At 50.6% G+C, this 120,375-nt stretch overlaps 2 protein-coding genes across 8 annotated transcripts; both read right to left on the minus strand.

Moving 5' to 3' along the window:
- Positions 1-5,569: 5,569 nt before the first annotated feature.
- Positions 5,570-17,041, minus strand: LOC128836600 (DNA topoisomerase 1-like). 2 transcript variants are annotated; one of them, XM_054027007.1, is made up of 2 exons: positions 16,826-17,041; positions 5,570-7,994 (listed from the first exon to the last, which is right to left on the minus strand). In XM_054027007.1, exon 2 carries the CDS (start codon positions 7,964-7,966, stop codon positions 6,353-6,355), a length of 1,614 nt encoding a protein of 537 aa, XP_053882982.1. In that variant the 5' UTR covers positions 7,967-7,994; positions 16,826-17,041; the 3' UTR covers positions 5,570-6,352. The 2 variants fall into 2 exon arrangements, with proteins under 2 accessions (XP_053882982.1, XP_053882983.1); XM_054027008.1 differs by lacking the exon at positions 16,826-17,041 and adding an exon at positions 13,894-13,973.
- Positions 17,042-36,819: 19,778 nt separating this feature from the next.
- On the minus strand, positions 36,820-99,028 carry CTNND1 (catenin delta 1). 6 transcript variants are annotated; one of them, XM_054024869.1, is made up of 21 exons: positions 98,883-99,028; positions 98,490-98,547; positions 66,279-66,397; positions 64,079-64,386; positions 62,087-62,158; positions 60,903-61,061; positions 60,082-60,614; positions 53,567-54,030; positions 53,299-53,482; positions 52,775-52,892; positions 51,979-52,132; positions 51,276-51,344; positions 49,410-49,537; positions 42,286-42,436; positions 41,644-41,836; positions 41,378-41,492; positions 40,315-40,402; positions 39,819-39,866; positions 39,479-39,579; positions 39,090-39,152; positions 36,820-38,849 (listed from the first exon to the last, which is right to left on the minus strand). In XM_054024869.1, exons 4-21 carry the CDS (start codon positions 64,271-64,273, stop codon positions 38,838-38,840), a joined length of 2,847 nt encoding a protein of 948 aa, XP_053880844.1. In that variant the 5' UTR covers positions 64,274-64,386; positions 66,279-66,397; positions 98,490-98,547; positions 98,883-99,028; the 3' UTR covers positions 36,820-38,837. The 6 variants fall into 6 exon arrangements, with proteins under 6 accessions (XP_053880844.1, XP_053880845.1, XP_053880846.1 ...); XM_054024870.1 differs by lacking the exon at positions 66,279-66,397; XM_054024871.1 differs by having other exon boundaries at positions 36,820-38,846; positions 98,490-99,028.
- Between the last annotated feature and the right edge of the window lie 21,347 nt (positions 99,029-120,375).

Raw genomic sequence — 120,375 nt, forward strand, 5'->3', positions numbered from 1 at the left:
CTGGACTTCAAAAAAGCAGACTTTGACTCCCTCAGGGAACTGATGGGCAGGATCCCTTGGAAGGCTAATACGAGGGAGAAAGGAGTCCAGGAGAGCTGGCTGTATTTTAAAGAAGACTTATTGAGGGTGCAGGAACAAACCATCCCAATGTACAGAAAGAATAGCAAATATGGCAGGCTACCTGCTTGGCTTAACAGAGAAATCTTCGGTGAGCTTAAACACAAAAAGGAAGCTTACAAGAAGTGGAAACTTGGACAGATGACTAGGGAGGAGTATTAAAATATTGCTCTAGCATGCAGAGGTGTAATCAGGAAGGCCAAAGCACAATTGGAGTTGCAGCTAGCAAGGGATGTAAAGGGTAACAAGAGGGGTTTCTACAGGTATGTTCGCAACAAGAAGAAGGTCAGGGAAAGTGTGGGGCCCTTACTGAATGGGGGAGGCAACCTAGTGACAGATGATGTAGAAAAAGCTGAAGTACTCAATGCTTTTTTTCCCTCGGTCTTCACAGACAAGGTCCTCTCCCAGACTGCTGCACTGGGCAGCACAGTATGGGGAGGTGGTGAGAAGCCAGCAGTGGTGAAAGAACAGGTTAAGGATTATTTAGAAAAGCTGGACAAGCACGAGTCCATGGGTCTGGGTCTAATGCGTCCGAGGGGGCTGAGGGAATTGGCTGGTGTAATTGCAGAGCCATTGGCCATTATCTTTGAAAACTCATGGCGATCAGGGGAGGTCCCGGGTGATTGGAAAAAGGCAAATATAGTGCCCATCATTAAAAAAGGGAAGAAGGAGAATCCGGGGAACAACAGCCTTACCTCAGTCCCTGGAAAAATCATGGAGCAGGTCCTCAAGGAAACCATTTTGAAACACTTGGAGGAGAGGAAGTTGATCAGGAACAGCCAACACGAATTCACCAAGGGCAAGTCATGCCTGACCAACCTGATTGCCTTCTATGAGGAGATAACTGGCTCTGTGGATATGGGGAAAGCTGTGGACGTGATATACCTTGACTTCAGCAAAGCTTTTGTTATGGTCTCCCCCAGTATTCTTGCCAACAAGTTAAAGACGTATGGATTGGATGAATGGACTATAAGGTGGATAAAAAGCTGGCTAGATCATCGGGCTCAATAGGTAGTGATCAACAGCTCGATATCTAGTTGGCAGCCAGTAACAAGCAGAGTGCTCTATGGGTCTGTCCTGGGCCGGTTCTGTTCAACATCTTCATTAATGATGTGGATGATGGGATAGATTGCACCCTCAGCAAGTTTGCAGATGACACTAAGCTGGGGGGAGAGGTAGATACACTGGAGAGTAGGGATGAGGTCCAGAGTGACCTAGACAAATTGGAGATTGCGCTAAAAGAAATCTGATGAGGTTCAACAAGGACAAGTGCAGAGTCCTGCACTTAGGACAGAAGAATCCCATGCACCACTACAGGCTGGGGATCAACTGGCTAGCAGCAGTTCTACAGAAAAGTACCTGGGGATTACAGTGGACGAGAAGCTGGATATGAGTCAGCAGATTGGGCTGCATTAGTAGGAGCATTGCCAGCAGATAGAGGGAAGTGATTATTCCCCTCTATTTGGCACTGGTGAGGCCACATCTGGAGTATTGTGTCTAGTTTTGGTCCCCCCACTACAGAAGGGATGTGGACAAATTGGAGAGGGTCCAACAGAGGGCAATGAAAATGATTAGGGGGCTGGAGCACATGACTTATGAGGAAAGGCTGTGGGAACTTGGTTTGTTTAGTCTGCAGAAGAGAAGAGTGAGGGGGGATTTGATAGCTGCTTTCAACTACCTGAATGGGGGTATGACAGGTTCGGTCACAGAGACCCCCTTGGGACTGTCACCTGAATTTATCTGCCCATTTTCCCTGCCAGCTTGGGACTCCAGAACCCTGCCTTGTTGAGCCAGACACACAAGCCTGCTGCAACCCAGACCCAGGTCTGGTCCACACCCCCAAGTTGCAGACTTTAACCAAAAACTGCTCAGCAGGTTACCTATCTCCAGCACCCAGACACCCAGTTCCCAATGGGATCCAAACCCCAAATAAATCCATTTTACTCTGTATAAAGCTTATGGAGGGTAAACTCATAAATTGTCCACCCTCTATAACACTGAGATATGCACAGCTGTTTGCTCCCCCAGGTATTAATCACTTATTATGGGTTTATCAATAAACAAAAGTGATTTTATTAAGTATAAAAAGTAGGATGTAAGTGGTTTCAAGTAATAACAGACAAAACAAAGTAAGTCACCAAGCAAAATTAAAAAAAACACACAAGTCTAAGCCTAATACATTAGGAAACTGATTACAGGTAAATTTCACCCTGAGAGATGTTCCAATAAGCTTCTTTCACAGATTAGACTCCCTCCTAGTCTGGGCCCAATCCTTTACCCCGGTACAGTCCTTGTTGGTTCCAGCAGGCATCTTAGGTGAAAAGCAGGGGTTTTCTCATGACTGGGACCCTTCATTCTGTTCTTTGTTCTGTTCCACTCCCTTTTATATCTTTGGCACAAGGTGGGAATATTTTGTCTCTCTGGGTTCCCACCCCTCCTTCTAAGGGTATGTCTACACTATGAAATTAGGTCGAATTTATAGAAGTCGATTTTTTAGGAAGCGATTTTATACAGTCGATTGTGTGTGTCCCCACTAAGCACATTAAGTCGCATTAAGTCGGCACAGTGCGTCCACGGTACCGAGGCTAGCATTGACTTTCAGAGCATTGCACTGTCAGTAGCTATCCCACAGTTTCCGCAGTCTCTGCCACCCATTGGAATTCTGGGTTGAGCTCCCAATGCCTGATGGGGCAAAAACATTGTCGCGGGTGGTTTTGGGTACATGTTGTCAGTCACCCCTCTCTCCATGAGCGCAATGGCAGACAATCGTTTCAAGCCTTTTTTCTGTGCAGACGCCATACCACGGCAAGTGTGCAGCCCGCTCAGCTCAGCCGCCACTGTTGTGTCCTGGGTGCTGCTGGCAGCAGGTGGTGCAGTATAGCTGCAAACCATCGTCATGCTTCTGCTGCCACTCTGCTCTCCTGCTCTGGCAGCTGACGGTACAATAGGGCTGCAAACCATCGTCATCGAATGACCGAACCATTGCTTCCGCTGCCACTCTGCTCTCCTGCTCCAGAAGTAATACCCCCACAGACGAGACTTCTGGTGACAGGTGGGGGGGCTTACGTGGTCAAGGGGCGGGGTTAATGTTTGATTGACGGCAGGGCCCTTATACTACTGTCACAGGCCGTCTCATGGTGCAAGGTGTAACCCTTGTGTGGTGAAGGTGAGACAGGCGGCCTTTATTGGGGGAGGATGTGAGGAGGGGACAAGCTCTCTCTGGCCCAAAGGAAGTGTGATGAGCTGGTAGCCCAGCTACAGATGATCAGTGATCACAAGACAGCAGGATGTGGGTTTGGCACAATCGTTTCTGGTGCTGCCCCCCTCCCCCCAAACCACTTTCCCAGTCAGGTTCACTCAGGGTGGTTCTTGCCTCCCTGGGAGGGGAGGGGAATGGGAGGGTGTTTCCATCCTGTGACCCCTTTTGTATGGAGCTACACTGGCTCATGGACCCCACTCCTTCCCCTTTCCACCCCCCTTCCAGGCCTTGTTCTCCATGTGCTTGTCCCACAGATCCTGCAGGGGACTCCAATGCAGTAGGAACCAGGCTCCCTTTGTTGTTTCAGGAGACAGGACTTGGCATACCAGGGATCTGCTCACGCTGGTTCTCTACCCTGTCTCTGGGCAGCGGCCTACACCTGCAGCTGCAGAAGGGGGCATGTCCCACAATGCACCTGTACAGTGCTTCCCACGAGGTGGGAGCCCTGGCTACCCATCATGGTCTCTGCTGGGGAGGTTAGCCATGTGTCCCCACTGGGGGCGGGGGCTGGATTCCACCAGAAGGCCCTTGTCACCCTGCTCTCCCAGTGCAGACATGGCAGCCAATCAGCCAAAGGCAGCAGCTGTTCCCAGAGGCTCCCCAGCAGTAGCACGGACAGGCACCTGGCTGCTCACACCCAAACTCCTGCCCTGGTGGGTGCTCTCAGCCTGTCCCTATGGGACGCTGTTCCCCACAGGGTGTTCCAGCACGGCCCCGCCTGGCCGGTGTCCTGGGGGGGTCGTGGTGGTGGGTGGCCCAGCGCTGCCCTGGGGGAGCAGGGAGAGATGGCAATTCCTCCATACAGCTGCCTTAGAGGAGTCACTCCGAGTTCTCAGCCCAGCACCGTGCAGGGCCGTCCCAGAAGGGACCATTCTGCCAGTGCCCTGATGTGTATTGCCTTGATCCCTGTGTGGTGTGGTGCTACTTAGGTTGTGTGTATGTGTGTTGCCCTGATTCTTGTGTGGTGTGGTGCTGACTAGTTTGTGTGTACGTGTACTGCCCTGATCCCTGTGTTGTGGTGCTGCTCTGTCTATCTGTCTATTGCCCTTCTGCATAGCAATCCCAGCCAGCACCAGCCCCCGTCACCCTGGAGTGAATGCCCCAGCCTCCCCCACAACCTTGCCCCAATTCCTACACACACACACCCCTGCTGGGGAAACAGAAACCACCTGGACCCCGGCACAGACACAGGCAGTTTCTGTTCCCATTTCTCTAGTCACTTGCAGCAGAGCAGGAAATGCCCCAGGGGAGGGCAGAGGCCAACTCCCTCTCCGCCCCCCTCCCCCGCTTTGCTGCTGTTCTCTGTTTGTCCTTTGCTGAGCACAAAGAAGGAGCAGAATTTATTCTTGCTCTTTCCCCTCCCTCCCTCCCTTCCCTGTTGTAGCCTGTCCCCTCTGGACCCGCACACAGAAGTGCTGCCCTTTGACGCTGCGCAGAGGGGCCTCCGGGAGTTACCTGGCATTTCCACATAGGCAGCTGAGGGGCAACAGGTTCAGTGCAGAGTGAGAGGGGGGGGAGGGGCAGCTGGTTCAAAGCTCTCTCCCCACCCCAAAAATCCACCTAGAGCAGGATCCCTGCCCCACACCCCCTGGTGAAACATACACGGTGCCCCAGTTCCATGGGGCAACAGCTCAGCACAGATGGCATTTTCGCTCCATGCGCCCCAGGGGTGCTCTGCCAGCTTTGGACTCCCTCCATAGCCCACCCCGAGTCTGCACGAATTTCCCGTTACCTGTCAATACCTGCATTGCTTTGGCACAGTCATTCTAATAACCCCGAGAAACAGGGGTTGAGTTTAAGCTGGTCATTCTTGTCCAGTGCTGGGGAGGTGTCAAAGCATTTCCTTATTGCACCTGCCATTACAAACGTACAGCTAAGAGCGCCAATCTCAGGTCAGACTGTCAAAAAACAGGGCAGACACCCCAGACTGGTGTTATATTCTATCATTAGATTTCACCACACCAGCTCCTGGATTACTATATTCTATACCATGGAGCCACAGACAATCCCCGTAAGCTCTCTAGCTTCTCTTTACCACCCAGACAAACTGGACTCTCTGATGAAAGGTTATTAAAACCAAAATTCACCACACCACACATTAGGTTACTCCTGACCCCAAAAGGCCAGTCACTTGCCCCAAGTTAATGGACACACTTGATCTCACATCAAAGGCAATGCTGCAGCCAATTCCTTTAGTAAACTAGCTAAAGATTTATTAGCTAAGAAAAAGAAATGAGAGTTATTGAGAGCATAAAGCAGGTAAAATACATTACAGGTGAGTCCTAGTTTGTAGTTTCAAGTGATAGCAATGATGTGATGTCTGCTGATTTCCGCAAGTCTCTCAGGGATGCATCCGAAGAAGTGGGCTGTAGTCCACGAAAGCTTATGCTCTAATAAATTTGTTAGTCTCTAAGGTGCCACAAGTCCTCCTGTTCTTTTTGCGGATACAGACTAACACGGCTGCTACTCTGAAACCTTTGATCTAGGGGGTTAATTAAGTATAGGATATGATATATATATAATTCAACCGGTTATAGATAAATGAAGACAATAACATTACCATTTAACAGACATGTGAATTGGCACATTTAACACTTGGAGATTCGCACCCAAGTAAATTGTTCTGAGACTCTGACCTGAGCTGGCCTATCAGCATTACAGAGCTGGTCTGTCAACACCACACAAACCCCTGAGTAATTTCCAACTAAAGCCAAACAGCAAGTGATCACTTCATTCATGTTTGGAAACAGTTGCCTAGTAAGAATCATCTCCAGTGCACTGGGCTACCTTTGTAAAGCAGGATTCAAATTAAGCGGCCTTAGCCCCATGGAGCTTTCTTGGCATGGCTTGATCATTTAAACAGTGCCCGTAGAATCGGCTCCCACATGGTTTCTCTTGATCTTCATTTCCATCTCCAAATGCTCACACCGGCCACTGGGCACTGTACTCGGCTGGAGAGCACCATGAAACAGGAGACTAGAATTCAAAGTTCTCATTGTTCATGTGAATGGCCCAGGCAAATTTATCACGTTGGGCTTCGGTGTAGATTTCCTCCACTGGAACTCCCCATTTTATACACCATGCCACAATGATCCTTGGGTCTATATAGTACAGTTTGGAGCTGTTCAAGTTTAGCTGCTTGTTTTCCTCCATCCTGCTCTTCACATCCAATTTCCTCAGTTCGTCTTTTCTCTTCACATCATTCCTGAGCTCTTCTGTATTGCTGTCTTGCGTGGCTCGCTCTAGCTTTATCTTTAACATAGAAAGTTCATCTCTGCTGGCCTCAATTTGATCTTGTAGCTCAAAGCAACGCAGTTCCGTTTTTGTCCGCTGGTGGTTGAGGAGTTCTGCGACTTTTCTGTTGGCTTCGTTGAAGAACGAGACCTTGTTCTTGATGTGATGATCAGTGAGATTTTTCAGTTGCTGTTCCATTGTTATGCAGGCATTGAGTGTTCGAAAGACCTTTGTTGTCAAGCCCTTCTTTAAACCTTTAAGATACATATTCAGCACCTGGAAATTCACTTGATCAAATAGATCCGCTTCACCTCTCTCCCCTTTCTCCTCCTTAAACTGCTGGAGATTCCTAAACACCTTCTCTTCCACTGGCACTGTTTTTTTGTATAGGACGGAACTTTTACCCATGAAATTAAACTCAACCTTTTTTGTTTCTCCTTTCTGGTCTTCAGGTAGTGTCACATGCTTCACTCTGAAGGAGCAGCACCCAAAAGTATTGGCCGTCATCCCTTCTTTAGTTTTATTACCTACTCTGAATCCAAACTTGTCAATTAAGTAAAGCACAACCCCCCGCTGCCGCAGCGACTTGTCCTCAGAATCCCAGTCCTTGCGGTACTGCTCCTGAATCTGGTCTCTGTGGTGCTTCAGGCTTCGGACAACTTCATACTTCTTCCAGTCCTTTTCTCCCATCAGTTTAGAGCTGGCATGTGGCATCATGTATTTGACTTTTCCCGGGGGGCTCTCTTTCCAAGAGGCCAGCCAAATAACTGCAGGGTTATGCTGAACTTGTCCCCAGCGGTGTCCTGGCGGGAGCTCAGGAGTCTCTTTCTCGCTGCAGTTGATGGTGACATCTTCTGGCAGGATCTTCTTCTTCAGCTTTCCCCGGTTGGGTGAGTTCCTTCCAACAAACAAGCTAGGGGGGCTGATGTTATAGTTCCCAATTCTCTGTTTGTGGCCATCCAAGAAAAAATAGCCAAATTCCTGTTGTACTTTTTCATTGGTTTTCTTTCTTTTGTAGTAGGCAGCCATCTCTCTAAAATCACATTGATCCAAAGCAGTAATGACCTCCTTCACCTCCGGTGACATAGTGTCCTTCCAGTCAGTGAAGAAGTTTTTGCAAAAGGTCTCATCTTTGGTCAGCGCATGGTCCAGCATTTTGGCATAAAAGCTGGCAACCTCTTCTGCTTCCGAATTGAGTGTCACAGTCTCCTCATTGTAATAAAACTTGATATTGTCGGGCAGTCGTTCGTAGGGGGGAGGAAATGCTGGACCATTGTGTCTCAGGGATGTCCATTTGATGCCATCTTCATACTTCGGTTCCTCCTCCCACCATTTCCATATTTCATCCTCCATCATCTCTCTTCTCCGTGCCACAGGCTAGTGTCTGAAGAAGCAAAAAAGAAAGGTCCATGATGCAGCTCTGCAGTTTGCAAGAGAGAAATCAAATGGCAAAAATCAAGAGAATAACAGCACAAAGTCACTACACAAGCGCCTGAGACCCTGTCTACAGCATAAACATAGGCATGTCAAAGATCCTGGTTCTATCTGTGTAGCAAACACACAAGCCTTTCCACTGGTCATTGTGAAACTCAGGTAAGGTCCTTTGTACAAGAGCGTTCAGGGACTATGCTGATGACTAGAGGTGGGTGAAATGTTTTTCATGAATAGTTTATTCGCCAAAATATGCGCGCACACGCACACACACACACACGCACACACCTACCTCAGTGGGTAGGGAACTCAGCTGGGATGTAGGCAACCCAAGTTTGAAGCCCTGCAGTGGACTTATTCAATTCACTGACTATGGCCAAAAAAAAGAGAGAGCGCGAGATTTACTTGAACCCAAACTATTTTTTTGTCAGAACTGCCACTGAACAATCTGTTCTTTGCCCAGTTGTCAGCATGAGCACCCACAAGGCCCAGCTGAGACCAGGGACCCCACTGAGCCAGGCACCATACAAACACAATAAGAGACAGGTCCTGCCCTGAAATACTTATCATCTCTTCAGTTGAACTCTTCCCCTCCCAGGCCTGGAGCCGGCAATAGCCACTGGGAATTAGCTGTGTGCACCCCAGCTGCATTCACTGGGTGAGGCATCACTGTATTGAATGATGGAGGGATTAGTTGGAGCAGCTTGGCAATGATGTGATTGTGATAGGAGATGATCGGGGGCTGAGGCCCTCTGGGGGTGTATATGAGCCCCTCTCCCTGCCCCCTGTATATGTGATCAAAGGAAAGCAGGGAATGGGTGCCTTGAAAGATCCCGTATTCCTCATTGTGTCACTAATGGGGCACAGGGGTTTTCTTGCCATGGGGACTGTTAGTAGTGAGCTAGGAGACTGATGCCAACTGACAGAGGGGATGCATAGAGTTTTACAGGTACCCCTTGGAATGGCCATCTGCATAATAATTCACTAAAGAATACCATGTGAGGTCTGTACTGAGAGCCTGTAGCCCACTGAGGCCTGGAAGGCAGGGCTTGTGTTGCCTGTGGCTCATGGAGTTGGGGAGCTGACCCTTTGCAGACACAGACAAGCTGGTAGCGGGGTGCCAGAGATGAGGGTGGTCTGTGAGGTTAATGACGGTTAAGTGACAGTATCGTGTTAGATGCCATCCTATGAATAAGGGCGAAGGCACTGTAAAATATAGCAGATGTACTCTTCTTTCTGGGCAGTAGCCAAAGTGTAGGCATGTAGGGCTGGTGTTAGTCCCCCTGTTCAGTACAGGGCAAAGGCAGCGTGCTCAAGAATAGGCATATGGGGCCATCTCTCAATGAGGGCAGAGTTAGGGTTACATGGGCGTGTACCTTAATGCTGTATTTCCTTATTTTCACCAGGTTGAGTTTTGCTGAATTCAGTGCCCTGGAAGGGCACAAGATACCACTGGGCAGCCTTCATTCTGCATTAATGAGGGTTTTTTCTGCCATTTATTTACCTAGGTTTTTTTAACAAAAAGTGAAATGTTGTGGGTAGGAGTTCATATGCATCTAGGCAGTTGTACTTATCATGTAGCTGTGTAGTTCAGATGCTCCTGCGGCCCGGTCATGATGATAATACCTAGCTCTTACCAGCAGCAGATTTTAAGGAGGCAACACCATTATCCTTATTGCACAGATAGGGTAAACTGAGGCACAGAGTGGTGAAGTGACTTGACCAAAGACATCCCACAAGCCAGTGGCAGAGCCCAGGTTTTCTGAGACTGAGACAGCTGGTTGGGGGAGGGAATCGACGGGAGACAAAAGAAAAAGCAAGAAAACAACCAAAGTGATAGGAAGGAAATAAAGAGGACTACACGAGAGCAGTGAAGGGTGGAGAGAGAAAGAGCCGGGAAAGCAGGAGACTGGGCAATAGGGGTCAGAGTGTGGAGTCGCCTAAGCTGACACTGGGCAGTAGACTGGCCAGTCCATTGCAAGATGGGAAGGCAGGAGCTACTCCACCAGGGGAGGCTGGGAGACCCCACTGGAGATGCATTTTAATGGAAAACGACAGCAGCTGTTGACTTTGTCGCCCCCTGCTCCGATACATGACAGGTTCCGCCCAGAGATAAGACCCAAACTCCAATGATGTGACACACACACTGTGACTAGGCTTAGAGTTTGCAGTGAATCTGTCTGCGATTGAATCTCTTTCATCGGGGGCCCAATCCTGCCAAACTCCTGCTGGCCCAAACAGCCCCACTGTGGCTAGACCAGGATCTGTTTGCTGAACTAAACCCTCTTACCGGCACCGCTGTGCTGGGGGTGTGTGAATGGAGGGGGATGTAGACAGAGCTCCAGGGAGCTTCCAGTGTTTCAAGCACCCTGGTGTCTAACCTTGCTCAGAGCAGGTCTCCTTGACAGCAGGGTGCTTTACACGTCCATGGGTGCATTGTTACAAGAGGCAGTCGTGGTTAGCCAAGATCTCCGAGTGTAGGCACAACCCTGGAGTTCCAGGAGGCTGCTTGCATGGGAAAACACTTCCCCCACTGCCCCGCATAAATAGGGAATTTCAGAACAGGAACCTTCACCCTGACAGTCACCAGCCTGCCTCTAACCCTCTGATAGCTACACAATCTGTTGATGTTAATAGCTCCCTCCCTTCTTCCTAAACCCTCTGGCCTCAGGGACTTGCCGATAACTAGGGCCCCACCAATTTCACAGTGGTGAAAAACTTGTCACGGACCGTGAAATAAGCCCTTCCCTGTGAAATCTGATCTCCCCCATGCTGCTGGGATCACCCCAGATGGGGGCTCCTGGCTGCAACTCCCGGTCGGGCTGGGGAGGCACAGGACTTCTCCTGCCCCTGCCTGGCCGCTCTCAGGGGGAGATCAGACCCACCTCCGGGTGCCTCCCCCTGCTGCAGGAAGCTCTATGGCTTCCCCATTCTGCCCCCCCCCCCCGAGCGCACCCCGCCCTCGCTTCTCCCCCTCCCCCCCAGCACCTCCTGCATGCCGTGGAACAGCTGATCACGGCAGGCAGGAAGCACTGTGAGGGAGGGGGAGGAGTTGATCGATCGGGGGCGGGCTGCCCGTGGGTGCTGAGCACCCACCATTTGGAGCACCCACGGAGTTGGCGCCTATGGCTGCACCACTGCAGCACTACAGCAAGAGGAGGGGTTCTCCCATCGGCATAAGTGATCCACCGCCCTGAGAGATAGTAGCTCGGTTGATGGAGGAATTCTTCCATTGACCTAGCACTGTCTGCCTGGGGTGGGGCAGGATAGGTCAGCTTAACTACGTCACTCAGGGGGGTGGATTTTTCACACCCCGGGTGATGTAGCTGGGGCAACCTAACTTTTCAGTGACGACCTGGCCTGACTCTTCTCTGCTCAGCTGCCCCTGGGAAGTCCAGAGACGAGGGACCCCACTCTCTGGAACCCCGGAATGGGAAGACGGGTTAGTGTAGGCAGAACTTTGCAGACCAGAACAAGAGCTGCTGGGGGACCCTGGCTGGAAACTCTTCGCTAGGGGGAAGAGTTTTGTTTTCAATGGGCTAAACTGTGCCCTCAGTCCCAGCCTCGACCTAGGAGCGCAAACTGCCACACCCCAGGAGCCGCTGTTTGCTCCCTGCTTCCTCCTTGCTCTGGGAGAGGGGAAACAGTTTGCTAACTGTGCCAGCAGCAACTTACAACATCCATGGCCCAGGCGCAACTGTGCTAGCCGGCGGGGGGACGGGGGAGGAGAGGGGAGAGGCCGGGGCAGAACATAGCCTCTGCACATTCCCCACCCACTTCTGTGCCTATTTATCCACTCCACCCAGGCTCAGTGGAACCTGAGTAGGGCTGGGTTTACTCTTCGTCCGAGTCACAATCCAGCGTGAAACACTGAACGTGAACTCCCAGGGTGATGCTGTGCCAAAAAGGGCTGATGTGATCATTGGATATATTAACAGGTAAGTAGTGAGTAGGGAGGTGATTTTAGCTTCGTGTATGGCATTGGTCCTACCAATCCTGGAATACTGCATCCAGTTCTGGGGTCTGCATTTCAAAAAGGATGTTGACAAATTGGAGAGGTTGCAGAAAAGAACTGCAAAAACAAACAAACATATAAGGGCTGGAACAAATACCTGGCAGCCAGAGACTCATAGAGCTCAACCTATTTTAGCTGATCAGAAAGAAGATTGAGAGGTGACTTGCTAACAGTAGAAGAACTGACAGGGGTGAAAATACCAGATCCTAAAGGGCTCTTTAATCTAACCGGGAAAGGCTGAACAAGAACCAGTGGCTGGAAGTTAAAGTCAGACAAATTCAAATTAGAAAGTAGGCACCAATGTTTGACAGCGAAGACAATTAACCATAGGAGAATCCACCACTTTCCTACAGAGATTGTTTCATCTCGTGGTGTCTTCAGATCAAGACTGGATGCTGTTCTGGAAGATCTACTTTCCTTGAATCATAGAATCATGAAAATGTAGGGCTGGAACAGATGTTGAGAGGTCATCTAATCCAGCCCCCCGGGCTCAGGCAGGAATAAGTATCCCTACACTACTCCTGATATGTTTGTCCAACCAGATCTTAAAAACCGCCAATGATGGGGATTCCACAACCTCCCTCGGCAACCTGTTCCAATGCTTCACTTATTATTAGCTTCATCCGTTATTAGCGCTCCTTCACTGCCAAGTAGTGGACCTACAATTTCCTTCATCATTCTCTTGCTCCTAATGTATTTAAAGACCTCTTTGTACCTTTTACTTCCCTTGCTAGGTGTAACTCATTTGTGCCTTAGCCTTTCTCATTTTGACCCTACGTGTTTGGGCTATTCTTTTGTACTCATCTTTAGCAATGTGTCCATGTTTCCACTTTTTGTAGGACTCCTTTCTGATTTTTAGTTCATTAAAGAGCTCCTGTCTTAGCCACACAAGTTATTGGGCTCAATACAGGGGTAACTGGGTGAGGTTCTCTGGCCTGTGCTACACAGAAGGTCAGACCAGATGATCTAATGGTCCCTTCTGGCCTTGCAATAAAGGAATCGAAGAAGTATTTCTCTGAAGCCCATCACCAGGATATCAGAGTGCCTTGCATACATTAGTGGCTACACAAACCTGAGCATTTGTTTCTCCCTCTGTGTAGGAGCAGGTAATCAGACTTGTGCAGATCTCCACATCTTACCGCAGACCTTTGATTGCTCTTCTTCCCTCTCCCTCCTCCCCAAATGCTCTGAGAACAAGTTGGTCAGTGAATCTGGGAGATTTCCTCCTTTCCTCCCCTCCCCCACACCCTCCAAAACTGCAAAACAGAAGGTGGGTTTAGCGCAAACATTTTCTTCCACAGTTTTTTTCACCTTCAGGCCAAACCTGGTAAATTTCCACACCCTCCTCCTCCTCCTCCCCTCTCCCCCAAGTGAATGGTAAAGGAAGTTGTGAACATCCAAAACCAGGATTATAATGGAAGCTGATTCTGCCACTCCCACCTCAGCCCCTGCTTTCCTGTCACCCCAGTGATTTGTCCTAGAGTCATAGAGTTTAAGGCCAGAAGAGATCACCACATCATCCCATCTGACCTCCTGTATATCACAGGCTACCAACCCCACCCACATCACCTGTGTGACACATCACCTCCATATTGGTACACATAACAAAATTCATGTGGCGGGGTGGGGCTGAGGGGTTCGGAATGTGGAAGGGGGCTCAGGGCTGGAGCAGAGGGTTGGGTTGGGGGGGTGAGGGCTCTGTCTGGGAGTGCAGGCTCTGGGGTGAGGCCAGGAGTTAGGACGGTGTGAGGCATGGCCAGAAAGGGTTAAACATCCTGCCAAATAAATAATCCTCAAAAGACAGTCACTGGGACCCCGGTCACGGAAGGTTTTTTACCTTGATCTCCACTGATCAGGTGCAAATAATGATGTGTGACGGGGAGGCTTCACAAGGTATTTTAGGGGAGTGGCGCTTTGCCCTTGGCAACTGGCCTCCTGACTGGAGGAAAAACAAACCCCACAGATACTTGGCAACGCTGACACAGCTGACGTAGCCGACAAATCATAATTTGTCCAACCCAGCAGCTCCTCGGGAGTGTGGGAAGCAGACTTTTGGGTGTTTCCATTGCTCAGTATAATTCTGATCTCCAGCCAATTCCTTCCATCCCAGGAGGAACGACTCATTTAAGGTGGATAGGTGCTTATCAGACCAAAGCAGAGCATTGGTGCCTATGCTCTTGGGACCCATCTCCAAGACCGGCTACTATCTGATGTGTCAGTTGAAGGCAAAATGCCTGTTGCCAATTGTATAATGTTCTACATGGTACATGGGTAAAACGTGTCTCCCAGAGACATCCACCTCCCACAATCTGAAGCCTGAGTTTTGGTTCATCCTCAGAGTTGTGGGCATGGCATTGAGGGAAATGTTCCTCTTCTGGAAATTGGGGGTGTTGATGGATTGCTCCTGTGTCAATGGGGTCTGTTCCCTTAGGAGGATGCCTGTGTTAGGGTCTCCTTCGTTGTGCTCGTGTCTCTGCGTGGCCCAAGGGATGGGATTGTCATTCGTTCCTGGGAACACATGTATGAATGGGCCTTTGACTCCTAAACCCAAACCACTGTTGTTCCACCCACAGTGCAGTCCTGGTAAGTGTACTTCCTTGCACCAGTCCCAGTCTGGTACCATCCCACCTCCATGGGGGTCCTGCCTTCATAGGCACAATAGAACAGCACTGAGATGGAGGGGCGTATGGTTCCACCGGGCTGCCTTGGCAGGGGCTATTTCTACTGATCCAGTTGCAGGGAGCATATCTTCCTATCTCACAGAGGGGCCATAGGCTGGATCCAGCACTGTTCCGAGTGCAGGGGGTGGAGATGGAGTCTTAGGGTCATGCACCAAAGCACAAAGTCCCAATTGTCAGCTGGTGTCGAGTGTCACAGCATTCTGACCATCAGCTGGTGTGGTTAGAGGGCAGGCCAGGAAGAGTCTAGCATGTTGGATGTGTAGCGAGGAAGGATGGCTACTGACTGAGGTACTGGCCTGGGGAGCTGGGTTTATGTTCCTGGCTTGGCTCCTTACTCTGGCCTGGACCTTATCAGCACAATCTAGCCACGAGACAACAATCTGGCCCAGGGTTCCCCTTAACCAAAGGGAGGCCCAGAGTGGTATAGGGGAGTCACATCTTACGCAGGTTAGGTTCTAAAGTCAGCACATAAGGCGAAAATCACGTATAGTCAAATTACCATTGAGTGTAATGGCGAGTGAAATTGCCCGCATTACAGGTACAGTATTTAAATTGTTATTTTTCTCTTTTTTGTTTTGTTTTGCTGAGCGCATATAGTTAAAATTGCGTAAGTTAAATGCTCCTATGATGCGACTCCACTGTACTTCTCTCCTTGAGCAATTTATACTTGCTGGGGTCTGAAAGCAGCAGAGGAGTGGGGAGGGTCAGGGTATCACAGGGGGTCCATGGGATGGAGCAGGCATGTCGGAAATGAAATGTGGTGAGTCGGAGAGGAGCACATGCACAAAGCCTGGAAAACTTCAGCCCCAAAAGTGAATGTTGAAGAAAGTTGTGAACCTCTGAAAATTGGAGGCTTACAATGGAAGCTGCTTTGACTCCCTCCACATTGACCATAACATCCCCATCCATCATCCTAGTGGATTTTCCTGGTAGCTCCCATCACCAACCCCACTGCCCTGTATGACACTTCCTAGGGATACCCAGGGCTGCAAGACACCTCGCTGCCACCTCCCTTTTCGGTCTGTGCCTGCTGGAGGCAAGCTCCCAACTCCACCTGCCATGGGCTACACAAGCACTCCTCCCTCAGCCTACTCTCTCTGCTGTCCCTCTGCAGGTCAGGAATAGGTACACTCCAATTTCCACACCCTCCGAGCACTTCCCTGGCGCATCCAGCCCCTGCTCCACTGGACACTCACAGCCTTCACAGTTTTCTTGCTCCCAAAGAAGCAGTATGCTCCAGCCTACCAGTTTCACCTCTGATTACCGGTCTGCTTGACACAGCACTTAGATATGTTTATAGTGAAATCAAGTGAAAGTTTATACATACATAACTCCTTAAACATCATCCATACGTACATTTTGCAATGATTATGATGATCAGTGGGCTCTTGGTAGAGACCTCACATGCCACCCTTTGGGAAATTTAGTATGTGTATACCTGTGACACTAAGCACCCCTGTAGTCACACCCTGTAATAATCTTTCTACATTGCTATCAATAAGTATCCATAATTCCTTATATGGTGTCAATACATACAGTACACAATGATATTAATTACCAGTGTGTTGACATTCCCCTCTGGTGTTATCTGGACCGGTGATCTGCTAGGTCATGCCAATCCTTGACTCTGGGAGCCAGCCTTACCCTGCTCTGCTGTGAGAACCCCCACTCCTGGGCTGTTCACACACAGCCTCTGGCGTGTAAGCTGCTGCTTGGATTGTGCAACCGAATGACACTAGCCAATATCTCTGGTCCCAGACACAACCCTAGGAACCTCCGTCTTGCAGTGACCGGTTCTGCCTGTTGGATGCTGCAAGCTTATATGAGTTCATCAATTTAACAAAGAAATTGATATGAATCAGGCTTGTTCTCCCAAGGGGACTCTCTGACACACTTCAAACCAAACGCACTGCTTCAGGTAGAATAAACAAACAGATTTATTAACTATAAAGGTAGATTTTAAGTGATTATAAGTTAAAGCATAACAAGTCAGAGTTAGTTACCAAAAGAAAAGAAAATATAAGCACGTAGTCTAAACTCCCAACCCTATTAGACCGGGCAGCAACTAGATGAAGCAGTTTTTCTCACCCCACTGGATATTGCAGTCCTTTATACAGGTTTGTTCCTTAAACCTCGGCCGATCTCCTGTGTTAGAGTCTTGTCTTCCTCCCAGTGTCTTGGTTGCTTGCAGCAGAGGTGGGGGCAGGAGAAGGGCCCCAGTATCTGCTCTGCCTGTTTTATACCCCAGTTCATGTGCTTGTAGAACACAAGTCCAGGCAGGTCTGTGTGGCATTGCCGAGTCTCTTCAAGCAAGGTTGAGCAATTCCACTGGTGTGGCCTCAGGCAGGTGAGTCATTGCATTGTAGCTCCCTTGCTGGACAATGGCTGTTGATAGGCTATTTGACACCCCGCCCAGGCGTTGTTACTTTCCTTTCTGTTGTTTTCAGTGAAAAACAATTGACTAAAATAGAGTAGATAATGGCAGTCACACAGATTTTATGCAGATTTTATTTATTTTTATGTATCGCTACTAAAGATAGTGTACAAAGTATCAAACGTGTGTTTCTGATATCTGTGTTAAAACTCCAGAACTGATACCTCGAGGCTTGGGATTAGGAATATCTTGCTGTATTATCTTCTGATTGTTCTAAATTTACATATAAACTTTAAACATGGCTTTAATTGGAGTTTGTAGATATTTTTGCCTTCTTTATATAACAATTAGATACAATGCTCCTGTCAGTTAATTCCTAAATTATTATCTGCAAAAACTTTAGCGTTTTCAGGTGCCTAAGTAGTCCCTGGAATCATGGTTAAAGTTTCCTCCCCCCGCTTCCCCAAATCTGAAATGGTGCCTTGGATGAGCCAGGAAGCCCTGGCAAGATGCAGCCCCCATGTGATAGCGCGAAGCCCGCCTTGAGCCACATGCCGAGCACCAGGCTCCGCAAGCCACAAAGCAGAAGGGTGTCAATACACCATATACCAGGCCGCCCTTACTTCTGCGCTGCTGCTGGCGGCGGCGTTGCCTTCAGAGCTGGATGCCCGGCCAGCACCCACCGGTATTAGGTCGCCCTTCCAGAGCTTACCTTGTGCCAGGGCTGAGTTCTAGCCTCTGGCATCTCTTTCAATATAAATTAAACACTGGGGGAGGCAGCGTGGCCCAGAGTTGATGGGAGGGGGAGAAGCCCAGGGAGCCCGTGGGGGCCAGGAGTGATGGGGGGGATGACAAAATACAAGTTCGCCAAGGGTGCCATTTTCCCTAAGGCCGGCCCTGCTGACACGACTGGGCCAGAGGGAGGGACCCATCGGACATCACCACCTCCAGTGACCTCAGCTGACTCCTAGACTCCACCTACAATGTGGGACCCCGCCCCCAACGTGTGGCCTTTCCTTCCCCACCTCATTTCTTCACTTTCCCCTGTTGCCTTTGGGTTAATAGGAGTCTGGCTTAGCCAACCAAGACTGTGTTTTGCAACAATGCCGTAAGCATGTGACCAGAGAGGAGGAAGCAGCTAAAAGCAATGCCCTGAACAGCCTGACGCTGGTACAAGTTTGCCAGGTCTTGGCGTGGCTGCTAACACTGTGGGCTCGGCCAGCGGTGCCAACTCTCACTTGCAACCTCACTGCTGGAGAAACGAAACCAAATGCTGCATTTTCTCTTTCTGCTGGGTTTTCTCCCCCCCCCCCGCCCCATGTGAGTTTGTCATGTTTTGCCTTAAAGGAAGCAGGATCAGACTTCAGCAACAGATCCAGCCCAGCTCAACTAACTTTTTGGGGGAGGAAAGAGAAAAGGGACAGTTATGACCATCTTTAATATCACCTAGAAGACTGTTACATGGGGCATTTTTTCCTTCTAAAAACTCTCTCCAGCTAAAAGGAAAGGGAATAAGGGATGTTGGTAGAATGAAAACCTTGCTTAATACTTTATTTTTCAAAGGCTTGAACTGTTTTCCCTTCTTTTTCTGTATCTTTCATAAAAGATTTAAAACATTTGTGATAATGTGTTTGCCATGGGACAAAGCACGCTGAGGTCTCTACCTACCAAACCCGGAACCTGGCTTAACTGTTTAATGTTGTAGAGTGACAGGGACATATCAACACCTTTGACTCCGGGTCCATATATTCTAGGGTTACCATTTGTCTGGATTCTGCCGGACATGTCCGGGTTTTTTGAGTTAAAAATAGCGTCCGGGGGGAATTTGTAAATGTCCGGATTTCCCCCCCATGCAGAGCACAGGGCAGCCGGCCGGATCGTGCCACTCGCACGGGGCTCTGGCAGCCAGAGCCCCTCCTCCACTTCCTCCCTCCTCTCCCCTGCAACTTGAGACCACTCCCCTCCTCTCTCTCCCTCCCTCCCCGTCCCTGCATTCGCAGATCGCCGGCCGGCCGTTCACCTCGGGCCTCCGGCAGTCTGGAGCTCCTCCCCCTGCCCCTTCTCCCCCTCCCCTGCTGCCCAGCGCGCCGCTCCGCAGCACTCTGTTCTGAGCGGCACGGTAAGGGGGCCAGGAGGTCGGAGAAGGGGCAGGGAGGTTCTGGAGGGGGCAGTCAAGAGACAGGGAGCAGGGTTGGATGGGTCAGGAGTTCGGGGGGGGCTGTCTGGGGGTTGGGGGTGTGGATAAGGTTTTGGGCAGTCAGGGTACAGGTAGGGGGTAGGGTCCTGGGGGGCAGTTAGGGTGGGGGGGGTCTCAGAAGGGGGCAGTTAGGGAACAAGGAGCAGGGAGGCTTAGGTAGGGGGTGGGGTTCTGGAGGGCAGTTAGGAGCAGGGGTCCCAGGAGGAGGCAATCAGGGGACAAGGAGTGAGGGGGGTTGGGAGTTCTGGGGGGGGGGCTGTCAGGGGGCAGGAGTGGGGAGAGGGATCGGAGCAGTCAGGGGACAGGGAGCAGAGGGGTTTAGATGGGTCGGGAGTTCGGGGGGGGCTGTCAGGGGGTGGGGAGTGGTTGGATGGGGCGTGGGAGTCCCCGGTTTCTGTCTTGGGGTGGGGGTGTGGATAAGGGTTGGGGCAGTCAGGGGACAGGTAGGGAGTAGGGTCCTAGGGGGCCAGTTAGGATGGGGGAGGGTCTCAGGAGGGGGCAGTCAGGGGACAAGGAGCAGGGAGGCTTAGGTAGGGGGTGGAGTCCTGGGGGGCAGTTAGGGGCAAGGGTTCCAGGAGGGGGCAGTCAGGGGACAAGGAGTGGGGGGGGGGCTGGAGGTTCTGAGGGGGGCGGGAAGTGGGAGGGATTGGAAAGGGCAGGGCTAGGGCAGGACGGGGGCGGGGCTCAGGCGGGGCTCCTCCCGTCCTCTTTTTTGATTGTTGAAATATGGTAACCCTAATATATTCCATCAAGATTAATACAACAGGTATCTTGTTTTGCCTCACTGAACTCTTCCTCTGTCGGGGTCTTTTGCTCTTTATACAACAGCATGGGGAAAGCACACAGGCACCGCTGGGTCCCAAATACCAGACATGCCAAGCCTGGTGACTAACACAAGCTGTTCTGGCAGGTTTGTGGCAGCTTCTAAAACACAGAGCGCGCCACTAGAGGGCTCACCTCCTCTTGAAAGAGACACTACCCTATTCTTGTGCACCATACACACCTCCTCCTTTGAAAGACATATTTCAAAGAGTTACAACCCCATTGCTGTCAGTCATGGCACAACTTCAGTCTGAGAGGTGGCTGACGAGCTCTCTGGACAGCATCTCGTAGGCATCGCCACAGCATCTGGAGCAGTGTCTGCACTTTCTGTGGTAGCTGTATGAGCAACAGGTCCCTGCTCCATGGTGTCAGGACCACTTGTAGTAGCAGCATCAGAGACGAGGATCACTGGTTTGATCACATGTTACCGGCTTGGCTCTATTGAAGGCTTGGTATATTCAGTAGATGTCACTGGTGTGGGACGTCCTGCGGATAGGGGGACCAGATGGCAAGAATAAAATATTGGGACACATGGGGTGGGGGCAGTCACAGGCTCACAGCCCCCACCGGAGCCATGGGGAAAGGGGCACATAGCCCAAGGAAGCTACAGGTCAGTGGTGCACAGCCCCAACAGCAGTCCCTATGCCGGGTTTACAATGGCACCAGTGGTGCCATGGAGCCAGGCCTGTGCTCAGAAGGGGTCCTGGCCTGCTCCGCTTCCACTGTGCCCCGGAACCCCACCAGCCCAGTCTCCCACCTCCTGCCCACCACTTGCTCCTCTCAGCCTGCCCCCCGGCCCTACCCATGGCCTCTCTCTACCTCCTGGCCAGACCCCAGTGCACCTCCGGCTCCAGGCAGTCTCTGCTTCCCCCCACCTGTGGGGTCCCGCCTGTCTCCCCGGAGCTGAGTCGCCTGGGACTGGTGCAGAAGGCTGACCAGTCTCAGCCAGGTGTGTGTGGGGGGGAACAGTGTGGGGGGCTTGCCCTTCAGGCAAGTGAGTCCTGAGGGAGCCCAGCCGAGTCAGGCCCTGGCCTGGCTGATCGCACCACACCCGAGGGGCTGGAGCGATTCCCTGCCCTGGGATCAGCTATGGCTGGGTTGTCAGCTCAGCCCGGCAGACACAGACGCTGCCCACCAGGGCCGGTGAGTGCGGCCGGGAGGCAGGGCATGGGGGAGTGGGTCTCTGGGAGGCCTGGGAGGGGGCGGTGAAGATCTCTGTGTGTTGGGGCACTAGGGAATGGGGTTCTGTATGGGGTGCTAGGCAGTTATGGTGGGGCTGTGGGCAGGGAGGTGCTGGGTGGGGTGGTGGGGTGCAAGGGGCTGTGCATTTGTGGCAGGGTTTGGGGGGCTCTGGCTATAGGGAATCAGGGGGGGGTTCTGGTGTTGGGCAGGGAGGCTGGGTGGCACGGCCTAGGCCTACCCCTAATGGGAAGGGGCCTGCTGACAGCACAGGGCTAGGTGGGCCATTGTGTAGCTGGCAACTGCTGGTTTGTGTAAATAGTACCCTGGCACTGGGCTGGGCAGAGCGGGGCTACCCCTGCCATGCCATGGCCCATTGCCCCTGGCTGGGCCCTGGTCCTGTTCTTGGTGCCCCAGAGGAGAATGCCATCCAATCAGTGTTCTGGGGAATACTTCAGCTGCAGAGCAAATTCCAAAAGGTAGGGGGCTGAAGCAGCAGCCACTACCAGGAACGTTAAAAGTACATAGCCGTGAGCTCTCAGGTGTCCAGGGAATTTGCCAAAATGGTGAAAATTTGGCACCCAAGATTTCATGTACGTAATAATGCTCCCTCCTGTTAGCATTTAATTAATTGGGATTGAGACACAAGCACAAAGATCCAGATTTCTTTTGGCCTATCACCCATGAGTGCCCCCACTCAGTAGGTTCCTCAACACTTTAGTTCCATGGCTAGGAGACGCAGTGCTCGCTGGAGTCTGCCGCTCAGGGCCACAACTACCTTCCTGGTAGTGTATGGAACAGGGTTTGCACCCTTCTTCAAAGTGACTTGATGCCTGACTAGCCCTTTTCCCAAGCCTTTGAACACATCAGTATGTTTCTTTTCTAAGGTTCTGATGCCTTGTGACAAGTTGTGTTCTATATTAAACTCCTTACATGTTAGTCCTAATTTTTTACTTGCTTCCCAGCCCACTACAGGCAGTCCTGTAACAATAACAAAGGTGTGCTTAGTCTTTGCTTTCTTATGTGTCAGATACACCCAGCATCTGCCCACCCCAGGAATCGGGATCCCAGTGCAAGCTGTCAAGACATTGGCCTGTTTCTCCTGGAGGGACTTAGATTTTAATGTTTGCCAGAGTTGTGCTGGGGGTACATGGGTGTCAGCACCTGTATCAACTTTGTATGTGATTTGTGACCCATGAGTGATGAACCAGTTCTTGTCTACTGGCAGCCGTTGCTGTATGTCATCAACAGATGCTGGCTTCTTGGTGGAGCTCTCACCCTATTCCTGCATTGCATCCATAGTTTTCTGTTGTCTGCTGTGGTTAGCAAAATGGCTGTACTTGAAACATACCCTGCACTTTTGTCCAGATGCTGGGTATTGGCTGTCTGCATGGTTAGGGCCACATTTCCCCCACCTGTGTTTGGGCTGGCCCTTCCACAGAATGTTTTTCCCACCCTTCCTTATATTGACTGTTGTCAGTGTATTGATTTTTTTATGTGGGTTTCCTTCTTGCCTTACTGTGCAGTGACCTGTGTTTCTGTGAGCCTCTTTGCTTAAATCCTGCACTTGCAGTTTTGCCTCGGCTGCTGAGGTGTAGATTGTTCTGGCTTGTTCCAAAGTTAAGTCACTGTGTCTCAGTAGATGCTCCTATAGCTTTAGACGCGTAGAACCACAGGGGTAGAAGGGACCACAATGGTCATCTTGTCCAGTGGTACGTGGACCCTGGGGGGGTACACAATGATCTTCCAGGGGGTACATCAACTCATCTAGATAGTGACCTAGATTTACAACAAGCTACATGAAAAGCACTAGCAAAGTTAGTACAAACTAAAATCTCATACAGATGGCTTGTGTATAGGGCTCTATGTACTATACTCTGAACTGGAGGTACAATAGAGTCCAGTTGATTTATTTTATAATTATATGGTTAAAAATGAGAAACTAAAAAAATTACTAAGAGGGTGGCTATGACACTTTTGTATTTTTATGTCTGATTTTGTAAGCAAGAGGTGAAACTTGGGGAACGGAAGACAAATGAGACTCCTGACCGGGGTACAGTAGGCTAGAAAGGTTCAGCCACTGATCTAGTCTAACCCCCAGCCAAGATGCAGGATTTATTTTGTCTATTTGCATCACTACAGCCTAACACCAACCTGCCTCTCTCTAATCAAGGAATCTCTTACGGGCCCTAAGTTGTAAGAGTGACGCTTATGGTTCAAGTCTGTGATGTAATCCTCACTGCCTGTGTGTTCTTTATGTGTGGAAAAGGAATCTCAGATAGTGATAAGACCTATCCTCACAGGAGAGCTGGAAGCTGTTAAAAAGATCTGGAGTTTCCCCACCACCTCCAGTTAGCTGTATGGCTACAGTCCGGGCTTTTGCACTCAAAGAGCAACAAGGGAAGAGGGGGAAAGAGGTAAATAATTTAATTATTATAAAGGAGCAAAACAAGAAAAGAAAAAAAGAAACCTACAGGACACAAAGTAAAAGCAACAAAAGAAATGATTAACATGTATTTAGTGCATTAACTTAACAACGCTAGCTGAAGCAGCAGATGTTCCAGCACCCTCAGTGGTGGCAAGGAGGAACTGAGGGTGGGGAGAGCCAGTAGCACCCCTTCTACTGTGCCATGCGGGCACCACTGCAGAGGGCACCAGAGCCAGTCCCCTACAGATACTGCTGAGGGAAAAACTTCCAGCACTGATGCACACACCTAACATGGAGAAGACAAGAGCAAGCACTCAAATAGCTAAAAGGAACAATTAGCAAGTATTTAGTGCATTAATAATCCGATAGACAATTAAAAGCTCTGGCTCTAGCCGGGGCAGTAGAGAAGGAACCGAGGAGCATTCACCCCGTGCAACGCTGGTTAGCCTTGTGGCAGAGTACAAGAGCGGGACAGCGCACATGCAGGCTGAACAGACACAGCTACCAAAAGTTCTCTGCTCAGCAGGGCAGGGATGCAAGCATAGCTACAGTGGATCCCATAGGGACAGACATCTAACCATTGTTACTTTACAAGGTGGGTAACTTCTTATCCCATTTAAAAGATGCTGTATTGATATCATACATGGCTTTTTTTGTTTTTGTTCCAGGGCATGATGTTTGGTGAAAGTATGGGGCGATGCCCAGATAGCTGCTTGACAGATGTCCGTGATGGGTACATGTTTGAGAAGAGCTATGTCCACATCGATAGCCTTTGTGGAGTGTGTGCGAAGTCCAGAAGGAGCTTGCAGATTCTAAGTTTGGTAACAGTTTGATACAATTAGAGCTCCGTTTAGAAAGTCTCTGTTTGGAAATGATTTGGTGTCTTGATCGTTCTGTTGTGGCTATGAATAGCCTGGATGATTTTCTGATTGTTTTTGTTCTCTCTATGTAAAACGTCAGCGCTCTGCAGACATCTAACATGTGAAGGGACGACTTCCTGGTGTTGGCGTGCGGCTTGGGAAAGAATACAGGTAAGTAAATGGGCTGGTTGAAATGGAAGAGGGAGGTGGCCTTGGCTATGAATTTAGGGTATAGGTGTAGGATAACTTTGTCCTTGAGGAACGTGCTATAAGGTGGATGTGCCATTAGGGCACCCAACTCTCCCAGCCTTCATGCGGATGTGACAGTTACTAGAAAGGCGAGAGTTTCAAGCTGCTCGGAATTACGGTAGATTTATGTGGAGATTTGACTCCTCTAGGGACCAGCGGCCCTGGATGGTGTTGTCGTCCCAGTGTGCCCCCTATCCTACTAGAGAGGAGTCCGTGGTGATAGTAACTGATGGGTTTTCCCTTTGGAAGAAAACGTCTGAGCAGACGGTTGTTTTGTCCACTGTATGAGCGAGTTTCAGGCTGCTGGGCATTGTGAGCTGTCTGCAGATAGAGTGTGTCTGTGGAAGGTAGACAGCGCGCAGGCAGGTTTGTAGACATCGCAGCTGCAGCCTGGCATGTTTCATGACAAACAGGGTAGGCGACATGTGTCAGAGAAGTTGTAAGCATGTTTCTGTGTGTGGGCTGTGTCTTACTGTTGTGATTAGGTTTGTTAAGGCAAGAAACCATTGTGGGGGTAGCCATGCTGATGCCATGACACAGTTGAGGTGTGCCCCTATAAAGTCCAGTTGTTGGGTTGGGGTCAGGGTGGATTGCTGTAGGTTGGTTTGTAAGCCTAGGTTTTAAATAAGGTTAGAATGGTGTGTGTGGCATAAGCTGCCTCATAATAGGTTGGTGCTTTTAGCGGGCTGTCGTCGAGGTAGGGGAATATGGTCACACCCTGCTTGCAAAGATCTGGCTGCAGCAGCAGCCAGCTCTTCAGAAAAAACTCTGGAAGCCGCAGAGGGGCGGAAGGGAAGTACCTTGTAGTGGTAGTGTGGGTTGCCCAGAGTGAATCTTAGGAATCTCCTATGCACCAGGCAGATAGCGATGTGAAAGTAAGCGTGCTGTAGGTCAAGGGCCAAGAGCCAATCTCCTTTCTCCAATGCCAGAATTACGGTTGCTAGGGTTACCATCTTGAAGTACTGTGTTCCCAAGAACTTGTTCAGTTTGAGTACGTCCAGAATAGGCCTCCCTCCACCTGTTTTCTTCAGAGAGTGAGAAAGTAGTGTGAGTAGAACCCCCGACCCCTGTGCTGAACCGGTACTGACTCCACAGCACCTAACTGCAGGAGATGGTGTATTTCCTGCTGTAACAGGTACTTGTGAGATGGGTCCCTGAAGAGGGACGGGGAAGGGGGAGGGGGGTAAGTGAAATGGAAAGAAAGGGGATGGAATAGCCCTTCTGTATAATTTCCAGAACCCATTTGTCTGTGGTGGTGGTTCTCCAGACTTGGTAAAAGGCATCCCCAAATGGGCTGGAAATCAGGGGGACCAGCGGGAAGGCATACATGAGGTGGTCCCTCCAAGGTAGCTAGAACGCATCCAAGATGGAGCCCGGACTGTGTTTCTGGAAGGAGCAAAATGCTGGGACACTTCTTGGTGCTTCTGGTAGCGAATAGGTCCACCTGGGGAAAGCCCCACCTTTGGAATACGGAATCTAAGAGGAGATACGCTGTGAGGAGACCGGGAGGCCTTTCATCCGATCGGCCACGGCAACAAAGAGCTGGGTCATCTTTCTGAACGGCTTCGTACGCTCAAAATAGAAGGCGAGGGCCCTACGAACGTCGAGGGACTGCCCACCGAGTAGCATGGGGCTTCGGATAGAAGACCGGGAGGAAAATCTCCTGGTTGATGTGAAAAGTTGATACCACCTTGGGAAGGAAGGCAGGATGAGGGCGAAGCTGCACCTTGTCTTTATGGAAGACCGTGTACAGTGGTTCCAAAGTGAGGGCTCTGATCTCTGATACGCACTTCGCCGAAGTGATAGCCACAAGGAAGACTGTCTTCCAAGAGAGGTACAGAAGGGAGCAGGTGGCCATCAGCTCAAATGGGGCCCCCATAAGTTTGTAGAGGACCAGGTTAAGGTCCTACTTGGGGATCGGTTGCTGCACCTGCAGGTAGAGATGGTCCAGTCCCTTAAGAAACCTACTGACCATAGGGTTGGAGAAGGCCGAGTGTCCATGTTCTCCTGGGTGGAAAACCGAAATGGCTGCCAGGTGCACCCTAATGGATGATATCACCAGACCCTCTAGCCTCTGTGGCATCGTCCTCATCTTCCCTAGATGAGGCAGTGGCAGGGACAACTATCTCGGATCCCCCTCCAATAGATCTCCATGCCCACCAGGGGCCTCCTGCGTAGAGTGGCACGAAACATGAACCTCCAAGAGGAGGAGGTGATAGAGTTGGAGGACCCAGTCATAGACATTTTATCAGTGGAGACCCCATCCCGAGTGGCTTTACCACTCATTTGTACTATACAGACTACAGCCAGAACAATCTAGAAAGTGCCTGCATCCATCCCTCCAACTGCTAAAGGGGTGGAGAGGAAATACTTTGTCCCCTCCAAGGAGTACGAGTACCGATATACTCACCCTCAGCCCTGTTCACTAGTGGTGGCCTTAGTGAACGAGAAGGAGTGACATGGGCAACAGACGCCGGCGCCCAAATCGAAAGACACCTGGGGCCTCGATTTGTTCGGCCGCAAGATATACTCTTCCGGGGGACTGCAGCTCAGGGTCACGAACCAGCACGCGCTCCTGAGCCGCTATGACTACAATTCATGGAACTCCATGTTAAATTTTAAGGCGCTAGTACACACTGAGGAGCTCTGTGTGCCGCTGGGGGATCCGGGCTAAGAGCCACCTCCATTAGGAGTTGTTTCAATCTAAAGTCCCGCTCCTTCTTGGTTCAGGGCCGGAAGCCCTTGCAAATTTTGCACTTGTCTGCCTGGTGGGACCCCCCCCGAGACACTTCAGGCAGGAGTCATGGGGGTTGCCCGTTGGCATAGGCTTAGCACAGGCTGAACAAGGGTTAAAGCCCAGAGCCTTGGGCATGATCCCAAATGGTAGACGGGGAGAGACCCCTTCCAACCCACTACTCTAGGTATACAACTATAAACTGCAAGCTATGACTATAAGTATAACTATACTAAAACTACAACAACTACAGAAGAGACATATGCTAGGGAGAGTGGAGAGCAGCGAAGCCGCGCTCCACAGTTCCAACGACCGTCACGGGCGATAAGAAGGAACTGAGGGGGTGCTGGGTCAGCTGGGATATATATATATATATCCAGCACCAGGAAGGCGCCACCCCAGGGAGCTCCACAGCCGACCCAATGGGTGTTGCCAGGGTAAAAGTTCTCCGACGATCGTGCACACAGCGCGGGCACACCTAATTGGAATCGATCTGAGCAAGCACTCGAAGAAGAATCTCACACCTGTGCAATGCGAAGGACCCAACATCCAATGTTATAAAGGGACCACGCACGGTAGAAGTGAGAAACACGGTTTAGAAAACAGGGGGAAGGATCCAGTATGGAGTCTGGCAAGCCGTCATCAGGCGCCCCTTCAAAACCCTTGTTTGCAACCCGACTGTGGCTTAGTTGGGCCCTGGCCCAACGATTGGTTAGACGGCTTATGCCTACTGTTCCAGCCCCTACGGCGGTAAGGATCCTGCCTTGGGTGGAGTTGATATCGCCTCTGCTGCTCCTGGGGTGGAGGCTTGAAAGGTTCTCTCTGGGCAGCAGGCATGTGCATCCCCAGAGACTTTATTGTTGCCCTTGAATCTTTGAGGCTATGGAGCCTCGAGTCTGCCTGGTCTGAAAACAGCCCTGCACCCTCAAAGGGAAGGTCCTGCAGGGTCTGTTGGACCTCTGGGGGGAGACCAGAAGCCAGGAGGTTCTCCTGATGACCACCTCTGAGGAGATGGTTCGTGCCACTGAGTCAGCCACGTCAAGGGAGGCCTGAAGGGACATCCTGGCGACTGCCTTCCCCTCCTTCACCAGTGCTGAGAACTCCACTCTTGATTCCGCAGGGAGCATCTCTTTGTATTTGGATATAGCGTCTCAAGAGTTAAAGTTAGCCTGCTGGTTGGCTATCCTTAGCAGGTATATCTTCAGCAGCTGGCCCCCAGCAGCATACACTTTCCTGCCAAAGAGGTCCATACATTTGGCCTGCTTAGCCTTGGGAGCTGGCGCCTGTTGCCCCTGGCACTCCTTCTCATTCACCGCCGAGACAACCAGGGAGCAAGGGTGTGGGTGGGAGAATAAAAACTCCCCTTGGAGGGGACAAAGTACTTCCTCTCCATGCCCCTGGCAGTGGGCAGAATGGAGGCTGGAGTCTGCCACAGGGTCTTCTTGTTATTCTGGATCGTTTTAATTATTGGCAGCGCCATTCTGGAAGGACCCTCCGGAGCGAGAACATCCCCCACTGGGTCCTCCGATTCCGTTACCACCTCCTCCTGTAGACCCATATTACGGGCAGTGCGGCAGAGTAGGTCCTGGTGAGCCCTGTGATCAAGGGGTGGAGGATTTGAGGCCAACGCTCCAGACATCACCTCAACAGGCGAGGATGATGAGGTGGCAAGCAGGAGAACAGGGTCCTCATGGGCCTCTATCTGCCTGGCTTGTTCCTGGGCTGTGCTAGCCTCCCCCGTTGTTCCAGCCCAGTCAGGAGTGTCCTGGGATACCAGTGGCACTGGAGCCGCATCCCCTGATTGTTCTGCAGTTTGAGGGGGCGGCCTGGCGAGGGTCGTTTCCGTCACCAGAGGGGCAGGTCCATCCTTTGGTGAGTGGGAGGGGTGATGTCCTGAGGCCACTGACCTGGAAGCTCTTGACGGGGGACCCTGGGCCTGGCTAGCTCAGGGGATCCAGAAGGGCCATTGTGCCGGGGACGGCTACTGTGGTTGCCAGGCCATTTAGACATCCCTTTGGCACTTTCCTGACCTATGCCTACTGCGCCTTGAATAAAACCATTTGGCTTCGGAGTCTGAGGAACCCTAGGGTGATGACCAAGGTGGTGCCAATGACCCCTAGGCTGGCGGTCGGTGCCATGAAGAAGAGGTTGGGAATCAGTGTTGCGACAACTGAGTTGAGGATCAGTGACAGCTGTCCCTCGATCGAGACCGGTGCTGCGCGTACGGTGCTGGGGAGAGGTTGTTGTGCCCCGGTGCCGATCCTCTGAGGGTGTCCTAGATCAGTACCAACGATGTAGGTCCCCTCTCTCCTGGTGCCATGCGAACTTGTACTGTGGGCAGTGCTGGGGAGTGGTGTTGTGGGGATGCGGATCAGGGACAGTGCCGGGAATGGCATCAAGGATCACCGCATCATTGCGGGCTTGCGTCTAGATGGTACCAGTCTAGGCGGTGCCAGAGGCTTCTCTCTGATGGTTGAGGGCTGAGGTGCCGTAATTTCGACGAGGTCCTTGGCAGCCTCAAAAGTGTCCAGGGTGGAGGGTGGCTCCAACACCTCCACCAGGCACTGCCCCGCCGGAGAGTCACTAAGTGCCAGACTCAATACTGCCTGGGGCGCCAGAGTCAAAGGCACAGAATCCTGCTGCTTGGTGGCCAAAGTCTTTCCTTTGGAGCCGCACAGCATCCCCCGATGACCTCGCAGCCCTCTCAGCAGAGCGCCCCCCATCTGTTTTCTTATGTTGCTTGCGTGGCACCGGGGACATGGAGCAGTGCCGGGGCGCTGCTCCTTGCTGCGGTGCCAGGGATTTTCAGAGCCAAGGGTCTCTCCCACTGGAGTCCTTCTTCGGCACCGAGTCGCGGACTGATGCCGGGGCACTCCACACCGATGAACTTGGTCCCAGGGCTGGGCGGTCCGGTGCCATGGGACCGAGCGCGGCTTCCATCAATAGTTGTTTTAAACGGAAGTCCCGCTCCTTCTTGGTTCTAGGCTTGAAAGCCTTGCAAATCTTACAGTGCTCTGACTGATGTGCCTCCCCAAAACACCTAAGGCACGAGTCGTGGGGATCACTATTGGGCATAGGCTTCCGGCAAACACCGCAAGACTTAAACCCCAGGGCTTGTGGCATGCCCCGCAGCCCAAGGCAGGGTGATGGGATACAAACGATCCCTGCCAACAATCACTACTACTAACTAAACTAAGGCTAGGTCTACACTGGGGGGGGGAGGGGGTGTCGACCTAAGATACACAACTTCAGCTACACAAATAGCATAGCTGAACTCAGCGTACCTTAGTTTGATTTACCTGGCCGTGAGGACGGCAGCGGCGAGTCGACTGCTGCCGCTCTCCCGTTGACTCCACTTCCGCCTCTCGCTGCGGTGGAGTTCCGGAGTCGACGGCAGAGTGATCGGGGATCGATTTTATTGCGTCTACACTAGACGCAATAAAATCGATCCCCGATAGATCGATCACTACCTGCCCATGCGGCGGGTAGTGTAGACATACCCTAACAATTAAAACTACAAAAGAACTAGACCCTAGGCTAAGGGAGCACTTGCAAGCAAGTGAACGCCGTTGCAACGGCGGCCACGGACAGTAAGAAGGAATTGAAGGGGGGTCAGATCGGCAGGGTCATATATTGAGCGCCAGGAAGTCGCCACTCCAGGGGGCTCCCTAGCCAATCTCATGGGAGCTGCTAAGGGAAAAGTTTCCAACGACCGAGCACGCAGGGCGCGCACACCTGATTGGAACCAGCATGAACAAGCACTCAAAGAACCACTAAACTTTTCACAGGAAAGGGTTGGTTTTGATCAAATTACAAAGGGTGAATATAAACAAATAACACAAGTATGTAGGGACAAAATTAGAAAGGCCAAGGCACAAAACAAGATCAAATTAGCTAGAGACATAAAGGGTAACAAGAAAACCTTCTACAAATACATTAGAAGCAAGAGGAAGACCAAGGACAGGGTAGGCCTGTTAGTCAATGAGGGGTAGGGGGAGTGGGGGGAGGGAGGAGAGAAACAATAACAGAAAATGTGGAAATGGAAGAAGTACTTAATGACTTCTTCGTTTCAGTTTTCACTAAGAAGGTTGGTGGTGATTGGACATCTATCATAGGGACTACCCGTGAAAATGAGGTTGGACCAGAGGCTAAAATAGGAAAAGAATAAGTTAAAAGCTACGTAGACCAGTTAGATGCCTTAAAGTCACCAGGGCCTGATGAAATGCATCCTAGGACATTCAAGGAGCTGACTGAGGAGAGGAGAGTCATTACCGATTATATTTGAAAAGTCATGGAAGACTGGAAAAGGGCAAATATAGTGCCAATCTATAAAAAGGGAAATAAGGACAAACCTGGGGAATTACAGACCAGTCAGCTTAACTTCTGTACCCAGAAAGTTAATGGAGCAAATAATTAAGGAATCCATTTGCAAACATCTAGAATAAGGTGATAAGTAACAGTCAGCATGGATTTGTCAAGAACAAATCTTGACAAACCAACCTGATAGCTCTGACAGGGTAACAAGCCTTGTGGATGGGAGGGGTGGGGGGGGAAAGCAGTAGACGTGGTATATCTTGACTACTGTCTCGCATGACACTCTCAAACTAGGGGAAAGCAATCTAGATGGAGCTACTATAAAATGGGTGCATAACTGGTTGGAAAACTGTTTCCAGAGAGTAATCATCAGTGGTTCACAGTCATGCTGGGAGGGCATAACAAGTGGGGTCCTGCAGGGATCAGGTCTGGGTCTGTTCAATATCTTCATCAAGGATTTAGAACAGTGGTTCTCAACAAGGGGTCCAGGGTCCCCTAGAGGGCCATGAGCAGGTTTCAGGGGGTCCACCAAGCAGGGCCAGCATTAGACTCGCTGGGGCCCAGGTCAGAAAGCTTCAGCCCCACCTCATGGGGCTGAAGCCTGAGACCTTGAGCCCCCACCACCCAGGGGTGAAGCCAAAGCCTGAGCAGCTTAGCTTCACAGGGGCCTCTGTGGCATGGGGCCCCAGGCAACTGCCCCGCTTACTACCCCTAACACAGGCCCTGACTTATAGATGCAGAAAACAGGTGGGCTGTGGAATTTTTAATAGCATGTTGGGGGGGCTCAGAAAGAAAAAGGTTGAGAACCCGATTTAGATAATGGCATAGAGCATACACTTAAAGTTTGCAGACAATACCAAGCTGGGAGGGGTTGCAAGTGCTGTGAAGGATAGGATTAAAATTCAAAATGATCTGGAGAAATGGTGTCAAGTAAATAGGATGAAATTTAACAAATGCAAAGTACTTCACTTAGGAAGGAACAATCAGTTGCACACGTACAAAATGGGAAGTGACTGCCTAAGAAGGAGTACTGCGGAAAGGGATCGGGGTGTGGGTGTGTGTGTGTGGGGGGGGGTTATAGTGGACCACAAGCTAAATACGAGTCAACAGGGTAACACTGTTTAAAAAATAAATAAAAAAAAAAGCACAAACATTGTGGGATGTATTAGCAGGAGTATTGTAAGAAAGACACGAGAAGTAATTCTTCTGCTTTACTCCGTGCTGATTAGGCCTCAACTGGGAGTATTGTGTCCAGTTCTGGGTACCACATTTCAGGAAGGATGTGGACAAATTGGAGAAAGTCCAGAGAAGAGCAACAAAAATGATTAAAGGTCTAGAAAACATGACTTATGAAGGAATATTGAAAAAATTGGGTTTGTTTAGTCTGGAAAGGAGAAGACAGAGGGGACATGATACCAGTTTTCAAGTACATAAAAGGTTACAAGGTGGAGGGAGAAATTGTTCTTAACCTCTAAGGATAGGACAAGAAGCAATGGGCTTAAATTGTAGCAAGGGAGGTTTAGGTTGGTCATTATGAAAAGCTTTCTGTCAGGGTGGTTAAGCACTGAAATAAATTGCCTAGGGAGGTTGTGGAATCTCCATCATTGGAAATTTTTAAGAGCAGGGATTGTCTAGATAATACTTAGTCCTACCACGAGTGCAGGGGACTGGACTAGATGACCTCTCGAGGTCCCTTCCAGTCCTATGATTCTAATGTCTAGACAAACATTTAAGAAGTTTCAGCATTGTCAAAATGCCTCCATTTAACATGTTCAAAATAAAACAAACAAAAATCAGTTTTCTGATTTAAAAGGACTTTTAAAATTTCAGAAGCCATGGTCAATCATTTTAGAAAATTATCAAAACAATGTTTTGGTTGATTCAAACCAAGTTAGTTTGTTTGAATCCAAAACAGATTGACTCTGTCCCAGTATGGGATGAGAGGAGGAAGTTTTTCACACCCAGCTCGAATTACAAATGAACTGGAAAGTAGTTCATTATCCTCACTTGTGAAGACACTTTCTTTCCAAATACAGACCAGAAACATATAGCGATGCAGAAAAGGCAGATATGTTCAATAACTATTTACTGTCTCCATCTGGTAAATGGACGTTTAAAGGACCTCTGAGATTCCCATTGTTCCCCACCTCCAATATTTTAGACCCCTCCAAATATTAATTGTCTACCCTTTAATTTCTAGCTTGTAGCAATTGGCATCACTTTCCCCCCAGACCCCATGTGTTATGTAGAAATAAAAATTCTAATTGCAGTCTTCAGTTCTCAAAGTGGATGGCCTTTTACCAGGGTTGTTCTCTCACTATTGAGACTTTTTGGGCATCTACTAAATTCTTAACTCCCAATTTTGAGTCACATTTTTCCATCTGAATTTTTGTTCACAAAGCCGATCGCCTTCTGCTTTGGGAAGCTGGCTTTTTAGCAGCACCAAGTAAGTTAGCGGTTGGGACTGTCTGCAGTTCATCCATAATGAATGTAATCAGGTCACAATCACTCCGGTCGGCAACCACCACCTTCCAGGCCAGTGAGCAAGGCCCGTGTTTGAGAGTGGAGTCTGGACGTTTGCCACCACCTTTTGTGCTCCGTAACACGCTGTCAGACAAGGAGGAACCGTAACTGCTAAGGCCAAACCTTGAGTTCTGCAGTGTTACCTTCCATACTCAGCAGGTCACTGCTCTCCAAGGGATTACAATGCAGGTGCAAAGCTAGACCTGGCTTTTTGCTCCCCCACCCTATCGGTTCAATAACAGCTTAACCATTGAAGCAGCTCTAAGTTAAATATTTTACCATGGAAGTTGATGACGGAGCCAGCTAAGAGACTCAGGGTCTAGCTCCTTGTCAACTCACATCACAGAAGAGGCCAGCACAGTTGCTACAGGGCACCAAGGTCAGGGACCCCCAACTGGATTTAAAATAGTGTCTTCCGTAATGCTGGTTTTCCCACAGAGGCCATTGCAGAAGCCTACTGCATATTAACAGCATTGCGACTGCAAATGACATTTTTGTAATAGCTTTGTTTAAAGAACCCACTGGGGCAGTTGTCTGCTATTCAGAGACTTGGGGGGGTGGATTAAGAGCAACTGAGTTTTCTGTTCAGAACTCCAGTTACTATATTGCTCCTGTGCATGGAAGTGTTCGCCACACCTAGGGGCAACCTGTGGAAATTGAAGAGCAGAAGGGCTGTGGACAGAGAAAAAGGCATAGTGAGCCAAGAATTGGGACTGGCACTAGAGTCACTCATGGAAAGAGCTGGACCTCACCAGTATGAGAGGGAGGGGACTGTGAGAGCAGCTTACTATTAGCTAGTGGTCATGCCCTTAAGAATGAGTCCAAGAGCTGTCTGGTCTAGTAGGTTATGAAGTGCAGTATCTTCTGTGATGTACAGAGCTGTCTGCACCCAGCCCTGTGTGCGTGCAGAGTAAACATTTACTTAACAGCCAGCCAACCAAACTAGCCCAGCTTCCCCACGACTGACCCAGGAGTCAGGGGCGTGATACTGGCCTAAGGAATACGTCCCTGGGGAAGAGCTCCACCAACCCATGCCTCACTGCCCACAGGGGGAGGATTACAAGGGCCAGCTTGTGGTCAAGACTGCTGTCATCAAAGGCCTCAGATCATGGGCACTGCCACTATTGGCAAGGGACTCGCTCCAGCCATCTAGATTACAGGGTTGAGGGTAAAACAAGGAGCAGTGGAAGGGGGATGTTCTGCTGCTATGAGAATCTGGGATAAAAACAGCCCATGCTACTGAGCTGGGCTGACAAGTGCTTCTTTTGTAGCCAAGAGGGAGTGTTCTTATGGTGCTCAATGTAGTGGCAACACCCTGGCCTATGCTGCCCTAGAGGGCTCACACACCCTAGAACGCAACATGAATTCTCACCCATACACCCCCCCCCTCCCCGCAGAGCAGATCCTAGCTGAGAACTGCTCAATGCCGCATGGAAAGCAAGCTCAGGGGTGACTGAGCAGCAAGTGATCTGTTGTTGGGCAAACTCAACTCTTCTGCTGAGGGGGCACGACTAGAGAGGACACTAGCAATGTAGCCCCTACTACACCCAGGCTGAACAGGGGAATGGTGCAGACCCTAGAGTGAGAGTCAGATTCTGGTTCTGTGCCCACCTCTAATTAATGCTGCACCTTTGGGCAGGTCTGTTTGCCTCTGGGCCTCAGTTTCTCCATCTGTAACAGGAAGACATTCCTCCACCTCTGTGAAGAGCTTGAGCTCAAATGGATGTGAAATGCTAAATGTTGCTTTTAGCAAGACTCCTGCCTGGCTCACCAGCCATTTTGAACCCAGGACCTCAAGCACCAAAGCCCAGTTTTCTAGCAGATCTCTCAGAAGTACTGAGTCCATGCTGCTGGGAGCAGTAGCAGAGAGATTTGTGAATTAGGAATGTTCCACACCGACTAGGCCTATAGCCAAAGCAGCGTTGATGTGCGCAGCAGTTCTATGTTGCCACCATTGTTAAGTGACAAGTGGTGGGGATTGGATCTAGGATCTCTGCTATAAAGGTCTCTCTTCCTTGGCATCCATTAAGCCAGTAGCAGATACAAGCAAAGGATAGGCCCAGTGTTTAGGGCACTAGCTTAGGACTTTGAGACCCCCCCCCAGTTCAACTCCCTTACCTGCCACAGCCTCCTCGTGTGATCTTAGGCAAGTCCCTTAGTCTGTGCCTCAGTTCCTCCCACCTGTACAATAGGGATAAACAGCATGGCCCTACCTCAGAGGGGTGCGTGAGGATCAAATACTGTAGCATCTGAGCTTCTCAGTCCATTTTAATTGGGAGTCATAGAATACTGGATAAACGCCTTCCGTGGCCCTATTAGAGGACCAGCCCCTCACTGGTTTGTCTTACCCTGGCACTTGCCTCCAGCCAGTTCTAAAGGAGCAACTCCACTTTCCTCAGATACACACTTTAAAAACTTTATTTATATAAAAAAATCATTTTGTTTTAAAAGCATTACAAGAGCGCGCGCAGGAATCAGACAAAGAACAGGTTCCCCGCACCCCACAACAAGGGGTGCAGAAGAGAGCAAAATAGTCAGTTATTGGTTCCCCGCTGCAGGTGCTAAAGCAGTCTGTGGGGGAAAGGAGGAGTTTTTGGTTCATCTGGAATTAAAAAAGGAATTAGTGTTTTACATACATAAGAGTTAGACCCCAGAAAGACAGCTTGGATTTGTACTTCAGTCCCTTCCAAGGGAAAGAGGCTGGAAGCAACAAAGGTGGGGTTAGAGAGGCACAGATCTCCCAGCCCAGACCTTCTCCCTTGTGTAGTGCATGCACAGTGGGGGGAAAATGAGAATCCCATTTGAGCACACTAGACTAGAGCAATCCAAGTCCAGTTTGTGGCCTTAAGGAGAGGCTTACAGTTGCACTGTATGCAGAAGAGGGGCTAGGAACATCTTCCATGGGGAGGCAAAGACACACCCCCTTCATCAGAGCACCCATGGTTTCCCCTTCCACCTGGCTGAATGGGGTGGGGAGGCCAAGACCACTTGAAGCTTCCCAGTCTCAGCAGGCAATCCCATTATGTGCAGGCTGACAATGCTCTCCCTTCCCCACCTCACTCCAATGAGGATTTAGGTAGGAAAGAGAAGCCCCTACTTATCCCCACAACCCAAACATTCCTGGGAATCCAGCTACCCCTTGTGTCCAGGGGAGGTATCAACACAGTAAGGCCAGAACCCCAAGTGGGGAGGAGAGCAGAAGCTAGTCTATGCCAGAGATCCCCAACTCCTTGAATCCAAAAACACGCCTCCTCCTCTACCAGGCGAGCGGGCCTACGAGTTGGAAGAAACTGTTTCACAGTGGCAAAGAAAGGCACGTGTCGAGAGATCGACAGACACTGCTACATTTACCCGATGTGTATGGGATGGGGATAGTAGTTCCAAGCAAGTTTTTGCTTCCTATCACCACCCCTCCCAATCCATCACCCCCCTCCTCCCGGCATACCCAAAGCCATGGCACCTCTCAGACTTAGGACAGTTAACGAAACAGTGCATCTCTTAAAAAACCCAACACCCTCTTCCCATCGGAGAGCCAGCCCTGCCCCTGCTACATACCAGGATCTTCTCCCTCACATCCCTCGCCACTGTCTCCCAAGCTGGCTCCTCTCTCAAATACCTGCCCCTGAACAACCCATCCGGATGAACACTCACCCAGGCCCCCCTACAGAGTAGGAAGCAAAGTGATCCAATCCCCACCCTTGCACATCCATTTACACACGTCTCCTCCCCCAGATAAGAGGCAATAGGCCAACCAAACAGAAGTCCATTCAGGACAGACTTCCCCACAACCACCATCTGGCATCCAAATGCAATCAATCATGAGACAGGAGTATTGCGATTTCCCCCTCCCCCTCCCAGCAACTGCCAGTCCCTACCCCTCCCATCACCACTGCCTGGAATGTTCCTGTATTCCCAGCATCCTTTGCAAAGTGATCACACACAAAAATATATTCTATAGGCTAAGAGGCAGCGGTGGACTTGGACCCCTGCCTCCAGGAGCAGAGCTGATGTCTCTTAAAGGAAAAGCAATCCCAGTACAACAGGGCTCCACTGAGATCCACCTTGCGCTGTGAGTGCAGCAGGAGATTGTGGCGTCAGAGGAGGAGTTCCTTGAAGAGCCTGCCTTAGTCGCTCCAGTGAGATCCCTCAGAAGTATTTGGTCTGCAGGAGTTGCTCTTGGAAGGAAAGATAAAAAGGCATCCAAGGATCGAGGAGCAGCCGTCTACAGAAGGGAGTGAGGGGGCCCTGTCCGGATGTCCCCCACCCCCAGGCAGAAGGGGTGCAGAGGGCCAATCATTTGGCTGGGTAGTTGGCACAAAGAGTCCAGCAAAAGTAAGGTAAAAATCAGTCCATTCCACCACAAAGAAAGAGTTGTATATAACATACTATAAACCCAAACTGAGCGGAGGCAGGGAGGAGACTAGATCTTCTGCTGTGGAGAGAGAGAGGAGAAAAGGTTAGCACCAGGGGGGAGGAGTTGTCATCAAGCAGGAGCACAATGCACACCAAGCAAAACAAATCAAGGTAGATTATGGTCACGGATCAGCAAGTGATTGGGATCTGGAATAGAGTATGATTTGACTGGCCAAGCACCACTAGATTGCCCAAGAAGGTTATCCTCCAGCTTCCTGGTGTACATGAACAGGAGACTCAAAGGGAGTCTGGAACATACCATAGGGGGATAAGCCAACAGATCGTCATCCTCCTCATGCAGGGAATCCTGCCTTTCATCCTCCTGCAGACACACATTGTTAGTGGGGTTTGGGGAAGGATGCAAGACACAGGAAGGGGAAAAGGGACGCTGAGCTTGATGGGTTGAGGGGGAAGACAAGGACTGTCCAGGCAGAGCAGTAAAGCAGAGTCATCTGACACCAGCCTGGGTTCTCTCCTTGGCTCCTTCCAACACAAAGGCCAACAAGTATCCCTCTTCCAGTTTGCCTGTCCTGACCACCTAGGTCCAGAGCCCTTCCCTCCCCATCTGCCCCAGGTTTCTGGGATTCAGGAGAGCAGAGTAGAAGTAGCAGGGGACTAAGGAGACTCGAGAGGGTTAGCAGGTCTTACCATCAACGGTGCTCCCTTCAGCGGCTCCACGTCGCCCAGGTCTCCAGACCGGTCTAGGGTCCTATTGTGGTCTCTCTCCTCCAGTGTGGTGTAGTTGTTGTCTGGATTAGGAGGACACATGGCAAGTGAGACAGACCCCTCCAACTAGCAGCTGGGAGCTTAGGCTGCATGAAGCTGGTAGTGCCGGTCAAGAGCTATTGACAAGGATTTTCCTGACGCTTTACACATTCCCTCCCTCTCCAGTGTTAGCTCAGATCTAAGCAGCAGGACATGTTCTAGGCAGATCCCCACATACTCTAGTCTTTGTGTCTGTGCCATAAGCCAGCTGCCAGTTTCTTACCTGGTCCCATGTTGCTCATCTGGATCTCCTCTCGGGAGGATTTCTTATCTAGAGGGAAAGGACGGGAGTTTCAGACACCACCCTCAAGGGTGCTCACCCAGCCAGGCAAACTCTCAGGCAGCAGGTAAGCTGGTTCATTGTTTGGGTTCACTCAGGCAGGCAAGAGTTACCTAAGCCTGCAGTGAAGTCAGCTGGCTCACAAACCCAATGCAAGATGCTATAGGGCCTTTACAAACACCAGCTACGATCTCAGCCTAACCCATGGACTGTTAAGTTTGCTCAACACCTCCGACAACGTCTGTGCTCCAAACAGCTCCCAGTGAAACCAGCAAGAGTGAGGTGCAGAGTCAGCTCTTGGAACACAGAGCCCACTAACTGCACTGGACAACATGTTGGGTTTTGCAGCAAGAGCAACTGAAGCAATCTGAACATAGGGGGTCAGCAGGTCTGACTGGACTGGTGAGGGCTGCACGGCGGTCTACAGGGCGCGACATACCTGCTTTTTGGTTCCTGTCAATGAGGGGCAAGGTGCTGTCATCGAACGAGTTACCTCCCTGGTTCCGAGAGGCATTGTTTAGATTCACCTGAAACAGGAGAGGGGCCTGTAACATCCATGACCCCACACATCCCAGTTGCCAGATCACACACACATAGGTCCCTTAGCCTGCCACACCAAGATACCTAGGCCTCTACAGCTGGAGCTCAGCAATAGCAGAATCTGGACTGATCCAAGTGTGCTGCCCTCTAGCGTCTGAAGGCCTGAAGAGAGGTCAAGCCCATCCCAGGGAAGGCTGGGTGCCGCTGACAGGAGAGGTTCAATATGCAGTGGAAGACAGGATTTGGCCTGGTGAATAAGCTTCTTTGCATTTTGACTCTTTTGCAAGGAGCTGTGAGAATAGCCGTCTATCAAGGGGGAAGTTTAGTGCCATCTAGGAACTTGCATGTGTATGTGGGATCCAGTATCTGAGCACCTCAGATACGGATCTCACACGAATCACGAAGCCCCATGGAAAGGCAGGACGTGCCCATCCCCATCTATCAAATGGGAACCTGACAGGGATTAAAGCCAGAATTCTAAGATCAGTTCCTAGAAAAGTAGCCAGATTGTCCGGAGTTCTCAGCACCCAACAGTATCTATTGAAAACAAGAACCTTCCCAGCCACACTGAGAATGGGAGCTGCTGGCTTCCAAGTTACTGGCCCCACATGACTTGCCGAAGGTCACACAAGGAGAGCTGGGAACTGAACCCAGATGTCCAGAGTCCCAGGCCAGCGCCTTAGCCACAGGATGGCCTTCCTCTTCAGGATTTTATATAAACACAGCTAGGATTTTGGCCCAGCATGAGGCAGCAGGGCTACTGGGGGCACCAGGAGGGCAGGGCCAGCTTGTGTCCAGAAGGCTGGCCACTGCTCATCAGCAACAGGGAAGGAGTCTAAACATGAAGCATTATTAGAAACATGCTAAAAGGTCCAGTGGAGTTCCAAATACGAACCTTGTCTCTCCCCACCCTCTGAAAGCCAATGACCCCTCACCAACAATCTCCCAGTCACCTCAGGTACCTGGAAGTCAGATTTCTTCCATCCTTCCTTCTCCAGTGGCTTCCGCAGTTCCTTATACCCCCAAATTGTCTGCAAGACAAGGGCAGCAGCTCGGACTTCCCTCTCTGATCTGTTCCTGGAAAGAGCAAGACAAGAATGTGAAGATGCAGTACGGGATAATATCCAGTCCCCTCTGAGTCATGCATGAAAAGGCAGACTGTGGGGAGAAAGGGGGCAGGAAGTCTCAGACAAAATTCCAGCATATCCTTCCCCTGGGACACACCTACCCAGATTTGTTGATCAGCACCAGCTTCTCAATGCCTTGAGTCTCACGCAGTTTTTTGGCGGCCTCCAGATTGTCCACAATGACCTCATTGATGGTGTTCAGGATTGACACCACCGTGTCCTCAGACAGGTTCTTGGCTGGGGTCTGCTGCCCGCCTGGCAGGTTCTTCACTAGGTTGGGGATGGCATGTTTACCTGGAGTGGGGGCAGGTGGGAGAATCAGGTCAGTCACAACTGGATCAGAAGGCATGAGGAACACTAAGCAGCCAGATGAATTGGGAGAGCCACGCAGGACGGAAGATGAGTCAAGAGGATCATCAGGGATGGACAGAAGTGTTTGGTCATTCTTGGTTCTGATGCCTTTCCCCCTCCCTCCACAAAGCCTACTAGAGGCATTCTGGAAGATAGCACAGCACCCCCTGCCTCATGTTAGACGCGATTGGGGTCAGAGGAATGGAACAGAAGTCTGCAGTTTCCAGAGGAACAAGGGGCATCACAGTACCCTTGAGGTGGCAAGAGCAACAAGCAAGAACCATGATAACTCCTGGCTGATGCAGAGACAAGACATGCCCTCTGAGTGGAGTGCAGTGGGGGGTGGGGCAGGGGAGCAGCTACAGAGCAGACATTGCCTCCACAGCTCTTACCTATCAGTTCTTTGTTGCGGGAATCCACTGCCAGGTTACGCAAGGCGCCGGATGCTGCTTTCACCACCCGCTCACTGTCGTGGGTCAGGAGGTCAGCGACAGCAGAGAGCCCCTTTTCCTGGCGCAGCGCCGAACGGATGTACCGGCCATACTGCGGGGGGGACGAGAGTAGGGTGCCACAGGGTTACAAGAGAAGGCAGATGACCAGTTCCCCACTGACAGCATTATGCCTTCCCACCCTTCCATCTCTAGGGCTGGCACCCAGCCCCATACATGCTTCCACTGAGTCACTCCCTCCCTCCCCAGGAGGCCTACAGGAATCATCCCACCCAAGCAGTCTGGTATTGAACAGCCAACACTAGATGCTACCAAGGTGGGTAATGCGCCCCAAAAGCCTAATCAATGCAATACTACAACCGAACAGAAGTGTCCATTATGGCGCTTCTCACACCTTCATCTGACCCAGCTAGTCTGACCACATCAGAGACAGGATACACTGCTGGAGAGACCATTGCCTGACATTTGTATTACAGGGAGCATGGCAGAGGGCTCAACCAACTCAGGAGTCCACTGTGCTAGACATGTGGCAAGGGACAGTTCCCGTCCCAGAGAGAGTTTGAGCCAAGAATACAATCCACTATGCAGTTATGGGCAACTCAACCGTGGACTAGAGAAAGTTGCATTTAATGCTGGGTCAACAGTGTGAAAAAGGAAAGCAGAGGCTCCCCAAGAAGCTAGGCCCCATAATAATAAGCTATGTTATTCAGACAGCTTGCACAGCACATGCAAGACGCTGCTTCAAAGGCGCAGATAACTAGCTTAGCTGGCCTTCGGCATCTGACTCTCAGCTGTGGGACTCAAGATTAAAGACACTACACACCCCTTTGTGGGACACACAAGTAGTTGTGGATGCTCCACGGGTTGGTGCATCCCTGCGCCGCAGATCGGAGATTTTAGGTAGCAGTGCTTGGTTGGGGCACGCGCATGCAGCAGCTGTCTCGTGGTGTCATTGGTGCCTCTTGTAGCGCGCACACAACCCGACCCCCCTCCATTCCTTCACCACCGAAGAGTCAGATACCAAAATCCCCGAAGCAGAGGGGAGGAGGGTGGGCAGTGGAGTATCCACAAGGGGACGCATCTTGAAGAACAACAGTTATTGCACAAGGTGAGTAACTACTTCTTCGAATAGTAGCCCTGTGGGTGCTCCACAGTTCCCCCCGTGTGGATGGTAGGGGCTTCGGAGTTACCATGCTCTCAACCGCTACACATGTAAGGCCAACTATGGTGTCTGACATAGCACCATGGGTGCTGGCATAGTGTTTAGCAAAGGTGTGCTCTGATGCCCAGGTGGCAGCTCTATATATCTATTAAGGGGACATTGTTTAGGAAGGCTACTGATGTAGCCATAGCAAGTGTAGAATGAGATCTGATGCCTGAGGGATGCTCTTTATTGTGTAGTTGGTAGCAGATTCAGATACAGGTGGAGATCCATTTAGCTAGTCTCTGGGTCGATATTGCACAACCCTTTGATTGTTCTGTTGTGGAGATAAAGAGTCTAGGTGACTTCCAGAAAGGTTTGGTTCTGTCTAAATAGAATGCTATGGCTCACCTGACATCCAGTGCGTGGAGGGCAGCCTCCTGAGAATCCCTGTGTGGTTTAGGGTAGAATGAGGGTAAGTATCATTTGCTTTATGTGGAAGGATGTAGCTACTTTCGGCAATAATTTCAGGTGAGGTCGTAGCATGATTTTGTCTTTGGTGACTACAGCGTAGGGAGGTTCAGCCATCAGTGCCCCTATTTTGCTGACTTTTCTGGTTGATGTGATAGCCACCAGAAACACGACCTTCACTGACATATGTAGGAGAGAGCAGGTTGCTAGTGGCTCAAAGGGTGGTCTGGTGAGACATTTGAGTACATGATTCAGGTCCCATGGTGGTGTAGGTTGTCGGTCTTCTGGATACATGTTCTGTATACCCACTAGGAAGCATCTCGTAATTGGATGAGCGAAGGCCGACGTCCCCTCTGTCTTATTGTGAAAGGCAGTAACAGCTGCTAGATGTAATTTAATTGAGCTTATGGTCAAGACAGATTCTTTGAATTCTAATATAGTAGATAGAGGCGCCCTGACCAAATCGGTTTGTTTTTGTTGGCACCACATCAAGAATCTCTTCCACTTCTGGAGGCAAGTATTTCTAGTGGTAGATAGAGTGAAACAGAGATTACTAAACAGCAGACTTTCTGAACAGTCTAGTTCTCCATTTTGAAACCACGTAGGAGCAATGCTTGAGCTGGAACGTCTCTGGATTGGTATGGAGTGTTTGGCCTTTTTCTGTGACAGAAGATCCCCCATAAGGCAAGTGTGTGTGGGGCACACACTGCCAGGCGCAGCAGGTAGGGGAAATCAAGTCTGAGCCAGGTGGGGACAATCTGGATGTGTGCTCTGTTAGTCCGTATCTTGTCAATCAGTCGCGAGATTAAAGGTATCGGCAGGAATGCATACAGGAGTGATGTGTTCCACAATATGAGGAAGGCATCCCCTAATGATTTGGGTGTTAGACCTGCTCTGAAGCAGAAGAGAGGGCACTATTGGTTAGCCCCATTTCTGGAATATCATTGAGGACATTCATGTATTTCCCATTTGTGTTCCTCTGAGAAGTATCTGCTTAGAGTATTTGCTGTTGTGTTCCAGCACCCCGGTTGGTAAGATTGCCGTGATGTTTATGTTGTTGCGGATACACCAATTCCATAAGTTCAGGGCTTCTGTGCCTAGAGAGTGGGAGCAAGCTCCTCCTTGTCAATTGATATAGAGCATGCATGTGATGTTGTCAGTTAGTATGTGAATTGATTTGTTCTGTAGGATTGGCAGGAAGTCACAGCATGCGTTGTGTACTGCTCTGAGCTCTAGGAGGTTGACGTGAGGTTCAGTTTCCATCACCGACCATAGAATATCAGTGTTGGAAGGGACCTCAGGAGGTCATCTAGTCCAACCCCCTGCTCAAAGCAGGGCCAATCCCCAGACAGATTTTTACCCCAGTTCCCTAAATGGCTCCCTCAAGGACTGAACTCACAACCCTGGGTTTAGCAGGCCAATGCTCAAACCACTGAGCAATCCCTCCCCCCCACTTGCCCTATACGATGTGGTGGTCCAAATGAGCGCCCCAGCCTATCGGGGATGCATCTATCGTGATAGTGAGTGATGGAAGGTCCTATTGAAAGGGGATGCCCATACAAACATTTTCTGGTTTCATCCACCAGTGTAAAGATGTGAGGACCTTTGGAGGCAATGTGACTCTTTTGCTTAGGTTGTGTTTGCTGGGCATATACACAGTGCTCAGCCAGCCCTAAAGACAGCGCGTGCCTTACGACAAAAGTCGTGCCCCCCATACGTCCCAGGAGCTGAAGGCAAGTCCTCACAGATGTTTGTGGACTCTGTGATCGTGGAAATGAGTGTTCATTGTCATGAACCTGTGGTTTGGTAGTATTGCCTTGGTTTGTACGGAGTCGAGGTAGGTGCCTATGAACTCCAGGTGTTGTGTGGGGTTAGAGTAGATTTCTTTGAATTTATCTGCAACCCAGCTTGTGGAACAGCTCTATGGGTATTTGTACCATGTGTGTCTCCTCCCAGGTCATACCTTTCAATAGGCAGTCATCCAAGTACGGGAAGATCAGCACCCCTCTATGTTGTAAGTGTGCAGCTACGACCATGAGTGTTTTTGAAAAAAAACTCGAGGGGCAGCGGAGAGGCCGAAGGGTAGGACTCTGTATTGGTAGTGGTTGGATACTCCTGTGAACCTCAAGAATCGTCTGTGGGCCAGACGTATGGTGATATGAAAATATGCATCTTGAAGGTCAAGGGCTGAAAACCAGTCCCCCTGTCTAGTGCTGGTATGATTGTGGCTAATGTGACCATTTTGAACTGCGGTTGTGGACACATTTGTTTACCTTCCGGAGATCTAAGATGGGTTTCCATCCACTGCTTTTCTTTTTGGTGAGGAAATAGTTTGTGTAGTAACCCTTCCCTTCGTATTGATGTGGAACTTGTTCCACAGCACCCAGATACAGGAGATAGTCCACTTCCTGTTGTAGGAGGTGCTCGTGAGAGGGGTCTCTGAAGAGGTACAGGGAAAGGGGGAGAGTGGGTGGTATGGAAAGGAACGGGAGAGCATAACCAGATCTTATGATCCCCAGTACCCATTGGTCCATTGTTATAGCTGTCAAAGTGTGGTAAAACGGGTGTAAGCAATGGCAAAAGTGTCCGATAGCGCTTAGTCTGGAGAAGGTCATTCAGACTCTCGACCAAGACTTCAAAATTGAGGTTTGGTAATGGAGGATTGAGAAGACGGGGCCTGATGTTGCGGGGCTCTGTCTGAGGACGTTGTTTATTCTGATTATGGTCAAAATGCCACTGTTGTTGGGGGTGAAAAGATGCGTCTTTCTTTGATATGGTGTGTATCGGCATCATTTGTTAGGTAGGGTGTATAGGCCTAAGGTACGTAATGTGGCCTGAGAGTCCTTTATTGTATGTAAACCTCATCTGTTTTTAGAGTAGAAGAGCTTTTCGCTGTCAAAAGGAAGGTCTTCACCTTCAGCTGTAGTTCTTTCAGGATTCCCGATGCCTGCAACAAGGATCACTACTGCTGTGGCAGTTATTTGTGCGGCTGTGTCTGCCACATCCATTGGGGCCTGTAGAGCCACGTGAGCTGTTATCTGTCCCTTGGTCATGATGGCCTTGAGCGGGGGACGTTTGTCTTCAGGTAGATCCTCCAAGAATTCCTGCAGTTCGCCATAATTAGAGAAGTCATAATTTGCCAAGAGGGCAGAATAGTTCACCACCCTGAATTGGAGTGGGGCTGAGGAGTATATTTTACGACCAAAGAGGTCTAATCTTTTATGTTCCTTGTCCTGTGTGGAACAGAACTGGGGTTGCTTGCTGCGGTGATTGACAGCTTCCACCGCTAGGGAGTTGAGCTGTGGGTAGGTGGAAGAGAAAGTCCATGCCTTTAGCTAGGACGAGTACTTTTTTCAGCCTTTTTACTGGTAGGTGGTGCTGATGCAGGTGCCTGCCATATGGCCTCCGCAGGCTCCATTATGGCTTCGTTAATTGGGAGAGCAATCTTGGCTGCAAATCCTCCAACCATCCGCCTCAGCCATTTGTGCAGCTTCTCTTGTACCTCCTCTAGTGTGATCTCCTGGCTGACTGCCACCCTGTTTCGGGAGGTCGAAGCTCCCGAAGGTTTTGGCAGGCTGAGGATTGCCTTTGTCAGAAGTTTTGCTGGTCTGTGACGGAGTTGTTGGTGTCTCCTGAGACGGCTGCAGGGACTTTTCCATCATAATCATTTTAATGTGGAGATCTGCCTCGCCATGCCCTCACTTTTAGATTTGTACAGTGATTTGTACAGGGATAGGAGTTTCCACCAGGCAGCGGACACAAGATGCATGGCCATCAGAGACGGGCATTGCTTTGTGGTAGGAGTCGCATCTCTGAAAACCAGGTGAGCCAGGCATATTGTGTCCGATGATTTTTCCCGCAACTGGGATGTGAAATGTGAAGAAAAATGTAGAAATTGGTTAAAATGAAAACTATTTCTACTGCTAATCTAAGAAACTAAATCTGAAGGGAATGAAAAAGAAAAACCTCTCCCCCCCACCCCCTGCCACCCAAATAACTGGCTAACTAAATTCTAAACTATCAAAGCTAAAACTACCATGTAAGCTATTTTCTTTTCTAAAGATTTTCAAAGCTACAGCACTGCCACTGAGGACTGCAGAGAAGGAACTGAGGGGGTCGGGTTGTGCGCACGCTACAAGGATGCGCCAACACCACAGACAGCTGCTGTGCGCGCACACCCTAACCGAGCACTGCTACCTAAAATCTCCAATTTCCAGCACAGGGACGCACCAACACCTAAAGCAGGGCACCCGCAGGGACACTACTAGAAGAAATAAGAGCTCCTGATTAGTCTTCCCTGCAACATCACCCTCGGTCACATCTGTCTCTCACCTCCTACAGCAGGAACTGCTTAGCATTCCTGCATGAGGCTTAACCTCAGAGAGCCCACCACCAGCTTGTGCAACCAGTTATAGTGCACACTAATACAGAGTTGATACCAAGAACACAGATGGCTGAAGGCACTGGGCAGAAGGGGAGACGTTGGTATTTATGTTGAAGGAGTGCCCAGGCATGGCTCCGGAGGGAGGGGTATGTGCTAGAATTAGCATTAGTCTCTCTCCATGACATTACTAGTGTCTTTGATGCCAGGTTGGTCCCAGTAACGAGTCTGGGAGTGGGACATGGCTCCTACAGCAGCTTTGATGCCATGGTAATGCTGGAAATCATCAGTTACACCAATGCCCAGGGGCCCCAAAAAACCACCCCACCCCCCACCCCGTGCAGCAGAAATCTGCTGCGGAAGGGGAAGACCCAGCAGCAGTGCCCACCCCGTCCCCAGAAGTGTCGGGCAGCCCCCAGCACCCCCACACACACACACACGCCCCCGCACCCCCCGCCCATGCCTCATCGTGGGCAGAAGCCTTGGGGTGGCAGGGGAAGCCCCTGCTTCTCCCCACTCTCCCCCCCCCCCCCCCCCACGCCTGGTCTCCGGCAGAAGCCCCTGCACTCCCCACCCCTCCTATCCTGGCAGAAGCCCCTGCACCCGCATCCATACCCTGTCCTAGGCAGAAACATTGAGCGTGCCAGGGGAAGCCTGATTGCCCCCCCCACACACACACACCCCACACCATCCCCGCAAAAGCACAGGGGTGACAGGGAAAGCCCCAGCACCTGGACACCCCCCACAGCAGCCCTGGAGGAGCTCTCTCACCGCTGCAGCCCTAGGGCCAATGCACAAGGATAGAGCTTCTTGGGGCTGCAGTGGGGCGGTGGACCCTGGGTGGAACAGGGGTTGGCCCCGGGAAGGGGCAGAAGGCCCCCTCCCCCCACTTGCTCTGGCCCAGGACCCCAGGAAACCTTAATCTGCCTCTGGGTGCCTGGCCCCCCTATGCCAGTACTGGATGGATGATCCCTCCTTTCTGATGTGCCCTAGCCCCACCCAGCTCCAAGGCTTCATTCTCTCCTCATTTTTAAGATCAAGTTCCCAGTCTGTCTCTCCTTGGAAGTGACTCACCGTCCAGCGACCAGCACACAGGTTCTGGATGGCTCCTGCTGAGGCCTCTAGGATGGCAGGAGTCTTGCTCTCCTTCAGCAGCGAGATATATATCCGGACTACTTCTGGTTGGAAGAGGAGCTCATACCCTAGAAAGTGATACGGAGTAACAGGTAAGGCTTATCCGAGAGGTTCATTAAGTAACCGAGTAAGCAATGGCCTATCCAGTAGGTTAGACAATTACACAAGGTGTAGGTTTTGCCTCTCCCCTTCCCAAGTGACTAGAAGTATAAGAACTGGATCAAACCAGTTTAGTTTTTAAACCATTGCCCCACAACACTGGAAACTCAGACAGCACAGCACTGTGGGTGCCACTCCTGCACTAGCCCAGACAGTTACTTCCGTCAATGAAGTGGTGTTCTGCACTTCAAGCAGCAGAGCACTCAGATAGGTGCTAGAATAATTTTTAAATCCTAAGGGGTTACTAATAAAGGGTCAGGTTTAGCTGTTTGATGCGGAGTGCCCCTTTAAGCCAGTGCTCTTACACCAGGCCAGATTTAGGTGAGGTACTGCTCACAGCAGCCAGCCACAGCAGTGTCTGAAAGCTTGGTACAGGGAAGAGAGGGAGGACTCAAGCCTCATCACCAGTAGATACTCTTGGTGCCTACAGAGCTAGTTCAAGCAACTGTAATGTTTACAAAAGCCTTTCCTGCCTACACATGAGCACGGCAGGGACACTTCAACAGTGTTCACAGCCACAACTGTACAGAACAGGTCGTCAAGCCAGATCAGCTGGAAGTGCTGGTGTTGCAGTGACATCCAGGTGACATTAAGCAGAGGGGTTTGGTCTCCGGTCCTGCGAAGTGCTTTACTGAAAGACTCTGCACCCTTATCAGTGGGTATACAAGTCTCATGAGAATCTGTTCCTTTGTTTGGAGTAGGGCTAGTGAAGTTTAATTTGAAATTTTCTTTTTTTAAAATGGCCTTTTTGAAAGCCAAAGTTTCTGCAAAAAAGTTGTCTGAATTTTTTCATTTTGTCAAAAATGGAGTTTAAGTTTATTTCTTCTCCACACCTCATTTTCCAGTGGGGAACAGAGAGAGAAAGCCAAAAGTTCACAGATGTTTGAAGAGAGCTTTGAATTTTTCAAAGTTTTCATTCCATGGGTTTCAAACCCTCCACCTTTCCCAACCAGTTCTAGTTCTGAATGCCTGCAGCTCCTGGAGTTTAACACTCACTATTTGTTTTACCAAAAGGTGTAATGTGCACACAGAGTCTTCCTGGTTTCAAAAGAATCTGGGACATTTGCCAATACCACTGCTGTACTTGTTTTGCACAGCAGGGAAGTTAAAGTTAACAGTAGCTACTGGACACTTGCTATGACAAAGGTATACCTGTTATCGCCCTTACCTTACCTAAGTCATGTGTAGCTCCAGTCACCCTTGGTGCTTTTCTGCTTCCCCCACACACCCCAAATCACCACAGTATCTGAGCACCTCATACTCTTTAATGTATTTATGCCCAACACCCCTGGGGAGGCAGGGTAGTGTTGTTATCCCTGTACAGATTGGGAACTGAGGCCAAGTTACTTTCTCAAGGTCACAGTATGGCATGGCAAAAAATTGACCCCAAGTCCTAGGCTAGTGCCCTGACCACTGCACCATCCTCCCTCTTATAAGGGAAGTAGGAGAGGCTCTTCCCAGAACTCATGTGTGTCATGGCTTTATTATGCTAGGCAGCATTTATATTCATGTCATTAGTTGTCTGTATCTCCACCCCTCGTAAAACTGGTCTTCATTTAACTGGCTTCTATTTAATGGAGTTTGAGATAAGATCAGGAGGAGCTGGGGGAGGAGAGACGGGTAGAGCAAATGCACCAGAGAGTATACCTTTTGCAGGGCTTGTTCTTTTGGGAAAGTCCACTGTATCGGCACCAGGCTCTTCTAGAGGTTTTTTGCCTTCATATGGAATGAGAGTAGTGAATACAAGGTATTAGCATAGCTTATTCCACCACCTCCCAGCCAGATTACTCATTACACTTGCTCCAATTAGTGAGAGAATCAGAATAACTCTAGAGGTGCTCTTGGGATAGAGTGGGCATCTCCTACAGAGATCATTCCTTAGCCAGAGTTGTGAACATCCACCCCACATGCACCCACTGGGAAGTGGGCAGAGGAGAACACCCAAACTAACATGTAAGAGGGAAAAAGACAAGAGTGTACTCACCTCTGGAGAACCACTCATCTATCAGTGAAGCGGAGAGAAGGACAGGAGAGAGAGGAAGCAGGAGAGGAGAGATACCAACAGGATCACAGGGTGGTTTGGCAGGAAAGCAAAGGGGGAGGGGGGAGGAAGAGAAGAGAGGAGATGGGAAAGGCTTGAAGTTAGTGGCGATCCTTCTGACATTTTCCTGACAACACAGCATATCAACCCACCACAGGGCCCTGAACACCAAGGGCTAGAGATACAGGCAGGGCAGTCTCACTGCTGTCACAAGAGATCTTGAGGAAAGCAGTGATTTAGCCTTCTTGCCAAAGATTGTTAGTGCATGATAAGAAGCCTCATTTTCCTCCTCACTAAGACAGGCTTTACCTTTGCCTTTCTTGGCACCAAAGCAGCTGGCAGCGTGGGGCCCAGCGTTGTTGGCGGGGTTAAGAGGCATTTCCTGGTAGCGCTCAGCGTGCGGGATCTCACGGTGGACTTGATACGATAGGTTCCGCAGCAGGCAGACACAATTCTCGACCAGCTGAAGGGGGGAGAGAGTGTCATTTACAGTGAGACACAGCTGGCTTACTGGTCACCTGATACTTCAGAGCCATAAAGGATGGTGTGGAGATTCAGATGTCACAAGGAGGAAGGGGCAACTGTTACTTGGCTTAGGGCAGTAGCTCTCCAGCACTTCCATGCTTCAGGCTACTGCTTAAGATGATAATTCCATCACCACCTCCCCTGCCTCAGATCCCCCACCCCACTGCTTGATCCTCACATTGTGCTTTGCTCTGTGGGCACCAAGGGCTCCGTCACCTGCTGGTGATCAACCCATGGACCAGTGTTTGGATACTATTAATTCAGAGCAGCCTCTACATCCAAGCACAGAAAGATCAGTCCAGGCTTCAAACCATTCTGAAACTCAGTCCCCACCCCCACCTTCAGATCAGGTGGCTCCAGAATCTCTCCTCCCCTCCCGGCCCTAGAAGGAAGCTGATGCTGAAAAGGAGGAAGGAGAGTCACAGGAAGGAAAGGCAGTGACTGAAGACAGGTCAGTAGAACATCTCTTCCTAAAGGCACTGTCAGAAACAAAAACAGAGCCAGATGCCAGCACAGGCACTGCTTTGGCCCTTGCAGCATGCTCCCATCTACTGGGGATGGGACCGTGTTGCTCCATTACCTTACTGTTGCAGTCTTTCTGGCCAATCTCTGACTGGACAATGTATATCAAGGCATCCACCAACCCGTCGCACTCACGCAGTTTCCGACGAGCCTCGCTCCGCTCAGAGCTCACGTTTCTAGAGGGGAAGAGAGCACTGGAGGGTGAGACGGCCACAGTGGCAGCACCTCAGAAGGACTAGATTGCTCTCACGTTCCTGCTCCCCACCAAGCTGAACCACCCAAGTCTCTCCCTGTCCTAGAGAAGAACTGAGCTAGACAAGTAATAAGAGGCACATCAGGGACTGATCATGCATCGGAGAGGCGATTAATACCTTCTCATCACCAGCACTACCACTGCCATGCAATTCTGCCTTTAGTCATCCAGACACCAAGTCTAGTCATCGCCCCTTCCCCAAAGAGCTATGGTGAAGAAGAAGCCACCAGCCTCCCGAAGGTGGGAGTGAAATTCCAGTTACAGCACAAGCTTAGCCTGAAGTGCCACAGGCTCAGCTGCCCCCTTCCCGTCGCCGCTCCCGCAAATACCTAAGGCAGCCAGCGGTGTTGGTGAGCACCGACCCCCACTCTATGTGGCGTGGCTTGGAGTCCTCGTTGGGCTCTTTCTCCCAACCGGAGCGTGGGATGATGACCTCGTCAGTGAGGGCATGCAGCGCGTGGTCCACAATGGCCATCTTTATAGAGTCATGAGAAGAGAGATTCCACAACGTCCCTGAGATGGAGCACATGCAGCCAGTGAGACCAAGGCACTACACAGGTCCCCTTCCCCAGCAACCACTCCCAGACCACCCATTACCTGTGATGACCTCAGTGAGGTCCATGTCACGGGCCTTGCGCAGCAGCCGCACCAGGGCAGGGACACCATCGCAGTTCTTGATGGCAATCTTGTTGTCCTGGTCTCGGCCAAAGGAGATGTTCTTGAGGGCCCCACAGGCCCCATAGTGTACCTCCTTCTTGGGGTGGTCCAGCAGCCCTACCAGCACCGGAATGCCCTTCAGCTTTCGCACCTCCGTCTTCACCTTGTCATTGCGGTAGCACAGGTGCTGCAGGTAAGCCGCCGCGTTGGATTTGACCGCGTCCAGACGGAAATTCAGCATGGCAATCACCTCAGGCAGCTCTGGCTGGCGCCAGTTGGCTGGCAGGGGCCCTCCCTTCCGCAGGCTGTCCAGGCTCGCCAGGCTGCCACGCTCATGCTGGGCCAGGGGGGCCCAGTAGTACTGATCAGGGGCCACCTCATCCACCAGCATATCCTCATAACTCCTGCAGAGAAGAGAGGAATGGAGTTAGAAAGGGGAACAGGGAATAAGCTCCATGAAGGGGAGCGGACCTCAGTCTCCAGCCCCTAGCGCTGGGAAACAGCAGAACCAGAGAGAGGTTAACAACAGAAATTCCATTGAGACACTGGGACTCTGAGAATGCTAGAAACCATATGCCTCTGCACAGTAGTATCAGCATCCCCTCATACAGGCCCCCAGGACCAGAGAGCTCTTTCCCTCGGTCTTCATGGTTCTTAGCTTCTACAATGAACCATTTCCACTGACCCGTAGGGTGAAGGAGGCCAAATGTGGGTTTTTGTCTGCTAGGAGCTGGACTGTGGCCAGCCAGGTCCACACCCTCTTCTCTTCAGCCCTTCAACCTAAGCCATGTGATGGGAGCAGCTCCCTTGGCCTGGACAGATAAGGGTGCAATAGCATGACATTGCCCAGGGCAACTGCAGCTACTCTTTCCCCTCTACCCTTTGGGGCAGCATCTTACTAGGCTTATGGTGCCTGACTCAGAGCCCTAATCTCAGTCAGGGCACCTGAGTGTTACATCAGTACGTCATGATTATCCTCAGAGACCCTAAAAACACACAGAAGCAGCAGCTCTACTTCCTTAAGACAGGGAAAGGTCTGCTGAACAGTTCCATCCTCTGGCCACTAGAGGGCAATGTAAATCCAGATAAGTCAGAGACAGAAGCCACCTATTAGGTCATTAAGCCTGCTCTCCCCATGCTAGTGAAGGATCGCTCCTATTTAGCATTCTCCAGAGCCTTGGCCAGGCTAGTTCTAAATGTTTAATGCAAAGAGGACTACAGAATTACAGAGTCATTAAGGGGTACAGACTCCTGTTAGTAGCTGGGTCAGATTTCAAGGGTACCCAATTCCTATGGGACACAATAAATAGTAATAGTGATGCATCAAGACAGTCAATTCCTCCTTTTCCCAGGAGTCATTGTGTAATGACTTTGAAGCTACCAACGCGCACCGCTTAATCGCAAAATTGCTTTTGACAAAATACTTTGAGAAGCCAAATGTGGACAGAGATGTTTCCACATAACTAATGTTGAAGTGATCACCCCATCAACTGGTGTGTGTGTGTGTGGGTGTGTGGGTGTGGGGGGGGGGGGGGGGGGGGGGGAAGAGAGAAAGAAAAAAGGAGAACTTAAAAAGCAAAACAAAAATATTCTCCCTGAACAGAATGTGGCTCTGATCCTGGCCTAGGTGCTAATGCAATACAGACAAAATTACAGCGTTCCTACATGGGGACCAGCAAGGGAAAAGCCTATACCAGGGGTAGGCAACCTATGGCACGTGTGCCGAAGGTGGCACGTGAGCTGATTTTCAGTGGCACTCACCTGGCCACCGGTCTGGGGGTGCTCTGCATTTTAATTTAATTTTAAATGAAGCTTCTTAAACATTTTAAAAAACTTTACTTTACATACAATAGTTTAGTTAGATATTATAGACTTATAGAAAGACCTTCTAAAAACGTTAAAATGTATGACTGGCACGCGAAACCTTAAATTAGAGTGAATAAATGAAAGACTTGGCACACCACTTCTGAAAGGTTGCCGATCCCTGGCCTATACGCATGTTAGCACTGGAGTGGGACTCTGGAGGAGATGTCACATCAGTTCCCAGTCCTGACACAGACACGGTCACCCTGACCAAGTCTCTGCACATCTGGGCTACCCCTCTTCTGCAGAGTGGAGAAAACACTTTTCTCCCATACTTTGATTTGGTCTGTTTAATCACACGACAGCCCTACTTTGTTTTAATCCCTACAACGTTGAAATTAAATTGATCATCCCAGGCACAAAAATATACTCCTACTTGCCTGTCCTTTTATTATGGAAACAGAAAAGGTATTGGTCAAGGAACACACATGGACAAAAATGGATTTGCCCATTTACTTGGATTGCAGATCCAAGAAGCCCAGTTTAAAAGTAAAGCCAGTCTTAAGAAAGAGGCGCTGCAGTAAGAGGCTGCTTAAAATGCCTTGCACGTGCAGTACCCATACAATGCAGTGTTCACACAAGTGTCAACCAGGCCTGAAACATACCAGGACAGTTATGTCAGTATAAGCACTAGTATAGACACACCTATACTGACAAGAACTGTTATACCAGTATCGTTTGTCAGGGAACTAGCGTACGCTATGCCTGTAGAAACCACTTTCTGTCATGCTGTACAAGCTGCACCTACACTAGGAGGGCTTGCCTGCAAAACTGTTCTAGTCTAGACAAGACCCCAGCTAGGTCCTGTACCTTGAATCAGCTTTGCCTAGAGGAGTATTTGACTGATCGTGCACTTGTCTCTTTGCATCTGATCACGCCTAGGACATGCCCACTCTTACAACACAACCATGGATTATCTGAAGGGTTTCTGATTCCACTCACTGGTGAGCATGCTAGATATGTATTAGCCAGAAGGAGTAATGGTCTGATCAGTGGTACAGCTTCAGGTCAGACCAGTTACTCCTGTGGCAATTCTGTGAGAGTCACCCTCGGAAGCCATTTTGATTGGCAAGTTCTGGTCAATGGAGATTTTGCTGCTTCGCCACCATCAGTGGTTACCCTGCAATCCTGTGCCCCACAGCCACGTGCCATGGTGACAGGGCGGACAGATTGCGTGCCACGTCATCCTCTGCAGTCTGTGACAAAAGGCTGAAGCTCTAGCGACAACACCTGATCTCAGTGACAAGCCACACTGTAGACTGTTTGTTCCTATGCCATGGCTGTGGTCAGGACGGAGTACTCCTTAACGGTTACATCTGCTAACCCCAGTTCAGCTAAGTATTAAGCAGCCACCCTTAGTTGGGCTGCATCAGGACACTGGCAGTTCTGAATGCCTCTTGCTACTGTGAAAGGTCAACTTGTTTCTATTGACTCAGGACAGTCCAAGTGTTTCCATGGGAAAGCGAAGGAGGAAAGAATTCATCATCTACCGCGCTTTGATCTCATTCAGTTTCGCATGCTGAGGATTTGTGTGCCCTTAACAAGTTGCAACTAGACATGCAAGATGGACCCATGTCCGTCATGGCTGATTATAACCAGTAGAGACACTTGGGGGTGGGGGGGGGGAGGAGGAGAGAAGGGAAGAGAAGAGAAGGGATTGTTAATGGACTTCCTTCAGGAGGGCAATTCGCCAAGCACACTTCAAAGTAAGTAATGTTTAGGACCTTGCTCAAAACAAACATCTTGGGGCTGTTAATCTTGCCAGGTACCATCCCCAAAAGTGGGAGATTTGAGACAAAAAGGTAATTGAGATAGTGGTGATGAGCCAACGCCAACAATGCTTGGATTCCATGGATTTCTGTGATTTTTATCAGCCAGTCTGTGGATAAAACAGAGCCTGTTCCACAGCTGGGGAGCTGGAGGACAAGGGCATGGCAGCCATACAGCTTCTGACACCAGTGATGACAGAGTACTGCTAGCTGCCAGGTGCAAGGATGCTGACATGAAGCGACCTTTCAGTGAGTTCAGTCCTTCCCAGATGAGAGCCCATGGGGCTGTGCTAGGAGATTGGGGCATGCTCTGGGGAGAAGAAGCAGAGTTCATCTAGTGCCCCTTCCTGTTTGGTGTCTGCATGAAGCCAACAGGGAGCTTGAGAGCCCGTTGCAGGTGCTGCAGCAACCCCAGGACACTTGTCTATATCATTTCTTTCACTGAGTATGGATCTTACAGCCTCCCACTCCTTCCAGACAGAGAGTGGGGGACCTGGATGGAAGAGAGGCTGCTGCTCAACCTAGATAAGGCATCAAGATGCCAGAGGCCAGAATGGCTGCAGACCAGGCTGCTCAGAAGAGGTTTCTCATTCCCAGTCCAGGCTCAGGACTAGCAAGTTTGATCCCTCTACGCCAGTGGTTCCCAAACTGGGGTTCGTGAACCCCTGGGGGTTCACGAAATGTTACAGGGGGTTCTTGGGAAAAAATTCCCTAATGGCGGACAGAGCTGTCCTTAGGGACCCCAGGCAGCACGGGACCGGCAGCCCGGAGCCCCTGGACTTCCAAGAGCTAAGCAGATCAAAGCAAGCATTGCTATCACACTGAGGAGATTTAAACTTCAAGACTCCTTATAAGAAATGGAAAGGGAGATGGATACTTTTTGCTGTTTTTAAAATTAAATAGGCAGCTAATCTTGTTTTTAAAATTATGAAGAGCAAGTTTAAGCTTTGTTGTAACGTGTGTTGTTTGCCTGGACTGCTCAAGACCTGAATGCTTGTGTAGGAAGAACTCTGAGTTGGCTTCTTAAATACCTTCTTGCTGTTTCATATCTGATACTCCTTGATGAAACATAGGAGCCTTGTCTTATAACAGGCTTATTCAAAGTGATAAGCTAAGTGAGATCTTGGAAGAATGTTGCCCTTTTCATAATGTAATAAAAATACTGTAATGATAAATAGTAATTTAGAATAAAGTGTGTAATAAGCATGTCATAAAAAGAAATTTTATATTTCCAAGATCACTGCTTTTATAGTTTATAAACAGGTAACAAAAAAAAAAAAAAAAAAAAAGAGAAAATCCCTGGAAATATTCATTTTTAAGAGGGGGTTTGCGAGACTTGACATTTTAGTGAAAGGGGTTTACAGGTTGTTAAAGTTTGGGAACCACTGCTCTACGCTGAGTGGCAGGGCTTCTAGCCTTTGGAATTCGTTCCCCTTGGCAGCCCAGAGCCAGAGTTAAGTGACCTTCAGGGCTCAGAGAGAGGCGAGTGGGGTTAACGGGATGCTGAACCAGGCCTTTATAGTTTCATTCTCTGCAATCAGAGACCAGCTATACAGCATCATGCATGCTAGGAATTTTACTGAGCATTCAGCTTTGGGGCTCAGATCCCCTCAGACACAGCAGCCCCAAGGCAGTGAGTAAACCTAGAGAGTCTCAGCTAAAAGGAGCCAAGACACTTGCACAAAGCCAAAGCCTTTCCACAGGTTTTTTTTTTAATATTATATATAAAAACACACACACACACGAGCAGGTTGGAGCATCAAATACTTAGATAATATTTAAGTGCAGGCAACAACTTCCTGTGGGGCTGTTCCTGTCTGGTTCCCTTCCTCACATTGGCTCCTCAGTTTATTCTGTGTAATAGTACATTAGCAGCCCTCCTAGGACAATACAGTATCACAGAAGCAGCAATGCCTAACTTTTATAGGACCCCAGAGTGCAGTCATCCAGTCAAAGCAACACTTGGCTAATCAGCAAGGGAAGTGACTGATCTGCACAGGGCACAGGGGAACCAACTGCTATTGTCAGATTTGACTGCTTCTCCCCCACAGGGTGTTCCTTCAAGGGGCTGTGCAACCCAAGTCAGCCACCAGCCCAAGAATCAATCCTCCTCCAGCCTGAAACCTCACATCCTAGGATCCCAGCTCAGTGGTAGCTGCAAGTTTAAGCCTACACTGCGCTGAGAAGTTCGCATCTACATTGATGCACAGCAACAATGGATTGGTGCTGTTGTGCAGTGGCATGAACCAAAATGCAGCCTTTGCTATCAAACTATTATTTTGTTCAACCCAAGCAGACTCAGGCTTGAGGGCCAGGCTCAGAAGAACAGAAACCCCTGCCAAACTGGCAGGGCGCATCTTGACAAAATGCAAAGGGGGTGGGGGGGTGGGGGGGGTGGGGGGGGGGGAGAGGAAACCAAGGAGTTGCAGGACTCAGAATCAGTCCCTGTCTCGCTCATTAAACTTTGCCCACCAACATCAAAACCATGGGGCATGCTATCAAGAGACAGTATATCCAGAACAAAACCCTCTGGACAGTGCACAATAGCTCTGTAGAACTCCTTGCTGCAGGAGGTTAAATGCTACAACTGCGTAATTTTAGAGTCAGCTAGATGCCAATTGGGCAATCTATGACAATTAGGCTCTGACACAGGAATAATAACCACAGCCCCAATACACACACAAGCTATTAGTAGTTGCCTCATGGAGGTACACACCTTTGTTGGAATCACCCACTGCTGGGCACTAACGGAGGGAAGGGAAGGGGCGCATAATACTCGAGGACAAGTGGTCTGCGACAGTGCGTAAAGCCTGCTGTTCCTACCTGAGTCGCCGCCTGGGGTCTGAGGGAGTCCCCGCCCGCCTGGCAGTGCCATAGTCCGGCATCATCCCATAGTCCATGTCTTCGTAGCCAATGCTGCGCTGGTCGTCTTCCAGACCATATGGCTCTGGGTGAAAGCGGTTCAGGTCCACGTTGCTCCCCCCTACCCGCACCTGTGGCTGGGGACCGTAGATATCCTGACGGCTCGGGGCCCGGTAGCCATCCATGGCGGGACGGTAACGTTCATCGATACGGGTCACACGGGACAGGCTGCCATAGCTGTGGTCGCTGCCAGGGTAGCCGTCCTCATAGGGGCGACCGTAGCCATCTGGGTAGTGGTAGTTACGGGGGAGTGTGGCGGTGCCAGGCTGGCCCAGGTAGCTGCCAGGCCCCCCGTTGCCATTTTTACGGAAGTTCCTGTCCACTGTCTGGATGTAGTTATTGGAGACAGGAGAACCCTCCACAGGCAACCCATCCGGCCCAACGGGGACCTGCTGTACTGTCCGCGTGGTCACAGTCTTCACCACCTTCTTCACCTGAACAGATGGGGAAAAGGAGATGCTCTCAGATCACAAATGCAAGGGCTGCTGATGTCCCCTAATCATCCCAACTCCCCTGCTATCTCAGGCCTGGACTCCCTGAGCTCTGCTTGTGCCCCTCCATCTTGACCAGTAGCCCTCATCCCCAGCCTTAGTTAACAGTGCTACAAAAACATGCAGGATAGAAAGTTTAGTGCATATGCCGTCTCACCAACCCCAGGGGAGGGGGGGCCAGATCAACACTACTGAAGACAAGACAGTCCCCTTTCTTTTACTGTCCCTCACCGTGGTCTCTGTGCGCCGGGTGGTCCCATCATCAGATGTCTCCACTGAGACAACAGACATGGCGCCCTCTGGGTCCTCCTCCATGGTATACGTCTCCTCCACAATCTGGCCTGGGTCCTGCATCCTGGGGATCGTGCTGTAGAGGAGGTGGCTGCGGTCCTGGGATGAGAGAAGAGCACACCAAGTCAGCCCAGATTGTGACCAGTGCCAGCTCCCACCCACAGGAAACAACATTTGTGACCTTAGCTCTACCTGTACTGTCTAGGCAAGGATGCCCTGAGCCATCTCCTGGCTAGAGCAGCATTTCCAAAACAGTGGGTCCCAACCCATCAGTGGGTTGTGGGAAGAATCTAGGTGGGTCACCTGTCATTGCCCCCCATCCTCACAGGCCCCAGAAGCTCCCTCAACCCCATTCTAACTGTTGCTAGGCTGGCACAGTAGGCAGAAGCAATGGTGGCCAGACCGGGGGTAGGGGGGAAGCCAAGCAGGGTGCTCTCCTCAGCTTGATGCAGGGGGAAGATGGATTGCATGGTCCCCTTGTTGGGAGGGAGATGTGTCAGTTGGGAGGTGGTGCATAAAGGAAATAAGAGGATCTCCGAGCCTGGAGGGCTGTTCTGTGTTTCCTGTTGGATCTGGTCTGCCATTCTCATTTAAAGGAGTGATGACTGAACTACATGGCTGTAGCAGGAGCCCTTAGAGTTCTCGATCCACAACACGGTCAGGGCAGGGAGGGGGTCCCCCCCCTTTAAATGGAAACAACTGGCTACAAGGAGACTGGTCCTGTGCTGCTGCTGCCCCCCACCCCCATGTACGTGATTGACTGGAGAGCCCAGCTCTCCAGCACACAGGCCAAGCCCCATCCCTCCAGCTGCCACTACATGGCACATGCCCTAGAAGTGAAATGGGAGGAGTGCCCAGGATGAAGAGATTTCTGGTAGGGTTTTCTGCCAAAAGTCAGAAAGCATCTAGCCAGAGAAGTGAGGCTTCCCTGGCATCATTCTTGCTTGCGGGTGGCTGCAGAGAAAGTACCACGGCACAGAGAGGGGTGGGGAAGCCTTGCCAGCAACACCTAGAAAGATGGGTCCCTTCCACAAAGAGGAAAGACCAGCCACTGAACCCCTGAACTCAGGCCTTGCCCCTTCACCCCCAACAAGAGATCCCAGCTCTTCCCAGAAGTCCTTTACCGGTGGTCCGTTGAGTTTCAGATCTGGAAATTTCTGCCTCTCCGGGTCAGCATCGCCCAGGAAACGGCCGTTCTGAAACAAGCCACATCAGCTCATTATAATGCTTCCTTATCCATTGCCTCAGATGCATCATCCTGTTGCCTCAAAGCAAGAAAGGCCAGGCCCCATGCCCTTGGGGTTAGTGCCCCACTCCACCTTGTGAAGACTGTACTGACTGCCTCACACCCTAGTCTCAGCTCCAGACTCAGCAGCGGCCAATTCCAGTGCCCCAGAGGTTAGCAGCAGGTAGAGGTGGTAAGAGCAGCCAGGACGATTCCATGCCCTGAGATCTCAATGCCCTTGGTGAAGTGACAAGATCTGGGCATGGTGCTGCAAAGGTTGGTGCTACACACCCAAGCAGGAGACTAATGCTGTTCCCCAGTGCAGTCTGGGGAGCCCCCAGGAGGAGTTAATAAGCAGCCATCTCTAGTGCTCCACCCTCCAGACATCCCAGTGCTCCACATGGCTGCCAGACTATTCAGAACTCTATGTACCTCCTACCAGAAGGGCTAACGCTCCCTTCTGAGCACGCACACCCCAACTCCACCAGGGAGAGAAGAGACAAGACATTTCACATCTTCTTTTGATGTGGAGCCACAGGCCACCAGATGACACATCCCAGGATCTCAGGGAGATTAGAGGGAACAGCGTGGGGAGTCAAAAGCAGACCACAGAGCAGAATGGCTTTTCACTGCCTATGATCTTCACACACACTCACTTCTCCTCCCACTTACGGCCCAGGGAACTGTTCCCCCTGCCTTTGAAGAATATAAATCCCAGCTACGTTGGAGTTAGACAAGTGGAAGTTTCTCTCAGTAGCACCAGTATCCTCAGCCAGACAACCAAACCCTCTATGCCCAACATTGCCAGTGCAGCTGTCCTCTGGCCCTTTAAAACAGGGCACAGAGGGTCTCCACTTCTACCCCTTAACAAAACCCAACAGACGATAACCACAAGAGCAGAAAGGAGATCAAGCCAGACCCACCGCAGCGGGGAGTACAAGTTAAGAGCCCTGGTGACTCAGGCAGACTCTTCCCTCATCCCCTCCTGGCACTTGCCCTGTCCCATTTGACTACTCAGTGTTTAAAGGTGGAGCCTGGGACTTCACAGTAGGGTACTGAACCCCCCGGTCTCTCCCAGGATCATGCAGGTGTGTGTGGCAAAGTCATTTGATCTCTTGGTCTCAGTCCCCCATCTGGAGCTCTGCCTGCCACACAAGGCTAGGGGGTGGATAAATACATTGAAGATTATGAGGTACCCAGATACTTAGACAGTGGGGGGCCACATAATCACAACATAGCCTCTAAGATTGGTGCAGTAGCAGATTCTGGGGGGGCGGGGAGGGGGGAGGAGGCGCACGCACACTTAGCTAGAGCCCAGACTGCCACTCAAAGCCCCCTGTGAGAGTTCTTGGACTCTGCCAGCCACATCCCCAGGGTGGGCACTTTGCAAAACAGGCGTCACATCACCAGGTTAGAGAGGATACCAGGCAAGCACCCCAGGAGAGCAGAGATGCCAATACCTCCTGCCTCACAACTAGTTACAGGGCTTTTGGGGCAAGGGAGCCAGAGGCCCCTGGTTTTCTGGGCAGGGCTGCACCGGTCATGGAGTCCCAATCCATGAGTCTACAGCACTATGGAGATTGGCTCATGTACCTGTTCCCCAGCACACTAATCTTACACTCAGATGTATGGGGAGCCCTCCATGAATCAGTGAGGAGGTCAAGCAATGCCACCTCACACCCCCAGACCTGCAGTTCATCTGGTAAATTCTTACAGCAGTTACTCAAATCCATTAGGTGTGGAGACAGCTCCTCTGGGAGGGGGCAGGGCAACTCTGATAGGAGCCAGACTGCCAGATACTCCTCCCGTGTCCACCATAGTTCATGCAGGAGCAGCCATAAGGGCTCTGCCGAGCCCCACGTGCCCACCTTTCCCCAAGGGGGCGGTTTACCTGATGCCGGCGGGTGAGGGTGCCGTTGGCCATCGTCTGGCTGGCGTCCTGTGGGGAGACCCGGACGCGCTCCAGCTGCGCCGAGACGTGGCGCCGCTCCTCCTCCAGCGCCCGGGTCAGCTTCTCAAACTGCGCCTCCTGCTCCTTGACGGAGGCCAGGATGCTGGCAGTTGACTCCACTTCCGAGTCGTCCATGGTGATGAGGGCCCCACACGGGGGGAGGGGGAGGGAGGGTGTAGGGCACGGGGCGTGTGAGAACACCAGGGTCAGACGGGTGAGGGGGGAGAAAGAGGGGAAGGAGCCCCTCACTTCATGACACAGTTGAGGGAAGGAAGGAGAGAAGAGATCAAAGGAGACAGATGAAATATCAATCCTAAGGCCAGGTTCTCTCAGCACTCAAAGAAAGAGCAAATGTCAATTCTGCCACCCTCCCCAGTGGACAATAGCGGCTGGCCAGCCCAGGGCAACCGTCCTGCCATACATGGAAGAGTGTCACCTCTACTTCAGAGTGGTAGCCATGTTAATCTGTATCAGCAAAAACAACAAGGAATCTTTGTGGCCCCTTAGAGGCTAAGATTTATTTGGGCATAAGCTTTCGTGGGCTAAAACCCACTTCATCAGATGCATGGAGTGGAAAATGCAGTAGGCAGGTATAAATACACCGCACATAAAAAGATGGGAGTTGCCTTACCAAGTGTGTGTGTGGGGGGAGGGGGAAGTCAATGCTAACAAGCTAATTCAATTAAGGTGGAAGTGGACTATTCACCCCTTCTTGTCAACTGTTGAGAATACCAAGGAAGGGGAAATCACGTTTGTAGTGCTAGTGAGGCCAATCCAATCAAGGTGGCCCATTTCAAACAGTTGACAAGAAGGTGAGCAACAGCAGAGGGAAATTAGTTTTTATAGTGACCCATCCACTCCCAGTCTTTATTCAGGCCTAATTTGATGGTGTCCAGTTTGCAAATTAATTCCAGTTCTGCAGTTTCTCGTTGGAGTCTGTTTTTGAAGTTTTTTTTTGTTGAAGAATTGCTATTTTTAAGTCTGTTATTGAGTGTCCAGGGAGATTGAAGTGCTCTCCTACTGGTTTTTGAAGTTTATAATTCTTGATGTCTGATCTGTGTCCATTTATTCTTTTGCATAGAGACTGTCCAGTTTGGCTCGTTAGCACTGACCCTCCCTGCCCCCACACACACACTTGGTAAGGCATCTCCCATCTTTTCATGTGCTGTGTATTTATACCTGCTTACTGTATTTTCCCCACTCCATGCATGATGATAAGTTTTAGCCCATGAAAGCTTATGCCCAAATAAATTTGTTAAGCCTCTAAAGTGCCACAAGGACTCCTCGTTGTTTTTACCTCTACTACAGGAAACCCTGATCTGTGCTCTCCGCTGCTCCTGCCCTCAAGTCTAGGAATGAGACTTTTCAGTCTTCCTTCTTAGACGAAGGCCTCACCAGGATAGGATCTGTACGTGCAAGGCAGTTCTCTACGCCCCGCCCCAGTCCTGCCAGATACAGTCTTCTCTCCGAAGAGATCCCCTGGTGGATAGGAAGGGAGCCAACCCTGACCAGGAGAGAAGCCTGTGTAAGTAGCCTAGAGGGAAGTCTCCAAAGCCAGTAGTGCTTAAAACACTCCCATTTTATTTGAGGGGCATCTAACACTCCCCTCTTACGAACTGGGGGAAGGAAGGGTGAGTGACACAGTCATAAGACAGGTGGTGATAAGTCCGCTGGAAGGGAGAGAGGAATCATAGGCCCCTCCACCAGCTTCAAGTGAGAAGAGGCCCTCTAGGGAGGTGTTTTGACTAGAGTTTTGGTGGATATCTGCTCTGGTAAGGGGAGAGGCTTCTTGCCACCCCATTCATTGATGGAGGCAGAGTGCTGCAGTTTAGAGGATTACCCACTTGCCAGTCCATGCTAATTCAGGCCAGAGTTTCACAAACCCAGTTAGACACTGTTCCCCTAATGCCCCATGAGGAACATTCAGCTTCCACATTAACTTTAGACAATATGAATCTCAACCCAGTGAGACCAATGACACTAGGACAACCTGCGAGGAAGGTCTGTGACCCTAAATCCTAAAAAGGCAGGTGTCACCCTGCCCTCTGACACACCTTCTGTATTTGAGAATTACATAGTGAAAAACGAAGAAATCAAAGATTTTAATTAAATATTAAAATAAACAGTTTTCCATACACACCTGTAAGGAAGGAAGGTCGGGTTTGATTGGCTAAGGCACAGCACAGCCAGGTCTAGATGTAAAAAATCATGGGAGAAGCAGCCCAGCCACCACCAGTGAGGAAGCAGGAGGGAAGAGAGCTGTAGACAGAGTTGGGGAAAACCAGAGTGAATATAACAAAGGGAAGGAGGGAGGCAGGCAACAGAGGGCAGGCTGGAACTGAACAGGAGTGAAGGGGATTTTGGGAGGGGACATGGAATTGCTCAATGTGATCTTCAAGTACCATTTCCACCCCCTTCTGCAAGGGATTGGGATGGTCATGGGAAAAGAGCATGCCTCATTAGTGGGGGCTCCTCTGGGTCAGCTCGACACACCTTGTGCAGCATCCAACACAGCAGATCTTTACTTCCTGCTGCAAACTGGCTGTGACCAGACCTGCCCCAGTGCTGCCTACCCAATTCCAAAGGTCGCCCGGTCCCCACTACCTCATACCATCGTCCACATGTACTGCCACTAGCTCACCAGGGGAAGGTAGCCCTTCACTGGCACCCTCAGCACCCACTCTCCTGAGGAAACCTACATTAGAGTCAAGGGGTGTGTCCAGGGCCAGCTCTGGCTTTTTTGCCACCCTAGGCAAAAAAACCACCCGCCGCCCCCCGCCCCAGCGCGGCAGGGGAGGGTGGCAAGGGAGCCGGCCGGGGCTCTCCGCTCTCCCCGGTGGCCAGAGCACCGGGAGCAGGGCGGAGAGCCCCCGGTGGCCAGAGCGCTGGGGGGGAGGATGGCGAGCCCGCCGCGGCTCTCTGCTCTCCCCGACCGGCCGGAGGGCCGGGGGGAGAGGGCAGCGAGCCCACTGCGGCTCCGCTCTCCCCGGTGGCCAGAGCGCCGCGGGGAAGGCAGCGAGCCTAGTCGCAGCCCCGCTCTCGGGCCGGAGCGCCCCGCCGCGCCGCCCCCCTCCAGGCGCCGCCCCAAGCACATGCTTGGTGGGCTGGTACCTAGAGCCGGCCCTGGGTGGGTCCCCCTCCTTCACCCATCTCAGAGCCACCACATCCCAGCATATCTATTAAGATATTTTAGCAACAGATACAGCCATGGCAGGGAGGGCGGGCACGCGGGGACTAGTCTGGCCTCTGCACCAGCTGCCTGGCTTGCTTTCCCATGCTCCCCAGCAAGAAACCAGTTTGTGGAGAGTGGGCCGCATATAGGCTGTGCACCCAATGTTACAAGGAAGATATAGGCACGGTTTGAAGAACAGACACAGGAAGTCTGCGCTGCATTTCTTCCTCCTGCTGATGTCCCCCAACCCACTGTACCCTGCTATTCCAACCCTGGGCTCCACATATGCCCCTCAAACACAATATACAGCAAACCCAGTTACTCCAATGCACGGATCTCTAAAACAGAGGACTTCCAGTCATTTCAATTGTGACAGTAAAACCAAACCAAGCTTGCCCCTTTTGGCAGGTCTTATTCATTCGTCCTCCAAGACCTCTTTAGACATACAATAGCTTTCTTGGCTTCAGTTCTTATCAGGCACTACAGCACTGAGAGGACTTTGAGCCCAACAAGAGATTTTTAGTTTGCTTTGGAGACAGTCTGAATTGCATTTGAACATTTGGTGGCCACCGCCCTGTAATCTTCCTTCACCAATAAAAAAAAAATCCAGTTCTACTGCTGGGCACATGCTAAGCACAAGCAGATGAGACCATGATATGCATGCACACACCCATCCCTACCAGCACTGCCTCCTCTCCCAACACACAAGTCAGTTTGCTTTATCTTCCAGCACTCATCCTAGTCCAGTTGGGTTGCAATGCAACAAGCTGATAGGTACCTGCAAAACCTAACAGGCCTGCTGGGCTTTTGCAAGGGCGTGGGGGAGGGAGATCCCAGCATAAGCTAGAAACTACCTGGAGCCCAGCTGCTGGCATCATGCAATATCAAGATCTAAGCTTCAGTTAATAATAATAATAATAATAATAAAAAGTCATTTTTCAAGCCTTCATGATTAAAACCTTTGAGCTGTATCTTGATGCTGCGACACCAGTCTGAGTCCACAGAAAGCCTGACACAGCTCGGGAGCATGCAACAGTTTTATTATGGCTTGCCAGAGTGGTCTTAGTGCCCTCCCCCTGCCCACACACACCCCTCTTCTGCTCAATGGGGGAAATACTCCCTCCTCCAGGATGGGCCCCTTTTCCACATGTAAACTGGGTCATGGTTTTGGGGTGAGAAAGAGGCCCCAGTCTGTCCAGAGACGAGTGCTTGCAGGCTGCCTGCTAGCCCCAAATGGTTGGTGTGAGTGACTTTCCACTGCCACTCTAAGCAAGGGTGAGGGCTGGGCCCCAGGCTGCCCATGGGCTCCAGCATTTATGGGGTACTGGGGCACAGACCTGTACTTAGAGAGGCTGCAAGCCAAAGCTTTGAGACAGGGCAGTGCTGCTGACTTGACAGACAAACCTCCCCCACCCTTCGCTATCCAATGGGCGAGGACTGCCCTGAGGTACTAGCCAATGAAAACACAGGAAACCAGCTCCGTCTCCAAGGACTGAGCATAATCACACCCCTTGGGTCCCATAAGCCCAGGGGCTTCTCAAAGCCATTGCCAGAACCTTTGACTTATTTGTTTTGCTTTTCCAGTGTTAGTTTCCAGAGCAGAGTTTTGTCCTGTGCTCCATCCTGGAGAAAAAGCCACCCCCTCCCCAGAGACCATTTATTTAGGGGTCTGCCCCCCAATCCCAGCAGTGTCATTATTAGACAGCTACTCCTGTCTTTTCATAGCACATTTGTGACAACAGCTCCCCACCTTTCCTCCCTTGGCATCAGCTGCCCCGTTAGCCAGGTGTAATAGATAGTTTTCAAAGCAGAAAGAAGGACAGTCCAGTAGTCAGGGGATGAGCCTGGGACTTGGGAGCCCTGCGTTCGAGTCCCTCCTCTGCCACAGACTCCTGCCTGGACCTTGGGTGAGATTTATCTTTATTGACAGGAGGGAATTGAGGCAGAGCAGCTAATAGCGCCATCCTGTATCAGAGGAGTTGCAAGGATAAGTATTTAGAAGATTGTGAGGTGCTCAAAATACTATGGTAAGAGGTACCTAAAAGATATTGCAGCCTTCTGCCTAGCTGCCAGCTTAGGCCCAACTGGATGGGCATCTGCTGTCACTGGCATGATCTGCACAAGCGCATACTTAGCAAGCCCATGTCCTTTGGGAATCTGGTTTTAACAGATGCATTTAGCCTGTTCTTTAGTTCCTAACTTAATGCACTGAACAGAATGGTTAGGAGTATGATGTACAAGTTATGGGAATGTAGCAGTAATGAGGCAGTTTCCTTCCTGTCTCCTTCACATTAGAGCCTGCGAGACACAAAGAGAAGGGGCGAAAATTCAGTTCCTTGCCCACTGTGTCCTTATTCCAGTCATGTCGGGCTTCTCCAATACTCAGCCAGGCACCCTTCTGACCAAAATTACAATGCCAGCATTTTCCAAACAGTAGCCCACACAAGGGTCAGACCTGCCATGACATGGAGGGAAAGTTGTGACACCCTGAAATCTATGACCCCACCTCCGCTCAGAGGGAGAACCAGCACTGTAGAGAGATCAGTGTTCCCAGTTAGCCAGCCAGAGGGCACTTAACAAGATGGTGCCTTTGCTTCCCTCTATCCACGGTGGAATACATCTGTGTGAGCAGCACTCCAGACGACGCAGACACCCACACGTCAGTCTGGTTCACTTGTTCAGGCTCAGCCTTGAGGACCCAGACTGCATCAAACACACAGTCCACCAGATCAGGCCTGTCAAGTATCCATGACTAATGGATATAAACAGCGCCACGCTGGCACAAGTACTCCCCAATCAGAAACCAGGTACAATCTTCCTCCGGATGAGTGTGTGTAACATGGAACCTTGGCAGGCCAAGTGTTCATGGCTATTACCCCTTTATCACAGTAGCACCTCGGAGCCCTGTTGTGCTAGCTCAAGGGGTAGGCAAACTTTTTAGCCTGAGGGCCACATCTCGGTATGGACATTGTATGGCGGGCCATGAATGCTCATGAAATTGGGTGTTGGGGTGTGGGAGGGGCTGAAGGCTCTGGGGTGGGGCTAGAAATGAGGAGTTCAGGGTGCGGGAGGGGGCTCCAGGCTGGGACTGGGATGCAGGAGGGGGTGAGGGCTCCGGCTGGAGCCAGTAATGAGGGATTTGGGATGTAGGAGGGTGCTCCAGGCTGGGACTGAGGGGTTTGGAGAGCAGGAGGAGAGATCAGGGCTGGGGCAAAGGGTTGGGGTGCAGGCTTCAGCTGGGGGTGCAGGCTCTGGGGTTGGGGGTGTAGAAGGGTGCTCCAGGCTGGGATCAAAGGGTTCAGAGGGCAGGAGGTGGGCTCAGGGGTGCAAGCTCCAGGTGGCAGTTACCTCAAGCAGTTCCCAGAAGCAGCAGCATGTCCCCCACCTGGCTCCTACGCAGAGGCACGGCCAGGTGGCTCTGCGTGCTGCCCCGTCCGCAGACACTGTCCCTGCAGCTCCTGCTTCCAGAGCCCCCCGGAGCCACAGCACGCACGGAACGGGTAAAGCCCCTAACTCCACCCCTCGGCTCAAGTGCCGGAGTGGGGCAAGCCCCCGATCCCACTCCCCAGCGGGAGCTTGGAAAAGGTCTGACAGGCCAGATGCGGCCCGTAGTTTGCCAACCCCCATGCTAGAATGTGGTTTAGGGTAGAATACCAGGAGAAAGATGTCCTGGTTGATGTGAAATTGCAAAACAACCTTCAGGAGGAAAGCAGGATGGGGCCCGAGCTTAACCTTGTCCTTATAGAAGACGGCGTAAGGAGGCTCTGATGTTAGGTCCCTGAGCTCAGACACCCTCCTGGCCGAGGTTATTGCTACGGGGAGCACCACCATGTAAGAGAGGTGGAGCAGGAAGCATGTCACTAACGGTTCAAAGTGGGGGGTCCATGAGTCTAGAGAGGACCAGGTTGAGGTCCCAGGCAGGGACAGGCTGACTGACGTTAGGGTAGACCCTGTCGAGTCCTTTCAAGGACCAGCTGACCATCTGGTTAGCAAACATAGAGCAGCCCTCCTCGCCTGGGTAAAAGGCTGAGATGGTGGCTAAGTGCATCCTTACTGAGGATAACTAAAGCCCCTGCTGCTTCAGATGGAGGAGGTAGTCCTGAATAAGCGGCACCGAGGCTAGCGTCGGGGGCAAATGGTGCTGCACTGACCAGAGTGAAAATCTCTTCCACTTGGCAAGGTATGTGTCTCTCATAGAGGGTTTTCTGCTGCCAAGAAGTACTTGCCTAACCTGAACAGGAAAGCTCCATCGGGTTTAAACCATGGAGCTTCCACACCATAAGGTGAAGCGACTTGAGGTTTGGATGTTGAAGACAACCACGATCTTGTGACAGAAGGTCTGGGCAGAGCGATCAGGGCGTCTATAGACAACATGTCTAGGAGAGAGGTGTACCAGTGCTGACGGGGCCAGGCTGGCACTATCAATATGATCTGAGCTCATTCCCTCTGGATTTGGAGTACCCTGTGAACGAGCGGTATGGGCAGAAAGGCATATAGGAGGCAACCTCCCCAATGGAGAAGGAACGCATCTGCACTGGAGCCCAAGCCGCAATTTTGGAAGGAGACGACCTGCTGGCACTTCCTGTGGTATCAAGTGGCGAATAGGTCTATCTGGGGAAAGCCCCACCTCTGGAAGATTGAAATCTCAACGTCCAGGCGAGGGGACCACTTGTGGCTGTGAAAGGACCTGCTGGGGTGGTCTGCCAGCTCGTTCTGTACCCTGGGGAGGTACAACGCCTGCAGGTATATTGAATAATCTACCTAAGTCCCACAGCTTGAGGGCTTCCTGGCATAGGGGAAAGGACCGTGCACCCCACCCCCGTTTGTTGATATAGAACATTGCTGTAGCGTTGTCCATCATGACCGATACACATGGTTCCATTAAGTATGCTCGGAAGGTCTGGCACACCAGGCGCACCGCTCTTTGTGGAGAGCCAGATCCGCCTGAGGCCTTGAGTCCTGCTGTCTCCCAGATGTGCACCCCAGCCCAAGTCTGATGCATCCGTCACTAGCAACAGAGATGGCTATGGACTGGTGAAGGAGATGCCTGAGCATATCTCCTGAGGCTCAAGCCACCAGAGGAGGGAGTCAAGGACCAGGCAAGGCAAGGTCACTATCCTATCCAGGCAGTACACTGACACAAGCCACAACTGAAGTGGTCGAAGCCTGAGCTTGGCATGCTGCACTACACAGGTATAGGCAGCCATAGGACTGAGAAACCTTAGGCAGTTTCTTGCTGTGGTAGTAGGAAACCATCTGAGGTCTCGAATGATATCAGTCAGGGCCTGAAATCTCGCTTGCGGTAGGTATGTCCTGGCCTGGGTCGAGTCCAATATTACCCCAATAAATTCTATCCTCTGGACCGGGGACAGAGTGGATTTGGCTTTACTTAGAAAACCCAGGTTGTTGAAGGTGGCTCAGATTCATCAGACTTGAGTTTCCACTTGGGTCTTGGAGCGGCCCTTGATCAGCCAGTCGTCAAGGTAAGGATACACCTGTACCCAGTGCCTGTGCAGAAACGCCATGCATTTGGTGAAGACACGAGATGCTGCTGACAGGCCAAACGGAAGGACTGTAAATTGGTAGTGGGTATTGTTCACCACAAACCTGAGGTACTTTCTGTGGGGTTGGGGGATCGCAATATGAAAGTATGTGATACGAAAGTACACGTCCTTCAAGTCGAGGGTGGCATACCAGTCTGCTGGATCCAATGAGGGAATGATGGAGGCCAGAGAGACCATGAGGAAAAGACGGTTACTCACCGTTGTAACTGTTGTTCTTCGAGATGTGTTGCTCATATCCATTCCATTAGGTGTGTGTGCGCGCCGCGTGCACGATCGTCGGAAGATTTTCTACCCTAGCAACACCGGCGGGTCGGCTGTGGAGCCCCCTAGAGTGGCGCCTTCATGGCGCTGAATATATACCCCAGCCGACCCGGCGCCCCCTCAGTTCCTTCTTGCCGGCTACTCCGACAGTGGGGACGGGGGGCGGGTTTGGAATGGATATGAGCAACACATCTCGAAGAACAACAGTTACAACGGTGAGTAACCGTCTTTTCTTCTTCGAGTGCTTGCTCATATCCATTCCATTAGGTGACTCCCAAGCCCAACTTAGGTGGTGGGGTCGGAGTGAGACATTGCCGTGTGCAAAACCGCTGATCCGAAGGCAGCATCGTCCCTGGACTGCTGCACTAGTGCATAGTGAGCTGTAAACGTGTGGACTGATGACCAAACCGCCGCTCTACAAATGTCCTGTATCGGAACATGTGCCAGGAAAGCAGTCGAGGAGGCTTGGGCCCTCGTGGAGTGAGCGGAGAGGTGCGGTGCTGAGACACCTGCCAGGTCATAGCAAGTCCGGATGCAAGACGTAATCCAGGAGGATAGGCGCTGTGAGGAGACCGGTGAGCCTTTCATTCGGTCGGCCACTGCAACGAAGAGCTGCGTCGTCTTTCTAAAGTGCTTTGTGCGGTCAATATAGAAGGCCAGGGCCCTTCGTACGTCCAGGGAATGCAAGCGTTGATCCTGGCGAGTGGCATGTGGTTTGGGATGAAAGACCGGGAGAAAGATGTCCTGGTTGATGTGAAAAGGAGAAACCACCTTAGGGAGAAAGGCAGGATGTGGACGAAGCTGCACTTTATCCTTATGGAAAACTGTATAAGGGGCTCGGATGTCAGCGCCCTGAGTTCAGAAACGCGCCTTGCTGAGGTGATGGCTACGAGGAAGGCTGTCTTCCAGGATAGGTACAGAAGTGAACAGGTGGCCAGTGGCTCGAATGGAGGACCTGTGAGCTTGGAGAGAACCAGGTTGAGGTCCCACGTCGGGACGGGCTGACGTTGTTGTGGGTACATCCGGTCTAAGCCCTTGAGGAATCTAACGACCATCGGGTTAGAGAATACCGAGGACGCGAGTTCCCCTGGGTGAAAGGCCGATATAGCGGCCAGGTGAACCCTAATTGAAGATATCGCCAACCCCTGATGTTTTAGGGAGAGGAGATACTCCAAAATGAGAGGAATGGGTGCCTGCAACGGGGACGTGGCTCGTTGTTCACACCAACAGGAGAACCGCTTCCACTTGGCCAGGTACGTGGTGCGTGTTGAGGGCTTTCTACTGCTCAGCAGAATCTGTTGGACAGAGTGCGAGCATTGCTGCTCTGCCTGGGTGAACCATGGAGCAGCCACGCCGTGAGGTGGAGTGATTGCAGGTCGGGGTGACGCAGCCGGCCGTGGTCCTGCGTGATGAGATCCGGATACAACGGAAGCGGGATCGGTGTCTGAACCGAGAGTTCCAACAGTGTGGTGTACCAATGTTGTCTCGGCCACGCTGGAGCGACCAGAATTACCTGTGCCTGGTCTCTGCGCAATTTGAGCAGTACCTTGTGGACCAGAGGAAACGGAGGGAAGGCGTAAAACAGGTGGTCTTTCCAGGGAAGGAGAAACGCATCCGAGAGGGAGCCCAGAGCTCGACCTTGTAGGGAGCAGAACACGTGGCACTTCCTGTTGTCTCGGGATGCAAACAGGTCTATCTGGGGAAACCCCCACCTCTGGAAGATGGAATGTATGATGTCCGGACGGATAGACCACTCGTGCGTCTGGAAGGACCTGCTGAGTCGGTCCGCTAGAGTGTTCTGGACTCCAGGGAGGAACGATGCCGTGAGGTGGATTGAGTGGGCGATGCAGAAGTCCCACAGGCGAATGGCCTCTTGGCATAGGATTGACGAACGTGCTCCTCCTTGCTTGTTGATGTAAAACATGGCCGTGGTGTTGTCGATGAGAACTAACACACATCGGCCACGTAGGAGGTTGAGAAATGCCTGGCACGCCAGGCGCACCGCCATCAGTTCCCGAACATTGATGTGCAGGGCTAGCTGGGATGCAGTCCACAGGCCCTGGGTATGGTGTTCGTTGAGATGGGCGCCCCAACCCAGAGATGAAGCGTCTGTGACCAGGTGCAGAGAGGGTTGTGGGGCGTGAAATGGCATCCCCTCGCAGACCACATTGTGATCTAGCCACCAGGTGAGGGAGGTCAGGACCGAGATCGGGACCGTGACCACCATGTTCAGGCTGTCCCGATGTGGACGGTATATTGATGACACCCAGGTTTGAAGTGGGCGAAGCCGAAGTCTGGCATACCTGGTTACGTACGTGCAGGAAGCCATGTGGCCCAGCAGGGTAAGGCACGACCTCACCGTGGTAGTTGGGAACGCCTGGAGCCCTTGAATGAGGCTCATGATGGTGCCAAATCGGTTGTCTGGCAGGATGGCTTGTGCACGTCTGGAGTCTAGAACTGCGCCTATGAATTCTATTCTCTGGGTAGGTTCTAGAGTGGATTTGTCCTTGTTGAGTAGGATGCCCAACTCGTTGAATGTGTGCACTATTATGTGGACGTGAGCTTGAACTTGCTCCTTGGTGCGACCGCGTACCAGCCAGTCGTCTAGGTACGGGAACACCTGTATCCCTTGCCGACGAAGGTACGCTGCCACGACAGCCATACATTTCGTGAACACTCTTGGGGCCGAGGATAGGCCGAAGGGAAGGACTGCAAATTGGTAGTGCACCATGTTTACCACGAATCGCAGGAAGCGTCTGTGAGGTGGGTAAATTGAGATGTGAAAGTATGCGTCTTTCATGTCGAGGGCGGCGAACCAGTCTCCAGGATCGAGGGAAGGGATAATGGCCCCCAAAGAGACCATGCGGAACTTCAACTTTACTACGAATTTGTTGAGTCCGCGCAAGTCCAAGATGGGCCGCAGACCTCCTTTGGACTTGGGGATCAGGAAGTAACGGGAATAAAATCCCCTGCCCCTTAACTCTACTGGAACCTCCTCTATGGCCCCCATGGCCAGGAGCGTAGAAACCTCCTGAATAAGAAGTTGCTCGTGAGAAGGGTCCCTGAAGAGGGACGGGGAAGGGGGGTGGGAGGGGGGGATAGAAGAAAATTGGATAGCGTATCCCCTCTCCACCGTGCGGAGGACCCAACGGTCCGAAGTTATAAGGGACCAAGCACGGTGGAAGTGGGAGAGGCGATCCCGAAAGGAGGGGGTTGGATCCTGGGGGATGACTGGGGCGCCGTCCTCGACCGCACCTTCAAAAGTTCTGCCTGGGGCCTGAAGGTGGTCTAGGTGGCCCCTGGTTTGGGCCGGGTTGAGGGCCGGTCCACCTTCTTCTACCACCTCGCCCTCGCCTCCTGGCCGAGTCCTGTCTCTGACGAGGTGGGGGGGGGTAGAAGCGCTGAGGCTGCGGCCTAAACGGCCTGCGCTGAGGGCCCACAACATGCATCCCCAGGGAGCGCATGATTGTTCTCGAGTCCTTTAGGCTCTGCAGGCGAGAGTCCGTTTTGTCTGAGAACAATCCGTGTCCCTCAAAGGGGAGATCCTGTAGGGTTTGCTGCAGCTCCGGAGGCAAACCCGAGACCTGAAGCCAGGAGATCCTACGCATAGCGATACCCGAAGCCAGGGTCCTCGCAGCTGAGTCTGCTATGTCCAAGGAGGCCTGCAAGGAGGTCCGAGCCACCTTCTTGCCCTCCTCTACCATGGCTCCAAACTCTTCCCTGGACTCTTGGGGAATCAGCTCCTTAAACTTCCCCATAGAGTTCCAGGAGTTGAAACTGTAGCGGCTCAGCAGCGCCTGTTGGTTCGCTGCTCTAAGTTGTAGCCCTCCGGCTGAGTAAACCTTACGGCCAAACAAATCGAGCCGCTTAGCCTCTTTTGATTTAGGCGCTGCAGCCTGCTGGCCGTGGCGCTCTCGTGCGTTCACTGATTCCACCACCAGTGAACACGGTTGGGGGTGGGTATACAAGTACCCATAGTCCTTAGACGGGACAAAGTATTTCCTTTCCACCCCTCTCGCTGTGGGTGGGATAGAGGCAGGAGTCTGCCATATCGTATCCGCATTCATTTGAATCGTGCGGATCAGGGGTAACGCTACCCTCGATGGGGCATCCGCTCCAAGGATATTCACGATCGGGTCGTGAACCTCCACTATCTCCTCCGCCTGCAGGTCCATATTACGGGCCATCCTGCGCAGAAGATCCTGGTGAGCCCGAAGATCTATTGGAGGCGGGCCTGTGCACGATGTGCCCGCCACTGCCTCATCGGGAGAAGAAGAGGAAGATGCCTCCGGTGGAACAGGATCCAAGGGCTGGTCCTGGTCTCCCTGTTCCTGGGCTGGAGCATCACCTGTGCCTGGGTCCAGGGTGTCAGGTGGTGCGGACCCAGAGGCCTCCATGCCCCCTGGCGGAGGCCGAGAGATGGTGGACTCCGGGGCCCCTCTGACGGAGTGACCGGAGCGAGAGGTCGACGCAATTGGAGCCCCTTGCGCCTGATGGTACGCCCACGGGGTCCAGAACGACCAGTGAGATGGGCCATGAGCAGGGTCCTCTGCTACCTCCTGCCAATGGCCTATGTCCTGCTCCTCGGCTTGACCCTGAGGGGGGTATGCCGATCTCGATACTTCCTCAGAGGAGCGGGACACCGATCTCGATGGCCATGGCGGTGCCGAGTGCGTCGAGACGAATCCCGTGGGATGCGGTGCCGCACGGTGCCGGTCCGGGGATGTTCTATCTCCACGCGGTGCCGGCGATCGGTGCCGGGACCGCGACCGGTGCCGATGACCTCGTCGGTGCCGGGAGTCGGATCTGGACCTCGACGAGGACCTGGAGTATGCCCGGTGCCGGGAGCGGCCTCTCGACGTCGAGCGTCGACCGTAGCGGTGCCGAGAGCTACGTCTCGACGTTGATCGGTGCCGACGATCATATCGGTGCCGAGACGTAGAGCGGTGCCGCGAAGAAGATCTTGGCCGCGAGTACGACCGGTGCCGAGATGATATTCGGTGCCGGGACTGCGAGCGGCGTGGGGACCTGCTTCGGGACCTGGAGCGGTGCCGAGGTTCCAGTCCTTGTGGAGGGCGCATCAAGGCAGGTTTCCCCCTCGACTGGACCGGGCGAGTCAGCGGTGCAGTCGGTGCCGGTGGTTGAGGCGGTGCCGGCTCCGTGAGAGCTATTAAGTCTCTCGCCGCCGCGAAGGTCTCTGGAGTCGACGGTAGGCACTGTATCACCGCCGGCCTCGGTGGAGACGCTATCTGCACCGGACTCAACGGCTTCGGTGCCGGAGTCGACGGTGCTGGAGGCACCTGTTTCCTTTGCTCCACCGGCGGACGCGGCTCTACCCCCGGCACTGGGGGAGCTGGCGTCTTCGGCATGGACGTCCCCGTTTTATGGGCTTTCTTATGCCCCGGGGATAATGATCGGCGCCGAGGCACTGCTTGCGGTGCCGACGAGGTCCGGTGCCGGGGAGGCTTGTCTGACGCCACTCGCGTGGTCGTCAAAGCCGGTGCTGCCGGTGCACTGCGCACCGAGGTGCTAGGCGCCGGGGTCTGGCCCGTAGAGGGAGTGTCCGGGCTAAGTGCCGCCTCCATCAGGAGTTGCCTGAGCCGAAAGTCCCGCTCCTTCTTGGTCCTTGGTCTGAAGGCCTTACAGATCTTGCACTTATCTGTTTGGTGGGACTCTCCCAGGCACTTCAGACAGGAGTCGTGCGGGTCGCTCGTGGGCATAGGCTTCGCGCAGGAGGCGCACTGCTTGAAGCCGGGAGCGTTGGGCATGAGCCCGGCCCCGCGGCCGGGGAAGAAAGGGGGAGACGACCCCCTTAATCCCCTGAGCTACTTAGAACAACTATAACAACTTTTTTAAACTATTTAACTATTTAACTATAAACACTATAACTATAACTGCTAATAACCAACAAAGCTAGGGAGAGTGGAGAACAGCTAAGGAGCGCTCCACAGTTCCAACGACCGTCAGGGGCGGTAAGAAGGAACTGAGGGGGCGCCGGGTCGGCTGGGGTATATATTCAGCGCCATGAAGGCGTCACTCTAGGGGGCTCCACAGCCGACCCGCCGGTGTTGCTAGGGTAGAAAATCTTCCGACGATCGTGCACGCGGCGCGCACACACACCTAATGGAATGGATATGAGCAAGCACTCGAAGAAGAACTTGAGTTTCTTCACAAACTTGTTGAGTTCTTGCAGATCCAGGATGGGTCTGAGGCCGCCTTTAGCTTTCGGTATTAGGAAATACTGGGAATAGAAGCCCTCGCCCCTGTGCTCCTGAGGAACCTCCTCCACTGCCCTTAAAGATAGGAGCAACTGCACCTCCTCAATAAAGGAACTGCTCGTGGGAAGGGTCCCTGAAGAGGGATGGTGAAAGGGCAGAAGGGCACAGAATTGGATGGTGTATCCCTCCCCCCCCCCCCCCAACCGTGCAGAGGTGATACTGGACCATGCACAGTAGAAAGGGGATTTTCGGGATGAGAAGGTAAGGCAGGATGGATCCATTGTTAGATGTGCTACACCGTCCTCAACTGTGCCTTCAAAAAGCCAGCTTGGACCTTGAAGATGGCTTGGGTTGTCCCGAGCCCTGTCCAGAAGGTTGGTGCTGCCTTCTCCTGCCATTACGATTCCTCCTTCTGGACCTGTCTTGGTTGTTTTGCTGACTGAACTGTTGCTGGGGCTGTGGGCAGAAATGTGTCTGCTGTGTGGAGGGAGTCTAGAGGCCCAGGGACCTCAGGGCAGCTCTGGAATCTTTAAGGCTGTTCAGCCTTTTGTCAGACTTTTCTGAGAAAAGAGTCTCACCCTCAAAGGGCAGGTCTTAAATAGTTTGCTGTACTTCAGAGGAGGCCAGAAACCTGGAGCCATGAGCGCCTTCTCCTGGCCACACCAGTAGCCATAAACCTGGTTGCTGCATCTGCCCCGTTCAGTGCCGCCTGAAGGGAGGCTCTGGAGATCAGTCTCCCTTCCTCAAACAAAGGCGAAAATTCAGTGCAGGAGTCCGAGGGGAATAACTCCATAAATTTAGCCATCGCCGAGCAGGCATTGTAGGTATATCGGCTGACAATGGCCTGTTGATTGGATATACGGAGTTGCAGTCCCCCTGTGGAATAAACCTTTCGCCTGAAAACGTCTAAATTTTTTGGCGTCTCTATTCTCGGGCAAAGGGCCTTTAAATCCTTGTCTCTCCCACTGGTTAGCGGTGGCGTCCCCCAGGGAAATCAGGCTGGGGGCGGGAAGAGATGTTCATAGCCCTTGGAGGGCACAAAGTACTCACTGTGCTTGGCTATAGGTGACAGTGAGGCTGGGGTGTGCCAAAGGGTCTTGTTCATGTCCGTTATTGTTTTTTAGTGGTAAAGCAATACGGGTGAGGCCAGAGGAGCCAGGATGTCCACCATAGGGTCCACATCATCCACAACTTCCTCTCCCTTAATGCCCAGACCCTGGGTGACCCGGCGCAGCAGCTCCTGCAACACTCTGGAGTCTTCCAGAGTTGGGGCAACTGATGTGCCCACTAGGGCCTCATCTGGTGAGGAGAAAGGAGACCACCAGGGTAGGTGGTTGCTCCCTACTGGACCCACCCGAGGGATCTCTTGACCCAGTGGGAAAAGCAGAAGGCTGGCCTGGTCCCGCAGGTGCAAAAGGCACGGGTGTCTGTGCTGGCATCAGGACCGCCAGCGGTGCCAGCATCTGGTGCAGCGTGAGGTTCCTGGGGGCACTGTGGCAGCTGGCGCCAATGACGGAGGTGGTATTGGTGCTAGTGTCGGGGCTGCATCTTGCGCCGAGGCTGTGATGGGGGCTGCCCAATGCCTCTGGTGCCGAAGCCGTTGGTTGTGGTACTGCAGTCGGCGCTGGTGCCAAGAACAGTGCCGCAGGTGTCAGCGTTAATGCCCGAGGCACTAGTTCTGGTCCCAACTGTGGCAGGACGAATATTGTAGAGGCCACTGATGCTGCACCTGAGTGGGATCCCTGGCTCCGACGCTGGGCTTGATGGAAGGCCCACGGAGTCGAAAAAGGCCACTGCTGTGGATTTTGCTACGGAGAGGCCCACTGCATTGGGCAGGACCACCTATGGTGCCATGAGGAGGATCTTCTGCTCCTGCTATAGTTGTAGTGGTCCCTGGGTTTTGCCGAGGAAGATCGACCTCTCTCCGAACTCTTTCTTCTGTGCCGGCGATTGGGACCGGTGCCAAAGGCTCAAATGACCGAGAGGTTGCATGACTGTGCCTAGCTTCCCTGCTGGCATCTTTCTTCAGCGCCGGTTCTTTTGAAGATGGCGCTGGAGCACTCTGCGCCAAAAGACAACTTGCTGGGAGCAGGATCCACGGTGCCTGGGTCTGACTGAGGTCGGAGGGCTGCCTCCATAAGGAAGATTTTGAGATGCTGCTCCCTCTCCTTGATGGTTCTCAGTCGGAACTCCTGACAGATCTTGCAATGGTCTTTCTGGTGACCCTCACCAAGGCACCTTAAGCAGGAGGTGTGGGGGTCATTTTTCAGCATGCGTTTAGCGCAGATCTGGGCAAGTCTTAAAGCCCAGGCATCGTGGCATTCCCCGGCAACAAATGGGGGAGGAGGGGTGTAACCCCCAGGAACTAAAACTTCTAAGGAAACCACTAAACTAACGAGTGGAAACTAACTATGCACGGCGTACAGAGTACTGCTAATCCACTTGCCGAAGCAAGAGAAGAGCAAGGAGAAGTTCCAGCTACTGTCACTGGGGGCAAGAAGGAACTGGGGGGTGCAGCGTTGGCAGGGCTCTATATTGGACGCCATGAAGACGCGACTCCAGGCGGTGCCCAGCCTAACCCTATGGTTGTTGCGGGGGGGCAGGGGGGGCGCGTGGGGAAGAGAATCTTCCAGCTACTGTGTACGCATCTGATTGGAACGGACATGAACAAGCACTCGAAGAACCACCCGTGTTTCAGAGGAATAACTAAAAAGATAAGCCTCGTCACTCAGACTCCAGGGCACATTGCTGGAAGGAGTGAGTTCCAGAACTCAGGCCCTCCAGAGAATGCTTCACTACCAGCAGTGGAGAGTCTAAACCCAAGAATTTACAGATTAACCTAGCAGATTGTGGTTTACACAACAAGCCAGGAGAAGGGTGAATTAGAGAGATCTGTCAGATAACCAGGTCCCAGAGCACACACAAGGCTCTACATGTGAAAACCAGCCCGTGTTCTAAAGCAGATCTGCAGTGCCCCCGCCACTTGTGCGCTCAGACCAGTTCATCCAACTCAAGTTGGGGTGTTCATTGTGTTCTAGAGATGAAGTTTCTAGGTTCCCTGAGGGTAGGGCCCCCAAGCCTTGAAGCCCCAAAGGCAGCGATCTCTCCAACAAGGTCTGACTCAGAGGAAAATAGTCTAAAGATGACCTGAAAGCTGCAAGATGAGAACTACTGCACAACTGCTACCTGAGAACTGAGATGCAGCAATGGAGTCAGTGACCAAGAACCATAGTGGCAAGATGTTTGTCATACACAGCAGTGGGAGATGACCTCACCAACTCCCCTCCATGAACATCAACTTCCCCACTTCAGTACTCAGAGAGCACAGAAACAGCTCCACCCCAACTAAAGGAGACTGACATCTGGACAAGATGTTCTGTCATCCAAGGACCAGGACAGACACCTCTACAAAACCTCATGTCACAACCCTGGGGGTTTCTCCAAAGGAAGGAGAAACTCTCCTTCAAAGACCCCCAGGCAAGTTAGAAGAGCTTATTCTATCAGTGGCCTCCAACACCCTAAGTAAGAATGGACACACACACACCCCCCTTCATAGATCAAGAATCCTTTATGTTACACCCCAACACCTGAAGCCAGGCTGGTGAGGCAGGAGACACCCATGATATCAGCTTGGGACTGAACTACTCCAAGAGCTCTTTCCAAATAACCTCCTCCAGTGATTTGAGACATGGTGTTTACAGGTTGAGTGTTATCAAGCAATAGTTTTCAAAAAACAGCTGGTACAAGGTCAATTGCCATCCCATCTTCCCAAGAGATAACAGTCAGATCAGTGATAATGGAGCCCAGACCTTCCCTTTAATAGCAGAAGCATCATGTTACCAAGATTCAAATCATATACTATGGTGCATTTTGTAAAAATTAAGCATAAATAAATTAAAAACGGCATTTGTCAGTAAATTGAGTACGTGGTAGCGCATTACTCTTGCTTACTTTGCACTGGTTCACCTCTGCTAATCCAGTGGCGCTCCTAGTCATCAGTAGGACTTGGCTGGGATTTTTTTTTTTTTTTGTCTTTTAAAACTACACACAGAACCCCTTGGGACTTCTACCCATTTCCAAACAGGCACTGAAGAGGGTTTTTTTGTTTGTTTTATAAACACACACAGACATGAATCAACCATCACTCCCCTATGAGGGAAGTATTAACCCTAGCATACCACTGGGACACTAGTACCAAGAGGCAAACTGACTTGTGCAAGTCACACTGAGTCAGTAAGAGAGCCTAGGAGTCCTGACCCAGTTCCAGTCTAGAGTAACAGTAGATGGAGGGGGCAAAATAAACCTAATTTCCACACACTCAGTTCACAATAGCACATGAAGTCAGTTTGTTTTGCCCCAACCTTCCTGAAAGATCTAGAGACCCTCAATTCTGGTCCCCATTGATCTGGTCAAGGGCGGGGCGCACAACAAAATGACTGACAAAACTCAAATTATCACAAAAAATGTTTAACACAAAATTTCAGGTTAAGAAAAGTTTGTCAATTTCATAAGCGGAGGGGGACCAACTAGCAGCATAGCCCCACCCCAAAAAGCAGAACAGACAGCAAGCACCACCAGATCAGAAGCTTTGATTCACCAACATACTCTCAAAGTCTGGAGATAGCCAAGTTGCTAGAATAGGAACATTTTTAGCTTGAAATCTGACTGTTCAATCTAGAAGTGACTCGGCACTCAGAGACCAAGTGCCCATGAGGGAGTACATATCTCAGAACACTATTTGGCCTTTAGCTTTTTCCCTCCTAAAGGAGATTCTGGAATAGCCTGGAGGAAGAGCGGGGTCAGCACGAAACTATTACCACATTACACCATGGCTGTTTGGCGCTGAGTGAAGTGTGCTGGGGCTCAGAGCTCAATTCTCAGTGGACAGATGCTGCCACCAACACCTTCTTGTTTGCACTATCAGGAGACATGCCAGGGAGAGCCTGGGCCATGGAGAGGTCAAGAATTTTGGTCTCCATGGCTGCTGCTTTGACAGCTTTCAGATTCTTCAAGTGAACTTTGGTGCTTCTGAAACTCATCTTTGCTTTCTGTTTTATTCACTTGTTTCTCTGCTTCCCACTGTTGTGGCCTCACACCCTCCCCTAGGAAAGTAAAAGGGACTTTCTTAGGAAAGCTGTTTAAAAAAAAAACACAAGCAGTTTTTTAAACACAACATGGGCTTTGCACTCCCTGATGCCCCCCAGTCAGCTGCTTCTCCACTGGGAGGGCTGGATCCTCCACACACAGGCGTTTTAGACACCACATACTCATGCAAACGTCACAGAGCCCTGCCTCCTTGGAATGAGCCACGCTTCAGCAATGAGGCTCTGGCTAGATTCAGGGCGTATCTCATGCTGAGCAGAGCACTGGCCTAGGACTGAAAGAGAAAGCTGCTCCCTAGCGTGTGTCACACACACAGGACTGGTCTGACTAGTCACACTGATATCAGAACGGTCTGGCTACCTCCCTCTCCCACACTCCCCATCCCCTCCCAGCAATGAGGATTACATATCTAAATTAGGAAGGCCTCCTGTGAGAGAGTTACCTGCATCCCTGCTTACACCCACACCACAGCCACAGCTTGCCTTATATGGGGAAGGCTCAGGACTAGGAGAAGCTGATAAGGAGGGAGAGATAAGAAGGGCAGGGCACTTACAAACCACATGGGGGGGGCGCTGAAGAAAAAGGGAGGAGGAGGAGGAAATAGATGCAACCCCTCCCCCCCCAAGCAAGAGAGAGACTCAAGAATGGGACTTTACTCTCCTAAAGTAGTCAGGTCTAGAGGATAAGTTTCTACATGCAGGGGACTGAGCAGTCAGGCAAGGAATTGGAAGTAGAGGTCACAGGAGAGAGGGAACAAATGACTAGACCAGTGGAGATCTCTACTTCTCAGGGGAGGTTGTGGGAAGTGGAATGGGAGAGTTTGAGCCAGTTTGCTGCAGGTCCCTAAATCCATCTCTGTTGCAGAGAGGAAATCCCTTTCAGTAGTTCCCAAACTTTTGTACTGGTGACCCCTTTCACATAGGAAGCCTCTGAGTGTGACCCACCCCCCCTTATAAATTAAAAAACACTTTATATATTTAACACCATTATAAATGCTGGAGGCAAAGCAGGGTTAGGGGTGGAGACTGACAGCTCACGACCACCCCCCCCATGTAATACCCTTGCAACCCCCTGAGGGGGTCCTGACCCCCAGTTTGAGAACCCCTGCTTTAGACATACAAGAGACCCACCGAGTAACAGCAGAAATTCCCCCCACACTTATTGGGGTGCCCAGGAAATTCAACCTCTGCATTCATTCCACGTGAAGCTTCTTCTAACCTCTCCTCCGCCCCCATTTCCCTATCCCTCCAGGCCAAGGCAGTTCAGTCACCTTGCTCACAAGCACCATTGCAACAGGAGCACAACCAGAGCGCTGACCTGTCCAGGCTGTAACTCAGTTACACCTCCTCTCGACTTGCAGGGGGGAAGAGAAAACCAAGTGGAGCTGGCAGAAGGGAAGGAAGCCAGGCGGGTCGGCAGCAGAACAGAGGGAAAAGATTGTTCCACTGGTATGTCAGCAATCTGGCTCCAGGGCAGCTGTCCTCTCCAGCAGTCAAAGGCGGATTTGTATGCGTGTGTTCAAGGGCTGCCCTCCTTGGCAAGAGGCTATGGGCTCAGCTACACAAAACGCCTGAGATGCCCCCATTCCCTGCACAGCTGGGGACCCATACAGAGTGGGAGGGGGGGAAAAATGCAGAATAAAAAAAAGTGATTTATTCCATTTTTGTCTAGACAGAGATGAATTATCCCTTTGCAGGCACTTCCTGACTCCCCTCAGAGATTGGAGAGCGAACTCCTCTCCACATTCAGATTTGAGAGTAGGTATGTAGCAGAGAACTGGAGCAGGGGCCTGACTGGCCATGGCAGGGAAGCCTGTCACAGGTTTCATGTTAACTGCTACTTGTTTCTCCCTGTACCCTCCTCCCGAAGGGCTCAATGCAGCTGGGAACAGACCTTAAGAGCTCCCCACTTTGAGAGGAAAGAGCAGTACCATGCTGAAAGTGGCTCTGAGTAGCCAAACCACTGCATTCTAGATCTTACAGCCACAGGAACTAGCCTCAGCTCCCCACTTCCTGCAGTTCAGCCAGATCCATCCCCAGCCCCCAGAGGGCATGTGGGTCTCATTGCACAATATCCACCCAGCCAGCTCCTCCTCCACTTAAAATGCCCCAGTGGAATACATCTTCCAACCTGAGCCATGTACCAGGACACTAATGCCAGGGTTCATGTCCCAGCAGGAGCCATGCACTAGAGTGCTGGATTGATACCCCAGAGCTGCCTGCCTGCCCCACACCAGCAACCATGCACCCCAGCCTCCCTTCCAGGCATAGCAGGATCCACATAGCAGGCCATGGGCACCCAAGTCAAGATTCACACTCCCAGCCCCCACCCAGCACAGGAGTTTCACATGTTGGAAACCCTTTAGCAGCACAAAGGCAGCTCTCTCCTCTGTGGGAATTTGCAGCTGAGGCGGAGTTGCTCTCTGGGGACAAAGGGATTTCACAGGCACACACTCAGACGTCTCCTCTCTCCCCCTCCCTCCCAGCTTTTCCACTTCCTGTCACAGTAGCACCAGACCTATGGCTCAGAAACAAACACAAAGTGCTGGATTCTGGGAAGTGGGCCAGAGCATTCCAGAGTGGCCCATCCGCCAATCACCAGCCAGAACTCCCACTTCGCCCAGTGCAGCTCCCTGTCAGTGAAAACAGCCCTTCCCTCCCCACTGCACTGCCCCCCACCCACACCCCTCGGGCCAGCCTGAGATGAGGCCATTTCACAACAGGCATAGCAGGTGAAGAATCAGGGACTCTGGGGTTGGGGGCGGGGAGGAGGTTACAGATTTACAGTTCAGCTCAACAGCTCCTGCCACTGTGCCTACAGGGACTCCTTATGAGACAGCAGAGAAGATAAGCTAGTTAAAACCCCAGATCCCATACTCCAACCCCTCCTCCCACCATGGCTCTAGGTCAGAACCCTGTCCCATAGCAGCCTCAAAGCTCCTCGCCCCTTTTCCTCCTACAGCCTTGAAAAAAACATTTCCATCTCCCTACAGGTTAGGATGTCCCTTGCCTTCATTCCCTGCTCTCCCCACTCCTCAAAAGATGCTCAATGGAAAAGTCCACACAGCCTCTCTAGCACAGCTTTACAGCAAACAGAGGCCCCACAAGTTCCTAGAGATAAGGCCTCTCCTATCAGCTGCATGGGAGCAAAGTCCCTCAGGGTGAGGAGGGCTGATCCCTGGTGACAACATAACACCGTGCCAGTCAGGAGTGTGGTCTTTTCACACTGAGAGGAAGGGTGCAGCAGATGGGGAGGGCTAGCAGAGCCACAGCATCTAAGAGGGGATTTAGAGCAGACTCTTCTGCAGAGGACTCACATCTGTACCCACAACAGATGCTGCAATACTAGCAGCATATCACACTGGGAATACCAGTTAATGAGGGCTGTCTAGTTTAAGGGACTGCGCCTGGACAAGCAGTGCCACCAGACAGCACGCACCAAGATGTCCCCATGGCACCAGCATCCCAAGACTATAGCTCTACCAGTCACAACTGCCACCTAGCACTGCACCACGGGGACAATATGAGAAGTCTGAACAAAGCAGCCAGAAGGGAAAGCGATTGAGCTGGTGGGCAGATGCCAAAGTTACATGGACTTCACTCCTGCTCCATTCACCTGCCATCACTGGTCTTCAACCCTCCGTGCGCCCCACATCTCACCTACTGGGTTCAGGCCATTTCCTCTTTGACAGCATGACACAGAGGAAACCACACAGCTAGGGGGCAGAATAAGGTGCTACAGCACAGGAGCGCTAATCTGACCAACTGTTGTAGCCTGTATGCTGAGGGCTACCCTGCATCTGGTATATTGAGGGATCAGAGAACGCTTGAAGGCACACAGGGAAATAGGATGAACCAGGAGTCGATTTGCAGGGGGCACGGCACAGCTTGCAATGTACTGGCAAACTCCCTCAGAGTAAAGCTTCCAAAGCTCCTGCCCACCTTTAAGGTCCATATCAGACACCCAGAAGAGGGGTTTTGAATTACTGACCATCCTAACCTAATTCAAAGAGATCCCAGAAGAACAGCAGTTGCAGGAATTGGAGCACATGTTTCTGCCACCATCCCACTGACTGAAGAAGGACTGATCCTCTCAGAAAGCCCTGCAGTTTTACTTTCCATTTACAAACTTCAGTCATGGAGGGACACCCTCCACTGCTAAACAGCTAGAAAAATAAGACATTTTCAAAATTGATTTCTATCCATTCCCTCACCCAGACATGCACCTCCTCCTCTGAGCCCATCCCTCATCTCCCTCAAATGAAACCCTGCCAGTTAATTCACAGAGCTCCTGTTTCACCACTCTGAACAAACAGGCAGGTGGTTTAGAGAGGCTGAAGTCATGTTTTGTGTGGGAGTAGTGGGCAGGGAGTTGCTGAAATCAGTCTTATACAGCATTTCCAGGAAGGGGGAATCTGCACAGTGAGGTGGGAATCACCTTCCACACAAGCCATGCTGCTCTGCTTGATACAAGCAAGGATGCTCTGTGGGTTGCCAAATCTCCACCTCTCCTTTCCCCCACCCCTCATATTCAGGTATGCTCAGAAGCTGACTCACAGCGCCAGTCACACAGGGTATCAGAAGATGGTACAAGAAACCTAGCTCAATTCAGCATGACCTCATCGGATTCCCCTTGTTCCAACTGTGTATGCACGCATGCTCGGAGTTGGATTTAGAAATCCTGATGAAAGAAGTGATTGGGTAAGGAAAGCAATCAGAGGAGCAGGATACGAGAGCCAAAGACTGAATCACCACTAAAGGGGAAGATTCACTTCACCACTTGGAACAGTAACCACCTTCCCCTGGGGGTGTGGAGCTGTAGTGGGCACTCACAGCTCCTCACACCATGGATGTGCCACCAGATAACACCACCCCAGGGTCCTGCTGAGATCCATAACCGCGCGCACGCGCACACACACACACACACACACACACACACACGAAGAAAAATAAAACTGTCTTGGTGAATATATCATCTGGCACAGTATTTGAGACCAGAGCTCACAATTACATGCAACTGACTGTGAGCAAGGAGGAGGACTGGAACAACAGGATGCCATAGGTCAAGATTAAAGTGCATCAGCAAACGGAGATGAGGGCAGAGGGAAGGAGACCTGCACAGCACCTATCTATCCCATTCAAATAAAGACTGAATGGCATCATTATGGATGTTAGAGAACAAAAATACAATGCAAACAGGGTAGAGAGCTTCCCATCCCTTCAACAGCACTGGCACTGCCCCACCTCTACCTGCCCCAGGGCACACAGCAAAGCTGGAGGACTTCCATCATCCATGGGCTGTTGCTCTAGCACCTTTCCCCAGCATTGCATCTGTATATCCCCTCCCCCATCCATCCCCTCCTCCTCTCCCCCCCCTCAACCCCCCCACCCAACAGCTTTCCCTGCACTCTGTGGAGGCAGAAGGGAAGGAAACCAGCATTTCCTGATCAGACAGGAAGTGACATTGTGTCTTTCCTTTCCCGCAAGGTTCTAAACACAACGTCCTGCCAAGCGCTGTTCCCTGTATCCCCCGAAGTGCAGAGAGGAGACTCCCTGGAACCAATGGACGAGAATGCCAGGCTTACCCACCCATTGCCCAGGGAGGCTATGCCCTCCCTTCCATAGGGCTGGAGACAGACATTGAACTATAAACCAAGGCTGCAACACAGACAGTACCATCTCTGCCACAAGGTATCTGCACAAGGGGAGAAGGAGCGAGAGTGAACCCTTAATTCACCTACTATATCAGTTACCAACAAAAAGATTCATCTCCTCACTAAACTTACCCAACTCTCCACCTGTCCCCTCAGAACAATGGGCAGCCAGCCCAGGCCACCTCCCCCTGCTGGAGAATGTCCCCTCTCCAAAGGCATGCTAAATAGCCACCTTGCATTGCTAGAGCAGTGCACTCACACCTGAAACAGGAGTATCCACTCTGGCACCATGCTCCCACATGGTTTTAGTGCCAGGGTATGAGTCAATGGAGTTACACTCCCCACTTGTGGATATGTCCCACTTCCACCCAACACTGGCCTCCTTAAACCTCTCACTTTATTGAAGCTAAAAGAATCTTTCAGGTGTGCAGACCCTCATGTCTATCCATCATTGGTGGATGTCCCCAAAATCAGTGTCATCTCCCCCTTAACCTCACAAGCACCCCTTGGGGGGAGGTAGGAGAATTCCCACACTAGGCATTGAAGGAAATACTAGCGATGAAGCACTAGTAGTTGTAACCTGGGATGCTGATCAGCTGCCAGAAGTGAATGCCTATGCTTGTTCCCAACAGCGTAAATCTGGGGAGCAAGAGCACAATGGAGACCCTCCTCCTTCCACCCTCTCCGCACCTGGCTTGTAGCCACATCTCCTGTTTTGCACACAGAGGTGAGCCCTTCTCAGACTGGCCACAGAGCAGGTGTTTGTGGACCAGCAGAGTGGCCTTCCAAGCAGGCCATTTACTGGAGACAGAAACAGGGCGAGGCTTCAGGGGAGGGAGAGAAGGTTTCCTGTTGGTCACTCTCTGATGTAATCTCCCAAGGACCACATCCAGTAACAGGACACTGGTAATTAAAGGGACAAGAGGGAGCATTCAAAGGAGGTGGGGCTTGGGGTCCAAGACTGTTTCCACATCACAGAGGATCCCTCCAGGGAGTGGGCCCCTGATATGGGATTTTAGTTCATAAAAGGAAAAGTGTCACTCGCTTCACCCTCCCCCTTTCCCCCTAGACAAAAATCAACCTGCCTGACATCACATAGCTAGGTAGTAGCAGCAGCTTTGCATGCAGTAACACGCTCTGAGGAATGCACTCCTCCTACAGTGCAGGGGCATGCCAGAAACATGCAAACGAGATCAGTGAACTACTGATCTAGTGAAGGAAAGAGGCCTTTGCGGTTATGTATTTTCTCAGGTTGACGTGACTCACCCACCTGCAGAAGTTATCCATACAGTGTTGTTTTGGCTGAGAGAACCTACTTTTCTCTTAGACAGAGAGCCTGTCCAACTAAGGAAAGGAGTCGGGATGGCGGTGGAGGAGAGGACAAGGTGCAGGGGTTCCCCACTTTAGGGTTCAATAGGAGACAAGAGTCTCATCAAGGAGCACCATGATTTGTTTTGCCACCTGCATTGATTAGAGAGGCCCAAGGATTAGATGGAAAGCAGTGTGAGATGAGGTTGGTGAAGAATCCTCCCCAAGTTCTGGGATTAAAGGCACTTTCCTGCTCCTATTCAGGATGGGAATTCAGCCTCCATGTTGTTAGTGTACTCCTGAGCCACACACAGCTCCTCTACCAGAGGGCACCTAAGCTCTTGGGGGTGGGGAAGGACACCACATGCTTCAGGAGCTGGTATGTATCTGTTCACAATAACCCGTCTGCAGTTGCAAAGCCACAAGAAGCAGAAGAGAAATCTGAAGGGAAGGAAGTGGGCAGAGAAGTGGTGTCCAGGCCACTTTTTCCCAACCCCCACTTTTATGAAATAGCTGCCTGCTGAAAGAGCACACTAGGGAATGATATATGCCAGCAGGCTTCAGTCAGCATCTCATTCAGTTTCCAGATTCCTACAGCCAGGATTTGCTGGTGGAGGAAACCCAGTGAACTTTGAGCAGGGTTTGGGAAAGAAGAGATGGAGATAAGTCTTGTCCAAACGTGTTTAGCCAATGGACTGACACCAACATCCCCCATTTCCCATCCCAACCTGTGGCCTACCAAATTAAGTCCACTGGATACAGATAAGCATGAAGCCAGAAGTGGTTTTTACCTGTCCTGGAACATTAACAGCCATTTTAAAAGAGGTGCAAAAAACAGTCTCACTGCAGCTTTGGCAAATGCTGCTTGGTTTCCTAGTGTGCTACCTTTTCAAGGAAACCCCAGATATCCCTCCAATTCCCAACTTTTGCCAGACTGCTCTAGTTACTGGAGGAGAGGCTATTCTTTCCCTCCACTGGTATGTCCACCGCATTATCTTCAAGGCTGTGCTACATCACCACTCCAGTCTTTGCTACACAAGCAGCAATAGTTTCTGCACCACACAGGACACATCTACATCAGCCATCATGGTGGAAGATATGGTTAATAGTTGTTTTTAAACAGCATGACAGTGTTGGAGCCAGATCTGCCTACACTACGAAGACAACTGTAAGAGCAGGGAAAGGATACCTCCAATCATTCTTGCTCAGACAGAGATACCCTTAGTTTGTAGGTCTACATACAAGTGCTTACAATAGCGCGTGTGCTATATATACACACACACACACACACCCACACACACACACCCAGATCAACTTAAGTTGTAGGTTGAGACCAGGCCTAAGAGGTCAATGACCACGGTCACATTTGGCTTCCAGGATTCACACCTGGAATTTCCACTGTGAGCATCAGGGTACAGACACCTGTCCTTATTCCTTGTTCACAAGCAAGGACAGGGGCAGGAGCACAGATGGCACCCCATTAAAAGCTCAAGTGTCTCTTCCTCTCCCCTGGCACACTGCCTGATAATTAAGCAGCAGAAAAAAATAACCACTCTCTTCCTCTATAGCCACCCCCTCAGTTCCCTCCCTCTTTGTTGTGTGGTTTGATACAGACCACTAAATAAGAAGTGATATCACCAATGGGGAAATTCATCTCTTCCTTTAAGAGGAACAGAAGATTTGATGACCATTTGGTGTCAATAACCACATCTAACCCCAGGCCTTGTCCCCACCCAAGACACAAGGGAACAAGAAACTTAGTAAATTCTTTGGTTAACAAGATCAGCAATTCTACTCAGGACAAGTCCCCCTGGCAGCAAAATCCAATAGAAACATCAACCATCTTCACTAAATCACTATTTGCAAGTGAATCACTGGAGGAAGAGGTCTGTTGGAGCCCTGGTTCCAATCTGGCTACAGGTTGGTAGTGGCTGGAAGTAGATACCATTGGTGGCCTATGTGAAAACAGGTGGGAGTCAGCCCATTTCCCAGTGAGAGGAGTCCACACAAACTGGTGACCATTGCCCCACGTGCTGTGGGTCTTCTAACCCAGGACCAGCTGGGCCAAGAGCTCCCCCTTCACATGTAGGGGGATTGTCCACGCTAGGCCCAGAATTGAGACACAAAGGCAGAAGCTTTTACTGCTATGCCAGGCCTGTGTCTGCTATGTGGATCCAGGAGACTTTGGTTATAAGGGGCTATAAATCCAGACTTTTTTCAAGAGCATTATGCTTACAGAAAACATTCTTGTCCTCCCAGCAACAGTTGATGTACCTCAGACAGTCAAGCCCTATGAAAGGCACAGAGCCGTTTCCCAGGACAACTAAGGCTACCCATTTTAGCCAACGGGTTTGAGTTTTATTATCCCATTAGCTAACATACCTGTACATTTATAAACCCAAACTGTTGGTTGATTCCACCTGTCACTGTTAGCAATAGAGGCTGTTAAAGAAATTATATGGGAAAGGAGGTCATTTTCTTCCAGGATAAAGGCTCACTGAAGCCATTGAGCTTCACATCTGCTGATGCAGCCACAAATGACACTTGTCCAAGGATCTTAACACTGAGTCAAACCTCACAACTCCTCCAAAGTAGGGAGCTACCCCTCTTTTACCGATTGTGCCTCAATTTCCCTTAGGGGAGACTGCACAAGCCAGAAATAAAACTCAAGTCTCATGACTGAGCCCTGTCCTCTAGATCAATCTTCCTGAGCTCCACAGCTACTGCACCGAGGCCTAGCATCAGAGCCAGAAGGGAGACAGCTAGTCATATAACAGAAAACCCGCATGAATTGGGCAAAGTTGTCCAGCACACACCAAGCCAGCTGTTTTCCTCTTCCTACCCTTCCAGAAAGGCTCCTTATAAGATTTCAGCAAGAATGCACCGCACAAGGAAAGCTAAGTCATCTGCATGCACAGGGTCCCAACCAAGGTCAATCAGACATTGAGAGGACAAGGTTCAAAACTGCTTTTAAGCATGTGAGCAAACAGTGTTTGTGACAGTCTCCCCTACTTTGCTATCTGCTTAGAATCAGGACTGTATGCAGGGCATACAGCATGCAGGCTTCCCCACTCTTCCCTAAAGCACTCGTCATTCCAGTCCAGCTCCTATCTCACCCACCAACAGTTCTTTCAACACACCGCAGTTCTGCCTTGCATCACCCTTTGCTATTCCAGACTTGTGCCTCTGAGCAGAAAGCCAAACCACAAAACCTGGTGTGACCAGCTAGGTTCACAACCATGTGCATTAGGGAGCAGGGGGTGAGATGAACAGGATTAGCCCCAAGTTCATCTTTGCACCCAGTTTGAATTTGAAAGTGGACCTGGAAACTGAGTCTGCATCAATTCTAATCCCCTGCTCCACCATAAATAGGCAAGCAGCAACTTCTTTGGGGAGCTGAAGGAAAGGACAATACAGAAAATGTATAATCCTATAGTCAGAAGGGATTGGAATTCAAGACCCCCAGAACCTGTTCCCAGCTCTGCCACCACCTCACCATGTGATTTTGCTGAAATCACTGTACTTCAAGTTTCTCCACCATAAATTTGGGACAGCCATATTTTCTTGCCACTGAGGAGGGGCTGAAACTAAGTTTAGTGTCTCTAAAATGCTTGGAGTGCCTCAGGTGGAAGACACTAGGGAAAGGCTAAGTATTATTACAGCCACATCTAGTCCTGTTCCAAGTGATGAATGGGAAGCACAGAAAGGATCCAAGAATCCCCTCCCCCCCCCCAACCAGTTCGGCTCGGTGAGGTGCCCAGTGATGCGCCATCCTATCAATAGCCAAAAACTACAAGCAAAGCAAGAGAGGGGGATGGAAGAAGCGTTCAAGGCCTCTGTCCTACTATTAAGGCACCCACAGAATTCAAGACATGATCGAGCCTGAATGCTGAATCCTGGCATCTCAGGGGACCCACAGACTCCTTCCTGGAGGGGAAGGATGGTCCTGTGGGTAGAGCACAAGCCTGGGATTTTGAAAACCAGGATTCAAGTCCCTGCTCTGCCAAAGACTTAGGAAGCTGAGGCACAGAGAGACTCTGTAAAATAGAGATAACAGCACTGCCCTACCTCACTGGGAGTGTGTGGGGGGGGAGAAATACATTGAAAACTGTAAGGTGCTCAGATATATGGTGATGGGGGCCATATAAATACCTAAGACTACTCCCCCTCCCCACCCCCCCCCCAAAAAAATGACAGCCCCAATTCTAGAAGAGAGCTTTGTAAGATAAACGGCAGCAGTCCCTCAGGACAAGAGGCACAGAAGGGGCGGGTGAGGAGGGGAGAGAGGCACTGCTATTTGACAAAAATGCTGCCAATGAAAGCAGGAAAATAAATGAGGAGGAGTCCGGTGACACCTTAAAAACCTAACAGTTAGTCTTTAAGGTGCCACTGGACTCCCCATTGTTTTTGTGGATACAGACTAACAGGGCTACCCCTCTAACAAGGCTGCTGTGGGACTATTCCTTTACTGGAGACATTTCAATGTCACTTGTTAGCCTGAGCCAGAGAAAAAGGTTGTTGTTTTGTTTTTTTTTTAATTATAAATAAAATAGCTGCTACATTACCAGGATTTTTTGGGGTGTTTTCTTGGGGGTTTTTTTGGGAGGGGGAGGGAGGAAGAGAATAGATGAGCTCCACCCAGCAGTTTTGACCCTCCCTAGAGGCACAGTCCCTTCCCTGCAAGAACAAAGGAGGCAGCAAATTAGATAACAGGAGAGTCTAGGAAGAGATCTTTTTAGATCTGCCCAGGCCAGTTTTAGTCTAATCTGCATAGGGTTCCTCACACTGACCTAATCCCAATTCCCAACTCTTTCCCCCCTTCCATATGCCAAAATCTTAGGGAGGCATCACTAAAAAGATTTACAGTACACAACCTTGGGCCCGGATACCCCCCACCCCCCAAGAAAGGCCTGCACACCCAAAAATACTCCCTGCTTCCAACACACATAAGCAACTTCCCTTACTCCAACACAAAGGGAACTATGTTGCAGGGGGAAAAGAGCAGGATACCATTTGCAATGCCAGCCACCCCTTGCTCCAACATTAAACGCCTGTCCAAAGAGAGATGCAGTCTTGCTCCTGCTCCATGTGCCAATTGGGAGGTTGGCACAGAAAGGTAGCTTGGGGGGGGGGGGGGGGGGAGAGAAGGGGAGGGACAAGAGGTCAAGATTACATGCTTCACTCAAAGCACAGACACCCCAGAACCCAGCCAACATAACTCCTAGCATGGGAGGACAAGGATGAGGGGGTTAGACAACGCTGTAAGGCAATAAGTGAGCCCAAGGCCACACCCCAGGCCCTATGTACACTGTGCTACTGACAGACTACAAAACTGATCATAGGAACAGGGTATTGCAATCAGCTTTGGGAGTGGGAAGTACTACAACCTACAAAGTCGCAGGACTCCCGAGTCATTCTGAATCTACTTTTATAAGTGCCTGTGTTCTTCCCCCAGCTGTCAGAGCACTTCCTCTGGGCTCCCTGGCTGCAAAAGGCTACTACAGTCAACACCATGAGTTGTTCACAGCAGCTACCCCTTTACACCAACCTTTTATATCCAGATAGGAGGGGTACTAAATAGAACATGAGCCATCACTGAAACCCACAGACCATTTCCAAACCCTGCTCTAGCCACTCTCTAAATAGAACACCCTCTTTTCTTGCTCTGATGCACCCAAGACCAAAACCGGGGCGGGTGGAGAAGAGAGACAGGTGCTTAGATGCAGGACATGGGTCTTAACAAGTTTCCAGAAACAAGACTGCTTGCTGCTTCCTCGCCCCCCCCCCCCCCCCCCCCGGAAAATTCCCCCAGGATCTCTAGCCACAAGAGTCTTAAGTCTAACATAAGGCATCACAGGTTTCAGAGTAGCAGCCGTGTTAGTCTGTATCCGCAAAAAGAACAAGAGTACTTGTGGCACCTTAGAGACTAACAAATTTATTAGAGCATAAGCTTTCGTGGACTACAGCCCACTTCTTCGGATGCATACAGAGTGAAGGGAAGAGAAATTATGTTTTTAAAATTATGCTTAGGAGACAAATTAGACTTCTTATAATAATTCTGAACAGTAGCACTCTCTCTGCCCCACTTTGTTGCAATTAGTGCCGTATCAAATTCCAGGCTTTTGTTTTGAATGGAGGAGTTAAGTTTACAGATGACGACTCTCAGGACTAGAAACTAGCCCAACGTCCTGGTTCCCAATGAGCTGGCTACACAAAGTACATTCTTAGCAGCGTCTAAAAACCCCAATCCTCAACACACTTCCAAGAGACTGAACATAAGAGCTTAAGGAAAGTTACAGGGAAACAACCTTATAAAAAAAAAAAAAATTCCACACAAGTCTGTTAGACTCGGAGTTCCTAAAGAAGTTTGCTTAAAGCCTTTTTTAATTTTGCTTTCTTCCCCAGTAAGTTTTAAAATAAGCAAAGTCTCGGGCGTAGAACGTGGACCGGGTTTAGATTGCCACACTTAATAGAGGCTTTAAGACGAAGTCATTCCTCACCCACTTCAAATCGTTGATTAGAACTTCAGATCTGTGAAAAAGAACCCCTTCCCAACTCTTTTTAACCTCCACTCCAAATTAAGAATTAAGAAGAGGTTCTAGCTCAACATGATGGATTCTTTTTAGACGACTAAGGAGAAAGGCCCCCACCCAACTGCACCTGGGGAAAAAAAATGGGATCCACCCAAGCAGAAAGTGTGGATCTGGACATAAAGAACAGACCGCAACACTCCCAACCAGAATACAACTTAATACAAATACTTTATCAACTGCAAAACCTCCCTACAACTCAGTTTCCCACAAAGCTTTAAAAATAAATATCTTAAAGGGCGCAAATAAAATCAAAACCCCACTTTCCAAACCCAATCGCATTCCTCCCCCAGCCTGCACAGAAGACACCACAAAAAAAATCAACAGCTTCCCAACAACTCAACCCAGGAGGAGTTGTTAGTTTGCAGTACAAAAGGAACAAAAATCCAAATTGAACAACAAGAGTTAAAACAAGAGGAGATGAATTTACCAACCTCCCCCCGCCCCCCAAAACACACAAACAAAAACCACACGATTCTTACCCTGGCTTTCTCCTTCTCAGGAGCTGCACTCGCGAGATCTATAAGTTTGTTTCTCCTCCTTGTGGGTTTTTTAAAGTACCGGGGGAAGAAATAAAAGCAAAAATAAATAAAAAAGTTGTCAGTGTGGCCGTTCCTCTGCCCTATAACTTCCCTTCTAATCTCTCAGGGTGACAATGTCAGTCTCCAACAAAATTTCCCTCCGTGAGATCCTTTTTATGGTCTCTTTGCAAACACACACCCAAAACTCTAATGTGCACTTTTCCAACAAATTTCTAAAGGAAATGCAAGAGGCAAAACATTTGGCAAAAGCCTGCCAAAATGTGTTGGTTTTAAAAAAAAAATAAAAAAAAAATAAGCAAAGCGGCCAATGTAGTGATTTTTTTCCCCCTCCACCTCTTTCTCCTCTGGGATCTGCTGCCGCTTCTTCCTTTCTGGCTTTTTTTCCCCTCGCCTCCTCTTTCAGATCCAACACCTAAAATGGAAGTTGCACCCGACCCAGCCAAAGACAAGCTGGCGGGGGTGATGGTAACAAACTAAGCTTTCCAACCAAGCCCAACGCCCAACCCCTCTTTCCCTAAGTGATGTCAGCTTCTGTGGAGCTCCAATGGGAAGCAGACATCAATGAGGGACCCGGCACTATCCAATAGAAAACTTTATTGTAGAAAATAAAAAAAAAAAAATGAAAAAAAGAAAAAAGAAAAAAAGGGAAAAAAAACAACAAAAGGAAGCGGGCAGAAATTAACTTGTTGGGGGGTGGGAAACAAAATAAATTAAAATATATTACAAAAATCAATTGCAAGAAAGAAGTTTAAAACAGGCTTAGCAGGATGATAAATGTATTGATGTGATCTGCAATTCACAGTCCAATTTCTTTTGATCTGTATGTTTCTTTCTCCCACTCACCTCCTCTGCCTGTTTGCAAATGAGAATAAATATCTTCGTTTTTATATGTCTCCTGTGCTTTTTATTTATGTTTTCTCCATCTTTGCAAGTATCGTGAAATGAAGGAAGGACAATGGTACAAAAGATGTGTGGGGAAATATTTGGATCTGGTGAGAATTTCGGATTTGAAAATCAACCTTGTTTCTACAAAAACAACAAGGAGTCTGGTGGCACCTTAAAGACTAACAGATTTATTTGGGCATAAGCTTTCGTGGGTAAAAACCTCACTTCTTCAGATGCATAGAGTGAAAGTTACAGATGCAGGCATTATATACTGACACATGGAGAGCAGGGAATTACTTCGCAAGTGGAGAACCAGTGTTGACAGGGCCAATTCAATCAGGGTGGATGTAGTCCACTCCCAATAATAGATGAGGAGGTGTCAATTCCAGGAGAGGAAAAGTTGCTTCTGTGAGCCAGCCACTCCCAGTCCCTATTCAAGCCCAGATTGGTGTTAAATCTGCAAATGAATTTTAGTTCTGATGTTTCTCTTTGAAGTCTGTTTCTGAAGTTTTTTTGTTCAATGATAGTGACTTTTAAATCTGTAATAGAATGACCAGGGAGATTGAAGCATTCACTTACTGGCTTTTGTATATTACCATTCCTGATGTCCGATTTGTGTCCATTTATTCTTTTGCGGAGGAACTGTCCAGTTTGGCCAATGTACATGGCAGAAGGGCATTGCTGGCACATGATGGCATATATAACATTAGTAGATGTGCAGGTGAATGAGCCCTTGATGGTGTGGCTGATGTGGTTGGGTCCTCTGATGGTGTCGCCAGAGTAGATATGGGGACAGAGTAGGCAACGAGGTTTGCTACAGGGATTGGTTCCTGGGTTGGTGTTTCTGTGGTGTGGTGTGTAGTTGCTGGTGAGTATCTGCTTCAGGTTGGGGGGTTGTCTGTAAGCGAGGACTGGCCTGCCTCCCAAGGTCTGTGAGAGTGAGGGATCATTTTCCAGGATAGGTTGTAGATCGTGGATAATGCGCTGAAGAGGTTTTAGTTGGGGGCTGTATGTGATGGCCAGTGGTGTTCTATTATTGTCCTTGTTGGGCCTGTCCTGTAGTAGGCGATTTCTGGGTACCCGTCTTGCTCTGTCAATCTGTTTCCTCACTTCCCCAGGTGGGTATTGTAGTTTTACGAATGTTTGATAAAGTTCTGTCTGAGGGGTTGGAGCAAATTTGGTTGTATCTTAGGGCTTGGCTGTAGACAATGGATGGTGTGATGTGTCTTGGATGGAAGCTGGAGGCATGTAGGTACATATAGCGGTCAGTAGGTTTCCGGTATAGGGTGGTGTTTATGTGACCATCACTTATTTGCACTGTAGTGCCCAGGAAGTGGATCTCTTGTGTGGACTGGTCCAGGCTGAGGTTGATGGTGGGGTGGAAATTGTTGAAGTCCAGGTGGAATTCTTCAAGGGCCTCCTTTCCGTGGGTCCATATGATGAAGATGTCATCAATGTAGCGCAAGTAGAGGAGGGGCACTAGGGGATGACAGCTGAGGAAGCGTTGTTCTAAGTCAGCCATAAAAATGTTGGCATACTGTGGGGCCATGCGGGTACCCATAGCAGTGCCACTGACTTGAAGGTATAAGTTGTCCCCAAATCTGAAGTGGTTGTGGGTGAGGATTCTGCTGTTTTTTGTTTTAATTATATGAGCCCAGATTGGGGAGTTGCAATCAGCTCTTGTTTTATTTCAGTCAATGACTTTTGCTGGCAATTAAGCAAGTGAATTTAAAAGTCTAGAGTGGATAAGGAATTTACTTCCCTCCTTTTCTTCTCAAATCACTGAAGAAAATAGCTCTTTTGCTTTGTATTACTAATTTAATCCAATTCACAGTTTGTAAATTCCAAACCACCAATCAAGAGAGAGAGAGACAAAAGCTTCAACAAGTTTTCTTTCATCAAGGTCCTAAAGGATGTTTACTCTGATTATGTTTGCAAAAGAGTGATAACCTGGAAGATATCTAGTGCTATTTGCTGCACCAGATTAAGTGGAGGAGTTGCTGGGAGGGCGGTATTATCTGGATATTTCTATAAAAATAAATTTTAAACAGAGTTTTTTTCTTTATTAGGCACTCAGTTTTCATTTGAGCAGGTACAAAGTTGGGGTGTGATGCTGGTCTCACTGAAGTCAATGACAAAACTCTTATTGACTTCCACTGGAGCAGCATCGGGCCTTGATATGCATGTTGTTGTTGATTCAAAATGTATGCCTGATGTGGAGGTGTTTGATACTCCAAAAGTTCCACATGCTAGAGGGCACGTTGGCCCAGACCCTCACAAGAATTCAGGTGTCTAACTTCCATTGATTTCAATGAAAGTTAGGTGCCTAAATACTTTTGAGAAAGATCAGGCCATATATCTGAATCAGTGGGCAGATTGTACATATTTGTCATTTTAGAGCAAATTCTTTCATCCTGTTTTTTAAACCAAGGGAGTTCTCCACGTTCCCTTCTGAGCCCTTTGGCACTGCTTTCTGCCAGAAATCCCACATCAGTGCCAGCTGAGATTCCAGAAGCAAGTGCTTCCTTGCAGTAGTGCCATATCAACACCCAGGGACCTGATACTCCTCTTGTTTTACCTCATCTTCACTGCAGTAGTGGTATAAAATTGGTATTAGTCAGAGGAGACTCAGGCCCCAGCAATAGGAGCTTCCCCATAGCAGCGCCCTGTTCGTACCGGCTACCGCTCCTGCAGTGTGATCTTTTTCCTGTTAGCCTGGCTAAGGAACACCAACCTCATGGGCTGTCTTTACACAGAGGATTTCCTGAAATTCTCCCACCAAGCCTAGCAACAGTGGGTGCAAAACAATGAATGGAAATGGAGAAAGAGGGTCAGGTTTCAGGAGTAACTTAGTTTGGTGTAAACAGAACGAGGGGTCCTTGTGGCACCTTAAAAACTAACAAATTTATTTGGTGTGACACAGGGGCTCAGACATGCAAGCTGGGCCAATCTGCTGCCAGACAAACATAGGCCTTTTAGCACGTTAGCACCTAACCCTGGCCACTGTGCATGCTCAATAAAAATCTCTTTCCTACAGCTCTGGCTGCCTGCTGCAATATATATCAGTGATTCTCAACCAGGAATCCGAAGGGGCCGCAAGCAGGTTTCAGGGGGCACCCAGTGGGGCCAGCATTAGATTTTCTGGGGCCCAGGGCAGAAAGATGAAGCCCCACCGCATGGGGCTGAAGCCCGGGGCCCTGAGCCCTGCCACTCAGGGCTGAAGCTGAAACCTGAGCAATGTAGCTTTGTGGGTTCCCCAGTGGCCTGGGGCCCGGGCAGTTGCCCTGCTTGCTATCCACTAATGCCAGCCTTGGGTTTTATATGCAGAAAAATAGTTGTTGTGGCAGAGATGGGCCATGGAGTTTTTACAGTATGTTGGGGGGGCATCAGAGAGAAAAAGGTTGAGAACCCCTGACATATATTGCTTATGAAACATCAAAGCCCCTGTGTAGACTGGCCATCTGCTACATTTTCATCACCGTTCTGTCTAATGTTGCTCAGAGCAGGTCTAGAAGACACAGTGGTAAAATCACTGGTGGTTGGCCTACACTGGCACGCCCACCCTGCCTAGCAGAGATCACCAGTACTAGGCACAATGGTGGAAGGATTTCAGAAAATCCCCACTGTGGCAAGGCCATGTACATTGAAGGACTGTAAGCAAAGGAAATGATAAACAATTGAGTATCAATTTGTGGGGAGGCATCTAATGGGATGCTGCAGGGATCTCTGTTATGTCCTGTGCGCATTATATCTTTCATGCAGATCTGGAAGGGGTCAGATGTAAACAGTATGCCAATTAAATCAACAGATGACCACAAAGGGGTCTGATCCTGCTCCCATTGACTTCAAGGGAAGTAGGACTAGGCACTAAATGGAGAGTGTTTAAAACAGCATTGAGTGTAGAGAAATACTACAAAGGGATCTAGAGAGACAAGAGACACTGGCAGGAAAAAAAAACAGGTTGGTTTGGAAAACTACAGCTAATCCATCTGAAGACACCTATTTCCAAAAAGACGGTTACTCACCTTCTTGTAACTGTTGTTCTTCGAGATGTGTTGTTCACGTCCATTCCAATACCCAGCCTGCTTCCCCTCTGTTGGAGTAGCCGGCAAGAAGGAACTGAAGGAGGGTTGGATCGGGCCGGGTTATATATTGAGCACCATGAGGGCGCCACTCCAGGGGGCTCCCTAGCTGAAGCAACGGGGGCTGCTGAGGGAAAAAGTTTCCGACGACCGTGCATGCGGCGCTCACACACCTGATTGGAATGGCGGTGAACAACACATCTTGAAAGACATTCCTTCTTTGAGTGCTTGTTCACGTCAATTCCAATCAGGTGATTCCCAAGCTCTCCCATCGGGGTGGGGTTGGACTTTAAGGAATCCCTGACTGAGAACCACTCTGCTGAAAGCTGCGTCCTCTCTAGCATGCTGGGTGATGGCATAGTGGGTGGTAAAGGTGTGCACCGAGGACCAGGTTGCCTGTTTGCAGATCTCCTGGATGGGCACCTGGGCCAGGAAAGCAGAGGACGAGGCTTGAGCTTGTGTCAAGTGAGCTGTAATAGCTGGGTCTGGGACCTTGGCAAGGTCATAACAGGTACGGATGCTGTCCGTGATCCAGGAAGAAATGCATTGTGAGGAGACCGGAATCCCCTTCAACCACCGCTACAAACAATTGGTTCAACTTCCTGAAAGGCTTTGTGCGCTCAGTGTAGAATGCTAGCACTCTCCGGACATCTAGTGAGTGAAGCCTCTGGTCCTGGGCATTAGCCTGTAGCTTGGGATAGAAAACTGGTATAAAAATGTCTTGGCCAATGTGGAATTGGGATACCACCTTGGGCAGGGAGGCCGGGTGCGACTTGAGCTGTACTTTGTCCTTGTGGAAGACTCTGTGTGTGTGGGGGGGGTGGGGGTGTCGAAGGTTAATGCTTTTAACTCTGACACCCTCTTGGACAATGTGATGGCAACCAGAATGCCACCTTCCAAGAGAGGAGGGAGCATGTAGCCAGTGGCTTGAATGTGGCCCCCATTAGCCTAGCTAGGACCAGATTGAGGTCCCAAGCAGGTACCAGTGGTCGAGACTGGGATATAGTCATTCCATGCCTTTAAGGAAACGGCCCACCATAGGGTTGGCGAATACCAAGCACCCCAACTCTCCTGGGTGGAACGCTGAGATGGCTGTGAGGTGTACTTTGATGGATGATCCAGCCATACCTTGCTGCTTCAGATGCAGTAGACACTCCAGGATGAATGGTATAGATGCCTGAAGTAGAGGTACGCGACTGCTTTCACACCAGCATGAGAACCTTTTCCATTTAGCTAGGTAAGTGGCCCTGGTGGAAGGTTTCCTGCTGCCATGCAGCACCTCCCTCAATGATTCCATGCATTGGAGCTCCATTGGGTTTAACCATGAAGCTTCCAAGCCATGAGATGGAAGGACTGGAGGTCCGGGTGAAGGAGGCAGCCGTGGTCTTGTGTGATCAGATTGGGGAGGAGCGGCAGCGCGATCGGGGTGTCCACTGGCAGCTCCAGAAGCATGATGTACCAATGCTGGCGTGGCCATGCAGGGGCCAGCAAAATTACCTCTGCCTTGTCTCTGTGGATCTTGAGCAGTACCTTGTGGACAAGTGGTATCGGTGGGAAGGCATACAGTAGATGGTCCCCCCAGGGTAGCATGAACGCATCTGATAGAGCCTGACTGTGCTTTTAGAAAGAGAAAAACATTGGACACTTCCTGTTGCTCCTGGTGGTGAATAGGCCTACCTGGGGAAACCCCACCTTTGGAAGATGGAATGTATGACATCTGGCTGGATGGAACATTCGTGGTTGTGGAACGACCTGCTGAAGTGGTCCGCAAGCTCGTTACGTACTCCCAGGAGATAGGACACCTCCAAGTGAATGGAGTGGGCTATAAAAAAATCCCACAGCTGGACAGCCTCCCAACAGAGAGGGGAGGAGTGGGCTCCGCCCTGCTTGTTTATGTAAAACATGGTGGTGTCGGCCAGCGCCACCACGCACTGACCCTGTAATCTGGTATGGAAGGTCTGGCAGGCTGGTCTCACTGATCTGAGCTCCTTTATATTGATGTGGAGCGGGATTTCAGACTGCGACCACCTGTCCTGCGTCTTTAGATCTCCTAGGTGGGCCCCACAACCCAGGTCTGACGTATCCGTTACTAAGGTCATGGATGGTTGAGGCGTGTTGAATGGGACTCCTTTGCAGACCATGCGAGGGTCCAACTACCAGCCTAGGGTATCTAAGACTCACACCGGTACTGTTACTACCGAGTCCAAAGTGTCTCGACCTGGGTGATAAGCTGAGGCGAGCCATGCCTGGAGTGGTCTGAGTCTCAGCCTGGCATGCCTGACCACATAGGTGCATGCCGCCATGTGTCCCAGGAGACTGAGGCATGTCCTCATGGTTGTGGTGGGGTATCATCTGAGAGTCTGAATGATGCCTGACAGTGTTTGGAATCTGGACTCTGGTAGTATGGTTCTTGCCTGAACTGAGTCCAGCACTGCCCCAATGAATTCTATTAGTTGGGTCGGTGACAACTTCAACTTGTCCACATTGAGGAGACCTAGTCTCTGGCAGGGTCTCTCTGACTAACCAGACCCTGGGACTCCATCTGCTCCCTGGAGCGCCCCCGCAGTAGCCAGTCATCGAGGCAGGGATACACCTGTACCTGCCTCTTGCGGAGAAAGGCCGTGACCACAGACATGCACTTGGTGAACACCCAGGGGCTGTTGATAAACCAAATGGGAGCACCGTGAACTGATAATGTATGCAGTTGACAACAAACCTCAGGAAACGTCTGTGGGCCAGCCAAATGGCTATAGGAAAGTATGCGTCTTTCATGTCGAGGGCGGCATACCAGTCCCCCGGATCCAGGGAAGGAATAATTGGGCTCAGGGAGACCATGCGGAACTTCAACTGTACCATGAACTGGTTGAGTCCTCGCAGATCTCAGATTGGTCTGAGACCCCCCCCCTTTGCCTTGGGGATTTGGAAATAATGGGAGTAGAATCCCTTGCCCCTTAGCTCCTGAGGAACCTCCTCCACTGCCCCTATGGTGAGGAGCGATTGCACCTCCTGGATAAGGAGTTGCTTGTGCCAGGGGTCCCTGAAGAGGGACGGGCGAGGGAGTTGGGAGGGAGGGGAGGAGCAGAATTGGAGAGAATATCCCACTTCTACCATGCGAAGAACCCAGCAATCCGATGCTATATAGGACCATGCATGGTAGAAGTGAGATAGACAGTTCAGAAAGTGGGGGGAAGGATCCGGGATAGTGGCTGGTATGCTGTCTTTGGGCATCCCTTCAAAATCCTTGCTTGGATCCCAACGATGGCTTGGTCGGGCCCTGCCCTTGGCCTGACGGAGGGTTAGAAGGTCTACCCGTATTGTTCCTGCCCCTACGGCGGTATGTATCCTGCCTCGGGCGGGGCTGGTATTGCATCTGCTGCTGTTGGGGTTGAGGCTTGAATGGCTTTCTCTGGGTAGCAGGAGTGTGCATCCTCAGAGATTTCATAGTTGCCCTCAAGTCTTTGTGAAGTTGTGAAGCCTTGAGTTTGTCTGGTCCAAAAACAGCCCTGAGCCTTCAAAGGGAAGGTCCTGCAGGGTCTGTTGAACTTCCGGGGGAAGCCCAGAGGCTTGGAGACAGGCAGTTCTCCTCATGACCACCCCAGAGGAGATGGTATGTGCTGCAGAGTCAGCCGAGTCAAAGCAGGCCTGCAGGGATGTCCTGGCCACTGCCTTCCTCTCCTCGACTAGAGCTGAGAACTCTGCCTTTGACTCAGTGGGGAGCAACTCCTTGTATTGGACATAGAGTTCCAAGAGTTAAAGTTATACCTGCTGAGGATAGCTTGTTGGTTGGCTATCCTCAGTTGTAGGCCCCCTGCAGCATACATTTTCCTGCCAAAGAGGTCCATACATTTGACCTCTTTAGCCTTGGGTGCCGGCGCCTGCTGCCCCTTGTGCTCCTTCTCATTCACCACTGGGACCACCAGGGAACAAGGGTGTGGGTGGGAGAATAAAAACTCATATCCCTTGGAGGGAACAAAGTACTTTCTCTCTATACCTCTGGCGGTGGGCGGAATGGAGTCTGGAGTCTGCCACAGGGTATTATAATTGTTGTGAATAGTTTTAATGACCGACAACGCCACTCTGGAAGGACCTTCTGGGGTGAGAATGTCCACCATCAGGTCCTCTGACTCGATGACTTCCTGCGCCTGTAGGCCTATGTTATGGGCAATGTGGCGGAGCAGGTCCTGGAGCGCCCTGTGGTCAATGGGAAGAGGACTGAAGCTGACGCTCCTGCCACCGCCTCATCAGGCAAGGATGACAAGGAAGCAAGTGGTGGTACAGGGTCCTCGTGGCCCTCTATCTGCTCGGGTTGCTCCTGGATTGCATTGGACTTGTCCAGTGGTTTGACACAGTCGGATGTGACCTGGGCAACAGGTGGGTCTGGAGCCGGTTCCGCTGTCTCCTCAGTAGTATGAGGGGGCAGTCTGGAGAGGGTTGCTTCTGTAACCCGAGGGGCAGGTCTATCCACTGGGAAAGGTGACGTCCCGATGCCACCGACCTAGAAACCCTCGAAGGGGTACTCTGGGCCTGATGGTAAGCCTAAGGGGTCCAAAAGGGCCATTGCATGGCAGGCAGCCACTGTGGCTGCCAGGGCAACTGTACGTGTCTCCGGCACTTATCTGACCTACTGCACTTCGAGTAATAGGAGTCGACCTCAGAGTCCGAGGATCCCAGTGCCGAAACCCCCTGAGCTGTCAGTGCTGTGAAGAGGAAGTCAGGGATAGGTGCTGCGATGATCGTGTTGAGGATCGGCGCTGGCTGTCCCACGACCGAGACCGGTGCCAGACAATGGCTCCTGTGCTCCGGTGCTGTGTCTCGGTGCCAGCCCAGCAAGGGTGTTCGCCATCAGTGCCGACCCCTCGGTGCCAGACACATAGATCATTGCGCTCCTGGCCCCGGGCAATCTTGTACCGAGGCCGGTGCCAGGGAGTGTTGCGGTGATGGAGACTGGGAACAGTGCCAGGAACGGTGCTGGTCTGGTGATGAGGAGTCTCATCATCGCGGGCTTGCCTCTAGACAGCACCGGTCTAGGCGGTGCCGGAGGCTTCTCTCTAACAGTAAGGGGCTGAGGCGCAGTAACTTCTATAAGCTCCTTGGCAGCCTCTAAAGTGTCCTGAGTGGAGGGGGGCTCCAACGCCTCCACCAGGCACTGCCCTGTCAGACAGTCACTGAGTGCCGAGCTCAACGGTGCCGACTGGGGCGACAGAGTTGACGGCACAAGCTCTTGCTGCTTGGAAGCTGAGTCCTTCCTCTGGAGCAGTAAAGCCTCCCCTGATGGTCTCGCTATCTGAGAAGAGCACCCTCTGTCCGCCTTCTGTAGTGCCGGGGATCTTCGATACCGAGGGTCTCTCGCACCAGAGTCCTTCCTCGGTACCGATTCGTTGACCAACACGGGGGCGCTCCACACTGAGCTCAGGCCCAGGCTTTGGCAGTCAGGTGCTGCTGGACGGAGTGCGGTTTCCATTAACAACTGCTTTAAATGGAAGTCACGTTCCTTTCTAGTTCTGGGCTTGAAAGCCTTACAATCTTGCAGCACTCACACTGATGCACCTCCCTAGACACCTCAGGCTCGAGTCGTGGGGATCACTACGGGGCATAGGCTTTCTGCATACACCGCAAGATTTAAATACTTGGGCTTGAGGCATGCGCCGAAGTCCAAGGCAGGGTGAGGGGAGAAACGATCCCACTCACCAAGTCTATACTAACTACAGGTAACAATAAACTAACTACTAAAACAAAAACTGGGTAGGACTAGGTAATAGCCTAACTTGCAAGCAAGCAAAACACAGTTCCAACGCTGCCACAGACGGTAAAAAGGAACTGAAGGGGGTCAGACTGGCAGGGTCATATATTGAGCACCATGAGGGTGCCACTCCAGGGGGCTCCCTAGCCGACCCGACGGGGGCTGCTAAGGGAAAAAGTTTCCGACGACCGTGCACGCGACGCCCACACACCTGATTGGAATCGACATGAACAAGCACTCAAAGAAGAAGTCTAATACGCAATGAAGGGTACACATGAGCTGGAAGGAAAAGAAGCTGGAGTGATTTGGGGCTGAGTACATCACCTCACAAGACAGGAAGGTGACAGCCTTATCTGTGGACGTGGGTGTAACCACATCTGCAATATTGGAGCTGATTCTTAGGTCCACAGCTCAAAGGGGTTGTAATACTGGATTAAATAGCTGCCTAGGAATTCCCTAAGCCTAGGGGAATCCCAAGTGATGTAGAGTCTACATAGCTCAGTGCCACACCCTGCCCCTCTTCCTAGCTGGCCTCAGAATCTAGACATAAAGGTGACATAAAGCCACTTTGTCCCCCACCCTCTGGTTCCAAGTCTGCCGGATTCCAAGAATCAGGGGTGAGTGTATTCTGTTCTGAGCACCATGTTACCAGAAAGATATTGACAAGCCGGAGGAGATGAGGAATGAAGAGGAGACTGATTTATGGGGAAAGATTAAAGAGATAAATACGTATAGCTTGGTTAAGCAAGGAGTAAGTGATAACAATAACAGCCTGCAAACATTTGAAGAGAGTAATCCCCAATGAGGGAGAGAAAGAGGGTGGTACACAGGGGATAGCAAAGGGGAATGGGATGACATTAAAAAAGGAAGCATCTAGGACGATTATCTGGAAAAACCTCCCTACAGTGAGATTATGAAATCAACACTCCGATCTGCTGCAGATTCACAAACTTCCATGAGGATCTGGGCCTTGCAGCCTGTGAATTCCTCCCCATCCCACTATGGAGGGGAACTAAGAACACCCTTCTCCACCTTCTTTTCTTCCAGCACCAAATCAAAGGGCTACGGAGAGGGGAGTGCAGCAGGCCATTGTTAGCTCTGCAGCAGCAAGGAGCTGGGCATCACTGCCCTTCACATCAAGCTGCGAGCTACAAGTGGAAATAGGACCAAGACTCCTGGACCTGGTGCCCAGTCAGCCCTCAGAGCTTGAGCTCGTTCTGGAATGAAGATTGGGCGTGTCATAGCTATAAAGGGAAGGGTAACAGCTCTCCTGTGTACAGTGCCATAAAATCCCTCCTGGCCGAGACTCCAAAATCCTTTTACCTGTAAAGGGTTAAGAAGCTCGGGTAACCTGGCTGACACCTGACCCAAAGGACCAATAAGGGGACAAGATACTTTCAAATCGGGGGGGGGGGGGGGGGGGAAGGCTTTTGTTTGTGCTCTTTGTATGGGAAGTCGTTTGCTCTTGGGACTGAGAGGGACCAGACATCAATCCAAGTTCTCCAAATCTTTCTAAACAAGTCTCTCATATTTCAAACTTGTAAGTAAACAGCCAGGCAAGGCGTGTTAGTTTGTATCTTTGTTTTCTCAACTTGTAAATGTACCTTTTACTAGAGTGTTTATCTTTGTTTGCTGTACTTTGAACCTGAGGCTAGAGGGGGGTCCTCTGAGCTCTTTAAGTTTGATTACCCTGTAAAGTTATTTTCCATACTGATTTTACAGAGATGATTTTTACCTTTTTTCTTTAATTAAAAGCCTTCTTTTTAAGAACCGGATTGATTTTTCCTTGTTTTTAGATCCAAGGGGTTTGGATCTTGATCCTCCAGGAGTTGGTGGGAGGAAGGAGGGGGGATGGTTAATTTCTCCTTGTTTTAAGATCCAAGGGGTTTGAATCTGTATTCACCAGGGAATTGGTGAAGAGTTTCTCAAGGCTTCCCAGGGAAGGGAATCCACTTGGGAATGGTGGCAGCGGACCAGATCGAAACTGGTAGTTAAGCTTAGAAGTTTTCATGCAGGCCCCCACATTTGTACCCTAAAGTTCAGAGTGGGGAAGCAGCCTTGACAGGGCGCATTGCAGATGTCCCCCCATCCCCTCTGACAGCACTCCCAGAAAGAGTGGTCTCCGGGGTCGTTTCTGTAAACAGTGGCTGGCTTTTGTTTCATCATTACACCTTTCACAGGAAAAAAAACAAGAGGGAGAGTGCAGGGAACAACACATCGGTGATTGGTTTAGTATAGCCCTCCCATGCAGTGCTATCCACCCACCCATCTTCCTTGGCAGGAGGCTTCTCCACCTCACTTCCAATTTCTTATGCAGGGGAGCAGGGGATAACAAATGCTCCTCCCTCCCCCCACCTCAAGTTGTGGGTCCCATTCAGAGGGGAGGGATATTTTTCCCCCTGCTCCTCCAATTTACTCTAAATCCCTTGGTGGTGGGGGAGGACAGGTGCTCCTGGCCACACACACTCCCGCCCCATGCCTTTCCTTAGGAGAGGGAGGTGTGCCCTCATTTCTCCCCACCTCCAGTGCCTTAGGACTGCTGCACAGGGGCTGTTGCTCCTCTAGTTGGCCCCAGCACCCTGTGATGATGTAAGACTCCATCTGGGTGGAGCTTCTGCCCGAACAAGGTAGAGCAGGGTTCCCAACCCTTTTCTTTCAGAGGCCACCCCCAACATTCTATAAAAACTCCAGGGCCCACCTGTGCCACAACTGTTTTTCTGTATATCCAGTAGATCAAAAGCCAGGGGCAACATTGGGGGTAGCAAAGCAGGGCAATTGCCCAAGACCCCAACTCACAGGGTGCCCTGCGAAGCTAAGTTGTTTGGGCTTTGGCCCGGCATGGCCGGGCTCGGGCTTTGGCTTTCTGAGCCCCAGCAAGTCTAACGCCAGCATTGCTCTCTGATTTATTTTGGAAGACCACCTGAATCCTGCTCGCGGCCCCCCAGGGGCCCCTGGTTGAGAATCTCTGAGGTAGAGAAATGAGAGGGTCAGTCAGGGGTCCATAACATGCAAAGTTAACATAAAAGTAAGCTCCTGTTATGGCGGGTATCACCAGATGGCACTGTTACCGAGAATCTTACCAGGTCATTTTCTTTGCATGGGAGCAGTGTAGAGTCTTTGAAGAAATGCTGTAATTTTGTTCATTTTGTGATGCTCTTTTCTTTTCAGGTGAACTGTTGCAAACAGCAACAGTGTTTTCTCTCTGCCTTATAACTAGAGTCAATCCTGGGAGCAGAGTGGCTGCCTAAGACATGGGCATTGGTGTTTGTGCTAAGATCTCTGAAAGAGGAGTTTGCCTACATGCCATTTGTGGCCACATCTGATTCAGGACTTGTGTATATAGTGTAAATAAACAAGCTACACTAAGATACATATCCAGGCTCTGCATTACTGATTTCTCCTTCACAGGAAGTCAACCTGCAGGACCCTGACATCTCTATCACTGAGGTTTAAAAAAACAGGCCATTTACTCACCCTGATGGTCATTGTTAAGAAAAATGACATCAGTTTTGAGACCTACCCTTTGAGCACTTAGCACACTTTGGAGGTGCTGTGTAAATAAATACAGGAATCTATAAATAATTAGAATAATTTGCAATCCTACTATTTTAAAAGTCTTTGGGCCTGATTCTCAGTGTGTCTAAATCAGCTTGATTTAAGTCAATGGATCCACATTGCTTTGCACCAGCTGCGAGTCTGGCCCTTTGGTGTTTGTTTGGTTGTTTGTTGTTGTTGTCACGTAATTCAAACACGAAACAGTTGGGAGAACAGTTTTCTTTCTGACCGTTTTGGCATACCTCTACCCCCTCCATTTCTACCAATATGTGGAAGCTCACACTCCAATTCTCTTCCCAGGAGTCCTCCAGCAAAAATAGGGAAGAGAAGTCTTGGGGTTTTAAGAATTTCTAAGGTAAAGAAAAAGCAGATCCCTCTCGTTTTTTTTTTTTTTTTTAGGCCTTCCTTCTAGAACATAAGCAAAAGATGGCACAATCTGAATTTATTTATCCTTTAACGCAACAGTGGTCAGGACGAAACCCTACAAAATGTACTATAGGGAACAATCCTGTACTGGCTGTGAGACGGAGCCTTATCTAAAACTCATTTATGTCACTAGGAGTAAATTCAATGATGGCATTTGGATTGGATGGGACCTATAGGTCTTTTCCATTTCTACCTTCTATCATTTCAGAGTGTTCTGTCACTGCCTAAATGGGATTCTGAGCAGTTCAAGCTTATTTTCAGAGTCAGATAGAGCATAGCACTGTAACCCTTTCTGTCCTTGGTTCTTACAGCAGTAGATTGTGCCACCATTTAAAGCATCGTAAGAACAAAAGAATGGCCGCACTGGGTCAGACAAGGGTCTATCTAGCCTAGTATCCTGTCTTCCGACAGTGGCCCATGGCAGATGCTTCAGAGAGAATGAACAGAACAGGGCATTTTCAACTGATCTATCCCCAGCTGGTCTCAGCTTCCAGTAGTCAAAGATTTAGGGACACCCAGAGCATGGGCTTGCATTCCTAACCATCTTGGTTAATAGCCATTGGTGGACCTGTCCTCCATAACTTATTTAATTCTTTTTTGAACCCAGTTATACTTTTGGCCTTCACAACATCCCCTGGTAACAAGTTCCACAGGTTGACTGTGTGTTGTGTGAAGTACTTCCTTATGATCAGGGCCGGCTCCAGGCACCAGCGCAGGAAGCAGGTGCTTGGGGCGGCTAATGGAAAGGGGCGGCACGTCTGGGTCTTCGGCGGCAATTCAGCAGCGGGTCCCTCAGACCCTCTCGGAGGGAAGGACCAGCCACCAAATTGCTGCCGAAGAATGAAGCGACGCGGTAGAATAGCCACCGAAGTGCTGCCAATCGTGGCTTCTTTTTTTTCTTCTCTTTGCTGCTTGGGGCGGCAAAAAAGCTGGAGCTGGCCCTGCTTATGATTGTTTTAAACTTGCTGCCTATTAATTTTATTGAGTAGCCCCTAGTTCTTATGTTACATGAAGGGGAAACTAACACTTCCCTATCCACTTTTTCCCTACCTTTCATAATTGTATAGTCCCTAACATATCCCCCCCTTAGCTGTCTCTTTTCTAGGCTGAACAGTCCCAGTCTTTTAATCTGTTTTCACAGGGAAGCTGTTCCATATCCCTAATCATTTTCATTGCCTTTCTATATATCATTTTCAATTCTAATATGTCTTTATTTTGGGGATGAGGTGACCAAAACTGCATGCAGTATTCAAGATGTGGGCGTACCATGAATTTATATAGTGGCATTATGATATTTTCTGTCTTATTAGCTATCCTTTTCCTAGTGGTTCCTAATATTCTGTTAGCTTTTTTGGCTGTCGCAACACATTGAGCATATGTTTTCAGAGAACTATCATCATGGCAGACAACTACCATCCCACTGCAGTCTGGAAATGTTGGAAGAAATGTGGTTAGTATCATGGGGAAATTTTACATCTTTTTATAGTAATACTATTTAATAACAATAAAATTTTATATTTACATAGCATTATTCATCACCACTGAAATGCAGCCACCTCTGAAAGGGAGCAAGGCAACAGAGCAAAGCTATATAACAGTTTAGGACAGGAAGTGAAGAAGAATGCTGTATCCCCTCAAGAGGGCAGGGGGGATTTAGGCAGATGAAAGTACTAATAAATAATAATAATAATAATAATAATAACTTTGCACTTCTGTAGCACCTTTCAAGGTGATGTACGGTGTGTAATATTATTTTCATTTTGCAGATAAAGAAACTGTGGCACAGAGAGGTTAAAAGACCTGTCCAGCAGCATCACAAAAGTCAATGCTAGACTAAGGAATAGAATCCAGGTTACCTGACTCCCAGTCCTCTCTTCTAAACTCTAGACCAACATTGCCACTCTGAGCTGGAATTTTGCTAGAACACCAAAGTCAACACCACTACCTTGTCAAGTATCAGAGGGGTAGCCGTGTTAGTCTGTATCCACAAAAACAATGAAAACAAAAAACACTACCTTCATGTCTTACTAGAAAGACCACACTTCCAGCAGCTCAGCAGGCCCAATCTCTGTATTGAAGCATAGGGCCAATATTGACTCAGTCTCAGAGGGAAGAGTGCCACCTACAGAACTACCAGTGCCACCTCCTGCTGTACCTCGGTTTTCTTAGTACACAGACTTGTCTGTACTAACCCTTTGAAATCTGACAATCAGATTGTAGTAGCTGCTTATATGGGTCCTCAAGTTTCTATTAAACTTTCACACACCTTTAGCTCAAATGCCCAACTGACTGCAGGACTGACAGAAATCTCTTCCCCTTTCTGTTCCACTCCACTATAATGCAGCCCCTTTTTCATTCAACTCCTCTTCCTCTTTCCAGGCCCCCCTACCCATGGGTCTGATTCCCATCCCCGTCCTTCTCCCCAGCCCTCACTCTTCCCTTTGTAACAGAGGAAGGGAGGCTGAGAAATAAAAAATTGAAATATTCCAAGAATGGAGAGGCTGAGGAACCCCCTCCTTCTGCAATCTCCTTCCTTCTCCAGCAGCAGGATGGGGGAGTCTAGTGATAAAGAACAAAGAGACCATTGCTGGAAAAATCAAGGTTGTAAGAGAGAGTAAAGACAACAGTTTAAACAATAAAAAAGAGAGGAAGTGTCTTGTCTCCAGACAAGCCATTGTTTTTCAGGCTGCATAATAATGTTAATAACCCCTCTAGGCCTGGAAGATAACACAATAGAAGAGAGAGAGGGGAGGTGTAGTTCACACCTTGACTATTGCTTCTGTTGTTTAGCTGGCATTATCCCCCGGGCTTTGGGATAAGGAGAATTAGAACTGCATATTGTTGAAAATTTCAAAGACCCCTTCAACCAAAGGGTCCACCATTTGTTTTGCACCCAGGATTTTCAGTGGAGGCTGTTGTCAACTAAAAGGGGGACATGTGAAGCTGACATGTTTAGAGGCTGCTCTAAGTCACTTTCCAGCAGGGGACAAAGATGATAATGAATCTGATTCCAAAGTGGCCCACTCTGCCAACCTACCCAGAAGTGATTCCAGGGAGGATTTTTGATTTGGGATTAGAGTGACCACCTTTTCAAAATGCAAAAACGGGATACATGCAGGAGCCCCGCCCCCCTCTGTGGCCCCACCCCCTGACCAGGACGGAAGTGAGAGCTGGGCAGTGGTAATAGCCGCCCAGGGAGACCAGGCTACTGTGGAGAGCCCTGGACCCTTCACCTGCCCTGGGCGGGGTGCCCAAGAGCAGCCCCTGTCCCTGTCCCCCATGGCCTGCCATCCATGGCAGGTGGAGGGTCTGGAGCTCCCCATGTGTCCCAGGCTCCCTGAGTGCCCGGCTCCGGCTTCTGACCTGGCCAGGGGCAAGGCCTCGGGGGGAAGAGGAGGAGCAGGGGGCGGGGCCTGGTGGTGAGGAGGGGCTAAGGCCCACCTCAGCGCTCACCACCCCCTTCTGAGAAGAGGCTGGCACCGCCCCTGAGCTTTGGGCAGATGTGGAGTGGCGCCACAGGGAATCCAGGACAAATGCCATCCTGGAGTCATTCAGCCCAGGACCAGGCCTTGAAATGTACATTTTGGGACTGTCCCACCCAATTAGGGATGGGTGGTCACCCTACTTTAGAGCCCTGACCACTTTACAAACAGAGTAACATGAGATGTACTCCTACTGTTTCTCCACAGCAGTTGATGGACTTCCTGTCTTAGTAACCATCATAAGATGTGTAGAACATTTTTCATGTGATACAGTCATCTTCATGGTGCCATGTCCCACAGAATGTCTGGACAATATAACTCAAAACCACTGCTAAGAATACACTCATGGCCTTTCATCTTTACACTGCCACAGAATATCTAAGCAGAGGAAAAGGAATGTTTGTGAACTGTGCCACATAGGAGGTGCATTTCCCAAGATGTGACCCTGTAGGCTACAAGGAGTTAATGCAATGAGAACAATCTGCTAACTCTAGGCTCCAGTCTTTAACCCTGGCCTTCTGGCTCACTGGCCTACAGGACCATGAAGATGAGCAACAACATGAATGAGAAGAAATGCAGAGCATGGTATCTGCTTTGGTAATTATGTCCTCTACACTTTTAGTTCCGAGAGACTTCAACCTCCATGTGTGGACAACAGCACATCTTTGTCAGCACATGAGTCTACAGAGCCTCAGGCCTCCAAAATATTTGTGCCAAGTTGCTACAGGAAGCACACAGAAAGATGCATATATGCTTTTAATCTCTATTTTAATTGTGATGATCTGTCTGATTATGATCTGACCACTACATTATGCAGACAAAAATGAGGGAACTCGAGCTGCTTGGAGGTGGAGGACCAATTGTAAGGGTGTGCCCTAGGAAATAGATGGTGTCAGATCAGTTCCATTGGGCTCTTAGCGATCCCTTTCCTGACTAACCATATTATTCATTACGACGTCTACTACTACTGCTTGAGTGGCAACAGTGTGCAGCTCTGTGCTATATAAAACAAAGCAGAGAAATTAATCATGCCTCACCCTGGGACCATTCCCAAGATGGGTGAATGCAGCGATATAACTGGTCTGCTGTCCATTGCCATCGACAAAATGGTTTCCAAGTGTAGCACTGGGCTAGGTGGCATACAGAGTATCTATTCTAGCAGCCCTCAGCAGTTACACTGGAACAGAACTTCTTAAACCTAGACACATGCAAAGAGAGACAATTCTTATTCCATAGAGTGATGAGAAAAGATTCAGGGGAATCTTAATTACAGCCATTGTATAATAATAATAATAATAATTAATAAGTGACTTAGGAGCCTAATTCCTACTTCCTACTATCAAAAGCTCCTGATAGCTTTTGATAGTAGGAAGCTATCAAAAGTCACATAGGAGGCTAAATCCTGCTGAAAGTTAATCTGGGACAGACTGGAACTAGTGTCTTAGCGGTGAAATGATAACAATTAATACCTAGCGCTTCTGTAGTGCTTGTCATGAGTAGATCTCAAAGTGCTTTACAAAGAAGGGCAATATTTTTATTCCCATTTTGCAGATGGGGAAACTGAGGCACATAGAGGGGACATGATTTGCCCATAGTCCCCCAGCAGGGCAATGCCAGAGCCAGAAATGGGACCGAGGTCTTCAGAGTTCTAGTCCGGTGCTATAACGACTATGTCACCTTTAACACTATCCTGACTTCCCCTCCCTCAAAACTGCCAATCTCACTTAATTTGGGGCTACATTATAATTGTTGCCTTATAGGTGAAAATAACCCCAGTGTAAGGCATTGGTATATAGTTTGTGAAATGGCTTTATGCCAGAAAATACAGGTGATGTCCTGGTTCGTGTCTCATTATTCTCAGCTGTTCACAGTCCCTAGGGGACCATGGGCAGGTTGACTGTGGATCAGAGCAGCCCTGAGGCGACTCTAATTTATATTGGGGGCTGGAGAAGCCCAGAATACTGGGAGGTGCAAATGTGGTTTAAATCTTAAAGCCATGTTTCCTCTCTCTCCCCCGCCGATCTGGAGTGAGAAATGGGCCCAGAGTCAAGCAGTGGGAGGACCCAGCTCGAGGTTCCTGACCCATAGGGTTGCCAAATTTCTAATTGCGCAAAACCAAACACCTTTGCCCTGCCCCGCTGCAATGCCCCTGCCCCACCCCTTCTCTGAGTCCCCCCGCCACTTATTCCAGCCCCCCCCCACTCACTTTCACTGGCCTGGGGCAGAGGTTTGGGGTGTGGGAGGAGGTGATGGCTCCAGCTGGGGGTGTGGGCTCTGGGGTCAGGCCAGAAATGAGGGGTTCAGGGTGCAGGAGGGGGCTCTGGGCTGAAGCAGGGAGCTGGGGTATAGGAAGGGGTGCAGGCTCTGGGAGGGAGTTTGGGTGCGTGAGGGGACTCAGGGCTGGGGTAGGGGTTGAGGTGTGGGAGGGGATTCAGGGTGCGGGCTCTGGCTGGGCGGCGCTTACCTCAGGCAGCTCCCGGTCAGTGGTGCAATTGGGCTAAGGCAGGCTCCCTACCTGCCCTGGCTCCACACTGCTCCTGGAAGCGGCTAGCATGTCTGCCCCTAGGCAGAGGGGCCAGGGGGCTCAGTGCAGTGCATGCTTCCTGCGCCCACAGGCGCCACCCCCACAGCTCCCATTCAGGGCTGGTGTAACCACTAGGCGATGTTCCGGGGGGAGTGGAGGGACAAGGTGGAAGTTTTGCCTAGGGCACAAAATATCCTTGCACCGGCCCTGCTCCCATTGGCTGTGGTTCCCGGCCAATGGGCGCTGCGGAGCTGGCGTTCAAGGTGGGGGCAGTGCACGGAGCTTCCTGGCCGCCGCTGTGCCTAGGGGCCAGACATGCTGGCCACTTCCAGGACTTTTAACAGCCCAGTCAGCAGTGTTGACCGGAGCCACCAGGGTCCCTTTTTGACCAGTTGTTCCAGTCGAAAATTAGATGCCTGGCAACTCAGTGACCCATCTTGTCAGAGTCACAAATAGAGCCATGCTCAGCAAGTGCTGCGGGTCTGTAAGGGGAATGTTGTGCTCCTTCTGTATGGGCACTGATGGAACAGGTCCAGCAATTAAGTTTTGGGACGGGGCAAGGAATTCCCCATGTGCTTGATTATGCTATTGACATGGTGGTGATGGCCAGAGTGGGCGCTGCCAGGCAGGCATAAGAACATAAGAATGGCCATATTGGGTCAGACCAAAGGTCTGTCCAGCCCAGTATCCTGTCTACCGACAGTGACCAATGCCAGGTGTCCCAGAGGGTGTGAACCTGACAGGCCCAGTGATTGGGATGGCTCAGGGATCTCCCTTGTGCTATTGACATGGCGGTGATGGCCAGGGTGGACACTGCCAGGCAGGCCCAGTGATTAGGACGGGTCAGGGATCCCCCTGGTGCTATTGGCATGGTGGTGGTGGCCAGGGTGGGCGCTGACTGGCCAGGGCCAGTGACTGGGCTCTGGGTCTGCAGCGTCATAAGCCCCAAGCGTTCAAACGCCATAAGTCAGGGTCTCCAAAATCAGAAGATTGGCCTAAAAATCCTGAGTTGTAGATCTTAAATCCACACAGTTTGGGTTCATTTTCTCTGCTTTTAGATGTCTGAGCCCTTGCAAGTGGGTGTCACATTTTCGAGCATTTGTGCACAATCGTAAGGGCTAGAAATGAAATG

Source organism: Malaclemys terrapin, chromosome 4 (genome assembly GCF_027887155.1).
Source record: "Malaclemys terrapin pileata isolate rMalTer1 chromosome 4, rMalTer1.hap1, whole genome shotgun sequence".
NCBI classification, from domain to species: Eukaryota; Metazoa; Chordata; order Testudines; family Emydidae; genus Malaclemys; species Malaclemys terrapin.

Bases quoted from the DNA above. Each gene is read 5' to 3' on its own strand.
- LOC128836600 (XM_054027007.1), bottom strand. From the start codon at position 7,966: ATGATGGAGGATGAAATATGGAAATGGTGGGAGGAGGAACCGAAGTAT.
- CTNND1 (XM_054024870.1), bottom strand. From the start codon at position 64,273: ATGGACGACTCGGAAGTGGAGTCAACTGCCAGCATCCTGGCCTCCGTC. The intron at 62,159-64,078 runs GTAAACCGCCCC...GGCTTGTTTCAG, and splicing joins CCCTCACCCGCCGGCATCAG to AACGGCCGTTTCCTGGGCGA. The intron at 61,062-62,086 runs GTAAAGGACTTC...CTCTCATCCCAG, and splicing joins TGAAACTCAACGGACCACCG to GACCGCAGCCACCTCCTCTA.